The 144,179-nt window shown below is 36.6% G+C and overlaps 3 protein-coding genes across 3 annotated transcripts; 1 reads left to right on the forward strand and 2 right to left on the reverse strand.

Annotated features, from left to right (window-relative positions):
- Positions 1-25,257: 25,257 nt before the first annotated feature.
- On the reverse strand, positions 25,258-32,775 carry LOC132274071 (probable LRR receptor-like serine/threonine-protein kinase At3g47570). The gene is made up of 5 exons (XM_059775230.1): positions 31,788-32,775; positions 31,414-31,704; positions 28,966-29,236; positions 25,956-27,667; positions 25,258-25,838 (listed from the first exon to the last, which is right to left on the reverse strand). The coding sequence occupies exons 1-5, from the start codon at positions 32,719-32,721 to the stop codon at positions 25,477-25,479; spliced, it is 3,570 nt and encodes a 1,189-aa protein (XP_059631213.1). The 5' UTR covers positions 32,722-32,775; the 3' UTR covers positions 25,258-25,476.
- A 23,485-nt stretch (positions 32,776-56,260) lies between these two features.
- LOC132272685 (uncharacterized) lies at positions 56,261-57,244 on the forward strand. The gene is made up of 2 exons (XM_059773786.1): positions 56,261-56,359; positions 56,450-57,244. Exons 1-2 carry the CDS (start codon positions 56,261-56,263, stop codon positions 57,242-57,244), a joined length of 894 nt encoding a protein of 297 aa, XP_059629769.1.
- A 9,416-nt stretch (positions 57,245-66,660) lies between these two features.
- Positions 66,661-97,642, reverse strand: LOC132274072 (probable RNA-dependent RNA polymerase 1). Its single transcript, XM_059775231.1, has 5 exons — positions 97,456-97,642; positions 83,692-84,216; positions 74,444-76,281; positions 69,838-69,988; positions 66,661-67,753 (listed from the first exon to the last, which is right to left on the reverse strand). Exons 2-5 carry the CDS (start codon positions 84,196-84,198, stop codon positions 66,923-66,925), a joined length of 3,327 nt encoding a protein of 1,108 aa, XP_059631214.1. The 5' UTR covers positions 84,199-84,216; positions 97,456-97,642; the 3' UTR covers positions 66,661-66,922.
- Positions 97,643-144,179: the final 46,537 nt, after the last annotated feature.

The following is a 144,179-nucleotide window of genomic DNA, read 5'->3' on the forward strand; positions in this document are numbered from 1 at the left end:
TTGCAGCAAGCTCGAGTATCAGGTTCCCAAGCTCGAGCCTCAGCCAGTATCAAGCTCGAGCCATTGGACTTTAGGCTCGAGCCTCAGAGCACAGTTTAGAGATTTTGTTTGGACAGGTGTGCCGGGGCTTTGGATAGTAGGGATGCCTAGACGTCCACGGCAGAGACCAGCATAGACTCCGGCGATGGCACTAGATGACTCATGGAGGTACAGTACTATCCGCAATGAGACATATTTTGTATTAGAGGATTTCCAGTGCTACCGAGATACATTTTGGGCGATAGAGGCCCTACAAGCTCGGTAGCTGTCAGGATTACTACGGTATCCATCAAGATTGCCTATCCCCGACTGGTGCGAGTGTTCTACTGTTCTTTGTAGCTTCATGTAGAAGATGAGGAGGAGGAGGAAGATTTTTTTACAGCTACTGTCGAGGGTGTACAACTGATAGTGAGCTGTGAGACTATTATGTAGGCGATGGGTTGCCATCATAGGTGCCCTGCTGCACTACAGGGCCGGTTTTCATCATTTCCCCTTGCCCTTTCGAGGGAGGCGATGGTCAGAGCACTCGGCCAGGGGAGACATTCCACCACCTGGGAGACGATCCGGAAGTCACAACTTTCGCGACATTTCTGGTTCCTAAACATGGTCTTAGTGGCCAACGCTCACCCTATTGGACATAAAATAGGGCGATGCACTAAGATAGTGGATGCACACTATGCATTCCATGCCGGCTACTGGGTGTCTATTCCCCAGTTGGTGTTTGTTCAGCTATGTCGGCTATACGACGAGATGGGAGAGGCCCGACGCCCTCTTACTCACCATATTTACTTTCCCAGGCTTGTCACACGCCTGATGGAGATAGCAGGGGTTCCGATACCCCCGAATGAGGCTACTGTTATTGTCTTTACCCAGTACCGTTTCACATAGTAGAATAACATTTTCGGGCATATGCCCAAGGTGAGGAAGCTTGAGTGGGGCGTCGATGATGAGATCCGAGAGGATTGATGGTGCATGGATGCCGAGGCACTGGGTATGCCTGATGTACTGCAGGTTCCACCTTATCCACCTCTGCCTATTATTCTTTCTACCAACCGTACTGATGTAGCGCTAGTGGAGGAGGACGAGGATGAGGAGTTTGATGATGAAGCTACAGAGGATGAGATGGATGTCTCTGATAGCCAGGTCCCACCGAGGAGGAGGCTAATTCCTGCAGCATAGCCTGAGAGTTTTTCTCAGGTTGAGATTAGAGCTTTACAGGCCAGGGGGGGCCGAGCTGCAGGATGGCCAGACGGTGCTGAGACAGATGCTGACTGCACAACAGAGCATTCTGGAGAAGCTTCTACACAACACTCCTTCTGGCCCTTCGATCTCTATCGATCCGACTCCACCACATATGGACTAGTTTTTTTTAGGGCTTTTCTATATTTTTGGATTCTAGATAGGCATTTTTGTTGACTAGGGCAGGTGTTTTTTTTTTTTTTTTTTTTTTTTTTTTTTTTATGTATTTATTTCTTTATGATGTATGTTTGCCCTAAGTCTTTATTTTAAAGTATTGTACTCATTTGCTGATATATATACATGCTTTCTACCTATTATTTCCTTGTGTTAATATTTGAGTTATTTGTGATATTTGTCTCTTATTACCCCATATACTTGATACTTTGATATGTGTTGGAGTTTATTGATTTTGCCAGGTACTACAGATTAAGTTTGGGGGTGACCATAGTTACCCGTCTGTGCATCATTTTGCAATATCTTTGTTGATCTTCTTATCTGGTAGTATCTTTCTAACTTTCTTTTGTTCTCACATATTGAGGACAATGTGAACACTAAGTTGTGAAATTTTGAAATTTTGATATAATTGATAACACAAGGTCCTGATTTTTGATGTTATAAGCAAGAATTTGAGTCTGTTGATGGTTATATACTCTGTTTGCAGTCTGATTTTGGTTAAAAATGGTGTGTATGCCAAAATATTGTGTAAAATAATGCTTAAAAATTTTTAAAATCGGTTGGTGGCCTGTGGTTCACTTTGTTATGATGATTTTTGTTTAATGAAATTGATCTCTGGAATGTTACACTTTGCACATATTCACACTTGCATGAATTTTGTGGGGTAAAAATTAGAAGTCTTGTTTTGTTTTGAGTTAGACTGAGATGAGCACGTAGATTTGATAATTTTGATAACCAAGGCATAAGAAAAAAATATATAGAAAGTCTGGTATATATGAAATGCAATAAAAGAAAGAAATTCTTCACCAATGTGAATGAAAGAGAAAAAAAGAAAGTGAAGAAAAAAAAATAGAGAAGGATCAAGTTCAGGTCTGTACCTAGATTGCTTGAGTGATTAAGTCCTTAGGCAGTGTTCTGACACCTAATGCCCTAAGACCATCTGGTCTGGGAGTCATTGGCTGAAAGCTTATTACATAAGGAAATTAGGTTGCCTAGATTACTTGAACAATTAAGTCTTGATGGGTGCTTTATTACTTAATGCCCTAAGATTATCTGGTCTGGGAGTCATTGGTTGAAAGTTCATTACACGGGTGATTTAGAAAGCTTAATAGACCTGAACATTGCACAGTATCCTTTTTGCAAAATGCATACCCGTAGAAAAAAATAATAATGCCTTGGGAGTTGGAATTTGAAAAGTTTGTTTGTGAATTGAGGAATAGTAAGGAATAAATGTAAGTATGGACAATAAGCCAAACGTTTAATTATAAGATCACTTTCAAAAAGTGTTTTGGAGATTAAGATTATTGAATGAATGATTAAACTGATATATGGGGACCATGGTTGCTAAATTGAAATTAAAAGTTGAAAGTTTTTCTGATTACATGATTGGTTGTACTTGCTATATTTGACTGATTAATGAATTGTAGGGATAATATGATTTGAAAACAGGCTTGAATGAGCTTACTGTGCACTTAAGGCACTGATTTGAGAAGTTTGTGGGTATCTTCACTAGAAACTCTCATGGGACTACAACTTGTCCATTAAGGTTAACTTAGGGGTTTAAAAGCTTGTTGCATAGGCTAAATACAACTATGATTCCCACGAAAGTGGCTTTTAAGTTCTGTATTGCTAAGGGACTAGCAATATGTAAGTTTGGAGGTGTGATGAGCACTGAATATTGCATATTTTAGCCCCTAAATATACGTATGTGAAGGCCTAAAGTGATACTTCTATTCATATTTAGACTGATTTATGTTTAATGTGTGTTTGTAGGTACTTTCCCAGAGAAATGGTTAAAACTAGGACTTTGTGATGATATCGAAGCTTACAGAGTCATTGCTGGTCATCCAGAGCAAGTTTAGAGCTTAAATGGTGAAGTTTAGAAGAATTCAAGACCCAGAGCTCAAGCCCAAGTCTTGAGGCTTGAGCCTTGAAAGAAAAGAAGAAGAAAAGTCAACAAGGCAGTGAAGCTCAAGCCTTGTACCTTAAAGCTCGAGCCTTGTACCTTAGAGCTGGAGCTTGAACAGAGGGTGCTCAAGCCTTACCTAAGGGTACTCGAGCCTTGACCCTCAAGCTCGAGCACAAGGCATAAAAATTTGAAGAGTTGATTATAATTAAAGAACCAAGCTCCCAGACCTCGTGCAATACCCCAAGGATCGAGCACCATCCATTGAAGCTCGAGCCTTGAGTACCAAATGCTTGAGCCTGGTACCTAGTACTCGAGCCCATGAAACTGAGCAATGTTAAAAGATTTCAATCCCAAAAATATTCTAAGTGTTGAAGAAAAAGACGCTTCGAAAAATAGTTGAAATTTTTTGGTTAAGTGTCAAAGTGAAGATCAAGCACCATTCATTAAAGCTCGAGCAACAATCCAAAAAAGCTCGAGCCTTGTCCCTAAAGCTCGAGCTTGAACCTCAAAGCTCGACCCTTCCATGACATGTCAGATTTAAGTTATGGGATTGTTCTTTTTTCACAACATATATCATTCCAGATGGGCCATAAGACCTAAAAGCCCACTAGATCTTATTTTATTCTATAAAAAAGGCATAAGCCTTAATAGAAGAGGTTCAAAATTCCAAGTCCTTTTTCTTGTGTGATTCAGAAGGCTAATACTGTGGTGGCTTTTAGGGTTTTCATAACCTTGAAAGTGAAGATCCTGAGAAGAGAAGTGTTGTCCGTGACGATGGAGACAACTCCAACACAGATGATATCTGATATCGTCATGAGTAGCTAATTCCTCTCTTAGGGCACTGATGTGACCCAATCTAATATTGTGGTTTGATTGTTCTTAACTCTGGGATTATTTTAATGTATATTATTATTATTTTAATTATATGACTATGAGTAATTGAGACAACTCATTTGGTTTTCATGTTTTAAATAAATTACAAACTATTATTGCCTTGTCTTAGATATGACTGTTTGCTTTCTATTCTCAACCTATCTTATTGGATGGTATCTGGCGGAGCCCTATCGAACATGAGAATAGAGGTCATATAATGGTGTTCCAATGTTTTTATAAAAGAATGTTTTCATAGTCTATGCTTAGGAAAGATGGATTATTTGCAAAGTAGATATATATATATATATATATATATATATATATATATATATAATTACCAGAAATATATATATATATATATATATATATATATATATTTCTGGTAATTATATCTATACATATAACAGTGGTCTAATAACTAGATGTATATCTCTATTCTGGTAATTATATCTATACATATAACAGTGGTCTAATAACTAGATGTATATCTCTATACATACAATATATATATATATATATATATATATATACATATATTTCCGGTAATTATATCTATGCATACAATATTACCTTAATAGAGTTCAAATATTCAACTTTCTCTTTAAAAAATAAAAAATAAAAAACAAAAATCATACCACAAAGGCTCGAAGAGGCTCCTTAGGATAAGCAAACTAATGACTGTGTTACAAAGGCATTCACTAGGTTGTATGTATATATATATATATATATATATATATATATATATATATTCATGGTAAAAATGTTAAATTAGAAGTACGTTAGTGAATTTAAAGGTTCGAAATTGAACTCCCTAAAACAACAACAGAGGACAAATTAATCCCTGGACTACGAAGGTACTTGCTAGGTCGCATATATATAATTGACAAGATCTATATAATATTAATTTGTACATTGTATATTTTTTTTGCTTGAGGATGCATGTAATTTGAGCTTCACCACTATGCATGGAGAAAGGAGAGAGTCAGAATAATTAAATGTGCGCAGCATTGATAAGGGAAGAGAATAGGAAGCAAAAACCAGTGTTTTACACAAGTAAGACAATGAGGGATGCAAAATGGAGGTACCCGAGAATGGAAAAAATTGTTCTCGCCTTAGTTAATGCGAAAATAAATTTGCGACAATACTTTGAGTCTCATCTAATAGTGGTGCTAACCAGTTATCCCTTGAGGGAAATTTTGCACAAGCCGAGCCTCTCCGGGAGGATCGCTGAGCCTTTTCGAGATACGCTGCGAGCCTCGCATTGTGATCAAGGGACAAGCCGTGGCAGATTTTCTACTAGACCAGGAACCTAATGATGAATTCGACGCACTCGCAGAGCCCTAATGGCATCTTTACGTTTCTCGAATCAAGCAGGGTCAGGGGTTGGCGTAGTAATTAAAACTCTAGATGAAACACTCCTAACCCAAGTGATCAAGCTTGTGTTCCCAACCACAAACAATGAGGCGGAGTATGAAGCTCTATTAGCTAGCCTCTGGCTGGCAAAGGAGTTACAAATACAGAACCTACACGTATTCAGTGATTCTTAGTTGGTTGTGAAATAGGTTGTGGGAGATAACATTGCCAAGGATGAGCACATGAATGCGTACCGATCTGTAATAGAAAAAAAGGCACAGGTTTCGGCCAAATTAAATTTAACCAAATCCCCAGGGGGGAGAACCGAAGGGTTGATTAAGTGGTAAATGCAGCATCCGGTTCGGGTGATAGTTTGGCTAGAGTAGTCCCAATAGACATCTTGGTTCATATTTCTATAGTATAGCCTGAACGGGTTTATGTTATCCCATATGAGCCAAACTGGATTGATCCGATCATGACTTACATTAAGATCGATGCATTGCCGAGAGCAAGAATGAGGCTAAAGCGATTAGGAAAATGCCAACAAAGTACACGATCGCCCAAGGGCAACTGTACCCAAGGTCATACTCAGGCCCCTATCATGCCTGACCCCCTCTAAAGCCCAAGAGGTTCTCAGAGCGATTCACAGTGGCGTGTGTGATACTAGAGGTCGATCGTTAGCTCACAAGGCCTAACACAAGGCTACTTCTGGCCACATATGTCGAGGGATGCAGAGGAGTTCTCTAGAAGATGCAACAAGTGTCAAGGTACGGCCCACTCATCCATCAACCCCTGGAGTACTTACATTTTATGGCAAGTCTATGGCCGTTCGCTCAGCAGGGGATGGATGTGGTAGGATCACTCTCACCTGCCCGATCACAAAACAAATATGTCCTACATGCTACAGACTACTTCACCAAGTGGGTAGAGGTCGAGCCTTACCTGTAACACCCCTAATTTTAAAAAGGATATTCTTGGTATTTATTTATTATTAAATTTCATTTTGGTTGTTTTATTTGTTTATATTTGCATTAATTGTTGACGTGCATATGTGTTAATTAATTTAATTGTTTTCATTGTGGTGATTTAATTGAATTTAATTACTTACTTGCTTTAATTTAATTGATTTAATTATTTAAGTGGTTTAATTTAGTTCTTTTAATTAAATTAAGTTAATTAAATTTAATTGGTTTTAACGTGACTGTATGGTGGCACACATAGAGTTATATTAGGGTTACAGTTTATAGCTGACATAGATTTTAAATGTAGGTTGTTATATGGGCCGACTAGGGTTAAGATTAGGGCTCTGTCTCTAATCATATGGGGAATAGGTTTGTATTTACGTCTCTATATATATATAGAACAGTACGTTGGTTTAGGGTTACAAATAAAACCCTATTCACTACGGTGAGAAAGAAAAAACTTTGAGAGATTTCTAGAGAGGTTCAAGGATAACTGGACGGAGTGCTTCTGGGTTGAACCAAGAGCACCGGAGGTGTAGAACATGAGTCTTGGACGTGACAGAACTTCAGAGGCGGTGGTTTAGTGTTTCAAAACTAAAACTTAAGGCAAGTCTCTATTCTATTCCTTCCCTTTAATTCATGTTCTGTGCATGCCTAGTTAGACTCCAGGGATTAATTAAGAATTAAAATAGATTAAATTGAAGTTAATATTAATGTTGTAAGCATGTTTGAGCCAACTTTTAAATCGTTGCATAAATTTGTTTTTGTGTTGAAAGTTGTTCTCACTTAAGAATCTGTTTGCATTGGTTTTTAATCTTGCTTAACCTTGGTGTATTTGGGATTGGATGCATACTTATAAATAATTCTAGGACATTAATTGAACCCTGAAATAAATTATAAAAACTGTATAGTGACTCTGAACTTCGCCGGAGGTGAAGAAGACAAACAGGTTAGGGGATACGGCTCTTAAAGAACTGCCGGCTCACCAAAAGTGGGAGCCGACTCTGGGGCGTGTAGAGCCGGCTCTACAAGGGGTAGAATAGGCTCCACATGAGGTGGAAGCAACTCCACCAAGGGGAGAGCCGGCTCCTTTGTTTTAGGAGGTGGCTCTACCCTATTTTTCTTGATTTTTTGTGTTTTGGGCTTGGGTTGGACAATAGGGGTTGGTTTAAAAGGTTCCAGTGGCTGTGAATGGGATATATACTTGTTACAGAATTGTAAAAACTCTTGGGAAGCATGTTGAATTTATTATATCGAAGAAGGTAATAATATAAGGTTCAACAATAAACCTGTTTGTGGAACATTGGATGAAGGAATTGAAACTGGATTACTGTTCTTACTGTTTTTCCAAAACAATTTGGATACTTTGCATAGTTTAAAAGCATGAAACATGTATCAGCTATGTTACAAGCATATAGTTATTTATCTGAAAAAATAAGTATGCTTAGTTGGAATTAATTGATGGTTACTTCTACTGAGTGTTGCATCAATTGTGATACTGTTTGGAGGAGTTAAATGTGTAGTCTTACTTCATTTATATTAAAGACTGGAATGGGATTTCTAAATCTTATATGGGATGCCTAATTTGTCATACACATGTTAGGCTATATTTATGCTATTTCTGGAGTATGGTTGATAAGTAGCTATTACTGTTTTGTCAACTTTGTTAACTGGAAGATTGTATGTACCGGTATGGGACGGTGACATACTAGGTATGGACTAGTTCAAACACTAAGTTTTACCTAATTTGGATTAAGGTACGGATTAACCATATTGGTTAAGTCCATCACCTACTTGTGTCATGTTATCAAAATAGTTGAATGACTTAATGTGGTTTCAAGACGGATGATTATACATATATCAGACCACTACACAGATGGATGGTATTTTGTATTAGGAGGAGTACGGACTTTATATATTTATTATATGGTGCCGTGGTATGAGCTTAAGTCTCAGGACCATGGTTAGGGCGCGTATATCGCCTAGGATGGAGAACTGAACATAGGTGTTGTTCCCTAGTAGGTCTAGGTACACATGACCACATTATATGCGATTTGCATGGTATCTCTACTCAGGATGAGACAGACCTATTGGACTAGCGAACGTCCTATAGTGTGTACTATATATACATATGGACTACTCTAGAAATTGTTGGGCAATCTAAGATGTATCTGCGTATTGGATTACTGTATGGATTGTAGTAGAATAGGACTTGCATGTGGGCTTGACCCACTCTCTTATTTTTCAGGTATTCGTCAGTTCTAGGGTTAGAGCTTGGATGTGCAGTGCAGATACAGACATTCATTCCTCCGACTACGTAGGAATCCTTTCTATGTTTAGCTTTAGATTCTATTTTTGATGTTTTAGTTTCTATTGGGTTTTTTTTATTTTTTATTTTTATTTTTTATTTTTTATAAGGGGTCCACTAGATGGATTCCCGAGTTGTTAAACTTATGGAATTTTGGAGTATCGGATTTTAATAATTATATTTTGAGGATTTTAAATTAGCATTCCTTCAGTTTATTCTTTTTATTTCTTATTTCACTTTGTATTCTGTGTTCGGTTACATATTGATTGTTTGATATTCCTTCGGGTTTGGGCCTGGGCCTGATCAACCGGTGTCTCGGATCCGAGGGGTATCACATTACCCCTCTGTGACCTACACTCAGGTGTAACGCTTCATTTGGAACAACCTCATCTGCAGATTTGGAGTTCCTCGATCGATTGTGATGGACAATGGGACAAATTTGGACAATCAACATGTCAGAGAGCTCCTCGATGAGTATAGAATCAACCAGAAGTTGGCATCAATGATCCACCTACATGGAAATGGCCAGGTTGAGATCACAAATTAAACAATCTTTGATTGTATCAAAAAGGGATTAGAAGAAGAAAAAAGGGAATTAATTAAACGAGCTCCTAAAGGTATTGTGGGCCTACTGAACCACCCCAAAGAGACCAACTGAAAAGAGCCCATTCACTATGGCTTACAGATCCGAGGCAGTGATCCCGACCGAGTAGGTCATACCCATGCTCAGGAGCACTAATTGGAACCCCTCGGGAATCGATCACTTGCTCGAACGAAGCCTCAATTTGATAGATGAGAAAATAGAGGACGTAGCGATTCGATTAGCCTCATACCAACAGATCTTGGTGCGAGGGCACAACCGGAAGGTGAAACACTGAGCCTTCACCCCAAGGGAAATGGTTTTAAAGCGAAAGGTGGGACTAGTTTCAAAAATGCAACCCCACTGGGAGGGCCCATCGAATAGCTCATTGGGAAAGGACCTTATAAGCTCGAAACACTACGAGGGAAGCAGGTGAACAAACTGTGGAATGCCACCTACCTAAAAAGGTATTATTATTAAATTTGTATCCAAATTATAATCCGTTGTTTATGGTAAGCACTTCACCGAGTGCCTGGGTGTAGCGCTCGGAAATGAGTGGTTAATAACAACCTCTTTCCAAAAGCACAACAGTGATGAATGCATGTACACAAAAATTCCAAGTGAAAGAGGCAAGTGGCATTATTAGTCAATCGCCTAACACTTAGGAAATTCAAAGAAAAATTTAAAGTGAGAGAGGCAAATGACACTATTAGCCGATCGCCTAGCACTTAGGAAATTCAACGAAAAATTCCAAGTGAGAGAGATAAGTGGCCATATTAGCCGACCGCCTAACACTTAGGAAACTCAAAGAAAAATTCCAAGTGAGAGAGGCAAGTGGCACTATTAGCCGACCGCCTAACACTTAGGAAACTTAAAGAAGAATTCCAAGTGAGAAAGGCAAGTGGCATTATTAGCTGATCGCCTAACACTTAGGAAATTTAAAGAAAAATTCCAAGTGAAAGAGGAAAATGGCACTATTATCCAGCCGCCTAACACTTTGGAATTCAACGAAAAAGTTGTAACTAAGTCAGTAGCAAGTGGTATTTTAGCCGAGCGTTAAGAACTTAACTAAGTGGCATTTTAGCTGAGCGCCAAGAACTTAACTAAGTCAGTAGCAAGTGGCATTTTAGCCGAGCGCCAAGAACTTAACCATGTCAATGGCAAGTGGAGCTATAAGCCGAACGCCAAGCACTTGTACAAATTTATACAAATTAGTGGCAAGTGGCACTACAAGCCGAATGCCAGATGCTTGTGATAATTAGTAGATGAAAATTTGCAAGTAATATTTGTAAACCGAACGCCAAACACTTATGAATTTCGCAAGTAAAAGGGAAAGCAAAATGGAATCCAAAAGATATTCATATATTTTTGGTAAGGGGTATAGTAAAAGACATTTTCAGCCTAGGAAGAGTCAGATTCAAAAGAATAAAAATAAGAAATGATTGGTCCCTAAGCAACCCCCTTGTCCTCCCGGGCTAATTCAGCATCCTCCCGAGTGTCCTCCACCACCTCATCCCTTTGGGATGGAGAGTCAATGTGAACAACCTCTTCAGGCGTCTGAGCCTAACCGTCAGATGCACGAGTCGGTGGAGTCTCATTCCCTAGATGTGTGGTAGAGGGAACAGGAGTTCAGAGGTTGAACGGTGGGAATAGGAGGGATGACCTCAAAGGTCACTATCTCCTTGCATTCCCTGAAGACCAGTTTGACCTGATCAGGAGCTGGATCGGTATATTCGCTAAGTGGGTCAATATGAAGATCCTGGTCATAGTCATCTGGGTCAGCATAAGACATTCTCTGTCCTTCAGGGGGGGAGCAGTCAATGAACCCATCCCTATACCCTTGGGCAGACCGAAGGGCTCCAGCCCCAATGAAATGGCCATGCAAAGCCTTCACCCCATCTTCCATTCTACTCATAATGCCCAGGAGAGCAGTGCAGTCATTCGAGGCTTTCTTCTCCAAGGCAGTCCAAGTAGTCCGCTCGGTCTCAAGAGCGCCGTGAAGATCATCCCTTTCTTTTTGCAGGGTAGCCAACTGGAGCTCCAATTGTTTCTGCTGGGTGTTAGCTTTCTTCAAGTCAAGGGTCACAGCTCTGTACCCATTAGAGAGATTATACATTCTTTTGTTTGCAACCTTGAGATGCCTTTGCATGGTGACCATCCCAAACAGGGTCTGTATGTAAACACAAGAAAGCTATTATGCTCAAGGTAAGCTAAACAGAATTAGAATGGTTAGAAAAGAGGAGAAAAAATAAATACAAGTCAAATAACAGGATACCTCTATTGCAGAAATGAGGAACCAGGAGAACATATCTTTTCTGGACATCTCCCTCTAAATCCTCACATCCTCTAGAGTCCACATATGCGAGTAGTAAGATAGAGCAGTCGGACTATGCTTGAACATGGTGTCGCTGGGGAAAACCACCGATCCATCCGTTCAAACCAACATAGGGCCTATGGGATCACCACCGAGGGGTTAGATGAGGTTCCCTCTGCTCTGCCAATAGTGCCAGCTGAGGCGGGCACCTCCTTCTGTGCATTAGGCCCCGTAGTTTCAGAACTCCTGATCTTTTGGGCTAAGGGAACTTCATCCATATCAGAATCAGCACCCCTCTCGGATTGGGGTCCCTTCCCTTTCCCCTTCCCTCGGTCGAATTCCTGAGCGTGTGGAGGGTTTGCAGACCCTGAAGCTGGGGCTGGGGCAAGAGTAGCATTGGGAGCACTAGGATTGTCCCTCTTCCTCTCGAACGATGGGATCTGTAGTTCATTCATATAGAATCCTTGGAGGGAGATGTTGTCAAGAGCGTCTGAGGTAAGTACTTCGAAAGACAAAGGGATGTTGGTCCATACTTTTTCTACCAAAATACAAAGCCTAGCCCTGCAAACATCGTAACTCAAGTCATCATAAGGGATGCCCAGAAAATGGTAAAGGGAAGAACAATAGCGTGGGAGGCAAATTTCACACTTGCACTCGCTCTTATATTTTTTATATTTAACAAATAAGGGGACAGAACACTCGCTGAAGGCGGTCGGGATGGAGAAATTTCTACATGCTGGGGCTTGCTAGGCCCCTCTAACCCCTATAAGGCCCTTCTTCCAATCCTTCTCAAAGTCATGTTTGTCCGTACAGATCGACCGTTTGGCTAGAGGGAAGAGATGATAGTACATGTCCTCCTGCCTAATTTTATAGATCCTATAACAAAGGAGAAGGTCCAGAAGATCAAGCTCTAGGTTTCTGTCGTTGTTCATGACCAGAAGATCAAGCTCTAGGTTTCTGTCGTTGTTCATGACCAGAAGGACTGACAAGATCCTAAAAAAGTTAGGATTTACTTAAAGGGGGTAGAGGTTTAATTTATTAAATACAAGGAAGAAGAAAGGATTAGATGAAGAGAAGAGAAGAGGATCTCCCCTTAAACATGTTCAGATTCCTAAGACGACATTTGATGAGAACGTCATTGGGGATCTCGTATTTTGCACGAATGGACTATAAGTCATTCACCATGACAACGACAGAAGGAACACTCGAGTGTAAAAAGAAGAAGAGGAAATAATTTTCTAAGAAACAAGAAGAGATCGGAACTAACCTTAGGAAATAGAGTCAACAAAGTCACTGCAGAAAGTTGAAGACGAGTAGCTTCTAAGAAAGGTTCGCCGGAGATAATTTCCTTGCTGATGGAGAAGAATGGGGGAATGGAGTGCTTGGATATGAGATGGAGAGGACAAAAGAGAGGCTTGGAGGAGCAAACCAATGATTTTATAGAAGACCGTCACATTAACCGAAGCGTCACAGGGCAATGATAAAGCTTCAGTTTTCAAAGTTCAGATCTCCGCTCAAGCCGTCCGCCTCCCCATATCATTACTTCGAGCTGTCATATGAATCATGATGTCCCCTCATTAATCTCGCTCTCATAAATGAGAGAGAGATTAAAGGGGCAGAAAGTGGACCAGACCATCTTCGGGCCGGTCCACTCAGCCCAGAAGATTATTGGGCTGCTGACCTACTTTTCAGAAAGACCAACCTGACCCAATCTCCTCAGTATCACGGGACGGACTTTCATTCACTACGGCCCAAAGATGAGGTCCACAGAAGGCTGCCCAAGATTGAGAATTTTGGGAGAGGAATTAGGGCAAGTGTACACTTATATAAATAGAAGGAGAGAGAGAATGTAAGAAAAGATTGATTGAAGTGTAATAAATTACTTTCCAAATAGAGAGATCAGTTTCTTGCACCTTCAGGTGTAGTTCGTGATAGTTACCAGGGTATATACAAGTAATTTGGCTTAAATGTCATTACTCTTATAGAAATCATGAGCATGGGACTAGCAATATTTTTCTTTCTTTCTTGTAAAATAATGATCACTAGATTTTGCGGGCATATTGATTTATTTCGTTAGGAGAATTGGAGTTGCCAACAGTAATTTTAAAACTGTCTAAAGATTATAGATTAAATTAAATTCTGGAAGTTGAGTTTTTGAGATATGTATATTTTTTCATTTTGGAAGTAGTTAATGAAAGAGAATTGACCCAGAAATGAGTTTAAATTAAGAATGCAAATTTTGACAACAAAAATTTGTTTCGAAGTGGATATAAATTATTAGAGAGACAAATATGAGAAGTACAAATTACTACTAAAAATGATACATGTTAATCTTGATTGCTTCCATCTTTCAAGCCACTACCAATATTTGCTACAAAAGAGGTTTTGATTTTCTTGAGTTTAGCCAAAGCATCAATCATATTGATCCTTCCTTTAGTTGAATCATTTGAACAATCCATGCCCAAACCAAAGATAGACGATACACATTCCACCTTAACAAAGAAATTTTCGCCATCTCTTCCTATCAGATTGGTGTCAACAATTTCAATTATGGAACCCTCTATTGCTTTGGTCACCCAACGCTTCAAGCTCAGCTCTTTGGCAAACATTTCATCAGTTGGCTTTTTCCTTGTAAACGTTTCCATCAACAAGACACCATAACTATAGGCATCGCATCTTGTTGATACTCTTCCTTTAATTCCGTATTCTACGCACCATATCAATATTAATTAGAAAATCAACAATGAAACTAGATTAACTTTACCTTATTGGAAAAAAATAAAAATAAATAAATATTAGATTCTAAACAAGAAAAAGGACAATGCAAGTTCATAAAATAAATGGGAAAAGCTAAAAAATGAATTAAGATGGAACAGAACATCACCTGGTGCCATATACCCAATGGTTGCCAAAGTCATGGTTTGAACCATAAGATCCCCGTCACCAAAGAGTTTTGCAATCCCAAAATCAGCAACATGTGCAATCATGTTTTCATCAAGAAGGACATTACTTGGTTTTAAATCACGGTGAATAATAGGTGTTGTATGACCATGATGTAAATGTTTTAATGCTGATGCAACATCTATCATTATGTTTAACTATTATAGGATGTCCAAATAATAGTTGTGAGAATACAACCAGTTCTCGAGGCTCCCATTAGGCATGTACTCTAGTACCAATGCTTTGAAATCCATGCTGCAGCAACTGCTAATGATTTTAATTAGATTGCGATGCCGAATGTTGCGTAACACTTCGCACTCGACATCAAAACTCTTGAAAGCTCCTTCTAACTGCAAATTGAAAACCTTTACTGCAATATTCATCCCATCAGAAAGCATTCCTTTATATACTGAACCATAACTTCCCTTGCTAACTATATTGGTTTCACTTGATGTTTCTGTTGCTCGTAAAAGTTCTTGATACGAAAACTTTCTCCATGCCAGAGGTGACAAATCTGCCTTGGTCTGCAATTTGATCTTTTGTTTTCGATATCCTATCAACAAAACTATGAGGGCCATAACAAGAATTGACAATGCAATAGAAGGTAAAATATATTTCAGCAAGGATACAATTTTTGGTATCAATCACCCCTTTTTGTTGGTTTTACACGGGGAAACTTGCAGTCAGGGTTCACCACAAAGTGCATCATTATGCATAAACGACCGAGCTGTAAAGTTTGCAAAATGTCCTCCACTAGGAATTTCTCCTTGCATTCTATTGAAAGACACATTCAAATATTGGAGATACCTGAGTTCTTCTAAGGACTTGGGAATTTTTCCTGACAAATTGTTACGGGATAGATCCAACAATTCCAAGCTTATAAGGTTGCCCAATGATTGAGGAATGGGTCCTTGCATTTCATTGTCGGACAATTAAAGAGAAACTAATGACTGAGCTCCTCCGATAGTGCTTGGGATGATAACTGTTAACTAATTCCTTGACAAGTTAATTAGTGTTATGACCTTCAAGTTTCCGATATATAAAGGTAGGTCGCTAGTTAGAAAGTTTGAGGATAGGTTGAGACCCAATAGGTCTTCAAGGCTCCACAAGTTTGACGGTACCGTGGAAGTCAATCTGTTGGAATCAAGGTAGAGCCATCTTAGAGATTTAAGGTCACCCAAGCATGTTGGAATCTGTCCATCTAGCTTATTATCACTTGCAGAAAAATCTCCCAATTTTCCTAACTGACAGGGTTCATCTGGGATGTGTCCTTCCAATCTATTATTTTGAAGATGCAAACATACGAGATTTTGTAATCTATCTATTGTTTTTGGAATAGGTCCACTCAAATGGCTCTTTCCTAAGTGCAAGATTACCAAGTTACTCAAATTGACGATTCCACTAGGAATTTTGCCCTTAATTTTGCATCCAAATGTGTCAAACACTTGTACTCTAGTAGACAAATTCCCAAATGAAGAAATTGGAAGAATGCCATTGAGTGGATTTAATGATATGCGCAATACCTCCAATTGACTGCAATTTGTTAAAGAAGAGAAAATTCTTAACTCTGGTAATAGATTCCCTGGTCAAACTATTTGTATAAAGGAAGAGCTTCCGCAAGAGTCTTAAACTACCAAGCGTATTGGGTATAGATCCAGTGAAAGAGCTCATGCTCATGCTAATGATAGTTAGCTTAAAAGCATTAGAGATAGAGCTCGGGATTGTTCCACTGAGTTTATTCATGATTAGATAAAGCTCTTCAAGATTCGGAAGCCAATACCCCATGTCAGAAGGAAGATTTCTTGTAAAATGATTAGATCCTCGGTTAAGGATTTTCATTATTGACACATTGAACATTTTGAACGGAATGGTTCCCATTAAGCTGTTTCCAAAGGCATCTCAAGACTAAGGTTACCAATCTCATCTGGTAAAGTACCTGCCATTCACAACATAACACCCTGGCATTATTTATCAAGCTTTATGAGTTTTACAAATAATTCATTAAGCTATAAGAGTTGAAAAGGTATTCATTTACGAGTTATCCACAATTCCCACACATGGTGTGACTATTGTTGTGTAGAAAAATTGTCGTTGATTGAATTGGTTATTTGGACCTAAGAGATTGTAATATAGAGTATGACAAAACAAGAAAAAGTTATATGATGTTCATTTTTAGTTAATATAAATAATTAGTAATAGTATAAATTTAGGTAGAATTTTATACAAGAGATCAATTGAATATGATTGAATTGGGAAGGACTACAAACCACAAATATTGGAAAAAATCAAATTCGTATAACTACTTTTATATATTTATTAAAAACATTTTATTATACTTGTATCAACCTGTTCTCAAATATGATGTTTACGAGTCACTATATTTAAATTCCTAACTTTATTTAATTTTCTTGCATTATTTTTATTGCTTCGTGTGTTGGTTTAGTTTAAATCCAGTAAAATTAAAATAATCTAATTACAAATCAATCAAAAGAGAAAGCTAAACCTATTCACCTCCTCTAGTTTTCTCATCTAGGATCAAACTTTTCACACCACTTTTGCAAACCACGCAACTCACAGTTTTGATACTTACAAGTAAATATAGAACACATTTTATATATAACAAGAAAATATATATCAAACTAGCTTCTAAGTTAGATGGGAACTTAAAATTATACCTTCCAAGTTGTTTTCATCAAGATATAATTCCTTGAGGATAGTCAAGTTGCCAATTTCTCTAGGTATGCAGCCATTAAAGCTATTAATTGACAATGATGAACCTTGGAGCTCCCTGCATTTGTATAAATTAGATGGAATTTGCCCGTTAAGCTGATTCTGAGAAAGATAAAGTCCACCAAGTTTAGGGAGATGGTTGCACATATGTGCAGGCAAACGTCCAGACAGGCTATTGTTTGAGAAATTAATTATTCTCAGAGAAGAAATATTGAAGATTGAAGATGGGATGAACCCTGTTAGAGAGTTATCGATTAAGTTCATTACTTCCAAACTTTGAAGATTACCTATCTCTGATGGAATAACACGTGCGAAGTTGTCAGAAGCAACACATATAATTTTTTCCTTGTTATACAAGTATGCTTGTAACAAATATATAATTATGTAATAACAATAATTAGTCACACAAGAGCTAAGAAGCATAGACACTTCACCTAGGGGTGTTATGGCGGTATAAGACCCACACACACACAGCTAAAATTTTGTTGAAATTTGAATATTTTTGAGGTTGGATACAGATGGGACACAACATGGACAAGGCAATGACATGTTTTGGACACTTTCAAAACACGGTAGGATGATTTTGTAATTATTTTTTGTAAAAGATGAAAATAAGTGCAACTTAAAATATATTATGGGTTAGTTACAAATAATATAAAATTCACTAAAATAACAAGGATCTAGCTCTAAGCTCTAAATTTATAATGATTTCATTAATGATTATATGGATAAAATGAGTAAAAACAATTATTATTATTATTATTATTATTATTATTATTATTATTATTATTATTATTATTATTATTATATTCATTAATATTATATATATATATATATATATATATATATATATTTATTTATTTCTTTTGACGTATCAATGGCGTATCTATGGCTTATTTTTTAAAAATTTGTCATATAGCCATGTTCGTACTGTATTGTACCCGTGTCCATGTTCGCATCCATGTTTCCAAGCACAAGAGTACTGGGTAGGTTATGATGATCATATGAATACCTTGTTTTGATGCTCAGGTATATTTAGAACATCCGACATTGACATATATAAGTAAATAATAAAACAACATCCTCATGTATGTGCTCTTTGAAAATAAAAATGATAATAAAAGACTTATAAGACATATTTAGCTAGTGTTATGAATGATATGGCTGAACAATTAGCTAGTATGGGAGAATAGCTCCTACACAAGTTTATCAATTTTCATTTCTGCTTAAGGAATTTCTTCTCCACAAAAAGGTATATATTGAAACTACTAACTCGTGAGTTAGATGTGAACTTAAAAGCATGCTTTTCAAGTTGTTTATACCAAGATATAACTCCTTGAGCATAGTTAGGTTGCCAATTTCTAGGTATGCTGCCATTAAAGCCATTCAATGACAATGATAAAATTTAGAGCTCCCTGCATTTGCATAAATTGGATGGAATTTGCCTATTAAGCTGATTCGAAGAAAGATGAAGTCCTCCAAGTTTAGGAAGGTGGCTGCACATGCTATTGTTTGTTAAATCAATTATTCTCAAAGAAGAAATGTTGAAGATTGAAGATGGTATGGACCCTGTTAGAGAGCTATTGATTAAACTCATTACTTCCAGACGTTGAAGATTACCTATTTATGATGGAAATACACCTGCAAATTCGCCAAAAGTAACACATATAATTTTCTCTCTTATTATATCAGTATATGCTTGTAATGAATACATAATTACATGATATGATGTATGAGTTGGATGTGAGGTTAAAATCATACCTTTCAAGTTGTTTATACTAAGATATAACCCCTTGAGCATAGTCAAGTTGCCAATTTCTCTTAGTATGCTGGCACTGAAGTTGTTGAATGATAATGATAGATATTGGAGCTCCCTGCATTTTTATAAATTGGAGGGAATCTAGCCATGAAGGTTATTCAGAGAAAGATAAAGTCCTTCAAGTTTAGGAAGATGATTGCATATATCTATTGGCAAACTTCTAGAGATGCTATTGTTTGTGACATCAATCGACTTTAAAGAAGAAACATTGAAGATCGAAGATGGGATGGACCCTGTAAGCTTGTTAAAACTTTAAGTGCAACATTTCTAGTTTAGAGAGATTACCAATCTCTTTTGGAATGTTTCCATGCAAAGAATTGTTTCTTATATCCAATAATTCTAGCTTGGAGATGTTACCTAGTGATTTTGGAATAGTACTTGTGAAACTATATTTATTCAGATGCAACTGATGTTGTGGTAAGATCCCAAACCATGATGGCACCTCTCTACTGAAGTTGTTGTATTGCAGACGGATTTCTTTCGATCGATGCAAACGAGCCAACTCTTGAGGTACATAGCCATTGAAATTGTTGTGACCGATGTCGAGTGATGCAAGGAATGAGAGATTTCCAAGATGTGGAACTGTAATGACCCGGTCATTTTCCTTCTTTTCCTTTCTCTCAAATTTTCACGGTTATTTTTTTTCCGTTGATATTTTCCTTTCTGAGTTCAGTTTCTCATCACTTAGTGTCATCTTGAGTGCTCGGGGATGGTTTTTGAAACTTTTTTCTTTGGATTGACAACTTCCATTGAGGACTGAGTCATTTCCATATTTTCATTTTTCATATATTATTCATTTTTTCGTCCTTTTCCCTATTTTGTCTTTTCCCCATTTGTCACTTTGTTGGCATAACCTCACTTTTTGTGTTCGGAGTTGGTTTTTGACTTCACATATCTTCATTCTAAGTGGTTTCCACGAAATACGTATCTTTACTTTTGCAGAAAAGTACTCTGGTTGCTCCCGGTGTGCATAGGGGCATGGATACACAGTTCTTCAGAAACATTTCCATTTCTTGGGGTGTTTTTCGTAAATATCTTTTGAAGATATTTTATTTCAGGGGTTTTTAAAAAATATTTTTGGAAGATATTTTCATTCTGGGGCAGTTCGCAGTTTCCACTTTTTGGAGGGGCCATTGTGCAATTAACAAATATTATTGCAAATGCCTCATTTTCAGCCTGGATCTTCGTGCGGGATTCATTTTCACTTTTCATTGAGTCATGTACTCTTAGAATTTCCTTCTGGTGGTTTTTCTTCAGTTTTAGGGTTTCTGGCCCCGGTTGCCGCCAAACTTGTTTGGGGCATATCTTTCTGCTCGGAAATTAGTTTTCGACGTCGTTTCTTCCGTTGTTTATCTTTTCTCATTTTGGTTCTTTTTTATTCACGGAGTTTTTCCGTTTGAGCACGTCTGCTCAAATTTCACTTTTCCGGACCTGGCGGGGCCCGTTCGGGACACTTTTAGGGTTTTTCTATAAATAGGAGGTCTTAAGATGAAAAATCAGATTTTTCTCTCTCTCTCCTCTTTCTTGGCCGGCAGCGATGGCAGCCAAGGGGCTTCCACCCTTCTTCTTCATTTTTCTGCCATTTCCCTTTAGTAAAAAGGTGTAGTGCCTTAGCGTTTTATGTTCGTCTTGCCGTGCTCTACCTTTCCCCCTAATTAGAACCCGTTTTTGGCCAAATTTTGAGTTCGGGTTTGAGGTCAAGTTATGATTTTGATGGGGCTTCTTTGGGATTCTTGTTCATCGTGTTGTCCCCGACAAAACCTAGAAGTTTCGTTGGATTTGGAGCCGTTTCATTTTGGTTGGGATTTGAGATTCATCTCAAATGGAGGTGGGGGATGTTTTAGGATTTTGTATGTGTTGTATTAAGTGTTTTTCATGATTATACAACTTATATGCATGCTTTGGTTTATGTCCTAGAGTTTAATTTAATTAATTTCTATGGTTAGGATTTAATTCTCATGATGATGTATGACTTAGAATTAAATTGTGGTATGCTAGAAAGTTTGGATTTGATATGTTTGTTAATATATATTAAATTGGAATTATTTGAATAAGAATTGCACTTTTATTTAATAATTATCTTTGGTAAAAGTTTAATTCTCATGGACGTACCTTGCATGAAATTAATTTGTAACATGCTTTTAAATTAAGTCTTGGTATATTGTTTAACATACTTTAATTTGAGAGCATTTGGATGAGTATGAAAATCTAGAGATTTTATTTAAAATGGTTAATTAAAATCTATTTCAAAGGTCCCATCGGCTTAATCAAGTTTTTGATTTGATAATTGTGATGACTAGGACTTGTACACTAGCATATGTTAAATTGGGACCGTTCGATGTTGTTTTAGAATCTAGGAATTTAATTATCATGTTTTAATTAAATTCCACCATATTGTTTTAATGACCTAATTAAGTTTTTCATGTGGTATATGTAATGACCATGCTATGTTGTATAATATGTGTTAATTAGGGATCATTAAATCGAGACTTGAAACTTAGAGAAATTAATTAGGTTATGTAATTAATTTCTGTTTCTATTGCGTTGAAGATTTAATCATGTATATAATATTGGTAGTATGTTTGAAGCATGATTTTAGACTTGTAATGGATTTATAAATTATGCTTTCAATATTGAATTATATTGTTATAGCGTGTAACGAATCGCACACTGAAGATTCGACATGTGATGTTATTATAGCGCGTAACGAATCGCGTTCTGAAGATTTGACATTTGTCATCCTATAGTAGTTGTGGATTTAGAGCATGTATTGTGTGGTTTCAACCTACTTGTGCATGAAGATAGTTTCGTGTACCATTTAATATGTATATAAGTTGTTAACTTATCTATTTTGGAGTCACTTGGGACATTATTACTGTGATATGGCTAGAGTTTGGCTCTAGTGCGGGAGGTATGAGTTCTCCCCGTTTAGATAGTGCACACTAAGGTGGTCTTCCCAGCAGGTTAGTGCCCGGACTAACCGTTGAGGTCTCGGCAGAATTCCGAGCGTGATGTCCAAGTCTCCCACTTTTTGATTTCGCACTTTTAAATTTCAAATTGATAACTTTGAGAATCTATGTCTTGATGCGTGGTATTAGAAATTCTAATTATACTAAATTGCTATATTTAGTTGATTTCGCAGTTTTAGATTTCTAGTTGATAACTTAGAGAATCTATGTTTTGATGTGTGGTATTAAAAATTCTAATTGTACTAAATTGCTATATTTAGTTGACTTCGCACTTTTAGATTTTTAGTTGATAACCTAGAAACTCTATGTCTTAATGTGTGGTATTAGAAATTCTAGTTATACTAAATTGCTATATTTAGTTGGTCTCGTATTTTAGATTTCAAGTTGATAACTTTGAGAATCTATGTTTTGTTGTTTGGTATAGCATGCATCTGTGTTGGTTAGATTGCATAGATATTGTGATTCATGTTTTGTTGTTCAAATGTGGCTTAGGAATGATCCTATAAATTCATTGGAACATAGACGTTAGGTGACATGACCCACTTTGGTTGTTTTCATATTTTAGATTTCAAGTTGATAACTTTGAGAATCTATGTTTTGTTGCTTAGTTTAGCATGCATCTATGTTGGTTAGATTGCATAGATATTATGATTCATGTTTTGTTATTCAAATGTGGCTTAGGAACGATCCTATAAATTCATTGGAACATAGACGTTAGGTGGCATGACCCACTTTGGTTGTTTTCATATTTTAGATTTCAAGTATATAACTTTGAGAATCTATATCTTGTTGCCTTGTATATAGCATGCTTCTATGTCGTTTGAATTGCATGAATGATGTGACTTATGCTAGAAATGATCTAGGGTAGCTTAGGATGCCCCCTGAGTCTCACCCTTAACATAGACGTTAGGTGGCATGAGCCCTTTAACATGTTTCACCTTAAGGTGTTAAAATTGTAAAACGTTAGGTCGATGCATGCTCATTTCCTACGAGTAGCTTTATGTTGCTCACCCCAAAGTTACTGGGGCATATTTCAGGTACAAGATTCAAGATTGGAGATTTACACTTGCCTTGGGTGATTCGTAGATTTGAAGCTTCATTTAAAGTATTCTTGTTCACATGCAAGTGTTAGCATGTTTAAGTTTTGCTTATAAAGATGTAACACTTAGTTAGGTTCAATTATGTCATTTTTTCCTTATGACATGTAAAGTGTACTTGGATACATTATTTGGGACCTATTTGATATGTATGACATGAGGCCAAGGGCCATAAACCTTTAAGTTCAAGTGTATGTATTTAAACTTCAAGTTTTGCCTTTGAAATGTAACTTTTCTAACTTTGGATGGTTGACATGTCAAATTTTGTAAATGAAACGTAATGAGGCCGTAGGCCATTGTAACATGTTCAAAATGTCATATTATACTTGCGTGTATGTTCACATCGTCACACACTTGCATATAATGCAATTTGATCATACCATGGGGGATTCAAATGAGATTTAAAGTCTCTTTTTCAGTGTTGGTGCATAGTAGGTTCATTTTCACATTTTTAACCTGTTTCAATCAACCGGTGGCTTGTTTCGGTCGACCGATGCTCTTTGGTTTTCAATTGAATAGCAAAAGTCCAATTCCAGTAGCCATTTTCAGTCTCGAGCCACAAACCGGTTGACCGGTTTGTCATTTCGGTCGACCGAAATGAAGGGTCATTTCCCTTCTTCTCTTGGCTTACTTCGGTCGACCGAAGCTCCATTTCGGTCGACCGAAATGGGGCTGTCTTGTGGGTTTTGTTTGGTTCGTTGCTTAGGCTTGTTAACTCTGCTTGTTTGTTCCAATAGGACCTTGTTCATTTCGTTTAAGCTATTTAATGGTGTACATAGTCTAGTTTGAACTAGATTTCGTTCGTTTGGCCGTCATTGGTGCCACAGGGTACATTTGACCTTTTTTGTTTTAACTCTCGCTTTCGGTTATTTCTTTAAGTTCCGTGACTTCATGGAAGGTCACTCTTGTGTCTTAGGGATGATATATGTCCCTAGAGACTTTGGTTTTATCTTTTGCTTTTGCATTTCAGATCCGTTATCGGGTCAACTTTTGGTTCATCACTGACGCACCAGGTTAAAAAACCCCGGTCGTTACAGGAGCAATGGTGCCTTGGAGACCCATACAAGAGAGATTCAAGGCTGTGACTCTGTGGTGCCTAAGACCACATGAGACACCAACCCAATTGCAAACAGAGCTAGTGGTGGACCAATTACTAGCCAATACATCTTCAGGGTTGCGAGTGATATGGTCTCTGACAGCAAGAAGAGCAAATTGATCGCTGGTCAAGTTTGTGATGGAGCTAGACACGAAAACGATGAAAAAGCTTACTCCTTCTATAAACAGTTGGACTTCGACTCGCGAATCAATTTCAAATAGATTTTTTAATCTTGTTTAATTAACTAACTAATTTCAAATAATCCTGGCTCGGCTAGTATGTTTGCGAATATGTTGGTGAATAAACTTGTTAATAGACTCGTTTGGAGTTGATGAAAATTATATAGATACCTTGATAATTTTATGTGATAAAAGCTTAGCCTACGTACTATAAACCTAATATGAGCTCCTTTTATTTAAGATGAGCCAAACTTAATTCAGATTATAACCATTCATCCCTATTAAAATAGAACCCTAGCCCATCTATACTGCTATTTCATCTTCACTCTTAACAATGACTTGGAATTAATCATCAATATATCATTATTCGTGTTATATGATCTTTAAAAATTCAATAAAAATACCTTCTTCTTTTTTCTTTTTCTTTTTTTTTTTTAAAAAAAAAAAAAAGTATGTTAAGAGAAAAAATTGTGTATTAATAAATTTTGGGCACTATATGCAAGATTGAAAAAAAAAAAAAAAAGAGAGGCTATAACTAATTTTGTTGCATTTTGACGATTCGGGTTCCATTACACCATGTCCACATCTGATTTCTCTTTTTTGTTTGTCAAAATATGCAAATTGAAGCAGGTTTATTTAGGAAAAAAAAAAAAAAAAAATTTGAAGTAGGTTTTTTTTTTTTTTTTTCAATTGACTTTGAATTTAAATATTCAAATTCAATTTGCATAGTTTGCTCAAATTGAAGTAGTTTTTTCAGTTTTGATTATATATATAGAGACATTTTTTCTTGATTAAATTGTGAAATAAAAAGAAGATATTAGCCTCACTATAACAGGAAATAATGTGGGAAGTACATAATATTACTAAACCTAATACATAATAATCTTGATTGCTTTTAAATTCTAGTCCTACCAATATTTGCTAGAAAGGAGACCCTAAATTTTTTGAGTCTAACCAAGACTTCTTCGATGTTGATCCTTTTCTCAAGTGAATCATTTGAACATTCCATGGCCAAACCCAAGATTGATGATACACATTGCTCCTTCACAGAGAAATCTTCTTCTTCTCTTCCCATCAAATTACAGTCCACAACTCCAATGATTGAACCATCCATTAATGCTTCATTCACCCAATGCTTCAAGCTCTCCCCAGCAAACATTTCTTCCGTCGGCTTCTTCCTCGTGAATGTTTCTAGCAACATAACACCGTAACTGTAGACGTCACCTCTTGTAGATACTATTCCTCCCGTTCCATATTCTATGCATGACATTAACGTTAATTAAGAATTCAAAACTGGAACCGAACTATAGCATGGAATGGAGAATTTAATGTCTTCAAAAAATAATAATAATAATAATAAAATAGGAACATCACCTGGTGCCATATACCCAATTGTTGCCAAGGTCATGGTTTGTACCATAAGATCCCCTTCACTTAAGAGTTTTGCAATTCCAAAATCAGCAACGTGTGCAACCATGTCTTCATCGAGGAGGACATTGCTGGGCTTCAAATCGCAGTGAACAATGGGTGTTGTATGACCATGATGTAGATATTCTAAGGCTGATGCAACATCTATCATGATATTTAATCGTTGGAGGATATCCAAGCAACAGTTGTGAGAATACAACCACTTCTCGAGGCTCCCATTAGGCATGTACTCTAGTATCAAGGCTTTGAAATCCAAGTTAGTGCAACTGCTGATAATTTTAATTAGATTTCGATGACGAATGTTGCGCATTAGTTCGCACTCGACATCAAAACTCTTGAAGGCTCTTTCTAGTTGCAAATTGAAAACCTTTACCGCAATACTCATCCCATCCAAGAGCACTCCTTTATATACTGAACCATAACTCCCTATGCCGATTAGGTTTGTATCACTAAATGCTTCTGTTGCTCGTAGAAGTTCCTCATACGAAACCCTCCTCCATGCAAGAGAAGACAAATCTGCTTGGGTCTGCAATTTGATCTTCTGGTTTCGGCGTCCCATCAACAAAAATACAAAGGCCACAACAAGAATTGCAAATGCAACAGAGGGTAAAACATATTTTAGAATAGCAAATTGCGGATTCTTGTTGGTTTTGCACGGGGAAACTTGCAATCGTGGTACACCACACAGTGCATCATTATGCCAAAATGACTTGGCTGTAAAGTTGGCAAAATGTCCTCCCGTAGGAATTTCTCCTTTTAGTCTGTTGAAAGACACATTGAAATATTGGAGATACCTGAGTGCCTCCAAGGATTTGGGAATAACTCCAGAAAAGTTGTTACCTGATAGATCTAACAACTCCAAGCTTATCAAGTTGCCCAGCGAGTGAGGAATAGGTCCTTGCATTTTATTGTGCGCCAAGGAGAGAGAAACTAACGACTGAGCTCCTCCGATGGTGTTGGGGATTGTACCTGACAAGTGATTCCTTGACAAGTCTATAGATCCTATAACTTTCAAATTTCCAATATCTAATGGTAGATAACCTCTTAGAAAGTTTGAGGATAAGTTTATAGCCAATAGATCTTCAAGGCTCCACAAGTTTGGCGGTACACCGGAAGTCAATTTGTTGGAGTCAAGGTAGAGCCATCTGAGAGACTTAAGCTCGCCCAAGCACGTAGGGATCTGTCCATATAGCTTATTATCACTCAAGTGTAGGTCCCCCAATCTCCTTAACCGACAAAAATCATCTGGAATGTATCCATGCAATCTATTATTTTGAAGATATAAACTTTCGAGATTTTTTAATGCCCCTATTGTTTTTGGGATAGGTCCAGTCAGTTGGTTGCTTCTTAAGTCTATGAAATACAAGTTGCTAAAATTCCCGATTCTAGTTGGGATGTTGCCCTTGAGTTGGCATCCAAATGCATCAAAGGCTTGAAGCGAGGAAGACAAATTTCCCAATGAATTTGGAAGTATGCCGTTTAGGGGATTTAATGATATGCTCAATTGCTTCAATTGTCTGCAATTCATTAAAGAAGAGAAAAGTCTCAACTCCGGGGTAGAAGATTCTCTGGTCAAACTATTTGAGCCAAGGACGAGATACTGCAAGAATCTTAAACTACCAAGCGTATTGGGTATACATCCAGTGAATGAATTAGAGCTCATTGTCACGATCCGATTCCTAACGACGCCATGAGCATAGAAGATACGCATGCTGGTTGGCTAAGAACATTCATTGACTGGGAATGGTTCCAGGGAAGGGGCGTGCAGGACCACAGGATGGTACCTCTTCAGAGTTCAGGCAGGTCGACTCGGTTCAGTTCGAGGTGCTTGTCGCTGGTCGTGGACTTGACTATGAAGAAGGGAGTTGGCCATCCCTGCACAAACTGGTCGGGAGCTGGAGCCGTTCCCCTGACGAGGCCATGGCAGGCCGAAACCAGTCAGCATGCATCCTTGGGAGGGCAGGTCGTGGTGGCTGACCAGGGCGCTTGCGCGAGCTGAAGCAACGCCTTGGTGCCGCACGGGCCGTGCCGCTGCGCCGAATCTCTAGGCCCGTGACAAATGGTATCAGAGCAGGACTTGGGGAAAAGCACAAAGGCGTGCCCCCTTGTCGATCCGGGGGTCTTGAGAATGAAGACGGTGCACTAAAGCGTCGGTGGGCAATCAATGCTGTTGGAGGAGAGCCTCCATCTCCCCATGAAGACGCGTCCTTTAAGCCGGAGGGCCGCGCGCATCGGTTGGCCGGAGGGCCGCGCGCACCAAAGTTCTTGCAAGTTCAAGAGGCGTGCAAACCGTTGTGAAGGGCGGGTATCAAGTCAGCCGGAGGGCGCTTGTTTGCTCGGGGTGTCGCGGAGGCGGCATAACGTGGGGTTGCGTCCCGAAGAAGTGGGCGTCCCTTTAGCCCGAAACCCTATCATTGGGCGAGTGCAGCCAGGGGTTGTACAAGGAAGCGATGGTGGGCAGGCGAGCATACCACTTGGAGGAGACAGGCTTTGGAATGTTGGACGCAGCGGAGTCAGCGCTGCACTGCGACGAGGGCGTCGCAGGATTTGGGTGGGGGAGAATGTCACGATCCGATTCCTAACGACGCCATGCGCATAGAAGATACGCATGCTGGTTGGCTAAGAACATTCATTGACTGGGAATGGTTCCAGGGAAGGGGCGTGCAGGACCACAGGATGGTACCTCTTCAGAGTTCAGGCAGGTCGACTCGGTTCAGTTCGAGGTGCTTGTCGCTGGTCGTGGACTTGACTATGAAGAAGGGAGTTGGCCATCCCTGCACAAACTGGTCGGGAGCTGGAGCCGTTCCCCTGACGAGGCCATGGCAGGCCGAAACCAGTCAGCATGTATCCTTGGGAGGGCAGGTCGTGGTGGCTGACCAGGGCGCTTGCGCGAGCTGAAGCAACGCCTTGGTGCCGCACGGGCCGTGCCGCTGCGCCAAATCTCTAGGCCCGTGACATCATGCCAATGATGATTAGCCTAGAAGCATTCGAGATAGAGCTTGGGATTTTTCCACCGAGTTTATTGCCACCCAGATTAAGGTATTCAAGATTAGAAAGCCTAACCCCCATGTCCAGAGGAAGATGGCCTGAGAAGTAATTGTCTGACAGGGCAAGGCGTTTCATTGTTGACACATTAAATATTTTGAACGGAATGGTGCCAGTCAAAGTGTTTCCATTGACATAAAGAAACTCGAGATTAAGGTTACCAATCTCATCTGGTAAAGTACCTGCCATTCACAACATGAACACACCGGCATTATTGTTGAAGCTTTAAGAGTCTTACAAATTAGCATGACTTTGGTAATTAAGTTGAGAAGGTATGCATTCATGAATTATCCACACTTATGCATGGTGCAACCATTGTTGTGTCTAGACTAATTCTCATTGTTTCGATTGGTTTATTGGACCTAAGAGTTTTTGATATACAGAATGGAGGAAGCAAGAAAAACTTAATTCGCACTCCTCTTTTTACTACTGCACTCTCACGTACTTCTCTTTTTCTTGTAAAAAAAAAAAAAAAAAAAAAATGATAAGAATGTCCCTAAGATTATTAATGCATCTCTTATTTTATAATACCATTCCTACCTTTTATAATATAAACTTTTTTTTACCTTCTATACTCCTGGTACTTTTTCTTTTCTTTTTTTTTTTTTTGTCAAAAGGAGCAGATTATTCAATAGAAACAACATGAATGAAAACTAACAAAAGATAATACAAGAATTTGCTTAGCAAAGAGGTTAACTTTCTAATGCAATTGTATGAAAAATAGGAAATTTTTTGCTTATCAGTGCAAAAGTAGTTTGTTTAAGATAATTTTAGATTACAAACTAATGCCAAAATATTTATTAAAATTAGACTTTAATCATAAAAAAATCAACTGCTAGACAATTGTGTGTGCATTGCATTAGCCAAGATTTTTTAGTGAATCTAAGTGATTCATAATCAACAACAAAGTGCCTGTCAAAATGCCAAACCTATATCCAACTGGGTAGTTGCATTACAGATTATCATATATGCATGCATGCCTTTATTTACAAATTAAATTTCAAATTATGATTGAGTTTTAAAGCCGAACATAAATTTTGAAGGTAAATTTTTTTTTTTTTTTTAATGTGGTTCCAGAGAGGAAAATTTACCCATGTCATTTTCAGCATTTCTACCAAATTCTCTGCTTCACGGCGAATAGTTCCTTGTTTTGTTTTTAAGTTTCCTCATCTATTCTTTTATTTCTTTTTCTTGTTTAAGTTGGAACTTTCTTCCACTGCATTACCTTTCAGATTCAAGTATTCAACACACTCGCACAAAAAAAAACAAAAAAATTCCAACAAAATTCTGAAGCTTTAAACTTTCAGATTCCAAATAAAAAATAAAAAATTAAAAAATCAGAGAAATGTAAATTGCGTCAATACAAAGTAGAGTAACATACTAACATCCCAAATTCCCAACCCCAAGGCCAACATACTCGCACAAAAAAAAAAAATTCAAACAAAATTCTGTGTCTTTAAACTTTTAGATTGACAGATTCCAAAACAGGGGTAAAAAAAAAACAAAGAAAAAAAGAACAATTTCAAAGTCCAAAACTTCAAAGTTCAAACAATCAAAGATAGTAAGTTTAATAACACAACTTGTTTAGACTTCAAAAAGCTGTGAGGAGGAGGCAAGTAGCTATCCAAGGCTTTCGCGATGTCCGGTAGTCAAAGAATTGAAACTTTGGACCCAAAGTGTGTGTTGGGCCCTTTTTGTTTTGTAGCCCAACCATCAAAAAAAGGAACCAACCCCCAAAATAAGGCCCAAACAATCCAATTAAGTAGAATAGGTGTAATCGCATAAAATCGTGCGATTCCACGATTCTACTATCGATTCCACCGATTTCACTCATAATTCTACCAACTGAACGATTTCGGTGCGATTTGGATCGATTTTGGGGGCTTGAGTTGTAGACTCGTGCAATTTTACGACTCAAAATCGTACAATTTTGACAACCATGCTTTTTTTATAAAAGGAAAAAAGAATTAGTTAAACTGTGACGTCGACCAACCCACACTATACAAGCATGGTTTTAATTTAAATCTATTCTCTCCATGGTTGAAATGGAATAAAATTTGTAGTGCCACTTTTGATCTTTAAATGGAATAAAACAATTGGAGGCTGCATATTTAAAGATGTGCTGACATAGATTTTGTGAGATATAATATTGTAATATATTTATTTATATAAAATACAAAAATTAAGTAAAGATGAATAATGTTTCTTTAATGTACTGACTAAATTTGATGACATGTATGAAATTACAAGCTTCTCTAACGTTAGGAGCACTCTTGAATTTGGAACTTCATACAGATTCATTATGCACAAGGAAAACATTTACTGAAGTGAAATAAAGGTAGTAAAGTCTTGAAGATACCTGTCAAGTAGTTGTATTGAAGATACAGGCCTTTGATTGAAGTAAGGTTCCCAATTTTCTTGGATATACTACCTGTGAGTTGATTTGAAGAAAGATCTAGCACTCTAAGAAAGGGAAGGTTGTAATGAATGGTCGCTGGGAGGCTTCCAGATAGTGTATTGTTATAGAAGCTTATAACTTGCAATGATGAAATGTTGAGGATAGAAGATGGGATGGTTCCTGTTAGAGAGCTACTCCTCACATCGATTAGTTCTAGATGTTGAAGATTAGCTATCTCCAATGGAATTACACCTGCAAAGTTGTCAAAAGCAACACATGATATTCTCCCTTGTTATGCTTATAATGAATAGTTAGATGTGAAATTAAAATCATACCTTTCAAGTTGTTTACACCAAGATACAACACCCTGAGCTTGGTTAGGTTGCCAATTTCTTTAGGTATCCTACCATTGAAGTCATTGGCCGACAATGATAAAACTTGGAGCTCCCGGCATTTGTATAAATTGGATGGAATTTGCCCGCTAAGTTGATTCCAAGTAACATAAAATCCTTCAAGCTTAGGAAGATTGTTGCACATATCTACAGGCAAACTTCCGGACAATCCATTGCCTCCCAAACTAATCCTTCTCAAAGAAGAAATGTTGAAGATGGTCGATGGTATGGCACCTGTGAGCTTGTTAAAGTACAAGCGTAATACTTCCAGTTTAGAAAGATTACCAATCTCTTCCGGAATATTTCCTTGTAAAGAATTGTTTGAGATATCCAATATATGTAGCTTCGAGATGTTGCATAGTGATTTTGGAACAGTACCTGTGAAACTATTGTTATACAGTATCAACTTATGGAGTTTTTGTAAAATCCCAAACCATAATGGAATCCCTCCACTCAAATTGTTGAGCCCCAAATTGATTTCTTTTAATCGACGCAAATGAGCCAACTCTTCAGGTATATACCCTTTGAGATTGTTGTAACTAATGTCAAGTGATGCCAGGAATGAGAGATTTCCAAGATGTGGAGCGATGGTACCTTGGAGACCCATAAGAGACAGATTCAAGGCTGTGACTCTGTGGTGCCTGAGACCGCAAGAGACACCGACCCAATTGCAAACTGGGGTAGTGGTAGACCAATTATTGGCTAATACATCTTCAGGTTCATAAGTGATATGGGATCTGAAGGCAAGCAGAGCATATTGATCGGTAGTTGAGTTTGGAAGAATGGACCTAGCCAAGCAAACCATAGAACAACGAGAGTGTATCAACAATGCAACAGAAAAAAAGAAGCTAGTCCTCTCCATGAGTTTGAGTTTCATGTGGAAGACTTATGGACGACTTAACAAACAAGAAAGGCTAAGCAAAATGTTATATAAGATGGTGAAATCATGGTCATGATCTGGTGATTATGAGGATGCATAGTTGATAATCTATGCTCATTGATCACAACCACCCACTTAGCTATCCAATCGAGATTACTACAACAACAAAGAAACACTGAGATGGGCTAAAAAGAAACACACCAAAAATTTTAGTCACGTCAGGGCTCACTAGTCAGATTAATTTTAGTCACCTCTTGAATACATTTCACCCATCAAGACGTAATACGACCGCGGAAAATACTCCATTTCCCTTGAAAATGGGTACCCAACTTGACGTCTTTTGTGGTTTAAGGCCAGTAGCAGTGCTGGATCGATGTGATAGGTGAAGAAGATTGAATGACTCCAATGGCGCAATAAATTGATTTGGTATGAATGTGGTGATAGCTAAGTGGAAGGACATCTGATGTTCCTAAATATATATAGAAGAATCATAAGATGGTGAAATCATGATCCGGTGATTATGAGGATGTCTAGTTGATTACAGTTGATTATAATTGCGTGCAAAAGTCTAATCAGATGGCCGGGCCACTCAGTGTGACCACATAAAGCAAAACCACAAAATGCTCAAAGTGCTTGACCCGTTGCATTGTTTCATGACCAGCCGGTGAAGTCAAGCGAGACGTAACATGACTGTAATAAATATAAAGTTACATGCATCATTGTTATTGAGATTGTGGAACCTAGTGAGGAGTGACCATTCATTCAAAATTCAATTTAAATTATTTAATATGAACTTTCAACTTTGGATTTTGATCTGTAGTTTTATGTGTTTGGTTAAATAAACTTGGCGTCTTGAAATTGAAATCGATATAATTGGAAAAAAAACACATTTGGGGAGATCATGTATGTTCTAGAGAGAAAACTAGGGTTACGTCATGAAACAATCCTTTTATTAACCCTATTAACCCTATTAAATAAAATAGGGTTAATACAATCCTTTTATTAACCCTATTTTATTTTATTTAAAATATATATATATATATAGAATGAAAACAAGATTCTACAGTGGAGAGTTTGGTGCCAGCTGTATTGGCATATTAATTAGGGCCGTACAATTCCCAGTTTTCCACAGTAGTCAGATAGACCACCCCACTGTGGATACGTTTTCCCAGTTTTCCACACTAGTCAAGATTGACCTTGTGGATACGTTTTACCCATCAAGCGGCGTAATACAACCGCAACACAAATTTTTCCTACAACTCCTTGCACCACTGTTTGGTATGATTTTGGATATTTCTAATAATAATAATAATAATAATGAAAGGTAATTTTGATAATTCTACTAATATAGTCTCGGTGTATGATTGACTTTTGATTAATTTGTGAAAAATAAAAGATTTAATAATTAGTGATTTCTTGTGTTAGTCGATTGAAAGCTAAATGATTTTGTCATCTGTCTAAGCCAGCCGAGGTGTATTTTAAGAAAAAATATGAAATGAGTGAAACATACACATCATTCATACATTCATCCAATCAAAATACACCGTAATGAAATAGGTTCACTTAAAAATAATTTTTTTCCCTTAACTAACTGAAATAGGTATGCCCAAGTATATTTGTACAGTTTTTTCCAATCTATGAAGCTTTATGATTTCAACCAATCACAAAAGCTTTGAATTTTCTTTTTTTTATTTTTATTTTTTTTTCCTTCAAATGAGGTGTTGAAATTTTGTGTCAAACAATTCACTTTATAAATACAAAATTTTGGTCTCAGTTCCAATTTCACCAAAGTATAGGATTGCTTGTTTGGCTCAACACCCATTTTAATTCTGGATGCCAAGCACATATTTTTTAGTTTTAGACCCTAGCCGGTCTTAAACAGGGTATCTATATGATTGTAGAGAATAATTTGATTTATTTATTTTTATTAATAGTTTAGTGATTTTAATTTCATCATAATTCAAGGACTCGGCTTCATGTGAATCAGTGTAGATGAGTAAACTTTCTTACATGTTCATCCTCTCCTTTTATCAGATTGATTTATACAAATTCAATTACTAAACTATGCAATGCAAGCTAGCTCATTTATAAAAAATGATAAAAGGTGAAAACAGTGAATGATAAGGGTGAAAAGTTGCAGTGGCTAAAAATTATTTTTTTATCAATTTTCTTTAATATTATGAATATAAATACAATCATTGATACAACATAAGTTCATTTATGATGGAATCACACCTGCAAAGTTGTTAGAAACAACACATATATAATTTTCGACCTTGTTAAACTAATAAGCTTGTACTGAATATATAATTACGTAATAACAATAATTAGTCACACAAGAGCCACAGAGGATAAAAACTTCACCTAGGGGTGCCATTGCAGTATCAAATACACAGACATGATCTTGACGTGTGTCAGATATGACTGGTCGTGTCCGAAAATTTGAATATTTTATTTTTTTAATTGGACACGCCATGAACATGTCAAGACAAGTTTTGGACATTCCAAGACATACCGAGGTGATTTTTCAATTACATTTTTTTAGAAATTTGAGATTAAATGCAATTTAAAATATATTATGGGTTAATTATAAATATATTATAACGTTCACCAAAATAATAAACATCTAATTCTGAGCTCCAAAATAGTGATTTCATTTGTGCTTATATAGATAAAATGAGTAAACATTATTATTATTATACATAATAATATATTATATTATCAATTTTTATGTATCCATGTTGTATCCCTGTTTGATTTTTTTTTGTAAATTTGTCGAATTGTTGTGCACTTATCATGTTCTAACCATGTTTTTATTCGTGCTAGGAAGCACAAGAGTAACAGGTGATGATGATATACAAACATTGTGACCTTGAGGTCACGGGTTCGAATCACAGAAACATCTTCATCTTATGTGCATGCGGGATAAGGCTGTACAATTGACCCTCCCCAATCCCTACATTGCCATTTATATATGACCAATATAAATAGAAACAAAATCCTCACATATAAACTTCTAGAAAGTAGTAATAATAATTAAATAAAAAAGAAACTTACAAGACCTATTTAGCAAGTGTTATGCATGATATGGTTGAGCAATTTGCTACTGGAAAATACTCCTATTTAAGTTTATCAATTTTCCATTATGCTTATGTCATTTCATCTCCACATGAGGAACATTTCAAAACTAATAACTTGTGGAGTTAGATGTGAACTTAAAAATAATACCTTTTCAAGTTGGTTCCTCCAAAGATATAACACTTTGAGCATAGTCACATTTCCAATTTCTCTTGGTATGTTGCCATTAAGGCCATTATATGACAATAATAAATCTTGGAGCTCTTTGCATTTGAATAAATTGGATGGACTTTGTTCGTTGAGCTGATTCCGAGAAAGATGAAGTCTTCTAAGTTTAGGAAGATGGTTGCACATATCTACTGGCAAATTTCCAAACAGACTATTGTTTTTGAAGTCAACTATCCTTAGAGAAGAAATGTTGAAGATTGAAGATGGGATGGACCCTATTAGAGAGCTACTGCTTAAGCTCATTACTTCCAAACGTTGAAGGTTACCTATCTCTGATGGAATTTCACATGCAAAATTGTTAGAACCAATGTATCCCGTGTTATACTAGTTTGTTTGTAATGAATATATTACTTGATAACAATAATTGGTTAAGTAAGAATACCGGGGTATGATGATATAAATACCTTGTCTTGATGCTTACAAGTAAATTTAGAACACCTTTTAAAAAAAAAAAAAAAAAAAAAAATACATATATATGTATATATACACTCATTAAAAATAAAAATAAAAATGAAAGAAACTTACAAGACCTAGCTATTTAGCTGCAGTGGTTGCAAAATTGGACACAACCCATCAACATGACATGAAATTAGTCGGCTTAGGTTAAACTTAAATCATGTTCGTGTCAACTTGTTTAATTAATCATGTTATGTTTGTGTTTGGGAGCTCAAGCTGTTTAACTCTATTAGACCCATTAAATTAATTGTGTTACAATCATGTCAGTTCAATAGGATTAACGGTAACTTGTTTTAATCCAATTATTATGCAAAAAAAAAAAAATTCAATAAAAACCCAATATGTACATTGTATTATTATTTGTATTTTTTTTTTTTTTTTTTGTAATTGTATTTGTATTGTCCTAGTTATCCTCATTTTCATAAATTGTCATCCATAATATCATTTTTTTTATATTATATTTGCATTTTACAATTTACACTTGAAAACATTTCACATGACCCATTTTATTTAAAGGTTTAAATAAATAGTTTAACGTCATATCGTGTTATGAGTTACCCATCCCCTTTCTTTAAGGGTTATACGAGTCATGTTACCTGTTTAATAAACGGGTCATGTTCATGTCAAGGTTTTCCATCACGATTATTAAACAAATTGTATTCGGATTGACATGTATAACATAATACTATTAGATCTAATGCGACATCGATATGATCCGTCAACATGAATTGCCACCGCTGCTATATTTACAAGATAATCAATTTTCCATTCTGCTTATGGAATTTCTTCAGAGATATATCAAAACTGCTAACTCGGGAATTAGATGTGAACTAATTAAAATCATACCTTTCAAGTTGTTTCCACCAAAATATAACTCCTTGAGCATAGTTAGGTTGCCGACTTCCCTTGGTATGCTACCTTTGAAGCCATTGAATGACAATGATAAACCTTGGAGCACTCTGCATTTGGATAAATTGGATGGAATTTGCCCGCTACGTTGATTCCGACAAAGATAAAGTACTCCAAGTTTAGGAAGATTGTTGCACATATCAGTAGGCAAACTTCCATACATGCTATTGTTTCTTAAATCAACTATTCTCAAAGAAGAAATCTTGAAGATTGAAGAAGGGATGGACCCTGTTAGAGAGCTACTCCTTGAGCTCATTACTTCTTGACATCGAAGATTACCAATCTCCAATGGCATTTCTCTTGCGAAGTTGTCAAAAGTAACACATAATTTTCTCCCTTGTTATGCTTCTAACTCGGGAATTAGATGTGAACTAATTAAAATCATACCTTTCAAGTTGTTTCCACCAAAATATAACTCCTTGAGCATAGTCAGGTTGCCGATAGCTCTTGGTATGCTGCCTTTAAAGCCATTGAATGACAATGATAAACCTTGGAGCACTCTGCATTTGGATAAATTGGATGGACTTTGCCCGCTACGTTGATTCTGACTAAGATAAAGTACTCCAAGTTTAGGAAGATTGTTGCACATATCAGCAGGCAAACTTCTAGACATGCTATTGTTTCTTAAATCAACTATTCTCAAAAAAGAAATCTTGAAGATTGAAGAAGGGATGGACCCTGTTAGAGAGCTACTCTTTAAGCTCATTACTTCCAGAGAAGATTACATATCTCCAATGACATTTCTCCTGCAAAGTTGTCAAAAGTAATACATAATTTTCTCCCTTTTATGCTTCGAACTCGGAAATTAGATGTGAACTAATTAAAATCATACCTTTCAAGTTTTTTCCACCAAAATATAACTCCTTGAGCATAGTCAGGTTGCCGATTTCTCTTGGTATGCTACCTTAAAATCCATTAAATAACAATGATAAACCTTGGAGCACTCTGCATTTGGATAAATTGGATGGAATTTGCCCGCTACGTTGATTCTGACAAAGATAAAGTACTCCAAGTTTAGGAAGATTGTTGCACATATCAGCAGGCAAACTTCCAGACATGCTATTGTTTCTTAAATCAACTATTCTCAAAGAAGAAATCTTGAAGATTGAAGAAGGGATGGACCCTGTTAGAGAGCTACTCCTTAAGATTATTACTTCCAAACGTCGAAGATTACCTATCTCCAATGGCATTTCTCCTGCAAAGTTGTCAAAAGTAACACATAATTTTCTCCCTTGTTATGCTTCTAACTCGGGAATTAGATGTGAAATAATTAAAATCATACCTTTCAAGTTGTTTCCACCAAACTATAACTCCTTGAGCATAGTTAGGTTGCCGATTTCTCTTGGTATGCTGCCTTTAAAGCCATTGAATGACAATGATAAACCTTGGAGCACTCTGCATTTGGATAAATTGGATGGACTTTGCCCGCTACGTTGATTCCGACCAAGATAAAGTACTCCAAGTTTAGGAAGATTGTTGCACATATCAGCAGGCAAACTTCCAGACATGCTATTGTTTCTTAAATCAACTATTCTCAAAGGAGAAATCTTGAAGATTGAAGAAGGGATGGACCCTGTTAGAGAGCTACTCCTTAAACTCATTACTTCCAGACGTCGAAGATTACCTATCTCCAATGGCATTTCTCCTGCAAAGTTGTCAAAAATAACACATAATTTTCTCCCTTGTTATGCTTCTAATGAATACATTACTGTGATAACAACAATTGACCACGCAAGAATACCACTTAAGATGATATGGATAACTTATTCTAATGCTTACAGGTAAAATTAGAACAACCTTTATATATATATATATATATATATATAAAGTAAAAATAAAATCCTCACATATATATTCAATGAAAATATAAGTAAAATTTATAAATAATGACCCATTTAGCTATTGTACATGATATGGTTAAACAATTAACTAGCAAGGGAAACACTAGTACAAATTTAGCAAGTTTCGATTATACTTATGGAATTTTTTTTCCACATTAGGTATCTATCAAAACTACTAAGTCACATATGTGAACTTAAAATCATAAAAAGTTGGTTATTCCAAAATTTAACTCCTTGAACATAATCTGAAAAAAAAAAAAAAAAGAAAAAAGAAAAAAGGTTGTTAAATTACTCACAAAAATAGTCAGATTGTTGCCCATATCTGCTCACAAACTTTCAGAAAGACTATTGCTTGAGAAATGAATTATCTGAATTATTTTGCTAGTGTAATGCATGACAAATATATTAAAATTAAACCTAACTCTCAAGTAAGCTGGGATGGGGTGAAATCATACCTCTCCAGCTATTGACACCAATATATAACTCTTTAAGCATAATCAGGTTGCCAATTTCCTTGGGTATGCTGCCATTGAAGTCATTGAATGATAATGAAAGATATTAGAGCTTCCTGCATTTGTCTAAATTAGATGGAATTTGCCTATGAAGCTTATTCCGAGAAAATTAAGTATTCCAAGTTTGGGAAGACGGCTGCATATATCTGCGGGCAAACTTCCAGACAGGCTATTGTTCACCAAATTAAGTATTCTCAAAGAAGAAATGTTGAAGATGATAGATGGTATGACACCTGTGAGCTTGTTAGAATGCAAGCTTAATACTTGCAGTTTAGAAATATTATCAATCTCTTTTGGAATATTTCCATGCAAATAATTGTCTCCTATAACCAATAATTATAACTTCGAGATGTTACCTAATGGTTTTGGGATAGTACCTGTGAAACTATTTTTATTCAAATGCAACTGATGTAGTTCTGGTAAGATCCTGAACCACGATGGCACCTCTCCACTGAACTTGTCGTATTGCAAACGGATTTCTTTCAATCGATGCAAATGAGCTAAATCCTTGGGTAAATACCTGATGAAATTGTTATGACAGATGTTGTGACGACCCAAGTTTTTCAACCCGGTGTGTCAGTGATAAACCGAAAGTTGACCCGTTAATGAGTCTGAAACGCAGAAGTAAAAGATAAACCAAAGTCTTTAGAGATATAAACCACCTTTAAGACACCAATGAGACCTTCCATGAAGTCACGAAACTTAGAAAGAACGAACACGGGAGTAAAGGTCAAAATGGGTAAAAACCTCTAATAAAGGGGCAAAATGGTCAATTCATAATAAAATGAGAAACATGACCCTAAACAAGTCAAACAAGGTGAAAACAACCTAATCTAATCATTTCATAACATTTCAAAAGGTTCTAAGAACATTGGACAAGAATCCCACGAAATGCCTTTTCACGGTTTAAGCAAAAACTGACACTACTTCACTAAAACATGAATAACTCCCACTATGATTAGAATATCAGAATTTAATTGGTACCATTGGAAATTTGACTTAAAATCCATGAATTTAGGCTCAAGAATCACCCCATTTGGATTTAAAACGAATGAGTTATGGTCATTTGAAGTCGGAAGAACAGTGCAGAAACTGGACTGAAGCTACTCTCGGGATCTAGCTATTTCGGTCGATCGAAATGACCCATTGGACGACCGAAATGAACAAAAATTGTGCTGAAAACATGATTTTGAGGTGTGGTTACTTCGATAGACCGAAATGAACCATCAGTCAACTGAAATAACCTATCGGTCGACCGAAATGGTCCTGAACAGTGAAAATGGCTAATGGAAAAGCATGCTTTGAAGTTTAATAAAAAACCAAAAGGCTTCAGTTGACCGAAATGGCATTTTGGTCCACCGAAATGACTCAAGAAAGTGCAAAAATTTCATGTTATGCACTCAAGGCTGAAAGTTTACTTGAAATCCCCCATGGCATGTTCAATTCACATAATATGCTAGTGTGTGATAATGTGAACATGCACGCAAGTGTAATATGGATATTTAAACATGCTTCAATGGCCCATGGCCTTATTACACTCCATTTACAGAATTTGCCATGCCAACCTCAAAGTTGGAAAAGTTTACATTTCAATGATAAAACTTGGAATTTAAACACATACACTTGAACTTTAAAGTCTATGGCCTTGGCCTCACGTCATACATATCAAATAGATCCCAAGTAGTGTATCTAAGTACAATTTACACATAAAAAAGCAAAAAGAGCATGTTAAACCTAACTAAGTGTTACAATATCAAAAGTAAGACTTAAACATGCTAACACTTGCATGTAAACAAGAATGCTTTGAAAGAAACTTCAAATTTTCAAACCGTCAAAGATAAGTGCCAAATCTCCATATCTTGAATCATGTACCTGAAATATGCCCCAGTAACGTAGGGGTAAGCAACATAAAGCTACTCGTAGGAAATGAGCATGCATCGACCTAAGTTTTACAAGTTTGCATGATTTAATCATTGTGGTTCATTCCACCTAACGTCTATGTCAAAGGTGAAACTCAGGGAGCATCCTAACTACCTAAGATCATTACTAGCATAAAACACATCCTTTATGCAATTTCAACAACACAAGGGCATGCTACACATAGCAACAAGATATAACATGCTTACACAAGGCAACTAGATAGAAACATACTTACACAAAGCAATTAGATAGAAATATGCTTGCACAAAGCAACTAGATAGAAACATGCTTACATAAAACAACAAAATGTAGATTCTCAAGGTTATCAACTTGAAATCTAAATGCTAGAATAACCAAAGTGGGTCATGCCACCTAACGTCTATATTCCAAATGAATCTATAGGATCATTCATAAGTCACATTTGAACAATAAATCACAAATCACAACATCTATGCAATTTAACCAATATAGAAGCATGTTATACAAAACAACTAGATATAGATTCTCAAAGTTATTAACTTGAAATCTACAAGTACGACAACAACTAAATATAACAATTTAGTATAATTAGAATTCTAATACCAAGCATCAAGACATAAATTCTCAAAGTTATCAATTTGAAATCTAAAAATGCGAAAACAACTAAATATAGCAATTTAGTATAATTCAAATATCTAATACCACACATCATGACATAGATTCTCTAGGTTATCACTAGAAATTTAAAAGTGTGAAAACGAATAGTGGAAGACTTGGGCATCACGTCCTGGATTTCCGCCGAGAACAAAATGGTTATTCCAGGTACTAATCCGCTGGGAAGACCACCCTAGTGCGCACTATCTCAATTAGGGAGAACTTATATCTCTCGCACTAGAGTCAAACTTTAACCATATCACAGTAACAATGTCCCAAGTAACTCCAAAATAAACCAAATAAGTTCATAACTTATACATAATTATATAATGCACGAAATCACCTTCCATGCACAAGTAGGTTGAAACCACACAATCCATGTCTTAGGATTCAAATTCTAAACTGACATACATAATGTCAACACAAAGTGTACAATTCATTACACAAGTCAATCATATATTCAATATTGGAAACAAGTTCTCATAAATATAAATTTAACAATAAGGTACTCAATGCTTAAAACATATCCAAGTGACTTCACGGCAAGTCCAAATCTATGATCTTAACATAGAAAGAACTTCTAAAACATGATTAAATCTATGGATAAACAAGATTGAATTTAATTAAATCAAAATAATTAAACTCTCTAGATTTCACATCATTTCCAAATGGCCTCAATTTAGTATATGTTAAAGGACAAATCATGATCATTACATATATTCATTCAAAAGCTTAATTAGGCCATGAAACCACTAAATAGATTTTAATTAATTCTCTTAATTAAAGTCTCTAAATTTTCAATCTCAACCAAATGCTCTCAAATTAAAGTATGTTAAACAACATGCCAAAACTTAATTTAGAAGCATAATACAACTCAATTTTATGCAAGGTATAGTCATGAACTTTAATCTTTCACAAAAGATAAATATTAATTAAAAAGTGCTATTTTTATTTAATTAATCCCAATTTAATATATGTTAACAAATATATTAAAACTAAACTGTCTAGCATACCACAATTCAAATCAAAGTTATATATCATCATAAATTTTAAATCTTATACAAAGAAATAAAAATTTATAACTTTCTAGATTTGATACAAGGCATACATATATGTTGTATAATCATGGCAACACACAATACAACACACAAATAATCCTAAAACATTCCCTACCTCCATTTGAGATGAAACCTCAAATCCCCACCAAAATGAAAGTGCTCTGAATCCGACGAAACTCTTAGGTTTTGTCGGGGACAATGCCGTGAACATGAATCCCCAAAAAGCCCCATCAAAAACACATGTTGACCTCAAACCCAAACTCAAGAAATAGCCAAAACTGAAATCTAATAAGGAGGAAAGGTAGAGCACGGCGAGGGGAATAATAAACACTAAGGCACTACACCTTTTCAACCAAGGGAAGTGACCGGAAAAGAAGAGAGAAGCATGGTAGCCATGGCTGCCATGAGATCCGGCCAAGTGAGAGGAGAGAGGGAGAAAAATCTGATTTTTTAACTAAAGGCACCCTATTTATAGAAATATCTCAAAAAGTGCCACGAACGGGCCCCGCCGGGTCTGAAAAAGTGAAATTCCCACAGATGCGCTCAAAAGCCAAAACTCCGTGAACGAAAAAGATTCAAAATCAGAAATAAGAACAACGGAAGAAACGACGTTAAAAACCGAGTCCCGAGCAGAAAGTTATGCCCCAATAAGTTTGGTGCAAACTAGGGCTAGAAATCCTGAAACTGGAAAACATCGACCAGGAGGAAATTCCAAGAGTGCACGACTCAACGAAAAGTGGAAATAAATCCCGTATGAGGATCCAAGCTCAAAACAAGACATTGAGTAATAACTTTCATTAATTGCACAATGGCTCCTCCAAAAAGTGAAAACTGCGAAACTGCCCCAGAATGAAAATATTTTCCAAAAAGATATTTTCATAGAAACCCCTAAAATAAATATCTTCAAAAGATATTTATGAAAAATACCCCAAGAAAAGAAAAAGATTCCAAAGAACTGTGCATCCATGCCCCTATGGACACCGGGAGTAACTAGAGTACTTTACTACAAAAGTAAAGATACGCATTTCATGGAAACCACTGAGAATGAAGATACGTGAAGTCAGAAACCAACTTCGAACATAAGAAGTGTGGTTATGCTAACAAAGTGACAAATGGGGAAAAGACAAAATAGGAAAAAAAAAACGAAATGTGAATGGTGTCGAAAAATGAAAAATGTGAAATTGACTCGATCCTCAAAGGAAGTTGTCAATCCAAAGAAAAAAAGTCTCAAAAATCACTCCAGAGTACTCGAGACGACACTAAGCGATGAGGAACTGAACTCAGAAAGGAAAAGATCAACGAAAAAAAAAAAAAAAAAAATCCATGAAAATCTGAGTCATTACAACCTTCCCACCTTAAAGGGATTTCGTCCCCGAAATTCAGCCCCAACAAAACAAAAAGGCGAAACCAGGATAACTACGGAGTACACCTCCAAGTATCCTACACAACGCGATACAAAAGCAATCCTAAAACTGAAAGACAACGCACAGACCAATGTCATTAGCACCCACGTGCTAACGACAGGATAACCTCTCAAAAGGAACGTGACTACATGGCCACCTGACAAGTCTGAACTTACACAGAGAACCCAAGGTTAGACAAAAGAATGTAAAACAACAATCGTAAGCATCCCTCCTGACAAACCATCATAAGGAACCAAAAACAACCACCAAAAGAACTCCAAGATGACATATCGAATCAAGGTACCGAACAAAGACGACATGGCAATACGAATAGTGACCAAAACCTGCCCACGGCGTACTCAAATGTGTGGTAGCAATAACAGTACCTAGTGCTCGCCCACACTTACTCGTCAGTAAGGTAGCATAGACGGCAACTAGCACTCGCCCACAACACACAACTTTGTATGGTAGTATGACAATATAAAGCACCAGTTCATAACTTGTCCCCCACTAGGTCTACCCATGAAACCTCTCGATACCAATGACATCAATGTCAAAAATGATCATTACCAAAAACACTACGGGGACCAACATTTTGTGAGAGTTGAGATATGGTCCAAAGATGTCCGGCCGGACCATCTTGGCCAATCCCAAAACTCTAACAACAATGCTATAGGTACCGCTATGCTTAAGGGCCCAAATCCTTAATATAGCAAAACCAACATCTCCAATGTCTCAAAATACCCCTATTAATAACATTAATCAAGAATCCAAAACCTAACAAGCAAATCAACACCTACAGAAATTAAAACGAACCTCACAATATGACATTTCATCGAAAGTCCTTCACATTTCTCCCTGAAATAGATTAACTACAAGACTACACCGTAATCAAACATCAGATCCACATCCCTATCATGGATAACTAAATCCTCGAAATACAAGTCCACCAAGTGGTACATACATCAAAATCCTGACAATCAAAATCACAAAATGAGTCTCTCAAAACCGTGCTTGGCATCACCAAGCCAAATTAAAATTCCTCAATTTCTATCAAAAAACAATCACTGGAACTATGATTCCTCAAAACTATGCCTAGTCATAACTAGGACGAGAAACTCCACAACAAGCCATATCTAACAGCAATCCTCCAAAACTTCTTCTAAGAGTCAACCACATTCAGGTCTCCAAAACCAAAACAAGTCTCCAAAAGACATTCTCAAAAGAGCATCGAGCTCTCCTCACGAATCAAACAAATCCTCAATGATATGGACACAAGTCCTCATAAAATGATCTCACATCAATCAACTCACTCTGAGCACTCTAACTTCGTCAACAACCACGGCAGAACCTCCCCAAGGGAAGACACGAAAGAAAGGGAACCACTAGTCCTAAAAAGGACAACACGACGACTCCATATCTAAAATGAAAGACAACAAGGTCAAAGACTTCACCCCCTACATGGAAGTAAGTCGACCAAAATCCATCAAATCCTTACTAAGGACTCAAGACAACAATGATGATCCTCATGGACCAACCAACCCCAAAACTGTGCACAAGGCAACGGAGGGAAGAGACTCACTCCTTGTGAAGTCCCTAACATGAACCAACACAAAACCATTGTGGAAACCCACATACACACTACGTGCGACCGAGGGAAACGAATGGGAAAATCAAACCTGGAAGTCATGCATATGACAAGGAATGCAACTACTAGAAAGAAAATTTACTCACATAGATAAAAATCAAAAGTACATTTTGCACGTCTCCACATAAACACAAAAATATGTCATAAAAGTACAGTAACAACATGGCATCTCTAAGCATATAAAGAAGGCATGCTAATGCCACACGACAAAAAGGCAAATGTGGATAGGCCTCCACCTACTCATGCATCACAATAACATAAATCATATATTACTAATATGGTAGTAAATGAAACTGCAGAAGATAAAAAAAAAAAAAAAATGATGTAACAACGAACCATATGGACATCGTGTCTTAGAGTGTCTAGGTAAAAGGAAGGACAATTCCTAGCCATAAATTGACTCCAAAACCAATGCGATAACAACCTATCTCAAAACAAACGTGAGCCTTTACCACAATGGTAAGACTCTAACAATCCATCTCCGAATCTAGAGGTGACATTACAAGTGACACTAACAATGTAATGCTCTCTCTACCCGAAACATCAATCAATCGACTTGATCCCAAAAGCATCATCACGCAAGAACTCCTCAAAGAAAAAGGCAACTATAGCCATACCAACAACAACCAAATCAATCCCCACGACTGATCTCCAAAACAACCATCATCATCATCGATCAAAAGGACAACGCCTATCAAAACCCAAATTAACACTGATTCCATCTGAACTACACTTGTAGCTAGCCAGCACGGTAGCATAACAGTGCCATGCACCCGCCCACACGTATCCGCCCACGAAAACCGCAATCCCAGAGGAATCATCCCAAACACCCAAGGATCCTAAGAGGTCCATAACCTCATCATGACCCAAAACCAACAAATCATTCACTACAGCAATGCTAAATGACTCACCTCACGAGGGCCTAAACAAAAGGTATCTCACCACCTATCTCAAAACCAATGCTAGGTCGACAACAACCTATACCACCACGAGACTATGACTAAAATCACCATCAACCTCAACTCGTGCCTTAATGACTAATCATGTGTCATGCCAAATATGCAACACAGTCATGCATATACAATTCTAATCTAACATACATCACATGTCATGCTCTTTACATTAGAATGAAATCATGTTAAACAAACAACATACCACATGTAGCACTTAAGCACATAAATATATTATCAAACCAAAACATGTTATTATGAAGCATATAAACACATAGAGCATGGCAACAAAGCATGTTATGCACCCAAAACCCATCGTCCTAAGGTTTTCGAACCTAGGAGCTCTGATACCACCTGTGACGGCCTAAGTTTTTCAACCCGGTGCGTCAGTGATGAACTGAAAGTTAACCTGATAATGAGTCCGAAATGCGGAATCAAAAGATAAACCAAAGTCTTTAGAGATATAAATCACCTCTAAGACACCAATGAGACCTTCCATAAAGTCACGAAACTTAGAAAGAGCGAACACGGGAGCAAAGGTCAAAATGGGTAAAAACCTCTAATAAAGGGGCAAAATAGTCAATTCATAATAAAATGAGAAACATAACCCTAAACAATTCAAATAAGGTGAAAACAATCTAATCTAACCATTTTACAACATTCCAAGAGGTTCTAAGAACATTGGACAAGAATCCCACGAAATACCCTTTCCCGGTTTAAGTAAAAACTGACACTATTTCACTAAAACATGAATAACTCCCACTGTGATTAGAATCTGAGAATGGCATTGGTACCATTGGAAAACTGACTTAAAATCTATGAATTTAGGCTCAAGAATCACCCCATTTGGATTTAAAACGAATGAGTTATGGTCATTTGAAGTCGGAAGAACAGTGCTGAAACCGGACTGAAGCTACTCTCGGGATCTAGCTATTTCGGTCGACTGAAATGACCCATCGGATGACCAAAATGAACAAAAATTGTGCTGAAAACATGATCTTGAGGTGTGGTTACTTCGGTAGACCGAAATGAACCATCGGTCTACCGAAATAAGCCATCGGTCGACCGAAATGGTCCTGAACAGTGAAAATGGCAAATGGAAATGCATGCTTTGAAGTTTAATAAAAAACCAAAAGGCTTCGGTTGACCGAAATGCCATTTCGGTCAACCAAAATGACTCAAGAAAGTGTAAAAATTTCATGTTATGCACTCAAGGCTGAAAGTCTACTTGGAATCCCCCATGGCATGTTCAATTCACATAATATGCTAGTGTGTGATAATGTGAACATGCACGCAAGTGTAATATAGATATTTAAACATGCTTCAATGGCCCATGGCCTTATTACACTCCATTTACAGAATTTGCCATGCCAACCTCAAAGTTGGAAAAGTTTACATTTCAATGACAAAACTTGGAATTTAAACACATACACTTGAACTTTAAAGTCTATGGCCTTGGCCTCATGTCATACATATCAAATAGATCCCAACTAGTGTATCTAAGTACACTTTACACATAAAAAGGCAAAAAGAGCATGTTGAACCTAACTAAGTGTTACAACATCAAAAGTAAGACTTAAATATGCTAACACTTGCATGTAAACAAGAATGCTTTGAAAGAAACTTCAAATCTCCAAACCATCAAAGATAAGTGCCAAACTCTGTATCTTGAATCCTGTACCTGAAATATGCCCCAGTAACATAGGGGTGAGCAACATAAAGTTACTCGTAGGAAATGAGCATGCATCGACCTAAGTTTAACAAGTTTGTATGATTTAATCATTGTGGTTCATTCTACCTAACGTCAATGCCAAATGTAAAACTCAGGGAGCATCCTAGCTGCCTAAGATCATTACTAGCATAAAACACATCCTTTATGCAATTTCAACAACGCAAGAGCATGCTACACATAGCAACAAGATATAACATGCTTACACAAGGCAACTAGATAGAAACATGCTTACACAAAACAACAAAATGTAGATTCTCAAGGTTATCAACTTGAAATCTAAATGCTAGAATAACCAAAGTGGGTCATGCCACCTAACGTCTATGTTCCAAATGAATCTATAGGATCATTCCTAAGTCACATTTGAACAATAAATCACAAATCACAACATCTATGCAATTTAACCAACATAGAAGCATGTTATACAAAGCAACTAAATATAGATTCTCAAAGTTATCAACTTGAAATCTACAAGTTCGACAACAACTAAATATAACAATTTAGTATAATTAGAATTCTAATACCACGCATCAAGACATAGATTCTCAAAGTTATCAACTTGAAATCTAAAAGTGCGAAAACAACTAAATATAGCAATTTAGTATAATTCAAATATCTAATACCACACATCATGATATAGATTATCAACTAGAAATCTAAAAGTGTGAAAACAAATAGTGGAAGACTTGGACATCACGTCTCGGATTTCCGCCGAGAACAAAATGGTTATTCCGGGCATTAACCCGCTGGGAAGACCACCCTAGTGCGCACTATCTCAATTGGGGGGAACTCATACCTCCCGCACAAGAGCTAAACTCTAGCCATATCACAGTAACAATGTCCCAAGTAAGTCCAAAATAAACCAAATAAGTTCACAACTTATACATAATTTTATAATGCACGAAATCACCTTCCATGCACAAGTAGGTTGAAACCACACAATCCATATCTTAAGATTCATATTCTAAAATGGCATACATAATGTCAACATAAAGTGTACAATTCATTACACAAGTTAATCATATATTCAATATTGGAAACAAGTTCTCATGAATATAAATTTAACAACAAGGTACTCAATGCTTAAAACATATCCAAGTGACTTCACGACAAGTCCAAATCCATGATCTTAACATAGAAACAACTTCTAAAACATGATTAAATCTATGGATAAACAAGATTGAATTTAATTAAATCAAAATAATTAAACTCTCTAGATTTCACATCATTTCCAAATGGCCTCAATTTAATATATGTTAAAGGATAAATCATGGTCATTACATATGTTTATTCAAAAGCTTAATTAGGTCCATGAAACCACTAAATAGATTTTAATTAATTCTCTTAATTAAAGTATCTAAATTTTCAATCTCAATCAAATGCTCTCAAATTAAAGTATGTTAAACAACATGTCAAAACTTAATTTAGAAGCAAAATACAACTCAATTTCATGTAAGGTATAGCCATGAACTTTAATCTTTCACAAAAGATAAATATTAATTAAAAAGTGCTTTTCTTATTTAATTATTTCCGATTTAATATATGTTAACAAATATATTAAAACTAAACTGTCTAGCATGCTATAATTCAAATTAAAGTTATATATCATCATGAATTTTAAATCTTATACAAAGAAATAAAAATTTATAACTTTCTAGATTTGATACAAGGCATACATATATGTTGTATAATCATGGCAACACATAATACAACACACAAATAATCCTAAAACATTCCTTACCTCCATTTGAGATAAGACCTCAAATCCCCACCAAAATGAAAGTGCTCCGAATCCGACAAAACTCTTAGGTTTTGTCGGGGACAACGCCGTGAATAAGAATCCCCAAGAAGCCCCATCAAAAACACATCTTGACCTCAAATCCAAACTCAAGAAATGGCCAAAACTGAAATCTAATAAGGGGGAAAGGTAGAGTATGGCGTAGGGAACAATAAACACTAAGGCACTACACCTTTTCAGCCAAGGGAAGTGACCGGAAAAGAAGAGAGAAACATGGCAACCATGAGATCGGCCAAGAGAGAGGATAGAGAGAAAAATCTGATTTTTCAACTAAAGGCACCCTATTTATAAAAATATCTCAAAAAGTTCCCCGAACGGGCCTTACCGGGTCCGAAAAAGTGAAATTCGCGCAGACACACTCAAACGACAAAACTCCGTGAACGAAAAAGATTCAAAATCAGAAAATAAGAACAACGGCAGAAACAACATCAAAAACCAAGTCCCGAGTAGAGAGTTATGCCCCAAACAAGTTTGGCGCAAACTGGGACCAGAAACCCTGAAACTGGAAAACATCGACTAGGAGGAAATTCCAAGAATACACGACTCGACGAAAAGTGGAAATGAATCCCGTACGAGAATTCAGGCTCAAAACAAGATATTGAGCAATAACTTTCATTAATTGCACAATGGCCCTTCCAAAAAAGTGAAAATTGCGAAACTACCCCAGAATGAAAATATCTTCCAAAAAGATATTTTCTTAGAAACCCCTGAAATAAATATCTTCAAAAGATATTTATGAAAAATACCCCAAGAAAAGAAAAAGATTCCAAAGAATTGTGCATCCATGCCCCTATGGACACCGGGAGCAACCAGAGTACTTTACTACAAAAGTAAAGATACGCATTTCATGAAAACCACTGAGAATAAAGATACGTAAAGTCAGAAACCAACTCCGAACACAAGAAGTGTGATTATGCCAACAAAGTGACAAAAGTGGAAAAGACAAAAGAGAGAAAAAAAACGAAATGTGAATGGTGTCGAAAAACGAAGAATGTGAAATTGACTCGGTCCTCAAAAGAAGTTGTTAATTCAAAGAAAAGTGTCTCGGAAATCACTCCAGAGTACTCAAGACGACACTAAGTGATGAGGAACTGAACTCAGAAAGGAAAAGATCAACGAAAAAAAAAAGATGTGGAGCCATGGTGCCTTGCAGATCCATACGAGAGAGATTCAACACGGTGACTCTGTGGTGCCTAAGACCACAAGAGGCACCTACCCAATTGCAAACTGATATGAGTAATTGGTAAAACTATTTTTACCTATTACTTGCCAATACATCTTCAGGGTTGTAAGTGATATGAGTTCTGAAGGCAAGAAGAGCAAATTGATCGGTGGTCAAGTTTGTGATGGACATAGGCAAGCAAACCACGAAAAAGTTTACTAGTAGTAATGTGATGGAAAAAAGGAAGCAACGAGTGTTGTCCATGACATTCATATGTGTATATTACTAATATTAATGGTCTTGTATGCATATAGCAAATTACAAAGATGGATAGTTTAGCTGGACTTATATAAGATAGGGAAATCAAGCATTGCATGCAGTCATGGAAGAAAGTTCACTAACTATTGCCTGCAAAGAGTTGAATGGCATGCATTTCAGGTTACACACTCACTTTCTTGTATACATTTCACGACTAAATTAAGTCAGGCTGCATAGTTGCCCCAAAACAAAGATTTTCATACTACTTTTTGCACCATCAATACTCTTTTCCGAATTATAATTAATCTAATATTTTCATATATATATTTTTAAAAAAATAATAAATATATGCTTTTGCATGGCTATGTGAAAGATTTTAGTTGCCACTGAAAAGTCTCAAGTCAAAAAGAGGAGACCTACTGGTCTTCCTTGTAATTTACTTTCAGCAAGTTTCCTGTCCAAGAATATCCATTCAAACCTTCCACTAAATGCAACCGTCGCGTATTTCCACCTGTCCAATAATATACATACTTTCACCTCAATTGTTGGAATATGTTTTAAAATATATGGCTCCTTTTTTAAAAAGTTCTCAAATTTTTTTTTAAAAAATATATGATTACTGGCTTCAGTTAGGGCCTATTGAGAAGAGGATTAATCATGATCTGATCTCCCACTCACCATGGGGAGGTGCTTCCAAGGTTGACGCCCTCATTAGGCACAACCAATGGAGAATTCCTAGACGGCTTACCCAACTGATTCCTTCAATTGGCCATGCCGAACCATTACCTCCTATCAGACCAAATGACTGTGATTGCCCTATTTGGCCACCTTCAACATCTGGTTCTTTCAATTCCAAGCAGACCTACATTACCTGGCCACTGGTCATTTGGTTTGAGAACCACATCCCTCGCCATTCTTTTATCTCATGGCTTGCAAGCTGAGAACGAGGGACAGCAAGAGTATGGCATCATCAAGCACATCATTAGCGTTCCACTAGAGTACTGGAATCCCATGGACACATCTTCTTGTCATGCCCATTCTCGGAGAAGGTTTGGGGCTTCTTCCAACACTGGTGTGGTATTTACCACGGGAATCTGGACTATCACTCTGTTGCAGGGTGGATTACCTCAATATGGAACACCAAATCGACTCCAATGAATGCCTGCATTTACAAGCTTTGTTTCAATAGCAGTGTTTATTTTCTTTGGAAAGAAATAAATAATCGTAACTTCACCGGAAAGCAAGCTCCGATCGAAGTGGTTCAAAGATGGGTTTTTGACAGTGTGCGAAACCGATTGTTGTCCGTGAAATTCGACAATTACAGGAAATCCAGAGAAATTGCCGCCACATGGAGTCTTCCGAGCTCTGTGTTCATCTCTGAAATGACGAATTCCCTCTCCTCTTCCACTCATCCGTGACCGTCGTGCTTTGCAGATTGCTGCCCTAGCTTCCTCGTCGGCGTCGCCGATCTGGATGCTGGTGCAGGGATCTTTACGATAGGTTCGGGTTGGATGTGGCCCTAATAGGGCTTGTTGTCTTTTGATTGTTTTGGCTTTTAGGCTTTGGCCTTCTTCTTTTGTTCTTTTTCTTTCTTGTTTAATATAGTTGATTTACCAAATAAAAAAAAAAAAAAAAGGGTTTCAAATTTTTTTAAAAATTTATTAGTTTCTTTTTTTTTTTTATAACGTAAACAAATTTTCAAGTAGATAGAAATTAGGAGTTTTCATTTTGCAGTGTAGTTCAAAACACATGCCAGAAGCTCCTTAATTAAATGATAAATGTCCGACGATATTTCGTTGACAATTCTAATAATTGGAGTTGAAATTTCGGGCAACTTTGGTAAAGTTTTCAACTTTCTTAAATTATATTTTATTTTGGACGGATATTAATACTGTTTACACCATAAATATTTTCCGGCTGGAAAGGTTTGTCGTGGCAAATCCTATTAGAAAGGTGATATGCAAAAGCGCAATCATGAAGCAACATATGGCTTCATCAAAATGAAGCCATTTAGTACAAGATCTGCAGTTGGAAAGATACGGACTTTCCAAAGGGACACGTGTCAAACATCTGGAAAGCCATGTGTACCTTTGACTTAGTCATCAAGAATGATAACTTCCCCACTCCTATAATATCTGCTAGTTTGTAAGAGTCACTCCAAGAAAAAGGCAACCACTTGCCTTATTTAGGTGAAGAGGTTGCTAAAAATTAGCAAAGTGGGCTAAAAACATGATGCGTTTACCAAAGAAAGATGAGGAAAATGTGGGACACGTGGCATGATCTGGACCTTCCAGATAGAATTTCTCAACTGCTGCTGCAACTGTTGGAACTACTGCCTTTCCATCTGGGCAGTTACAAAATGTTGGATAAGGCCTACAAACATGCATTCAACCGCCAAAGTCCACTATCTATCAGTTACATGTGTCAACACTATGAGAAGACTAAGGAAGACATGGGACACGTGGCAAGATCCGGACCTTCCAGGTGGAAGTTCTCAACTACTGCTGCAACTGCTACCTTTTCATCTGGGCAGTTACAAAATGTGGGATAAGGCCTATAAACATGCATTCAACCGCCAAAGTCCACTATCTATTAGTTATAAGTCATGGGAGAACATGGTTTTACACTTGGCAACATTTAGAGAAGGTTGAAAGATCATGGGACACATGGCAGTCCGAGATTTGGCCACGTCAAAGCTGCTGAAGCTGCCACATCAAGCTGCTACATGCATGGAAAGCTCTATAAATAGAGCACTTATGCTTCACTTGCAAACCTTGTTCAACACACACAACCAACAGCACTTCAATTTCTTTACATTCATGTAATACAATTTCAATATGTTTAATTCAAGTCTTGCACTAACTATTCCTACTTTTCAGCACTTTACTTTGAAGTCCTGCACTTTCAATACAACTTTCCTTTCCACTGGCCATAGTTCAGTCCAAAAGTCCTTTTTCAAGGCAAAAAGAACCCTTAAAGGTGGTAATTCCAGTCCTTCATTCAATCGCCTGATCCTTACAATTTCCTACTAGATAGTTGTTCGGATATCCACTTTGGAACGACAGCAGTTCCTGGCACCCCTGACATTCACCCTCCTTTCCCCACCTAGAAAGGACCCCGATTTTTAGGAGCTGAACATATTGGCACGTCCGGTGGGACATCTAGACAGATTGTTCAATGGCCAGTGGAAAAAGGCAAGGCAAGTCTGTCCAAGACCCTGCCGAACTAGAAGAGATGCAAGCCAGTGAACTTCCAGTGGAAAGTTTATGATTTGCACCTGATGAAAATGATATGGTGGAAAAATTTGCTCAAACAATGGCAAATGGACCCATCATGGACAACATTCGCATGATGGTAATGCAACAAGATAGGTTTGCGCAAGACCAAGCTAGAGTCGCCCAAGACTTAGCTAGAGTTGCGCAAGACCAATCTAAGGCTAGTCAAGACCATGCAAAAGCCGCTCTTGCTAATGAGCGAAAATTAGAAGAGATGGTGGACCGAATCTCTTAAAGGTTCGAGTCTATGTTGGAAAGGTCCTTTGGAGGTTTGTCTCAAATTTTGGCCCTTCGGCCAAGCAACTCTAGAGGGTCTCAACAGTCGGCCTTCCAAGCTAGTAGGCCGGCCACATTTATTGAAGGGAGTTCCTCTCAACAACTTGCAGGGCCGTTCCCTCCAACTTAGCAACAGGTGCAGTCCCTTCCAATGGTACAGACTTACACTCCAGCTGCACCTGTGACTGCTTCAGTGGCACAGATGACTGTTTCACAAGCTACGCCCATGCCAACCATCCAGCAAGTTCAGAATCCTCCATCTGTAGCATTTCCACAGCAGACTTGGCATGATCATCCTGGCCAACCATGGCCATATCACATTCCTCAAGCACAACAGAATGTTCCACCTGTGAACATTCAGCTAGCCGCACCTGTTCCAGCAAGCCACCTATGGTCATTCCTATGGCGGTTGGGGGGCAACCTTTTCCAAGGGAGCCACTTCTTGACCAAGGAGGCAGGAATCGTGGCAGAAACAACTATGCAGATGCCAACCCCTTGCAAGTGACCAATCAACCTCAAGGTTGGCCAGACAACAACCCTCCACAACCTATGGCACTTGATAGAGGCTAATTTGCAGAATTCTTTCAACAGGAATTTGGCCTAACTCGAAGGGGTGGAAGGCCAACTTACAGAAAGCCCTATCCAGAGTTCATTGATGAAGTTAAATTTTCATGGAATTTCAGAATTCCAGAGTTTGCAACGTTCAATGGAGAGGGCGAACAGTCTACCTTGGAACATATCAGTCGATTCATTGTCCAATGTGGAGAAGCAGCAGCCAATCCATGGCTGAAAGTACGCTTGTTTCCAAACACACTGACTGGATATGCTTTCAGGTGGTATTCCAACTTGTTAGCCAACTCCATTCAAAATTGGCCGCAATTTGAGGATTTATTCCATACTCAGTTCTATAGAGCTAAGCTTGAAGTGTCCATGGCAGACCTTTCCAGACTTCATCAACTACCTGGAGAGTCTGTGATGACCTTCCTTTCGAGATTCAGGCGGGCCAAGTTCAAATGTAATTTGTCTTTGCCGCCAAAAGAATATGTGAAGATGGCTGTGAACGGCCTAGAATTTGAACTTCACAACAAGTTTGAAAGTGTACAATTTCATGACTTATTTGACTTAGCCGGCAGAGTGGCTAAGTATGAAGAGCTCCTTTGTGAGGAGCAAGACCGGAAGAGTTCTTCCAAGGGTACTTACTATCGTGATCCAAATTATGAGGTATATACCACTGAAAGTGAAGGGGAGTGTGAAGTAAATGTAGCTGAGCTCAACATAAAAAAGGCTTACACTTATGAGGCCTTGACAAAACCGAAATCTGCCACGGCCAATTTGCAGGTCGCTTCTGGTTCCAAGTGGAATGGAGCAGACCCTTCCAAGCGTTAATCTTTTGACATCTCTAAAGCCGAGCAAATTTTTGATTTGCTCATGGCTGACAAACAACTAATTTTCACAACAGGCCACAAGATGCCATCGGCCTAAGAAATGGCCGAGAAAGAGTATTGTAAATTTCACAATTCATGGAGGCATTCCACTAATAATTGTGTGATTTTCTGTAACATAGTGCAAAAGGCGATTGAAGATGGAACGTTGAAGTTTCCAGAAAAAATAGAAGTTATAGGTGTTGATGAAAATCCTTTCCCCAAGGTTGTTGCCACAAACGTTACTTCCCTTGCTGCGGAATACCCTAAGAAGAAGGTGGACATGGCAGATTCAAGAGCTAGTGGAAAACTTGAAAGTCCTGAAGCTATAGTATCCTTGAAGAAAACGGTGGCCAAGTTAGAAAAGCAACTTTGTGAGGCTCAGTTAGCCTTAATCCAGCAAGGTTGTTGCCCCAAGTGTAAAATTCAGAATGAAGGCTGTCATAGAGATGTTCCAAAGGAGAAGCTGTCCAATAATGACCGAGGCCAAAAAAGGAAGGTACATGATCGGCTGACTTTCCAAAAGGTGGAAAACACAGTTACTGTAACCATTCCAGAGAAGGAAAGCCGGGTCCATACAGAAAGAAGGGCAGCAACAAGGAAACCAGAATTCCTTCCAAGGAGTTTGGAAATGAATAGAATTTCTAATCAGGCAGGGCCTCGTCCTAGAAGGAGGTTCGAAATTAGTAGATGACAAGACAGAGGTTCTGAAAGTGACAGGCATTCCAGGCCAAAAATGGCCTCGGAGGTATGGGTTAGAAGAGGGAGTGAGCATTTCCGACCAAGAATAGTTAGACCTCCTACCTCGCAAAATGAGGGGTGGAGAAGGCTTGATCATCCCAAGTTTCCCATTCATGATGACTCTTATATGACTCGCACACAAAAGCGAAGGCAGCAAAGGAAGAGGGCTGATAGAAGGAAATTATGGGAGAAAGACCATGGTTGGACTAATTGGTCAAAGAAGACTACTAAGCTATCAGACTTGTCTGAACTTCCAGCTAAATGAGGGGTTAGAGATCCTGATGATTTATTGGATCTGGTTTCAGAGATTGGAAATTCCTTGACTACAGACAATCCTCATACAAAAGATAAAACAGATTTAGAAATTCCAAACAGTTCCAGCAGCAGCAAGAAAATCTATTTTGGGAGCCTTACAGGTGAATTTACTTGTAATATGGTAGTGGTTCTTCCCTTATTTTTTGAGCCACAACCAAATCAGCCCAATTCAATGGAAGGAGATGTGGTAGATACAAGTCCTCCCATGGAAAGCCTTGGACAGCCTAGTTCTGGGCCAACCATTATAGAACCAAATAATAGTATTCATGTGGAAGAGGTCTTTGAAGATGAAGCTGAGCATCTCCAGAAATTAAAGGGGGTTGTGATTGAAGAGAACAGCCCCACGAGGCTAAAGAAAGTTGTGTTGGAAAAGCCACTGTATGGTATGACTCAGCAGCTCAAACTTTTGTATATTAAGGTACTAGTGGAAGGAAGGCTTTACTTTTTTCCCTTTCTTTAAAATGAGAGGGAACTCCGAATCAAAGGGGAGAGGAGACGACCGGAAGGGTAGAGCTTTGCCAAGTCGGAGGGAGCCACACCTGTAAAAGCCGGTCCAAGCCCAATTGAGGAATCTTCAAGGGGATTCAGAGGGTTGAGATGTAGCCTAGCAGGATTCAGCGATTGCAGAAGTAATTGGACTTGGTGACTATGGCTTTGAGTTTTGATTTTAGGTTGAATTGAAGGAGCTGGAAGAGAAGAACTAGTGGTTTGTTTGGGCCATTTTTTAGCTTTCACAGGAGCCATGATTCGTTATTGCCACAAAGGTAGAGTCTTGCTACTTTTTAGGGTTTGGTTAGAGGAGAAGAAAGAGGAAAAGAGAAAGGTTTTCTGATGAGGATAAGCGATACACATGCATATATATATAGAAATAATGAGAGTTATGTTTTCTGAGGGTTGGTGGTTGGGATTTTCAAAATTCAAAAGAAGGTAATAAAGATTAGGAAACTGGATGGTTTTAGCTATAAATGGGTAGGACTTATATTGGGACACGGAATGTCTTTTGAAAGTTGGCGGCGGATAAGGATTGATATGGAGGAAACCGAGGAATTAGCAGCGTGTTGCATTGAAATTCTTCAACTAATGATTACTTGAGTTGTTTTAATCCAATGACGATTTTTAAGGGGGTTTGTTTAGAGATTTCAAAATTTAAAAGGAATGAAGTTTTTGCCATAAAGGGATAGGATCTTTTCGAAATGTGTGGTACTCTTGTTAAACAAGTGGCAGTATAAATAGACTTTGAAGGAAGCAAGAAAGTCAACTACATGGAAAGAGGAAGTTGGAATTTTAAGAAGGCCATGATGGCGGAATTCAAATCCCATGCCTTATCATCAAGTTGTTCCACATGGCATGGAATTTAGGGGGCATATGTTTACTCCATTATTTTGGGCCCATTGGAAAGGCGACATGTGGCGAGTTTCAATGGAACTTACCACGCTGGATTACAACTCTAATAAGTTATTGTTGGAGTATTAAAGCTATTTAATTTTACATAGCAGTCAAAGACAAGTTGGTTAGTATAATCCTACCATGTGGGGTTTTCTATTTTAAGAGGAAAGAGGTGAGTCCTATTAGGACTTACCATCTTTAAAGCAAGGGTTCACATATTCTTATTTGGAAAAGGGATTATTTTAGGGAAAGACTACCATACATGCAACCTCATACAATTATTCAAGACAAATTCAACCAATTGGTTCTCAACACATGGCGAGCTTCATTAAACTTGCCACGGTGGATTAATTCTATTAAAGATGAATTTATTGGAAGTTCCTATTCTTATAGGATACCAATTAAATGGGTATTTTCCATTTAAATTAAAGTTGACCAAGTCACGTAAAGGGGACGTGGAGACAATATTTTCTCCTTATTTTTAGGTGACTTCAGCAACTACCCAAGCCAGGTTAACCTTTGTTGCTAAAATTCAGCAGGCCATGGGGAATCAATTTATTTCTATAAATATATATATATATATATATATATATATGTATATATATAACCCACGATGGAGTAATTATCGTGAGTCCATGATGCCTTGAAGTCTAATGAGGCAAGGTTGAGGAGAGGTTGCTAGAATTAGGGAAGTGTACCACAACCATGACGCCATGAAGTTCATACGGAGGGTTCAGCCTAAAATCCAGGAAATCATAGTCTACGAAAGGAAAGGAAGTGGGTTGGATATAATCCCATAATGAAATAGTTACAGAAATTAAGGAGTCCATGGCGTCATGAATTTCAAGCCTAAAAAGGAAGATTTGGCTGAGAGAAGTTGCAGAAAATCAAGGAGACGTGGTTTGCACAAAAGAAGGAACGCGGGATGATGGTCCTGCTTTCTTCTAGGGTAGTTGGGGCTCGAAAATGGAGGAAAGAGAGGGGATTTTAGCTAGATAAGAGGGGGAAGTATGTATTTTTTGGGGGACATCTCACATTTTAGCTAAGTTTTAGAGAGGGAAATATTAAAGGTAAGGGACTTTGTGAGTCTTGAAGCTTGAGGTGCGAAAAATGGAGGGTGAGGCATCTTCTTCTCCTTCATTCCTTATATCCATGGGCAACTAACTCTCTATCTAGGAAGGTGATGAAGCCCTCTCTAGTAAGCATGTTCTAGTTTCGATTTTGTTTTGGGGGAAACAATGTATATTTATGACTTTTTCACAATCTAGAGCATTCATTTTGATGTAATGAATTCTAATCTATATAAATGATGATGTTGAAGTTCTTGTCTTGTCTTAGATTCTAATTTCTCATGATCATATAGCTTGTTTTCCATAGTGACAATGGAATTGAGGTTATGGAATGGTTTTAATGGCATGATGTTTAGGAAGTTAGATAATCTATAGCCTAGGGCCTTCCTTTGATAGATTATTCTTGATTTCTAACTTCATTTGCTTCTATTATGTGATTAAGGGCTTGATAATCTTTTGCTTAGTAAGCATGTCTAAGTTTGCATCCTAGTTTAGGTAGCCAAAACATGTAATGCTTTGATAGGTTATTCTTGCCTATTGATTTCATAAATTTATTGAAGGTAATGTAGCAATTTTGTGTTGTTGCATTCCATGGTCATATGCATATGTTGTTCTCCCAAGTAAATCATTCTCTAGCATATTTATAGGATAGGTAGTGGATTCACTTTCCTAGTCCCTTCTACATTATCTTTATCTCTTTAATTCGTTGCAAATTATCATTTTTATGCAATTTAAATTCCTAATTCTAGTGACAGCCCAAACAAAACTCTTTACCCCTTTCATCAAACCAAAATTAAATTTAAAGACCTTGGTTGCCATAAACTAGCAGTCCCAGTGGTTCGACTAACCTGTTCAATAGCCCTATTTTATAATGATTTGTGTTATTGCAAATGGTTGATTATTATTGTGATAGTCAATGACCGATCAAGAACACATTCAGAAAATCGTGTACAACCACTGGATAATCAACCCAGTACATCTCAACATCATCATCGGTAAAAATGTTAGCCAAAAAGAATGTCTACCTATCCCAACCTCTAACACTATAAAATGAAAGAGTGAGAGAATCACACCGATCTCCCACAAAATAGAAACAATCCCCATCTGGGGTACATACTAAAACTCTGCCCCTAAAGCAATCAATAACGGCTCTGAAGGACGACAACCAGTCCATCCCAAGAATGATGTCAATCCCTGTCATCTCGAGAAGGATGAGATCGAACTCAAGTACCCACTCGGCAATGGTAATGGAACAACCCCGATAAACTCTACCAAGAGTGACCGAACCCCCAATTAGCGTGTCAACACAAAGCGGTCTGTCTAACTGACTGACCTCCAACCCCAATGCCCATGCAAATGATGAGGCAATGAATAAATAGGAAGCACCAGAATCAAATGACACTCTAGCCCAAGAATGGAAACAAGAAACATACCCCTGACCACTGAAGGACTGAATGATAACTCGGCTGGAGTGACTGCATACACACGACCCTGAGTCCTCTGCCCCTGAGAACCACCTGCCTGATAACCCGACTGCTTAGTGGGTGCACTAAAAGAAGCCCCTCTGCCCAGTCGAGAACTCTGAGCTGTCATAACTGGCTGAGATGGCTGAGGTGGTGGTAGCGGTCGAAACCCTGACTGAACTATGGCGGACTGTGTTTGCCTCTGCTGTGGACTTCCACCCTTTCTAAACCAATGCCTCGCTGTGGACAATTTCTCACCTAGTGGCCCTGTTGACCACACCCAAACCATCCTCCCGTCGCCACTTGAATCTGTGTACACTGGTACTCGTGGAGTCCTAACTAGCCACACCTAAAACAAATCACTTGAGTTTGAGTGTACTGGGACTTGTAATGTCCCGGCTACCTGCATATAAAATAAGTAACATTCGGCCTATAAGACCCAATGGACACTGAAGCTGTGGGTACAGATCTAGCTGATTGCCGTCCCTTGAACCCTGACTGTTCATTCTTCTGCTTCTTATGTGATTGACCCTCTGAGATAGCACCCATGTTCCTGCTGTGCTTATAGGACTCTCTGATAACTTTTTTGTCCTTGCTCTCGGCCTCAACCACTAAGGCTTTTCGCACTGCTTTTGCATACTCTGTCGATTTTGATGCAACCACAATTGGCCTGATGGTGAGATTAAGGCCATCAACAAATTTCTCTATCTTTCCTTCCTCATCTCTGGCAATCTTTGGTGCGAACCTCAAAAGCGACGTAAACTTGTTCGATAAAAAGCCTCAAAGAATTTTTTCTTCTTAATGGCTACACGAAAAAAGAATGCAACACAAGGAGGTGCTTCTACTAGCCGCTCAAGACCAACTCCATCTTCTGAAATACCGCTACTTCTTCAAGACTCCGTGGATGAGAGGTGGCATGGCCTTTTAATGGCCTTTTAATTATGAATTTTGTTTTGATATAGCCATTTTATTTGCATCAATTCCAGAAACTCAATGGTCCATTGCTAATTTGCAGTGCCCGCAAGTTGATTGTCTTTTTGAGCCAGCAAGTGCACTCATCTACCCCAGGTTGGTTAAGGTGTTTTACCAGAATCTTCGTCCCAAGCACAATGAACGAGGAGTACTACTTTCATACATTGATGGTATTATGATCCGAATTGATCTATGCACTATTGCTATTTTTATGGGATGTCCATACCAATGTCCTGCCAACTTGGAGTCGGTTTTCATTCCTATACCAGATGATCTCACTACTATTCTGATGATCAATCGCCTTTGTGCTAGCATTTTCTCAGGTCCAAAGAATAATTCCACATCCAAATCGGCCGTTCCACTTCATCTATGGTTCACTGATGCCATTTTGGCTCATAATGTGTGCCCCATTGATCATAGGTTTGAAAACCGGCAAGACTTTCTGCATGCTTTATATGCCATACATTTTGGCTATTGGGTGTCTTTTCCGGCAATTATGTAGGGGCAGATAAAAAAGTATTATGTTGGCATGATAAAAAAAAAAAAAATCCAAATACTGACAAAGATTGGGCTTTTCTTTTCCCATTCTTTATTTTTTGGCTTCTCACTTCTCAGGGCTATGACGTTGCAGTGAACGAGATGTCTTATTCTCGGAACATTCGATATGGTGAGAATGAATGGACTCGTAGTTACTCTCACACAGATATTAAGGTAGTTGATGCTCTTGGAGCGATGGCTCGAAAAATTGTAAAAGGAGAACAGGTTTTGCCCGTTAATTCGAATCAATTTGCTACCGGACAGATCATGGAGGATGATCCATGTGATGAACCAATGGAAAAGGCAACCGCTGATGATATTAATGTGCATCCATATGATTATTTGGTGGGTGAGGTGACCCAATTCTGAGCTGAAGTTTAAGAAATTTGTCAAGATCAGTGGACGATGATGGATATGATGCGAGCTCTTATTATCCACAACAGGCTTAATCTCGATGCTCCACCACCTCCATTCTAGATATCCTACTTAGGTGATATTGTTCTTTGTTTTTGTTTTCTTAGTAGTTGTTATTTTTCCCAGTGGGGACACTGTTCAATTCAAGTTTGGGGGCATAGAGTCTAGCCTAGTTTAAATTTTTTATTTTTATTTTTATTTATTTTTAAATTAATTCAATTTTTTTCTTTTGCATATTGATTTTAATTTATGTATTTGAGAATTGTCGAGGGGATTAAGACACTTAAGTAATTTTAAAATTATCTTCTGAGATAGTTCTGAATTCCTACTATTTGTGTTTTACCTTATGTAGGTTCCATTATCTAGTATGATAAGAGTTCTAGTATTTGTCAGTCCTTGATGGATTTCACATGCACAATTTACACTAGAATTTTATTTATGGGTATTTGTATTTTTAGTTGAGTTCTGATGACTATTGATGGATATGAATTAGTAAACTTTGAAGGTTATTACTATGCCTTGAAAATAAAAAATAAAAAAAAATCTTAACCCTTACATGGAGTAATTGAGCCTCATGTCTCATAAACATAGAGTGTACGAATGAAGAAGTGGGGGTAAAGATGAAAAAAAAGGAAAAGAAGAAATTGAAATAAATTGATTTAGTTCGTCTAGGTTTGTAGCCTAGTTGACTTGAGCAATTAAGTCCTTAGCGGTGTCTTTACACCTAATACCCTAAGACTGTCTGGTCTAAGATTTATCGCTTGAAAGTTTGTTACCTAAGTCTTCTAGAAAGCTTAATAGACCGGACATTGTATGACCAATTAATAAAATAGCAATGAAAAAAAAAAAATTTGCCATAGGAAATAACTTGAGAAGGGATCTGAGGAGTTGAAGTTATAGAGGTTGGACTCAATTAAAAAGACATTACTACATATGTGATTTGCTAGTTCACAATTTCACAAAATTGGGGATTGATTTTGCTATTATTCTTATTATAAAAGTGGGTAGGAAACATTGGGTTGAGGGATGAAAATAAGGACTAAGGAGTATTGTCAATAAATAAATTTCAAAGTACTTTTGTGTAGTCTTCCCCTTGATCATTGTGATGATATGAGAATAATTTAATTGTTAAAGGATTGAATTGTTTTGAAAAAAAAAAAAAAAAAAAAAAGAGACAAATTTTGGATGTTTGTGGGTATCATCTTTGGAAACCCTCATGAGACTTTACTCGTCCATTAGGGGTAACCTAGGGGTTTAAAAGGCTTGTTGCATATGTTAAATGTAATCGTATCTCCCACGAAAGTAGAGTTAGGAGTAGTTTATGTGTCTTTAATTTTATTGCTAAGGGACTAGCAATATGTAAGTTTGCGTGTGTTAGGCGCTGAATGTTATACATTTTAGCCCCTTAACTTATATGTTTTTATTTTCTTAACAATAGTTTTATTTGTGATTTTACATTGTTTTAGTGTTTTTCTTTATTTCAGGGTGTCAATTATAATATTAGTCAAAACCAGTGATTTTAGGCTTTAAAAGATGATATCTAAGAGGTTAGAAGACGACGTCCATTGGACCCAAAAATGCTGAAGATACGAGTCTAATAAGACCTAGAAAAGAGTCCAAGAGAAGCCACAAGCTGATAAGAATGGAAACAAGAAGAAAAGGAAGAATCCTTCTCCAAAATTGGTAACTTCCCACTTTGGTATTCTGTTTGTATTTCTTTCCTCAAGTATCAAAACAGATCAAATCTCAAATGGGTTGAAAGGAAATTCAAAGATCTATAATTTTGTATTTCACGAATATTTCGTGAAACAACTATTTACTTTGTCAAAACTGGGTTGGAAGTCTGCACGAATTTTGGAGTCATTGATTGGCAAAATTTACATATATATCTTCTATTTGGAAAAGGAAACTTTGGGGCTATTCTTCTCTTATTTAAAGAGAGTTCTCTATACCATTATGATATCATACAGAGGAGCTTGAGGCTCAGATCAGAGGAGAAGAATACAAAAGAAACAAGGATCGATCTATTGCGGCAAATATGTCTTTCTTAACCATGAAGAAGTCCATTCCAGCCATGAGTGGCTAAAGCCTTTGCTAGGGCTGTGATATAGCCCTAGCTTAGTGTCACTGGTTTGATTGTATTTCATTTATTGGAGAACAATATTTTTCATGATTGTGTAATCTAGAGGTGAAGTAATTAATGTTGGAGTTACCATTATCCTTTTTGTAGTGACGAATCTGAGTTTTAATTCAGTTACAAAAGTATTTTCTATCTTGTCTTAAATATTTAATTCTTATGATTGAACACAACTCATTTACATTTTGTAGTTGTCAATTAGATGGCTATGCAATTGTTTTTCACTGAACATAATATTAGGGATTTGATGGATTATGCTTAGAAAAGATAGACCATGCTACACCCTAGAGTAGAGTAGTTAGATAGGTGGTTTATACAATTTACATAAACCATCTACCAGTAACTCTTTAAAAAATGACAGCTTTGAGACGTTGAAACCGACCATTACAATTTACAAACAGCAGAGTTTCAGGTTCAGGAAGATCAAATAACCACAAATACAGTGCATATAAACATGTAATACTCCAGACAAATATACACCAGAGATAACAAGCAAACGAAGAATAGATAAATACACGAACATGCTAAGGTGGTTGAGGAAAACCATACAATTATTTTCACATGCTTTAAATTCTAAATCATGGAACTACTGATGTGATCTGAATTTCTCAACCCAAATTCAAACCGTAACTGAATTGTTGTCCAAGTGAATGCATATTAAGAGTCCTTCGACCATTTGATTTATCCTTCTTGATGCGGATGAGCTTGTCGTAAACACACCATGGAAAACTAAGGAAATGATCCCGATCCATACCCTCATTATAGCAGCCCCAATAAGTATGATGATACGTCACAAAGTACCAAGCTGATGCTTTCGCATATTCATCATCATCGGACTCTCTTTCTTTCTTGTTGAACCAAGTTCTGGCTTCATTTCTCAAGGACCTCACAGCCAACCCAACTGCTTCCGCATCCTTTCTCCTGTCAAATGATTTTGACATCTTCAAGATACTACCACTGAGTATTTCAGCCTCAGTTTTAATGCCATAATAATCCATTAGATTCACCAACTTGTAATCATACTCACTTTTGTAATTGAAAGCATCACTAATGTAATCCTCAAAACCATCTATTTCCATGTCAGGATCATATGACTGCCTTGCCACATCCCTGGTGAAGGACTTAATAGAGCATTTGTCTGGCGCGATGTCTTTCACCTCTCGAAAAAGCTTTCCAATCACACGTTGTGATTCATAAGTGGTCTTGTCAGCAGGCTTTTCCATGAAATCTGGATATTCTTTGGCACGTAGATGAGATGGTATCTCAGCTGGCACACCAGTCTTTGGGAAGTCGACCGCAATAGAAAATAGCTTTGCAAGCTCTATACAAGGCTTGCTCATTGCTTTGCTACGCTCTCTATCTGCAAAGACTGTATGAGCATTGGCAATGATTCCTAAGCTGTCATTGAGGATGTAGTTGGTGAAATACTCCTGGACTTCCTGTAATGCAGAAATAATATATGAGAGAGACTCAGAGAGAGAGGGAGGGAGAGAGAGAGAGAGAGAAGTCAACTGCAATTTTCTGGGAGAAAATATGGAACATTGGAGAGATTAATTGACATCACTAACATAATTTTGTATCAACCAGTATGCAAAAAATTTATATAAGTAAAGATACTCATGTTGATGACTATCTAAGGCAAAAGTAAACCAAGAGATCTAAAGGAGAATTTTTTTTTTTTTTTGGTCGAGTGGTATTTCATGTTTTCTTTAAATTTGCATGATGCTGATTAAGTATAATTTATGCTTAACTATGCTTTATTGAGTTGAGGATATCTTGGGAGATTCATATTTTATGGGCATGAACCGTAGGAGGAGAGCAAATATTCTCTTTCAATCTTTTCTTATTTCTTTAATAGTAGGCTAAGTTTTTGGAGTGAAAAGTTTTAATAGGGAAAGTGTGTCACACTGAGTTTCATCGGGCTATGGTTCCTTCCGCTGGCTCTTTATTGTTCTTTTGCGGACTTTTGCCTCTTCTTTATCCCATTCGAGCCAATACATTTCTTATGTACCCTTAGATTGATTACTGGAATTTTGAAAGATGTGTTGGTAAGATTTTTTTTTTTTTTTTCTTTTTTTTTTTGCAGCAAAAAGTTTTGGCTACTGGGTAAAAGAGTTACTGGTACGTACAAAGAGATTAGAATCATGAGTTGAGAGATCAAAAGGAAAGACTAGCGGTGAACAGAACTTAAAATGTTCGGTTACCTAAGATTATAGAATAACAAGTATTTGGGGAACCACTCCTAGAAATCCTTACATATTGCACCTAGCGTTTGAGTTACATTATATAATAGATGCTACATTTTTCAAGAGTTCTAATAGACGCTACAGAAAACACTATATTGGTTTCTATAAAATTGAAAGGATTCATGGCTGCTTACAGGTTGTTAAGCTTTCCAATTTCCATAATCTAAAACCACCAATAATCAGTGGAGCAGCATTGGTACCTATCATTTTAACCAAAAAAAAAAAAAAGCATTGGTACCTATCATACCTATATATTACAAGCCTTTGAGAAGTAGAGTACAACTCAAATCCTGTAATCTATACCAATAGAAAGTGGACAGGTCTTGCTAATTTGATTAATAAGTTTTAACGAACTTTGAAATTTTAACTAAGTCACCAATAATTTAAACATCAAATTAAAATGATAACTAAAAAATTATTAAATCACTCAATCAATCATGTGAAAATCATACGGCCAATCAAGCTTATATTTAAGGTAAAAACACTATAAAGTAGACCAATATGGACACGGAGTTTTACGTTGAAACCTCAATGGAGAAAAACTCTCAATGGAGAAAAACTATGGGATCTAGTCCGGACACATCAAATCAACTATTAGAAATAAATTTACAATAGATTAACAATTCACAAACCCCAAGTTACCTCTTGACACTTACTAAGCTACCAAACCCTGTGCTAGAGTACTCGGGCACAAAGTCATTCTGGGGGAGGTGACAGTTTCCAAGTGGGAGATTGGTAATTTTTGCACTTGTTATGCTGCCCTAGTGCAATTATTCATTATGAACTCCCTATATCCAATACTGTTTTGATCAGCATAGTGAAATTCCTGCATCCGTTGGACATACCCCTAATATTTGGATGAATCAAGTAAAATTTGTGTGTACTTGTGTGTGTTTGATCTCTTTTTAATTTAATTTTACAACAAATTAAACTAACTAAAAATAAACTACAATTATATTGAACTTGTTTCCGTCTACAAAATTTGCCAATCTAGTCCTATGGACCTAACAGAAGCAAGTTGGAATAGACTATCCACAATTTCATACAACATTTCAGCTTTTCAGTATGCATGTTTTATACACACACATACATAATATTACATCAACATGAGAATTTTGAAGGTTTTATGCTAATTCTTGATTACACTTAGACGAAGCATTTAATTAATGTGTAGTTTGTGTAGAGATATACATTAATCCACAGGACAAACGTGTGATGGGAAAGAAATGACTAGCTCCAAAACTGCTTCAAAATATAATTAAGAGAAATAGTAATACCTCAATTGTAACGTCATGATCTAACTCTATAATTGGTGCTGGGGTATAATCCATGGGTTCGATTTGCTGAGGTGGAATCATATCACAATCCCAACAGACAAAGTAAATGTCTCCGTCCAAATCACTCCCAGAGCATTCATTTGGATGAGGCCTGTTATCAAATTGAACTAATGTTGGTAAATATTCAACAAAAAAGAAAGATATAAATAATATCTACTATAACCATTGGGGAAGTAAGAAGAAATCAAATCAAAGTAACCGCTAGTCAATAAAAACTTCACAAAATAATTACAATTAATTTTAAATGTCCCAATTACAAACATTGAAAATATCTTATTTAAGCCTCTTAGATTAAATACTAAAAGATATTTCAATAAACAAATAAAACTATAGAGCCCATTCATCATTCACGTAAACAAACCATGCACTAATGAGAATCAAATGATGCTGAAATTTTAGTTAAACCCAAACGGACAAAAGGGTAGACAAACGATCCTCAAATTAATCTCAATGAAAGAAGGAAGCATAAATTCATAAGAGTTTGTGCATGCATCAAGAAACAAAGTGATAAACAGTTTCCATTATAGCCTTTGGGTACTTCGTAGTTTCATGCTATTTTTGTTGCAAGTACTTTGTTTCTCTTCAATCCTCATTCAAATTCTGCCTTGTTGGTGATGGTAGCAACACCATCAAAATTATGCCTCGATCAAATTTTTGATCTATCGAGGAATGTCCAGTAGGCTTCAACCGAACGCTCGATCAATCGAACTTGTCGGATATGAATTTTTTATAACTCTCAAAATACAATTTAACAACCTAAAACCTATAGAACTCATATATTGGCTATAAATATGGGGTTTTTGTGACATTTCACAATTTTTTATTTTTCGGTATTTTTCAAATTTATTTATTTTATGCCTCGTTTTGGGTGTCACGCCGTTTAGCATGCCACGTGGGTTCCGAGAGTCGTTTAGGGCATTTCTTTGAGTTTAAAACTCTTAAAAATGTATTTTGAGTTATTTTGACATTTTTTGAGTTTTCGGGCTGGGAGGTCCCGTGTGGGTCCCACGCCCAGATTTTTCATACTTGGGATTATTTTTACATTTCATATATCATTATTTAGAGCATATTTTATTTACCCAATTGTAGCATGTGTAGTATGTATATATGTATATAAGGGCCTATTAGTCATTTGGTAGGTCAAAGTGGACCCCACCTTGACTTAAAGTGTAACTAAGAGGACTTAAGGCCTCATTTCTTCTGAAAATTCCTCCTGCACCAGCCGAACTTCCCTTTCTCTCTTTAAAATCTCAAGTGTGAAGCTTTGATTTCATCATCTTCCCATTGGAATTGGCCTTTGCCATTGAAGGCAAAGTTAACAAGCTCGATGAGAGCTTCATTTTGATATATCGGAGCTGATTTCCATTTGGTGGGCATTGGATTTTTTGAAATTTGGGGCTTTTCTCTTCTTCTTGAGGTAGGTGTCTCTAAGCCTACATCATTTGGTTTGTGTGAGTTAATTCTATTGCATTTGTGTTATAGCATGTGTAATTTGTGATTATATAGCATGAATGCCATGAAATGTTAATGTTGTAATTGTGGTTGATGATAGACATGCTTTATGTGCCTATGAAGTGTTAGATTGCATGCTTATGTGGATTATGTGATGGTTACCTTGTTACATGATTTTCATGTTTAAAATGCCATGATTCACAAGTTGATTGTATGAGAATTGTTTGTGTTAAATTACTTCCAAAGCATACAAATATGGTTGTGGTTTGATGCATGAATTTCATGTTGGCATGATATAAAAATCCTAGAACATTCATGCATTGGCATGGTGGGAGAAAAGGGGAAAAGTTGTTTTATTTGAAAAGAGGCTTTCATTTTTAAATTGGGGTTTTTCATAGGAAAGTTTGCGAAAACCGGACGGTAAGGAGTCGCTTTGTGTCCGTAAGGTTAATGGAACCTAGAGGGAACATAGGGAGATTGCCCTACGAGTGGTTGAGTTAACTAGGCCCCAAATGACACTAAGGAGTTGCCTTGGGTTAGGGATAGTTAGCCAATCGTTATCTCATGGCGTCGGAGAGTCGCCTTGGGCCGGGTTACATTAACGGTTTGACGGTTGTTGCGTTAGCAAAGATTATTGGAAAATGAGGAGTGACATTGACATTACATTGGCCTTGCATTGCATGTTATTGATTATGCTCGGATTTGCATGATGATGCTTGTTTGATCTATCTCCCCCAAAGTAAGCATGATCCCTCTTCTATACCCCATTCTTTGCGTGTAATTCACGAGATCATTAAGAAGTGCATTTTAGGCACCACATACTGAGCTATTGTGCTCACCCTTTATTATCATTTTTTAGGTCACGGCAAGGACGTAATTGACGAAGGACCCTCACAAGTGTAGTTAGGGTCAATGAAAGTAATTTTTGTAGACTTTTGTAATCAATACTTAGTCCTAGTTATTCTTTTGTAAAGCTTTGTATTTGAGGCGTTGAGAGCCTAAACTTGTAATCTTATTCTTTTAGGAACCATCTTGATGTAAATTAAATCATGTAATGACATTTAAAAGTAAGCTTTAGCTATGTTGTTGCCTTCTAATGACTTGGATGTAAAATAATTCATACAATGATTATATAGATGCATTGATAACAATCGTGGTTGTATTCAAGTAAATTTATGTTTTCGGGATATATTTGTATCATGTTTTAGGTTGCGAATGGACTAACGAGGGTGCCGGGGGGTTAGATCACCAAAAGTAGGCCTTAAAGGCCTTCTCAGCTCATACCGATCAACGTGTGGTATCCTATACGTCGACCGGTATCTCGGCAAAACCATATTTCATGTGTAGAGCCAAATCGGTCGACGTCTAGACCCAAACGTCAACCGATTTACTAGAATCGGTCGATGTGTGACTTGCACACATCGACCAAAAGGCATGAACTGGTTGACGTGCAACTTGCACACGTTGACCTAAAGGCATGAACCGGTCGACCGATTTCGGTTGCTTCCCCAATTGTTGTTCTTTTCCCATTTTGTCCAGTCCCAACCTATTTCACGATATGAAGGTGTACTATAAAGGCGAGGAATGCGTACTAATTATACTTGAACCTTATAAATGACCGTATGGCCCTTAGATGACCTCGGGTTCAGTTAAGGACCCGGATAATGATTTGGACCCCTGGGTTTGGGTTGATACAGTTATATTCCGTCTAGTAGAGGTTGAACATCTCTACTAAACTACGGAGACTATGTCGTTTCTGGCAAACAATACACAATGTTAATAAAGAGCCCTATGAGAACCAGTGCCTTTGAAACTGTTCTCGACTAGTCGTCGATTTCAATACCTTCAAAATCACCTATTGTTGATCTCCTTCAAAGCTTAGCCTCCCTAAATTCCAAATTATTCATAATCACCAACAACCTTGGCATAGGTCACTGCAATCACCTCATGATGATCGCTTTTCACAGTGGTTAGACAACTTTTTCCTACCACTAAATGCCTGCGAAGAATGTCATAATGTCCTATTCTAATTTCTGTAGATGATCTTTAGAGATGATGCTTAAAGATCAACAATCAAATTAAAGACCATACATAGAGCTGTCACTCACGTGCAAAAGTGCGTATAAAATCAAAATAAACAAACGAAATTCTAAGAAAATTTTATGCATTTTTTTCTTTCTTTCTAAAAACCTTACAATCAATTCTTTTTTCAAAAATTTTATGCCTCACTAGAATAAAAACAATAGCTGACTTTTTATGCGAAAGAGCCCCTTTTTTCCAGTTAGATAAGTACCCTGAAAGTATTAGAAAACATTTCTCAGAGATCAAGCAGAAGTTGGGATGTGAAACTGATAGTAATCAGTCCTATTATCAGTTTTATGGTTTTTAAAACAATTTAAGGCAGTATGAAGTTAGACCAATGCATGCACAAACTTCCACAAGTCAAAATCTGGCTGTTTTGATTCCTACAAATCCAGTGGCCTGGACAAGTGCACGTCCTTGTCAATGGTGCCCCTGGAGGCTTTTTCACTGCCTCAAGTGGATAGAGGATAAGATAATCTTCTTGCCCCTTTCTTTTTGTTATGGTAATGGAGGTATTGAGCGAGATGACATGCAGAACAACCGGAAGGGACCATATTTCAGGTTTCTCGTACAAAGCTTTGGAATTAATTTTTCTGGAGCTGAGGAAGATCGGTTTGGAAATGATCTCTACGAGTATGAGACAATTTTTTTTTTTTCTATTAATTCATGTTAAGGAAGACCGAAGTCAGACAATAATGACAACCCGATAAAAATATTAGCTACCCAATATGAGGATTCAAATATGGAAAAGGAACTAATTAAAGGATTCAAAATAGGAAAAGGAACTAATAAAATTTTGTCAACATAAAATAAAATGTAAATAAAAAACAATTATAAAATTCTTATATTCAGCTAAGGATTTAACATATATAAACTATGTAGATAGCTCTTTATCAATCTACACTAGTAGACAACAACATAAAATTTCTCATCAAAACAGAATTTTAGCAGAGTAATGAAACAATATCCATGATTCAAAATTTCAGGAGAGAGAGATTATGAAATGTTTTACCTGATTCCTTTTTGCGGAAAAACAATGCAATCCACCATATGGTTCAAAGCTGGTACATTTACAGCCTTTAAGACACGAACATCACCCGGGTGCAAGCATGGATTTTTAGCAACCACCACCTTCCCCTCAACAACCACCTTTCCCTCAGAATCATTCTTATTGAACTGCCTTCGTCCAGATCCAGAAAATTGCACAAAAACCTGCCCATATTCTAGGGTTCTGGTTTCATCTAGACAGCCCATCATTGATCTTCCATTTGGAACAAATATCCTTGTTTTAGTCCGCAGTTCCAGCAATTTTGTTGCCCGAAATACTTGCAGCATCATTGAGAGAAATGGTTCGGAATCAGGATTATAACCACACATAAGCATTTCCTTTAGAACTTTAGTATTCTCTCCTGGAGACATCAACACCAATGCTTCATGTGCCTTCAATGGATCTGTTAGGATAGTATCCAGTTGATCTACGGCTTCTCTTTGCTTCTTTTCAAAAACACGATCATTAACCCCAAGGGTAGACAAAAGAGTGATCAGTTGGCGATTCAGAAAACAAGGTTGATATTTGCTCCATGCCAAAACATCTAACTTTGTGTTGTCTGAATTATACTTTGACATGCTTTCTCTTAAGGACAATTTCATTGACGATTTGGGATCAACAGCCACAACACCCTTATACCCACCATACCGGATCTGGAATGCAGATGGAGTATTTTTAAGGCCACATTTAATAGCAACTCTCTGAGCAAAGTCGGAAGAAATTTTCCCTATTCCATCAGAGAAAACGTATTTTAAAAGCTTCACATCAGGAATAATTTCAATTTCATGCAAACCAACCGTCAAAGTTTCAGTGGAAGAACCGAAAGATTGACCAAGTCTGGCAGCATATTTTGCCACATTTCTGATCCGGCGAAAATCACCCATCCATTCTCTTATTTTAGCAGCAGTAAGACCAGGTCTTGAAGCAAACATCCACATTGAGTTTTCCCTCAACTGACTAGACGAAAAGGCAAGAAAATCGAACTTCTTATTGCCAATGACGATGCCATTTCTAAGAACTGACAGTACCCTTTTATATATGGCAGTTCTGCTTTCACCATTGGCTAAAGTTACACGGGGGGATAAATCTGTGGAATGCATTTTTTCCAGCTCCTCATCAATGAAAGAAACCCGAAGAAAATTATCAATATCTTCAGAATAATTGCGTATCACGCGATTAGACATATTAATCTCTGGACCACAGAAATACACTTTACATGGGGTTATTTGAACCCTGCGTACATATACCAACCCAGCATCCAAAGTAATAGCAGGTGGTCTAGGAAGTTGCCCAGACTTGGTGAAGTATTTTCCATATTGCTCATTGAGCCACCTTACAGGTTCATAGCAACATTCCTTTAAATTATACAGCTTCTCCAGGGCATGTTCTATGCATTGAATGTCTATTATATGTGGATCAACCAACCGGAAGAACTTGATATCAACTGATGGCCCCGGAAGGCATCCGTGCTGAACCAGGGAACATACCTTAAACAATATTTTAAATGGCAACTCAAGCTCTTGGGGAGGACCAATGATGGGGACAAGATCCAAATTGCGAGAAAAAGAAAAACAACTCTCTAAGATGAAGAGGCTTTCATTTTCTTTATAATAAGCAAAATTTTCCCTGAAGTCTGGAAGTTGAACTCTGTACGGAAGCTCCAAACAAAAACTGGAAGATTGCCCGATAGAGGATGATGGAGTAAAATCAGTTGCCCTGAACCATTGGTCATCAGGAATTTCCTTAAAAAAGCTGATAACAGAGTCTTCAGCTTTCTCATAAATCCGAGGAGCACCAAGCAACTAGAAGAAGAAAAAAACAGAACACATATTGAACCAATTGTACCACTTAGACAACAACAACCATAACATGAACTACAGAAAGCGATAGAAAGCATACAAGATGTCCAAATTTCTAATTCAATGAAACGAATTATATCAAAATTTGAGTCAGTACGCATAGTTAAAATGATATCTGACTATTTCATATACACATTAAAAACATTTTGAATGTCAACTTTTGTTAATAAGTAATGAGTGGATTTAACCAAGTCTTTATTTCAAAAAGTCTCTTCATACACGTGGAAGGATAAAATAAGTTGATCCATAGAAAATAACAAACAAATTAAGCAGATAAAGTCCATGTATAATAGCTGTTGTCTAGGGTAATGGTTCAAATCTGGTGAAGGGTTGTACAAGACCAAAAAAAAATGAGAAAAAGAAAAGGATTCAGAATTTTATTGGGTTTAGAATGACACAGAAGTTTTAAATAACAAATACAAAGAACATAAGATTGGTGTAATGAACAGTTAACCTAGTATTCCCAAAATTCATAAAGAAATCATGATAGATCCACCTTCAAGACACGAATATACACCCGTCTAAAATTAAAAGAGGATACGTAGGATGGGAAAAGTTTAGAAATGATAACATTAATTATGAGAGAAAGAAAAGAAATAAAAGGATAATGATAACCATTACTCTTGTTTGGAAAATATTAAGGAAGGAAAGGAAAAGAAACCACTGTATCAAATTTAGCGCTATACCCTTTTGCATTTATCTAACAAATTCTTGTCCGGATCGTCTCTTTAGTTTTGACTGATGTAGATCTGTGAAACGTATAAGCGGGGAACAAACGGTTGGACACGAGCTTGTTGTGGTTGCTTAAATTCTCAAAATTGTGAAGTTCTTTGGTACACCACTTCATATATCCTTTATAACACATATAATATATATATAACCTTATCGTATAGACCCTGATCAAACGGCAATCAAAGCAAAATGGTTTGAACAATTTGCAACTTCAGTTCATGTGTGTGTACAGATAAATGCATAAATATATAACACAAGATAAAGAAAAAAAAACATTCTGGACTCCCTGGAAGAGGATGAGCAAGGTTGATTTGTTCCCTTTTTAGCACAGCAACCTTTCAAACTCACATAAAGAAGACTAGTTCAGAAAAAATAGAAAGGGAAAAACAAAAAGAGAATTCTAGGACTCAAGAATTTTCTTCTTCATAGTTTTAAGGGTAGAATTGTAATGTTACTCATTTTTTTATTTTTCTATTTTTGGGGATTCTTTGACTTTCTGGATTATTTAAATCATTGTCTCGTTTTGCGTGCCGGATATCATGGAATGTGCTGGGTGGGTCCCGAGAGTTGATTGGGGCATTTCTTTGAATTCAGAACTCTTAAAAATGTATCGTTAGTCATTTCGGCATTTATCAGTTTTTCAGGCCGAGATATCTCAGACGGGACCCTCAACCAGTACATCCTCTAAATAGTCCCTCCTCTAAATATCTCAAATAATAATTGCAATAAAGTCCCTAAGACAAAATATCTAGAAAAGTTAATTACAAAAAGTACCCCAAAAAGTGAAAATGTTTCCGAAAAAACTATGCATTCATACTCCTACATAAATGAAAGAACAAGCTAGCATGCTTTCCTACAAAAGTGAAACTACGCATTTTATGGAAATAAAATAAGGTGAATGCATGCGATGTCGGAAATCGAATCCGAACTCAAAACCCTATCTCGGGTCTCCAAAACCCTAAGATTACACGAAAAAGAATTAAACAATTAAATAAAATAAATAAAATAAAATAATAAAAAAGAATGACGAAAAAATCGGAAAAGGAAAAAGAAGACTCGATCTTCACATATGAAATTTCTATATTGTAATGGCATTGAAGGACTTGCATAATTCATGCATTACCATTGGGAAGGAAAAATGGAAGATGTGTTTTGAAATGAAATGAAATTGATTTTGGGAAAATGTTTTGAAATGGTTTGCGAAAACCCGGGCGCCTAGAAGTTGCCTAGTGGTCCGTAGCAATAATGTGATCTAGAGAACACTAGGGAGAGACCCTAGTGAGATTAAGCTACCTAGGCCCGAAACGATGCCTTGGAAATGCCGTGTAGTCGGGGATAGCTAGCCAATCCTTCTTTCTTGGCGCTATAGAGCTGCTATGGGTCTGGTTGCATTGACGGTTTGGAACGGTGAAACGAAATTTTTTTGGAAATGGGTAGCGACATTGGCATGTCATTGTATTACATTGGTATGCATTGTATACATATGGTTGGATGTCTTGTATTGTAGTTGTTATTGTTATTGTTGTTGTTGTTGTGTTTTCCCCTATGGCATGTTCCGTATATCTTTATTTTATACTTTGCGTGGATACACTGGAGTCATGCCAATGCCGGATGACCGATTGCAGGATGTGGTTCATTTCGTGGTCTTGTAAGAGTCTGTTTTAGAAACTGGTTTGTCGAGGAGCGATTCCCATTTCGGATAGCTACAGGAGTGTGTTATGGGTGATTGACTCTCGAAGAGTTGATTGTATGGCTCGGTTGATGAGCGGGGCGCACGGTTGTCGAGAAAGTCTCGAAGTGGTGTGTAGTAGTCAGTTTTAGCAATGTAGTGCAAGATTACACAATAAAACAAGTAGTATGGGGTCATTAAAGTGTTTGGTCGTTCGTAGATGAAGTAATAGATGATAGGTACTGCGTTACCAAATGGATTGTGTTTTAGAATTTGAAAGGTATGGACTGGAGTTGTATGTCTGGAGTATCAGGAGGTGGTACTTGTTATTTGAGGATCCGAAGAGATAAACTGTTGATTAGAATGTTTGGGATGAGGGAGACCTTATAGGTTTAGTTGGTAACTCCATTTGACTTTTGTTGAGGCCAAGAGGAACGGTGAAGAGGAGAGGTAATGATGTTGAACCTAAGGCATGAAGTTTTCTTGTTTAGGCATGTAGATTGTCTTAGGAAGAGTGGTTCAGGTAACCAGTTAAGCGTTAGTGATTGATTGCATCGTTGATGATTTTAAAAGGTAGAGATGGAATGGGTGATCAAATGTCATCGTATAGCATATAGGTTATCATTTGGGAGTGATGGATTCTAGATGGAATATGATGCGGTGTCCGAAGGGCTGTGGTTGTTTTTAGTGTTGGTATGCAGTGAGCGTTGATACTCTTGTCTGATGGTCGTATTATGGGATATTCCCTAGTACTCGATGAATGGATAGTATGGATCTGACTTGTTTTGGTTAGTATGAGTATCACGGTGTAGCTTATGCGAGGTTCCAGGTGTATAACGGTCTGTTGGTGGCGAGATCGCCTAGATTCGAGTTCATACTTTTGTACGGGTATCTGGTTGGTTCTCCTCCTTATGTGTAAGGAGTTCATTTCATCTCAGGTGAGATTGGGTGTCCATAGTTAGACGATTGGTGAGTAGCGTGTGACAAGGTGTCGGGTGCATTCGGGTACGAGTTGTCAGTTGCTGGTGAGTGCGGGGTTCATTACCCTTCCATTTGTTCTGAACCTAACAAGGATGATGTTGTTTTCCATTTTAAAGTTGTGTTTGTCCGTGGATGGGCGAACCCGTGTGTGGTTTGTTGTGCTGTTAGAGGTCTTTGGTAAGGGTTTGGTTGGTTTGGTCGACTCACTCCCATGGAGGGAGGTGGGGTCTTTAGTTTTAGTAATGCTTATTTTGAAAGTGGTTTTGACCGATGGTGTGTGATGCACGAGTTACCAAATAGCGATTGTGTGTTTCCAGTGTCTGGTACTAGCGATGATGGTTAGGGGATGTGTTATGAACTGTAAGTTTGAAGATGATTAGGTGATGCGATGTGAGTCATGTACTTGGATGTCTTTATAAATGTTTGATTGAAGTATTGTCTTGAGGATATGTGTTAGTGTTGTTGAGTGCTAAGCACCTAAAGATGTGAATGTGGGATTCCGTAGAGGAATAAGGGGATGATTGATTTTGGTTTTAAGATTTCAGGCATGAGATAGTCGTATTGTGTGTTTTGACGAGACGTGAATTGAATCGAATGATGTTAGGGAGTTGTTTTCATGGTATGGGTGTTATGAAGAGATCGGAAAGCCTTTATGCGGGTCGATGATTGTGGTATTTGGTTTCATATTACTTTTAGTTTGTTATGGTTATGTGATTGAGGTATGATTGGGATCTTTAGAGCAGGTGTATGATTGTATGGTTGTTTAGATTACGTAGAGCGATAGATTGATAGTGGATCTCATGGTTGTCTTGTGTACTGTGTGAGATTGTGTTTGAGGTTTGGACCTGAGGACATGAATAACGTTTGTGTTGAGACCAGATCGATGATGAGAATGGCCTGGCCAACCATTTCTCCTGAATTAGTCTCTCTTTAGCACGATGTCTGGTCAAAGGTTAATGATTGTTTCAATTTGTCAAGGACAATGAGAGCATACATGGTATTGTGCGTTGTATCGATGTGACAGTGTAGATTTAGATGGTTTGTCTTTAGTGACGAAGTGTATAGGTTGGACAACTGTCTAATAAAGGTTTGTGGTGCGACCATTTGATTATTAAGGATCTTGTTTTGAGGATTTGTGTTCTAGGTATAAGATAGTATGCTTTATTGATTAAGGATCATGTTTATGTATTCGTTGGGAGAATTGTTGTTTAGTCATTTTGAGGTTGTTAAGGATAAGGATTGCTGAAAGTGCGGTTGGTAGTCGGTTGTACGGATATGTGATGGTGTAACTGCGTGTTGAGTAGCATTAGTAAGGTTGTCGGAAATGTGTTTACTTGGAGTGGGACTTAGTAATTGACGGACGAGATTCCTTGTCTGGGGTTTTCTGTATCTTATAAAGGATGAGTCGAGATTGGATGTTGTCATGTTCAGTGGTCTTGTAATCGTTCTTCTTTCGATTTTCGAAGCCTTGCGTAGCAATGTAGAGTAGACCGATGTCCATTTTGAGTCAGGTATTGAAACCAGCTGGTTTTGTGTTAAAATGTCGTGAGTGATGAGTACCCTTATAGGGCAGTAAGCGTTATGTTTTAGTGGTAGTGGTGTGTGGTTGCTTATCGACATCCGGTGTCAAAGGCAATAAGGTTGATGAACTCTCTGTTTTACGGTTTTGTGAGGTGTTTCTCGGGAAAGTATGTGGCTATAGGCGCCTTTTTTTATTTTTATTTTTTAAGGAGGGTAGATTTCGAGAATGAAATCTCTTTAAGGAGGGTAGATTGTAATGTTATTCATTTTTTATTTTCCAATTTTTGGGGATTTTTTAATTTTTTGGATTATTTTAATTATTGTGTCGTTTTGCGTGCCGAACAACTTGGGGTATGCCGGGTGGGTCCCGAGAGTTGATTGGGGCATTTCTTTGAGTTCAGGACTCTTAGAAATGCATTGTTGGCCATTTCGCCATTTTTTAATTTTTCGGGCAGGGAGGTCACAAGCGGGACCCGCAACTGGTATTGTAGCGCATATGTATTATTTTTTGGGTCCATTGTAATTCATGCATTATTATTTTATACTTAATTACTTGGCGTTGTGTTTAAATGTGGTTGTAATGTGATTAGTGTGTGTGTGTATATATATATATATATATATATATATATATATATATATATATTAATGTTAAAGATTGATAATTTAATAAGCTGTGGGACCCGCAGATGATATAAGTCATTACAAATAACTTCATAGTCATTACTTGACTATCATTCTTCTCCACTCAGTCATGTTGTCTCTCTCATCCTCTGTTCTCTATTTTCTTTTCTTTTTTGCCACATTTAAGCTTAAATCTAGGGTTTGTCCTTGAGATTTTTACTTTGCCACTGAAGGCAAAGTAGACGAGTGGGACGAGGGCTTCGCATTGATAGGAGCAAAGTAATATTTAGGCCACCTTGCAATTTTTGAAAATTTGGGGTTTCCTTGATTTGTTCTTCATTTATGAGGTAGGGGTTCTCTAAGTCATACTCTTTTTGATTTTGGTGAATTTTCTCTATTTACTAAAAACATGCTAAATTGTATAGTTGTTTTATGACTATTATATTTGTGTAGGTATAGCAAGCATGAAGAGGTGTTCTATGTGCTGAATATGTCAAATTACAAGTTTAATTGAGTTGTGGTGATGATACAGGAGCTTGATTAAGTTATCATTATATGCCTTCTTATTAAAATGCAATGATTTATAAATATGAGAATGTGATGTTGTATAGAAATTCATGTTTTAAGCATGCTTGAATGATGTTGATGATATGTATGAAATTTCTATATTGTTATGGCATTGAAGGACTTGCATAATTCATACATTACCATTGGGAAGGAAAAAGGGAAGATGTGTTTTCAAATGAAATGAAATTGGTTTTGGGGAAATATTTTGAAATGGTTTGCGAAAACCCGGGCGCTTAGGAGTTGCCTAGTGGTCCATGGCGTTAATGTGATCTAGAGGGAACTAGAGAGATACCCTAGCGTGGTTGAGCTACCTAGGCCCGGAACAATACCTTGGAGTTGCCATGTGGTCGGGGATAGCTAGGATCGTTATTAGACCAATTATGCTATATAGAACAGAGTGTTAGAATTTAAAAAAGAAACAAGAACGATGACTTCATGTAGCTGAAATGAGAGTACTAAGATGGATGATTGGAGTGAGTAGAAGGTATAGAGTCACTAATAAAGTGTAAGAGAAAAATTAGGAGTGATGACCATCAACAAGAAAAGAGAGAGAATAGACTTAGATGATTTGGACACAAACAATGAAGACCTATAAATGCGCCAATGTGACAAAGAATACTAGTTTATGTAGAAGGTAAGAAACGAAGGGGGCGACCAAAAATACCATGGGATGGAATTTTTAAAAATTACTTTAAAAGGCTAAACATAGTAGGTGAAATGGCATGTAATAGAAAAGAATGGAGACAAATAATTCATGTAGCTCATTTATATGGTATTAAGGTAGGGATAGTGATGACGACTTCCTCAAAATCAAGGAGCAAACCTGTCATAACTATTTACAATTTTGTGGCCTTGTCATAACTATTTACAATTCACACTTATCTAAATAATAATAACAATAACTTTATAGGATCCATATAATTGTTGTTATTGAATCAATTAAGCCTCATAACAACACCATAAAGCATTGTATCAATTAACGAAAATGGCATTCAATAATTAGATATGGAAGACTATAAAACTTGAAATTTGGCCATTCTCATAATAGTTAAGATATAATTATCTACAATGCATCTTAATATGTTTGTTAATAGGAAAGTCATTAAAGATTTTACATATATTAAAACCACATAACAAAGGCGCAAATTATTGAATCTTGTATTAGACATGAAAATGCTTAAAGAATTTATTTTTCTAACAAGCAAGGCTAGAAAGAGAAAATTAGGGCATGTCAGCAATGATAGAAATTTAATTGTGCAAACCTGAACGAGGAGAAACTTTGGTTGACCACGTAGACGATTTAGCTCAATCTGCCAAATGTTTTCATAGGATAGCTCAAGCTTGAAGTCAACAGATCGATAAGATAGGAAGAAGTACATCTTCCTCAATCCAAACCCAAATTTCACTGAAACATTTGCACTTTTCCAGAGCACTGAAAACTTATCCCTTGATATTTGACATCCAAAATGCAAGGTTATAGATTCCATGTTATTTACATAGGTCCTTGGTCTCGGAATGATATCAGTTTTTATATCCCAAGCCTTTAAAACAGAAGATCCATATCGTAGGCGTTGTTTAGCCAAGGAGATGATACTCTCAGCATCTTTATCGGTTGTGAATTGGACTTTAGCACCCCTTTTTCCTTTTTTACACTGCCAAACCTCTATAGCATCTATCGTTCCATTACCCGTATAGCACTCTAAAAAATGCTTAATTTCTTCAGCAGGCTCAAGATGAGGGAATCCATGCACGTTAATTGTCTTACCCATCCAGTCTCAGTTTTTTATCTGCAGTTCCATTATCAGATATTCTGTCAGCAATTGAAGATACATAAAGCTCCACTCTAATTATGAGTTAGTGATATTATAAAAGGGAATATAAACAAAATATTATGAGAAATCTAAAAATATAGTTTTCCAGAATTATTCACTACCTTCTTCAAAAATCAGTTACTCAGGTTGAACAAATATCTGAAGCCAGAAGCTTTCAATTATGAAGAGAACACTAAGGTTCAAACTTAAAAGTATGGGAGCTTTCAGGAGTCTTGAACAATAAAATAATAAGAATATTTGCAGTAGATTGTTGCGGCAGTAACTATACCGAACTTTTTGATCATATTGTGGTAGGAACAAATACAATTTAGGCACATCAACATCCCCATATGCATTTATAGTTTCTTGAATAATAAACCATGAACATTGCTGTGATAGGGTAATGTAGTAGTGGCTGTACTAAAATTTCTGATCATATTGGAGATGGAAAGTATACAATTAATGCATGTCAACATCCCCATTTCTAGTTATAGATTTTTTTTTTTTTTTTTTTTTTCAATGATCCAAAAGAACTGAGTGGATCGTCTGCGGTACAATACGCAGAGGAACATGGCTCTAGAAAGAAACAACAATATAGGAAAGTTCATTACAGTGTTTGAGTTGATAATTGAGTCCTTTCAGAGGATCAAGATGCAGAGAAGATCCATTAACAAACACCAATATAGAAAAACATGATTGGGAGCCAAGAAGCATGGTTACAGACATGGTAAATGGATACAACATGAGACAGACACATTCACACGGCAAACCTTAAAAAAGTAGACGCAGACGCGGCTAGTATATGGAAGTAAAATAAATATTTTTATAACCAACTTATATTATAGTGACCGATTAGTACTTGTTGGAGTTGCGGAAGTTCATGGATACATAAAGCCAATGAAAGCCAACAAAATAAACACACAAGCACAAGGTACATATGGTTCAGCTAAAACCGACCTATGTCCATGGATGAAAATAGATTCCACTATGATTAATAGAGATATTACAACAATATAGTACCAACACCACATGTCTTTTCACCATGTACCATTCCACAAGCCTATCTCATCGCTACCAGTGTCACCGGTGTTTTTCCTACTCTACCAACCCACATAATACCTCTACCCATCAACTCCCTCATGAGACTACATCTCTCTCAATCTCATAAGTCTGAACTCATAACTTATGTATTTATTTAAAGAGTTTCAAACCCAATTCCTTGTAGGACAAGAATTACAATTTCTTACAGCCCAAGATTTGCTTAATTACAAATTTCCTAACAAAATACAACCTTTAAAATAGAAACCTAATTAGAATAGGAATTTGAGACACAATTTTCAGCAATACTCCATGATTGTAATATGAAATTTATAGCTCAAAAATAATAAAATTATAATAAACTCTTTCACATAGAAAAAGACATAATAAGGACACTATATGTATTCAATATTTATACATTTATGTAGATATATATGTATACATTTCAATTTGATAACTTCTCCATGTCCTACTTGTATGTCCACTCTTTGACCTTCATATTTGTTTCCATAATATGATCAAACTTTATATTAAGTTAAGGTTCATTGATTAATGTTTGTTATCATGTATCTAAGAAGTGTCGGTCATGTGTCCAAAATTAAGAAGTTTATTTTTCAATTTTGGACACTTTCAAGATGTATCAAACACATGTTCGGGAGTGTCAAAGAAGTGTTGGTGTCCAACACAAACACGGCTCCTTCTTAGAAGTGTCCGTGCTACTTAGATTGGGTGCCTCAATTAATTCACTGCCATGAGATCCACTTATTCACTCGCTGTGACTCATTTGTGAAAGCAATAAAAGACATTAAGCTTTTAACGTTGAGGCATCTACTATGAGCCAGAGGCATTAAAAGTGAAGACATTGTGCATGAGTTCCAATGTATGACCTACCATGTGGTACATCGCTTTTATCATCTGAACATCAGGTATCCAAGCCGTGAGAACATGTCTCTGTCGGAAAATTATTAATATTTATGGGAAAATTCTATATGATAGATAAAAATAGAATAAATGAATGAGATTTATATCTAACTCTCTATATTTCCTCCACTGATTTTAAAATTTTACCGTTTTAAGCCATCTAGAAAAGCAGAATTAGCTTTTTAGAGTTAATGGATATCTACACGAATCTCTTTTAAATAAAAATAAAAAAAACCTTTAATGATTAAGGATTAAAATTCTTTCTTTCTTATTAAGATTAATGAAATTTTTATTACTCTTAAACCCCATGCAATGATTATTGAATGATTTATTCTTTATCTACATCATATTTCCAATTTGATCTCTGAAATCTATCAACTTGACTTCTCTGATCCTTATATCTAGAGTGCTTTAGTGCAAACTAGGGGGAGGAGGACTCAAACACGGGCACACTAGCTCAGGGAGATGGGCACTCTACCAACTAGGTCACTGGGTAATGCTGAGAGTGCTTTAGTATTGGTTAAATTTGTAATTAGACAATCCTAATCCCTACTAATTTGAGGTTTAGGAAAGAGTATTGGATACGTCAATTTGAATATGCTCAATATCCTTATTGCCAGACTACAAACAAATATTTAACAAATTCCTTTTAAATAGTAGAGAGTAATTAACTCATTGTTATCAAATGGAGACCTAACATGTTACTTAACAGATTACACAAACCATTACTTAGTGTAAACTAAACTAAGACATTGTTTCCACCAAGTGGAAGCCTTCAAATTCATAGCCATATTCCATTAGTTGGTAGTCCAAACTTTAAAAGTTGCAACAAGCAATGGCCTTCCCTTTTCAATCTTTACGCTTTCCTCATAAAATTAATACTTTGACAATGTCTTAAGGAATATAAAGTGAAATTTTAATGTGAATGTCATTATCAATTCAAAACACTACCAAAATATACTTGTAATAAAATACAGTAGAAGCAATATATATTATTTTACTTCTTTGAACTAATTAAACATAAAGTTATTCTTTCTCTTTTTCATTTTTATTTTCTTTTGATGTATTTGATGTTTATGCTCTGTTCGGTAGGAAAGAAAAAAAATTGGATGGAAGGAAGAGAAAAAGGGATGAATGAGACACCCCTAGGGAAGAAATTATGTATTTCATTATTTTTATTCAGTTGGATAAAAGAGAAGAGAATAAATTCATAATTTACTATGTTCGTTTAGAGAAAAGGAAAGAGAAAGTTCTAATTGTTTTTACCATTATATCCAATAATATTTATAATATTGTAATATTTAGAAGATAGTACTGTAATTTAAAACTTATATAATTTAGGATAGTATTTAATTTAAAACTTCTATAATAGTTCACTTGTCTTCCCTCCTTCCTTCCGCTCATTTTTGGGCGGATGAAAATTTGTAAAGGAGGAAGGATGGGTCATCCTTCATATTCCCATTTTTTTCCTTGTATCATCTATCGAACAAAGGAAGTTTATTCATTCCTTTATATTTTCTCTCCACACATCTTCCTTCATTCCTATCGAACACAATATAACAATCTAACTCCTAACATTAGCATTATATATCAAGTGTATAAAAGAAATTTAATTGTTACAAAAGATAATTTGTTCACATACTCTTCTAGGCTAACGACGTCCTAAAACTCACTATTTTGCAGCAAAATCTATGATTATTAGTGTGACAGAATCTAGTAGTTTCATAGAATAAGATTTGAAAAAGTGAAAACATCTTGATATCCTACAAGAAACTGAGCAAAAAATGGTTGCATATGCTTAAAGCTTGCCAGATCTATTACACAAAATTGGCTTTTGAATGTTAAGGCTTCTATTGATATGTCTGATAGCATTTGTTTTTCCTAACTTCCTAGAATAATATCTCAAAGGAACAGTAAGAGACACAACCAGGATGTAAATGTGACAAATCATGGCTAGTAAAAGCTAGAATTTTTTATGGCATGTGAAAATAAAGAACACGCTAACATTTGAAAATCAGAAGTCAGACGAGGTTGCAACCATTGTAACCAATCAATCTAGTTGATCAACTATTCATAGTTTGGAAGTTAGAAGGAATAATTGCATTAAAAATTTTCATTCACGATGTTAAAAGAAATGGGTAATGTAATACCCCTAATTTTTAGAGAATTCATTTTATTTAATTTAGTTGTTTTAATTAGATTACATGGCTTTTATTTCATTTAATTGTTAATTGTGTGATTATTTAATTGTTTATTTAATTTAATTGGTATGTTTGTTTGATTATTTAGTTAATATTTTAATTGTTTATTTAATTTAATTACTTGTGTGTTGAGTGTATTAAATTGTTTTTAATTAATTGTTAGGTTTATTTCATTGTTTTATTTAAATTACATTAGGTTGGATCAAATAACTAAGTAGTGGGCCAAAGGTTTAGCCTTGGACTATGGAGAAGAAGGCCTAGATAAGCTAAATAGGCTAAAGTGTTGTCAGGGGCTTATTTGTTATTACTTATATAATGTTAAGGCTTATGTGTAATTTCTGAAGCTTCTTATTATAAATAGAATGTGGTAGAAGGATGAAAGTATTCTTCATATCCCAAAGTTTACCAATAACCTCATTTCTGTCAATTACATTACAAAAGGCTTGAATTGTAATGTAACCTTTTTTCCATCTCACTGTGTGTTTCAGGACTTGGATATGGGGAAAATGATTGGAAGTGGACGTGAGGACAATAGCTTATATTTGCTAAACGCGAGGCCAACTTGTTATTATATTGCAAATCAATCTAGAGTTTGGAATAGTAATGTCAATAAAGATCTGTTAATGCGGTGGCATAATAGACTAGGTCATTTACCTCTTCCTATTTTGAAGCATATGTTTCCCCAGTTTGCTTCTGTTGAATCTTTTGAGTTAAATTGTGAAACATGCGTTCTTGCCAAACAATGTCGTGTTTTTTTTATCCTACTAGTATTAATAAAAATAAAGCTCCTTTGCAACTTGTTCATTCTGATGTGTAGAGTCCTGAATCTACTACGACGTTACTTGGTTTTCGTTACTTTGTTGTGTTTATTAATGACTTTAGTCAATATACTTGGCTTTATCTTATGAAAACAAAAAATGAAGTTCATTCCATTTTTAAAACCTTTCAAAGGATGGTATGTACTCAGTTTGGTTGTCCCCTCAAAATCCTTTGATTTCATAATGGAGGAGAGTTTATGTATGGTGGTCTTGCCTCTTTTTTTGCTGATAATAGGATTGTCCATCAAACCTCTTGTGTCAATACACCACAACAGAACGGTATAGCTAAAAGAAAACACCGTCATATTACAGAGATGAACCGTTCTCTTCTTATTGGAATGGGAGTGCCTAAAAGTTATTGGGCTGATGCAACCTTAACAGCTACATACTTTATCAATCGCATGCTTTCTAAGGTTCTTAGCTATCAATCCCCCTTCTCTATCTTACACCATAACACTGCCTTGTTTACTGTCCCTCTGAAAGTGTTTGATTGTGTTTGTTATGTTCATATTCATCATCACAAGGACAAAATGGACCCTAAGGCAATCCGATGTGTCTTTCTTGGATACTTTTTTTTTTTTCCCTGAATGGGGGGATTTTATTTATAAGAATGTACATTACATTAATTTTAAGGAGGCATACCTCCTTTCACAAGACATGAGCTAGAGTAAGCTCATTTCCAGTAGTCACAAAACAACCTCAAAGACATCATAATGTAAATACAATTAGGAAATCATCTATCCTAATATTTAGATACTTTGCTACTTAGAAAGGGTATCGGTGTTATAACCCTACCACTTGTCGTCGCTTTGTCTCCATGGATGTTACATTCTTTGAATCTGTTCCTTTTCTTTCCACTACTCATGATTCTCTATAGGGGGAAACTATTATATAGGTAGAGAATCCGCTGTCCATTCAGAGGAAATGCCCCCTTCCTTTGCCTGTTCCTATTCAGGGGGAGCTTCTTACTGAGGTGCCTATGTCTAGTCCTCCTAACACTAATGATTTGCAGCAGCGAAAGCAACCAATTGTTCACAGAGGGCAAAATAAGTTATTGACTCACCCCATGACCAAAAAGTCGTCCTCAATCCAGGTAATTCCTTAGCTGACATTGATATTCCTAATTCTTTTCCCAATAGCATTCATGTTGATCTTGATGTCCCTATTGCCTATCATAAGGGTGTTCATAGTTGTACAAAGCATTCCATATCTTAGTTTGTATCCTATGATGCCTTATCTCCAACATATCGTACTTTCACTTCGTGTATCTCCTCTGTATCCATTCTTTCTAGTGTTTCAGATGCTCTCAGTCAAACTCCATGGAAGAAAGCTATGCTTGAAGAAATGAAAGCCCTTGAGAAGAATGGTATTTGAGATATTTTTCCATTACCTATGGGTAAGAAACCAGTAGGCTGCAAATGGGTCTACACAATAAAGTATGATGTAGATGAAATAATTGAGAGATATAAAGCTCGGTTAGTTGCAAAAAGCTTTACTCAGACATATGGAATTAATTATCTGGCAGTTGCCAAGATAAATTCTATACGTGTTCTTCTTTCTTTGGCAACTAATTTGAATTGGCCCTTACATCAACTGGATGTAAAGAATGCTTTCTTTCATGTTGACTTGGAGGAAGAGGTGTATTTGACTATGCCACCAGGGTTTAAGCTTGTTAATGGTCAGAATTTAGTGTACAAGCTAAATAAAGCTTTGTATAGGTTAAAGCAGTCGCCATGTGCTTGGTTTGAGAGGTTCAGCACTGTTGTGTAAAGAGTAGGGTACACACAGAGTCAGGTAGATCATACTCTCTTCATTAAGAAACACCTTGGTTGCACCACTGCCTTTATTGTATATGTTGATGATATTATTATCACTGGAAATGATCCAGAAGAGATTCGTCGAATGAAGTCATTATTGGGGATAGAGTTTGAGGTTAAAGACCTCGGATCATTGAGATACTTTCTTGGCATCTAGGTATGTAGATTGAAAAAAGGGGTGTTCATTACTCAATAGAAGTATGTGTTAGATTTGTTAGCTGAAATAGGCAAGCTTAGAGCTAGACCGATTGATATTCCCATTGAGCAGAACCATAAGTTTAATGATGTAGATGGAGACCCGTTAGATGATGTGGGAAGATTTCAGTGATTGGTTAGGAGACTGATTTACTTATCTTTCACGCGCCCAGATATTGCCTACGTTGTTAGTGTGATTCAGTTTATGCATGCTCCACGTAAACCTCACCTTAAGGCAGCTCATCATGTTCTTCGTTAGCTCAAGGGTTCACCTAGTAAGGGGATATTATTTGGCAGTCATGGCCACTTATGTGTTGAAGCCTATACTGATGCTGATTGGGCAAGGTCTGTGACAGATTGACAATCTACTTCAGGATATTGCACATTTGTTAGAGGTAATCTTGTTTCATGGCGAAGCAAGAAACAGTCTGTAGTAGCTAGGTTTAGTGCAGAGGCTGAGTTCAGATCCATGACACATGGAGTTTGTGAGTTGTTATGGCTACGTACGATGTTGGGTGAGTTGGGTTATCCTGTTCATGAGTAAATGAAGTTGTATTGTGACAACAAGGCTGCTATTAGCATTGCCCACAATCCAGTTCAATATGATAGAACAAAGTACATTGAAATCGATCGACACTTCATCAAAGAAAAGCTTCGTCGTGGGCTGATTTGCACTCCATACATCGATACACATGATCAGGTTGCTGATGTTTTGACTAAGGGTGTAAGCAAGACTTACTTGCAAAATATGTTAGTCAAGCTAGGCATGATAGATATCTTTGCACCAGCATGAGGGGGAGTGTTATCAAGGGCTTATTTGTTATTATTTATATAATGTTAGGGCTTATGTGTAATTTATGAAACTTGTTGTTATAAATAGAATGTGGTGGAAGGATGAAAGTATTCTTTCATTATTTCTCTCTTTCCCTATCTTTTTCTTTATTTCTCTTATCCGCTTTCTTCTCTTCTTCTTCTTCTTCTTCTTCTTCTTTTTCTTCTTCTTTATCACTTACTTTTAATTTGATTATATCTTACAGTCAACATTAAGGCCCATGGGTCCGGTGCATATATATATATACACACACACATACATATATAAATATATTTTTTTGGTTGTTATATGTATTATCTGTGTATTATATTTATATGTATAATCTGATTGTGAAAGGATTAGGGTTAGTTTGGTTATATGGGTCTATTATATATATAGATATATATATATATATATATATATATATATATGTACTATTTGAGTTTTAATGTGAATTATACAAAGAGGCAAAGAGAGATATTATGAGAGGAAGATAGAGACGGCAATGTGGTTTGAGAGAAGGGGTAGCCGAGAGCAAGGAAAAAGAAGGAAGAGGCTAATCGGACCAGAAAGAGTAGACGACGGCAACCCGAAGGTTGCTAGCGTTGGAGAAAAAGATCGGAGAAAGAATAATTGGTTTTTTAATCCAAAAACCTTGAGGCAAGTTCTATATTCTACTCCTACCCTTAGTTCTCATGATCTATGCATCTTTAGCTGGGCTTTAGGGTTTAAAAACAAAGAAACTAAACATGTTTTAATGATGGAATTAAGATTATATTTGCTCTATATATGTGTGTATAGACAATGTTTAATCTTGGATTTCAATGTGTTAAATCCATATTTTTGAGTGCCAAACTATATATAAATGTTGTATGTGAATTATTGTAAACCAATTAGGACTTAGATACGTGAATTAGGACCCAGAATGATGAATTTCAGACCTAGAACAGACCAGCCGAGCTTGTTCCTACGAACCAGTGCTCGAGTACTGACCGTTTTGGCCCAGTGCTTGAGCGCAGTAAAGGTGTGCTCGAGCACTAGGGACCTGTTTTGCCCCAAAAGAGTTCTGAATGACTCCGAATTGATTTTTAAAGATCCCGAACATGTTATAAGGCTTCGGGAGCAGTGGTTCATGATTTAAGTGCATGAAATTTGTATTAAACTCTTATGTTTTGAGATTTGATGAAAAATATTAAATTAGCTTGTAAGTTATGAATTAATCTTTCATGATGTTTAAACTGTGAAATTAAATGGATTAGCTGGAGTTTCGACATTGAAATCAATCTATAGGAATTGCTTCCAGTTTTCAGAGCGAGGCATTTCATTAGAGCAATTTATTAGTATTTTTTGAATTCGGATTACTATTTAATGGTCGTGCCTCCTCCCTGGACCCCAAGCTCGACCATTAAATAGTTTGCGTAGGGGTCTCATATTAATGGGAGTTGATAAAGATTAAAGATTGAAGTATAAATTATGTAATATGAGTTTGGGATGTGGTTAAGTTGATATGATGGTATGATTTGTTCTGTCAAATGATATTAATCATTTTGAGGACGTTGGTGTATGGTACTAAAAGACATTAAGCAAAAAAAGAGTTTTAATTATGATTTATGTTATTAATCTGATTATTAATCGATAGTAAATTGTGATTTATGATATTAATGATGTTATTTATGGTAGTAACCACAACGGAATTATAGTTGGGATTTATGATACTAATCATATTAGAAGACATATAAAAAGAAGAAAAGTGAGAGAATTGTGTAAAAGATTAAATAAGATAATCACTCGTTCACAACTCTAGTATTTATAGATAAAAAGAGGACATGCTCATATTATAAGAAAGGAAATTAAATCAAATATATATAAAATCACAGCATATTATATGGAATATTGTATAGCATATTTTATGGCATATTCTATAACATAATCAATTCTCTGCTAATACGGTAAGTCATTTTATAAATCATGGCTATCATATCTACTAATAGCCCCCTCAAGTTGGTGCGTGGATATCTGAAACGCCCAACTTGGACAGTGCATTCTCAAACACAATCTTACTAACACCTTTTGTAAGAATGTCTGCTGATAGATTGTGACAAATGGAGTGCAAATCCAATTAACAAATAAAAAATGTCTCCTCAGATCATAAACAATTAATAATGTCTCCTCAGACCATAAACAACCAATCATGTCTACTCAGACTGTAAACAACCAACAATGTCTTCTCAGACCATTTCCCTTCATATACATGTTTAAAACATATAGATGGAAGAATCAATAATGTCTCCTCTTACCATTCCCCTTCATACATATGTTTAAACAATATAGATAAAAGACTCAACGATGTCTCCTCAGACCCTAAAAAGAAACAACTATGTCTTTTTAGACCATTTCTAAAGAGGCAGTGTCAAACTTGCAGCGCCTTCATTGAGGTCAGACCACCCTGCCTACCCAACACCTCATAGATGGGCGATGTCACCTTAGACCATTACCGAATAGGTGGTGCCAAACTCGCAATACCTTTATTGCAATTGGACCACCCTAGCTCTCATACCAAGAAGAAATATATAAAAAAAAAAAAAGAAAAGAAAAATGAGCTAATTGTGTAAAGACTTAAATGAGATAATCACTAATTCACAACTCTACTATTTATAGATAAAAAAAGCACATGCTCATATTACAAAAAAAAAAAAAAAATAAAATCAAATCTATATCAAATCATAGCATATTATATGGCGTATTCTATAGCATATTTTATGGCATATTTTATAGCATAATCAAATATATGTTAATACGGTAAGTCATTCCATAAATCGTGGCTATCATATCTGCTAACAATACTGGATTACTATAGGCTACAAAATGAAAATGGATTAAATCAACTTCTAAATTATTTATATGATACATGTTATTTTCTTTATTATTAAATCAGTTGCAATATATGGTATTATGAGTTTAATCATGATTTTACTATATTTATGATCTTAGATTTGATTCTATGACTGTTTATATTTGGGTGACATTGTTAGATATGGCTATGATGAGATTGAAGAATATAAGTGATGTTATTATTGAGATAGCTAATAAGCTAGGCTCCTTGATACTTTAAGCCATTGTTTATATAGTTATGATGAAATGTTGAATAGGTGGGCTGGCTACTAAGCCTAGATACGCTACATCGTGCCATTGTTAGATATGTCTTTGATTGACGATATTATTATATATTTATATGAGAGCCATAATACTAGCTTGAGGTTTCAGGATTAGTGGTTAGGACTAAGACATATATTGCTGGAGATGGGTAGCTGGATATAGGAGATGTGTAGGCCTTGGTAGAGGGGGAATTTTGACCACTTTGAGTGCGATTTTTCATGAGATATCCACTGTCTGGTTGAGATTGCCCTATATTTCAGTGAGAGTCTTAGTGTCTATATGTATGTAGCGACTATGTAGATATTGCACGAGTTTGGCTAGGGATGTATCGCTTATCTGTTCTCTGATTGGGTTATTGTAGAAAGGACTTGTTCGTGGGTTTTGACCCACCTTTATTATATTTTTTCAGGTGCTTATCAGTTCCAGTCGTAGAGGTTGTTCGTGAGTCAGCTTGAGCCAGCTTAAGCGCTTCCATGGCCTCACCTGGTGCCAGACATTGCAAGTAGGTGCCATAATGTGTATAATCCCATCATCTTGTTACTGGGTCTTGCTAAGAGCGAAAGCACTTCTTGACTTCTTATCCAAGATCCTCCTAAGTTTCCCAAACTTGGGTTCCTTGTAACTGCGAAGGTTTTACCTTCCTTTCGCACTACATATGAACCCCTAGCATTCTGGTGGCGAGCTCTCTAGAGCTCTATTCTCTTGACGCATTACTGCCTTTCGGAGCATCAGGACTTGAGGTACTCCAAAGTTAGTCTCTCGAGGCTTAGTGTGTCTGATGTGGTACCAGGGGTGCTCGAGGATTGGTCTATCGAGGCTTAATGGGCCTGGTGCGATACCAGGACTTGGGGTGCTCGAGGGTTGGTCCGTCGAGGCTTGATGGGCCTAGTACGAAACCAGGGCTTAAGGTGCTCGAGGGTTGACTCCTCGAGGCTTGATGGGCCTGGTGCGAAACCAAGGCTTGGGGTGCTCAAGGGTTGGTTTCTCGAGGCTTGATGGGCCTGGTGCGAAAGCCAAGGCTTGGGGTGCTCGAGGGTTGGCTCCTCGAGGCTTGATGGGCCTATGCAAAACCAGGGTTTGGGGTGCTCGAGGGTTGGGTCCTCGAGACTTGATAGGTTTGGTGCGAAACTAGGACTTCGGGTGCTCGAGGGTTTGGTCCTCGAGGCTTTTGACTTTTCAAATCGCCATGGGGGCTTTGGTTAGGCTTGCATTGACTTGTCAACGTGTAATGTCAACCTTTAATAAATGACACCCACAACATCAAACCCCATTTTATATTTTTATTAGATTTCAAGTTCAAGAAAACAAGCTTTGAACCCAAAAAAAAGTAAAAGAATCCACTTCAACGATCATATTAGAAATATTTGGCTTAGATGACAAGAAAGCAAAAGAACATCAAACAAAAAAGGTTTGACAAACACTTGAAATCAATTAAACAGAAGTATCAGCAAATCTCCCAGATAAAATTAAAGTAAAGCCTAAACAAATGAAAAAAAGGAACAAAGAAACACAAAGGAAAATACAATTTAATTACTGAACTGTTTGAACAATTTAATTGAAAAGAATACTTTTCGGTTCAGTAAAAAAAAAAATGCATTTAGGCCCAAATAAATTTGGATCATGTGATCCTATGGGATTTCGTACCTACCGATTCCACTACGATCCTATCGCCAAGTGATTTTACTGCGATCTGCATCGATTTAACAATTTAGGATTGTAGGATCATAAGATTTTATGATCCAAATCTGAATTTTAACAACCATGATAATTATTAATACAGGAAAAAGTGATTTACAGTTCCCAAGGATTAATGTAAGAATGGTTCCAAAAATTTATAAATAAATACTAAACGTACCCTACACGAATATAGATCAAACTATAGTCAACAGATTTATATTTTTCATCAGATTCGAGGTAAAAAGAGCCCACTTCACCGATCATATTCGAAATATTAGGCTTAGATGATAAGAAACCAAAAGAATAGCAAACAAAAAAGGTTAGACTGACAATCAATCATTTCTTTTTCTTTTCTCTGGTTTTCTCAGCAGCCAAACGGCCTCAAAGAAGCCGCAATGCACAGTCCAGAGCACTCTGACCCCTCTCTTTCTCTCTCTAGAAGAAATGGTAATGTAATGAACCTCAACTATTGATGAAAGTAAATTCAAGAGTTCACATTCTTACATGTAAGAGAAAATCAAGACAGAGCAAAAATTTATTAAAATAAAGTAAATTCAAGGGAAGAAAATAAAGAATCTCACCAGAAAGCGCAGAGGCTTCAACTGCTACTATTTTCACACAAACAAAGACCAGTTGAAGAAAGTTCAGATAATTAATTATATGTATATATTCATAGAAATACACACAGAGAGAGGGACACTTTGATCTTTTCGCTTTCTTAGTGCAGAAGAAATAGCTCTCTCTCTTCTCTGCCCCTTTCTCTCTCCCTCCCTCCCTCTTATACTGACAAATAGGAAGGAATTGGAAAAGGCAAAGTGAAGATACCATGTTTCGCATGAGCTTCGCGGTAAAGTAATATTCGGCTGATGTATATTGCTTACGTTGCTATTTTTGTATCATCCAATCAGATAAATCCCATGTTACGTACTCTTAGCACCTTTTTTTTTGTTTTTTGGGTCAAATTACACGTTTGGGCTTGTTATTGCTTCAAAATATATATATATATATATATATATATATATATATATGCATATATTTTATGCATGGTTGTTTGCTAGATACATCTCCACTCTCTTGGGTGTCAATTTTTTCGGCCCTTAATTTCCGAAAAATAAATAAAATTATTCGGCCCACTTTTAATGGAAATGCTTTAATTAGAAATTAGAGTTAAAATTGGTTCCACTCCAAACTCTGTTCTGTACTCCTGTTTGATTTTAAAAATACACCTAAATGGATACTTATTTAATTATGTATTATTTATTTTTCATTATTTTTATGATATTTTTGAATTTCTAATCATAATCAAGGGAATTGTGATCTAGTGGCATCTCTTCAATCTCTCAAGATGCATGAGTGGAGTGTATGTGTTTCTTACCAATAAAAAATAAAAATAAAAAATTTATCATAAATTAAACAAATTTATAATTATAATTGTTAAATATTTCACTTTATGTATAATTTCATTAAAAATATCTAAGTTGATTTGTTTATGATTGTATTTAGTAAGTTTAAAATTAGAAACTAATCATTATCTCTTTTATTTTGGTTTGATGAGTGAGAAGATAATAAGATAATATCTTATTTTATTTGTTGGAGGAGAGAAAGAAAAAGATAGTGTTAATTATAAGAATAATTTAGATAGTGTTAATTATAAGGATAATTTTGTAATTTAAAAACTTTTATAATAGGCTTAATTTCTTCCTTCATGAGGGATGAAAATTTATGAAAGAAAATAATAACTCATCCATCCTCTTTTTTATTCCCTCCTTTTATCCTCTCTGCCAAACTAAAGAAAATTGTTTCTTTCATCCTATCTTCCCTCCACCCTCTTCCTACCAAATGGAGCATAAAAGTAAAAGGAAATAGAACTATTTTTTTTTTTTTTTTTTTTTTTTTTTTTTTTTTTTTGGTTGTTTGCACACACTACACCCCAACAAGTCACGACCCGGCAAGTTCAAGACTCAACCTGACTACAATTTAACCTCGTGTGGGTACCCCCATGAAAATTGTTTACCCAAATATTCAAAACTGAGACATGATACTTCATGAAATATCAGGGCAAGAAATACACACATACCACTCACACTCACTTTACCCATTTGAAAATTCAAACCTTCACCGTTTCACTATTAGAGGTAAAAGATATATTTTTACCCCTAAATCTATTTTTAAAAGAGTTAAACCATAGCCCTTATACTTAAAAATGCTAAAAGTATTACTAAGGGCCCGTTTGGAAAGTGTGTGTTTTGTAGTGTTTTGTTTTAGTTTATAACAAAGCAAATGTTTTTGTAATATGGTGTTCTGAAATGAGAACAAAAATATGTTTGGGATGAAAATTTGGAGTAAGAATTTTGGAATAGAAATTATTATTATTATTTTTTGGTTGATTAAAATAAATTAACTACAGAGCTTGATTAGTTTGCAAAACAAGAATTACAGAGCTTGATTAGTTGATTTAGAAAAAAAAAATTTAAAACAAAACCCATACACACAAGTTAGCAGTCGTAGAGAGAGAGAGGGGGCATGCTTGAGAGTTGAGAGACCAGCTGAAGCTTGTGAACGATGAACCTAAACTGGAACAGCGGCCGATGGAAACTGAAAAATATGGGTTTTGATTTTTTGAACAATCTGAAATGATATGCTGATTTGAGGGTTTTGATATAGGTAATAGGTTTTGAACTTTTGATTTTTGCAAATAGATACATAAACTGAAATATATGGGTTTTGAACTTCTGATTCTTGTAGATTTTATAGTTTGCAGTTGCACAGAGAGAGAGAGAGGGGGGGGGGGGGGGGGGGAGAGAGAGGGCAAGTTCATAGTTGAGAACGAGAATAGAGATGGAGGCGGGTTTTGAACTTCTGATCCTTGTAAATTTTGTAGTTTGCAGTTGCAGAGAGAGAGAGAGAGAGAGAGACTAGGACAGTTGGGAGGCTAAAATGATTTGCCCCTAAAATGGATTTGCAGAGTTGGGAACGAGAATAGAGATGGAGGCGTTTGGGAGGCTGAAATGATTTGGCCTAAAAAAAATTTATTATTACCCCAGCTATAGTAAAAAAATGGGTCTAGAACAACATAAAACCAAAATTTTGTTAAAATGGGTCTAGAATAACATAGAACACCAAAATTTGTTCCAACTTTTGGGCCAAATAATGAATTTGTTTTGAAAGTGTTCTGGTACTATTAAAAACAAAACAAGCCGGCACAAATATGTTTTATTCCTAAAATGGGTTACTGTAGCGGATCTGGAACATTACAAAACACATGGGAACATTTTCCAAATAGGCCTGGTACCATCTCATTTTGAATTAATGAAAGATCCCTCCCTTCTCCTTGAAGAAAGGGTAAATCCCATGAAAGATGTAGAAAGGGTGAATCCACTTAAGTCAGAGAACAAGTTAGATGGCTCAAATCAAACTGTTTTCAACTAGTTTTGGCATTATCAAGTTTAGTTGGTAGAGTGTTTAACTTGCCAAATAAGTATGGTCATGCTTGAATCTACCTCTTTTAATTTGCCAATATATATATATATATATATATATATATATATATATATAACGATTTGGAGGTTTATACTTTATAAACCTCTTTATATATATATATAACGATTTGGAGGTTTATACTTTATAAACCTCTTTATAAAGAGGTTTATACTTTATAAGAAGTATGGTCACTATATGAACACTCTTTATAAAAAGATTTGGAGGTTTATACTTTCTAGATATATATAAAAAGATTTGGAGGTTTATTTATAAACCTGCTTATACTTTATAGATATATATAAAAAGATTTGGAGGTTAATAACCTCCAAATCTTTTTATAAAGAGTGTTCATAAATCACTATAACATTAATAGGTAGAGATACACAGATTCCTTGGTGTGGGAATAGGACGATGAACCTTGGTCTCCACGATGCCTAATATTAAAAGTAATAACGACAAAAGCAGGAAAATTAAGAGCTTGTGCTTGACTTTGGCAACACACCATCCAGTCATCCTTGCTGGTACTGTACGGAAGCTTGGGAAAATGGCAAAGAAGTCCAATAAAGCAAAAGGCATCAATGATCAATCCCATCTTACGGAATACCTTTACCACAAAACTAAAGTAAAAACTTAGTCAAGATTGCTTTATAAAAAGAGAATTTAAAATAAATAAATAAATAAAATTTGCCAATGATATGAGAAAAAAATATATAAATTGAGTGGTTAGGAAAGAAAAGGTACCTTCTGGCTCACAAAATTTGATAATTCATAAAATGAGATAATATGTAGTAATGATTATTAGGGAAGTACAATATTATATTGTATCATAAAAAGTGAGGCGCAAAATAATAATAATATTATAACTCTTCCAAAATTATTATAACTCTTTGTGATTAAGCGGTATTTTTTTTACTTTTCAAAATAAATGGTGAGGATTCGAGCTTACAAAGAAGCAAAATATAATGTGTGTGAATAAGTTTCTTGCCAAAATGAAAAAAAAAAATATTATTACTCTTCCAAATATAAATAAAAAAAGTAAGAAAACAAATAATATAATAAATAAGGAGATGATATTGGAGCTTCATAATTATCCTCTCACACTCCAACCCTTTTATCTCCTAAAATGAAATTAAAAAATAATCCCTACATCATACTAAGTTTAGTTCTTATATTTTTAATACTATAATTACTTTCCATATAAAGACGTGACTCAATCAAATTCTTCTTAACCTTTCTTAAAAATTAAATTTGGTTCAATTCCCCTATACATGGGACAATTTTACAATTATAGAACTTCTTTATAATTCTAACTCCTCTAATTCATTAATGTTTTATCTCACGTTTTCTCTTAAATTAAAATTTGTGTATGTATTGACATGGCTATACATATAAAAATAAATGGTTAATTTCACTGCACCCCGGTAGGTTTGGCCAAATATTACCTTCAAACATCTTTCGAAAATAACTATTACTTAGGTCCATTTTCACTTTTCCGTCACAGCTTCCATTAAAAATATGTAAAAGACAATTTTTCTCCTAATTTTTTAATCTCATTTATCACCAAATATCAAATTATTTAAATGACCATTATACCCATCATCTCCACCTCCACAACCACCATTGTCATCCCACCTCCACAAGGACCACCACCATCCCAATCTGATGAATTTATAATCATGAACTTCCTAATCACAAAATTTTATTTGTTTCTGCAAAAAAGTTACATCCACGATAATATGTAAGTAAAAGATTATTAGAGGCATGGCATCAATTGGCGAGCCCACGATCAATAATAAAAACATCAAACTAAGCTCAGACCTGAGGTTTGCCCAGGAATCTATACCACTTTAGATATTAGTAATTAATACATCCATGTAAATCACTCTTTCAACTCATGCATCACAAAATTTAGAAGACTTGTCATGCCTAGTATCTTTTTCATGTTCAAATTAAAAGGCTGAGAAATTAGAAAACTATAAACTGTAGAAAAATAAATAATACTCCATTGAAGAGGCAACAATATTATCAAGTTCAACAATAGAATAAACTGTCCAATTCAAAGTAGTTCCTATTTAAATATTGGTAAATTTATCTATTACTATTAGCACACAAATGTAACAACTAATAAATTGAAGCCCTGGAAATATGATCTATGGGTACGTCTAGAACTAAGATAGGCATAGCCATAGGTAACGTGAAAAAAATAAAATAAGAATTAATTTTGGTATCAAATCAAATACATATTTACAGACATCTTGATTGAACCTATTTATTTATTATTATTTTTTTTTTCACTGATTGAATCACCTAATTTCACAAAACAAAGTTGGCCTCTCCAACGACCGTGATGGTATCTTCCTGTTTTTATTTTGGTGGTTGGGTTATAAAATCAGTGGTGGTGGTGGGGAAAGAAAGGAACAGTGTTGTGGTGGTGGAGAGAAGGGAACAGTGGTGGAGAGAGAGAGAGAGAGAGATGAGTATATATGTTTGTATAAATGTCTGTGTATATAAATATGTTTGGTATATATATATATATATATAATTTGTAAATTTACAAAATTTTAGGGATATTTTAGTCTTTTAATCCAATTATTTAGGCTAAAGAGTGGTTTGGACAAAGTCAAAGGGTTTTTAAGTCATTTTATATAATGTCAGAACTGTTAAACTAACGGTTGGGGTGTTAGTGAAAAACGGAACAAAAGTTTGTAACGTAAGAAATGGTTATTTTCGAAAGGTGTTTTAGGGTGATATTTGGCCAAACCGGAGGGTGTGTCATTGAAATTAACCCAAAAATAAATAAAAAAAGGCTAGAATGTATAACATTTAGTTTTGAAATTATTGACAATAAAATAGTTCTGAAATTCTTGCTGAAAGAACTCGCTCAAATAAAGAACATATAGAATTTTGAGATATCAATCAAATCATTTGTTCTATAATATGGTCAATTTTGTATGCTTATGAATTCATAAATAAACAATTGTAAATTTTCAACAAGTTCCTTTTTTTTTTTTTTTTTTTTTTTTTTTTTTTTTTTTTTTTTTTTTAACGTACTCTAATATTTTAATCTATATGTTTCATAATTCAGGTTTCATTGAGGTTTTTTTTTAAAGTAATTTTTTCTTTTTTTTAGTTGGTTGATTCTTTTTAGTGTTGGTTTTATTGCAACAATCGTTTTTGTTGTATTTTGTTTATTTTTTACTTTGAGAAGGTGTGTTTGTGCTTGATGCTCTTGGGATTTTTTCAATTTTTTTTTTACACCTCCTATCTACATTCAATATATATATATATATATATATATATATATATGCTCTTAACTATAAAACCAACAACCACTCTCAATTTTTTTTTTTTTTTTTTTGGTGTTGGTACATTGTCTTATTTTTGTTAATGTTGTTTAATGGCTTCCATTTTGGTAAAGAGAGATTAGGTAATTATGGAAGGAAAAATCTCCCTCCAATAAGAGTCGTCCACGTCATCACAATTCAAATTTATACTTTCGATCCTTTCATAAATTGCAGAAGCCCAATCCGGGTCGAGCCCAAATTAGGTCTCCATTTAGCCCAAGATCGCTGGTACTAAAATTTCAACCCATCAATCAAGCTCGGTTGGCCCAAGATGTATTTGGCCCAGACTAAATGAGAGTAAATGAGTCCTACTAAGCGAAGGATCCTACATGAAAGGAAAGTTCTACAAAAAGAAAAATCTGACATGGAGATAATTGTAAAAGATAGTAACTTAATTAGTAAAGAATTGTATATGGAATAAATTGGAGGACAAGTAAGGCAAGTCCTACCATAATTCCACCACCTTTTTGTATATAAATAGAGGCCTAGTCCTTCAATAAAGATCATCTTGCAATATATGCTTTTCTCTGAGTAATTCTTGTTACTTATTTATTTATTTTTTTTATCTTGAGTGAGTTGTATTATTTCTTTTAAATTCTTTTATAGAGAGAAACTTTACACCTACACTTTGGCGCCATCTATGGGAAACGTATAGAAATATACTCCCACAAGTGATTCAAATCGTTTATGTTACTACGATCTGGAATGTCAATCGGAGGATCCATCGCAGCAGCTGATCAACAGATGGAGTTAATGCAAAAGATGCGAGAAGAGTTCTTGCACCAATTCGAAACGCTTCGTCAAGCGAACGAGGCTAGCATGACTCAGATTGCATTACTTCAGCAGAAGAATGATGCCCTACAAGCAACTATGGCTGAGATAGCACCGCAACCACCACCAGGTGATGCGACAGCGCCTCTCCCCAACCAAAACATTCCTCCGGCTAACAAACCTCAAGCCAATGAGGTACTGCCTAACGAGGTTTGGCCTAACGAAGTTCAGCAAAAGTAGAGGACAAGAACCGAAGTGGTCGCTTCGAACAATCATCCTCGTCGCATGTAGGACGAGTAGGACGAGTCTAACCGTAAGTTTACGGTATGGTCTAATGGCATTCCGGATGACGCTAGCGTTTATGAGGCCTTTGATGAGAAGAGGCTCCTGAGGATTCAGACGCCCGCCGAGATGGCCAGAGACCATAAGAACTCTCTAGTGAAGACTCCGTTCACCAATAATATATACTTTGTTGACAGACCTAAAAAATTCACCATGCCTTCTTTCATTCAGTTTGATGGTACAGGAGATCCTTCTCATCACCTCGATTACTATTCATAGAAGATGACTTTAGACAATCACATTGTTGCATTCACGTGTAAGGTTTTTCCAACTAGTCTCACGGGAGCCGCATTGGAATAGTTTAAGAATAGGCCACACAAGTCCATTTCGTAATACGAAACTTTCTGCTCCATGTTCTTAACACAGTACTGCGGAAACAAGAAGCAGAAGAAGCCATCGCTAGCCTTTTCTCTATAAGGCAAAAGAGAAGAGAAACGCTACAGGATTTCCTGTCCAGGTTTAACATGGAGGCCTTAGAGATAGCAAATTGTCATCCAAAGACTATTATTGAAACATTTAAGATTGGAATGATTCAGGGAACCGAGTTCCATACATCCCTTGTCAAATATTCCCCTCCAGACAAGCAAACTCTCAATGCTAGGGCACAAGTTTACATTTGGCTGGAGGAGAATGTGACCCACTGAGCACAGCATGCCACTCACGTCACAGTAGAGAATAAGCCTCGGGAAAAAGCTTTAAGTTCAAAAAGTCAAAGAAGCCAGCATGCCTCAGCACCGGTTGCTCTGCTACCTTGGAAGAGGCAAAGAACAGAAGAGAGGATCACACCTCTCCGTACAACCCAGGCTCGGCTATTCCAAGAAAATAAGGTGAAATTCACAGTCCCTCATCCAATGAGGTAACCCTTGGAGCAAAGGGACAAAAGCAAACACTGTGTATACCATAAGGATTACGAGCATACAACCAATGATTACAGATCCCTTAGGCAACACGTGGAAAACATGATAACCAGAGGTGAGTTAGCAAATTACCTCACACCAAAAGAGCAAGTGAAGCCTAAGGAGGTCAATCGTCGGAAAGTAAAGGGAAATCAAGTGAAAGTCATTCATGCGATACATAGGAGGTTAGAAGATGACCAAGAGTCGGAAGAGGTGTACCGATCCAGACTGAGGGCAGCCCATAAGCTAAGGAAATTATTCTCAGTAAACACTATTGCGTCGGGCAATATTAGTATTGGGTTCGGCGATGGAGATTTATCTAGAGTTCAACTTCCCCACGAAGATCCACTAGTCATCAGTTCTGATGGCAAATTGCATGCTCAAAAAAGTTTTGGTGGACCCAGGTAGCTACGCCAATATTATCACAAAGGCGGTCTTTGAGTAACTGGAGATCCCATCATCATCAATTCGGCCCATCTCTAGTCCTTTGATGGCGTTTAGTGGCACAAAAGTGGAACCCATTGGGGTAATTGATTTATCTGTCACTACAGCAAAAAAGACATTGAAGGAAAACTTTGTTCTGACAGAAATCCATCATTCCTATAATCTCATTATGGGAAAAGGTTGGATCCACCGAATGAATGGGGTCCTGTCTACCCTTCATCAGGTGATGCGATACTTGTCTCCGGACGGTAAAGAGGTTATTAATCTTTGGGGAGATCAGGTCGTTGCCAAAAAATGTTACATGCTAACATTGAATGAGGCAAAGAAGAGGATCAAGCAGTCCCAGCCAGATGCGACCCTCGAAAGTATTTCCAAATAGCAATTATAAAGCCCTCTACCCAAGTATTTGAAAGCAAAGGAGGAAGCCAAAGCTATAAAGCCTACCAAGGAATCTCTCAAAACCGTCGAAGTTGTCCTCGGCGATCCTCAGAAAATCACTTATATGGGCTCTTCCCCCACAGCCGAAGAAAAGTGTGTATTAATTGATGTTATCCTATAGAATGCAGATGCGTTTGCCTGGGATCATTCGGACATGCTTAGCATCAGCCCTTCGATCTCATGCCATAGTTTGAAGGTGGATCCGGCATTCAAGCCGGTTAAGCAAAGACACAGAAGGTTCGCTCCTGAGTATAATTGAATCATTGTTAAAGAAGTAAACAAGTTACTTCAAGCAGGTTTCATCTGAGAAGTGCATTACCCACAATGGCTGTCGAATGTGGCGGTAGTTCAAAAGAAGAATGAAAAATGGAAAATTTGCATAGATTTTACCAATCTCAACAAGGCTTGCCTAAAGATAGCTTTCCACTACCCAAGATAAATCAGATGGTTGATGCTACCACGTGTTATGAGAGACTCACATTCCTTGATGCATATTTTGGATATAATCAGATCCCTATGAATCCAGAGGATGAAGAGAAAATCGTCTTCATTACAGAGAAGGGCACTTACTGTTACAAAGTCATGCCCTTCGGGCTTAAGAATACTGAGGCAACTTACCAACGTCTCGTTAACAAGATCTTCGATGAGATATTGGGAAAAAGGTCAAAGCCTACATCGATGACATGGTGGTTAAAAGTGTGAAGAATGAGGATCATTCCAAGCACCTACAGGAAGTCTTTAACAATTTGAAAAAGTATAACATGAAGCTGAATCCTTCCAAGTGTTCTTTTGCAGTTTCTTCAGGGCAATTCCTCGGCCATATTGTCAACAAGAGAGGAATAGATGTAAGCCCGGCTCAAGCTCAGGCCCTCATACAGAATCAGGAACCAAAAACTCACAGAGAAGTACAGGTTTTAACTGGTCGAATCGCAGCTCTTAGCCGCTTCATATCTCGATTGTCATATAAGTGTAAGCCATTTTTTGATGCCATAAAATCAAAGAACAAGGATTTATGGGGACCTCAATAGCGGGAAACACTCAATCAGTTAAAGTATTACATGGCTAAACCACCAATTTTATCTGCTCCGAAGCCTAGTGAAGCCCTCATCATGTACTTAGCAATTTCCAGTATAGCCACTAGTGCCGTACTAATCCGAGAAAAAGGAAAGAATCAGTACCCGATCTTTTACACAAGTAAGATGATGACAGATGCTGAAACAAGATATAGCAAAGCAGAGAAGATCATACTAGCCTTAGTATATGCAAAGAGAAAGCTCTAGCACTATTTTGAGTCTCATAGCATCGTGGTCCTTACCAACTACCCTATGCGAGCTATTCTTTCACAAGATATAGCAAAGCAGAGAAGATCATACTAGCCTTGGTATATGCAAAAAGAAAGCTCTGGCACTATTTCGAGTCTCATAGCATCGTGGTCCTTACCAACTACCCTATGCGAGCTATTCTTTCCAAATTAGATTTATCTGGAAGAATTACTAAGTGGGTAATTGAACTCAGTTCCTTCGATATAGCTTATGAGCCAAAGGTATCACACAAAGGACAAGCGTTAGCCAATTTTCTCTTGGAATATGAAGATAAGCCCGAAAAGCCTGAGCTTCCTAAACTACAGTGGGAGCTTCGGGGTAGATGGCTCCTCTAATCTAACCAGTGCAGGGGTTGGAATTGTTATTACAACCCATGAAGGCACTAAGCTGCAGCAGTCAATCCTTTTGAATTTTTTTGCCACTAACAACAAAGCCGAGTATGAGGCCTTGCTTGCCGGGCTTTGGTTGGCAAACCAACTCCAAGTAAGGTGTCTAAAAGTTTTTAGTGACTCCTAACTTGTTGTGAATAAGGTGACAGGCAAGTATCGGCCCAAAGAAGAAAGAATGAAAGCATATAAGGAGGCTATAGAAAGTGCAACACGTGGATTCAATCAAATCGAATTTCACAAAGTACCTCGTAAAGAGAATTCTGAAACAGATCAACTGGCCACAATGGCGTCTTCCTCAAATGAAAATTTGGTCCGGATAGTGCCAATAGACATCCTGGATGAACCTAGTATAAGTCCTCAGCAAGAGATAATGGTGATCCCGGACATTCCACGTGAACCATACTGGATGGACCCATTGGAAGCTTAGCTTAAGCACGGAACTCTTCCGAACCAGAAAGCCGAGGCAAGGAAAATAAGGTTCGCCGCAGCCAAATACTCCATTATTAACAACTAACTGTACAGAAAATCATTCTCAAGTCCATACCTGAAGTACTTAAGCCCCAATGAGGCCCTCACGATATTAAAGCAAGTTCATGACGGAGATTGTGGCAACCACTTTGGTAAAAGATCCCTTACACATAAGGTCTTAGCTCAAGGCTACTTTTGGCCATACCTGGCTTGGAACGCCGAAGAATATGCCAGGAGATGTGACAAATGCCAGTGACATAGCCTAATGAAGCATCAGCCTGCTGAGGATTTACAGGCAATGGCAAATCCATGGCCATTCGCACAATGGGGGATTGATATGGTCAAACCTTTACCCAAAGTGGTGGAGCAAAAGGGCTACGTGTTATTAGCCATGGATTATTTCACAAAGTGGGTAGAGGCAGAGGCTTACTCAAGCATGACCCATAAGCAAGTAAAGAGTTTTTTATGGAACAATATAAAATGCAAATTCGGAGTGCTGAAGGTTATCATGATGGACAACGGTAAGAACATGGACAACAAAAGCACAAGAAAGTTCTTTGCTGAATATGGAATTAAGCAGAAGTTGGTCGTGGTTAGTCATCCACAAGGGAATGGGCAAGTTGAAATATCTAACTGAACCATCTTCAACTGTCTGAAGAAAAATTTGGAGCAGCTCAAGTTAAAGTGGTACGAGAATCTGCCTAAAGTACTTTGGGTATACCGAACCACCCCACGACGGCCAACGGGGGAAAGCCCCTTTGCAATGGCCTATAGGTCTAAAGCTGTCATTCCAACGGAATTAGCAATCCCAACTCTTTGGACGCATTTGTTGTTCGAGGGAAACAATGATCAACAGCTCGAGCATAGCCTTGACCTCTTGAAAGAAAAAAGGGATGCTGTGGCAATTAGGCTCGCCTCATACCAATAGCAGTTGCGTAACAATTATAACAAAGGAGTCGGGTTCAGAAACTTTGTAGTAGGCAATTGGGTGATGAAGCAAGAAACAGCACATGTGAAGAAATTGCAACCCAATTGGACCGGACCTTACAGAGTCATTGAAGTGGTAGGAAAAAGAGCTTACCGGCTAGTCGAAGCTGATGGGTGAGTAATCGCGTGCCCATGGAATGCCATACACCTTAAACAGTATTATCATTAGGAAATTTGGTTATTCCTTCTATATTTGATGATGCAAATAAGGTTGCCTATGGCCCATTTAATAAAATTACTTATTACATCTTATGTTGAAAATATGTGATAACCCAAGTGATAGAGAGCATGCAATTTCTTATCTTTCCATCATAAGATTTCTAATTGGCTATATCCTCTCAATATTCATGGTCTTCACTACACTTGCAAATGGCCAATCCTCATAAGTGCAATTGATGTTTGTGGTCATTTTTTGTACACACATATTAGCACTGAAGGATGCTAGGTCACTTACATATTCTGTCTTTTTCTTTCTTTTCGTAAGAGGGGGCAAGACTAGTACCCTAATAGGGGTTTACAAAAGCATTGTGTTTTTGTCCTACATCCTATTACGAAAGGAAAGAGACACACGAAAGAGACACAAGTATTGGTTATTTTTCACACTTCCAATAAGGGTTTACAAATGCTATTATTTTTTATCCCACATCGGTAAAAAGATGTATGAGTATCCTTTTTTAAATAGGGAAATATTTAATCATATAAGCAGTTGCGAAAGGGGCCCACTGGATATTGGGGTGGCTTACGAGCTCTTATCAAGCCCTATGTCTAGCGGGCATTCTTTACAATTATTCACCTTACTTTTTACAAAAAGCCTAATATTTCGTCCTAAATCCATACCCCTATTTCTCCCAAGCATTCATGACTCACCATATCTAACTGCCACGAAGAGAATCTTCGTGAAAGTTAGTCTCCCAAGCAAATGCATGGGAGACTTCCTAGTCACGGTCACTCTTTTTCTTGGCCTCATATTATTTTTGAATTTTCAGCCTGTAAGTTTATCCGGCATACGTGGTATCTTCTCCACCTCAGGCTTCAGACCTCAAGAGTTCGAAGGGTAAAATACAATTCCTTTCAGGCTTATTGCCGAGGAATTACATGCTTTGGACCCTAAGTGTCCGGTACAATATAATTCTTCTCAGGCTCATTGCTGAGGAATTACATGCTTCGGACCCTAAGTGTCCAATACAATACAATTCTTCTCAGGCTCAATGCCTAGGAACTACATGCTTTGGACTCTAAGTGGCCGGTACAATACAATTCTTCTTAGGCTCAATGCCGAGGAACTACATGCTTTAGACCCTAAGTGTCCGATACAATACAATTCTTCTCAGGCTCAAAGCCGAGGAATTACACGCTTCGGACTCTAAGTGTCCGAAGTCATTAAAGTATTCCTCAAAGGCATACTCAACTACCAAGGAACTAACTACTTCAGACGTCAAGAGTCCGAAGTTACGTTAATGGGTCCAAACCCAAGTGGGGGCAAATATTTTTTATAGATGTCACACTCACAGGCCCCCATACTGGGCCACTAGGGTGAAGCCTATTTAAAGTGTGTCCCACATCGAAAACAAATGAAAAACAAGAGTGCTATATATGGTGCAATCCCATAATTGTTGATCACCAAGAAAGGTGTCCCTTAATAAATAGGACTTCAAGCGAAAACGCTCAGTCAGCGACCTGCCTATCAAGGGACCCTCTTTCTTGAGCCTATCATTTTCAAAATCCTCGGATCATGATGATATAAATATGGCATATACTCCAAAGGTTGAGAATATAAAGGCATCAATAAATTCCTTTAAGGTTTATGCCACGACCTAAGAAGTTCAAACTTCAGACCATGATGAGCACTGAAAAGTGCGCATTTAAACCCGTTAAGCTTAAGCATTCTAGTACCTTTATCTATCTTACTTTGCCGTTTTAGACTTATTACGTGTTATTTATATTTTCAGGCACTAATCCCAAAATTAAGCTAACTCAGCCAAATAAGAGCTTAATTGAAGCAATCCTGAGATAAACCAAAGGAAGGAGCAAAGTGGAGAAAGAAAGGAGCAAAAAGGAATCAAAGTTGTGCAGCTGAAAAGTTCGATCGATCCAACTTAGAGTTTGATCGATCGAACATCTATGATCGATCACAGTACTTCTCGATAGATCCAACCTTGGCCTTTGCTGAAATTCCAAGTTCGATCGATCCAACATCACCTTCGATTGATCGAACCCTATTTTGTCCTATTCAAATGATTGATCTTATCCACAACTATACGCCTACCAACCACTTTTGTCCTTTTCCCCATAAATATCTTTGAAATATCTCAGCCTTGTTCTTATCCGGAGGAGTCAGACCACTTCGATCGATCCAAGATGCAGTTCGATCGATCGAACCCATCTTCGATCGATCCAAGTTAAGGTTCGATCGATCGAACTTCCTCCAGCGAGAAAAAGTTAAAGTCCAGCTCATTTATTCCGTCCTTCACCCAATCATTGGAGAATATGCCTTGCACGACCACAGCTCATCATAGGGTGTATTTGACCTACCTATATAAGGAATATGATACACTTTTTGGAGGGGAGTCTAGAGTTTCTTGTCACACATTGAAAATCATCTTGGAGGCTCTTCTTGGAGAGGAGGAAGGAGGGAAGCTAGAGCACTATTGGAGGAGATCTTCACCAACAAGGAGCAGCCATGGAGTTAGCCCTTGAGGGTTGGATTATCACTACCATGAGTGTCTAGACATCCTCTTAGGGCTAGAGTTAGCCCCAAGCATGCTTTCTATACTATAATCTTGTGTATTATTGAGGGATTAGTGTTGTATGATACATCTTGATATTCATGTATATATAAATCTTGATTATTTCATGATTTGTATGGTTTAATGCTTCCAATTGACTATTCTATGCTACCGATATGTCTATGTATGCTAAAGTAGGATATTCATGTGCTTATCTCTAGATTTAGTATTTTTGATGCATGTCTATGTGTATTGATGCTATAGATCAAGAGATTATCAAGATGATATGCTTAATGAATGCTATTTTGGTTCATTTGATGGTTTATGCCTATTCTTGATGGTTTGTGCCTCTCCCCTAGTCTAGATAGCTTTATTTTCATGCTAGTAGTGTAGATTTAGTGTAGTGGTAGTATAATGTTAGATGGGAGGACAATCTACTCTTGATGTTTGATGTTCCATGCTTGTGAGTCCAAATGGCATATTCCTCTAATATTGTGTTGCATGTGGATTGTGAGCTTAATGAAGGATTAATGACTAGTTATGATATGTTGTATCTTTCACATGTGTTTAGACAATTTATTCCTCTCCCAATAGATAAATTGTGGCCTCTCACATGATGTTTAGATAATGGATGTTTAACTAAGTCATCCTTATGGATTGCTTGGACTATGAGCTTAATGAAAGGTTCAATGACTTGATTTGATATTTTGTTCTCTTCACATGATGTCTAGACAATATATTCATCTACCAATAGATGTATTGTGGCCTCACACATGTTGATTGAGACAATTTGCACTTGTTGAGTCACCCTTACCAATTGAATGTCTTTTACACACACAACATTGTTGTAATATATTCATTTCCCTCATTAGTCACTTGATTATGGTTTGGAATAGTATTGTTTGGTGGTGATCTCTACACCCCAAGACCTTTCCTTCTTACTTACTCTTTATCTTAATGCATTTTAATTAATTCTTTTCTAGAAGTAATCAACCAACCCAATTCTCTTTTGCAATCATTTGGTACGCTAGAGTCGAAGTTGAAATTCCAATACATATAATCCCTTGGGACGATCCCTACTCACTCTTGCTACGTTAGTAGTAGTGTTGGTAGTGGTTTTTATAAATTTAAATTTGACATAAAAGGCTTTTCTTGAACCACACATTCACTACATTCAGTTTGGCGTATTGGAACGGCCGTCGTTAAGATTTTGGCGCCGTTGCCGGGGATTAACGGTTTTGTTGGAATTAAACTAGACAATAATGTTCATTAGATTGCTTCTATTTTTATTTTATTTTCCATTGTATATTCTTTTCTCTTGATTCTCATTATTATTTGATCAATTAGGTACTTGACTACAAGGAAGGCGAACTTTAGAACTTAAAGCAATCATTGGAGCTTAAAAGCTAAATTTGGAGTTGAAGTGCTAAAGGACCATTGTGACCAATTCTTGGCTCTCTTGTATTTTAATTGTTTCACTTCTTTGTATGCTTGTGATAGCCCTTGTTGAGACTTATTTTATTGCTAAATTTTTGTCCAAGCATAGGCCCTTGTTGAGGCCAATTTTTTCTTGCATTTGGGTTTTAATTGTGAATGGAGAAATTGTTTGATCCAAGTTTGGGGGGGAATTACATCCCTTCACCTTATGCTCCTCCATCACTTTTTAATCCTTATGAGATTGAGTCCAATTCATTTCATGCATCATTTTATTATGGACTTGATCACTCATTTAATCCTTCTTATGACTATTGCCCTCCACCACCATTTTATGATGAATCAATTCCACCACCTTCTAAGTACTCACCCGGATTTGAAGAAAAAGTGTTAGCTTTACTTGATGTGCATATTTCACACATTTCACTTATTAATTCTCATTCTCAAGCTTTAGCCAACTTAGAAGCTCAAGTTGAGCAAATTGCAAGTACTCTTTCTCATCAAGAAGAGGAGGAAGAGGCAAATGAAAAAATGGCAAGAACTTCAATGTATATAGATGAGGATGATGAGAGTGAGGAGAATGAAACAAGTGAGCTAATGCCTAGCAGCCTAGCACTCTATCTTGTATAAAGGAGGAAGTGGCAAGTGAGTTAGTGGCTAATCCAATAGAACATAACATGATTAATGAGGACTTTCCTTGTTTTGATTATGATTTTATCTATGATATGGCTACTCTAGAGAGTGAGGAGATGTTGACCACACTTGAGGTAGGAGAGAAGGAGGAGGAACTTGTTGAAGAGGGCCTTCTTTCTATTATCTCTAATGACCCTCTTGAGGAATGTCTTTTGGAAATGTATAAAAATTGTGGTTTTGACTTTAAAAGCTCTAAAAATGAAATAAACTCTCTAATGGACTCCTTAGCTTACTTAGATGGTAAGGAAATGGTAATTTATGAGGAGGAGAAGAGGGATGAAGAGAGGGTGTTTCTTATTAATCCAAATGAGTCTTTGAAAGACAATGCCTCACCAATTATCAATATGGATGATCATTTGAATGTGTTTCAAGAACACAACAAAGAGGCAAGCCTAACCATGATTGATTTTGTTTTCAAGACCGTGGATGAAAGGAACAATATCATCCCTTTTATTTCTTTTCAAGTCATTCTTTTGGAGGATGATTTTATTGTCATAAGTGGGACATTAAATGAGAAAAGTGAAAAGAGGGTCAATAAGGATGTTTCATATCCAGTTTTTGATTCATTTGATTAGTGAGTTGACCTAACGTCTTGCTAGAGACGTTAAACATTAGTATTCATAGAGTTTCACAACTCTATTCCTCCCTCATTTCTATCTTGCATTTTGATTCTTGCGAAGTCTAGATACTGTTTTTGTGGTTTATATACATTGGAAGGAACTGAGTAAGGGATTGCATGAGCTTTCAAGTCATTTTGGGCATTTAGGCATAATTTCGATCGATCCAAGTTTTGGTTCGATCGATCGAACTTTGGCTCGATCGATCCAACTATGGACTCGATCGATCCAGCTCTCATTTTGCACCCAACACTTAGAAAAATTTTGGACCTGCATCCAAACTCCAAAATGCATGCTCTCGGGATCTCCAAATTTTCAAAAGTTCGATCGATCGTAAACCATTTCGATCGATCGAACTACCTTTCGATTGATCCAACATGTGGTTCGATCGATCATGAGTCCCAACACTTAGAAAAATTTTGGACCTGCATCCAAATTCCAAAATGCATGCTCTCGGGACTTTTCAAAATTTTTCATGTTCGATCGATCGAATTACAAGTTCGATCGATCCAAGGTTCCAGCCGTGTCAACTCTTGAACCCTTAAACTTGTACATTCTTTATCCTCTTCGATCGATCGAAATCTTTCTTCGATCGATCGAAATTTGCATCTCATTAATTTAATTCCCTTTGATTTTTCAAAATTTATTTCGAAAAAAAAAAAAAAAATGCCATTAAGAGTGGAGACCTAAGTTCGATCGATCGAACTCCATCTTCGATCGATCGAACTCTGTATATCGTGTTTTTAAAAATATAACCGAGTTGGATCGATCACTTTGGATCGATCCAACTTCAAAAGGAAACCAAACCCTAGTCTCCCTCTTCTCTCAATCTCATCTCAATCCGGCCAACCTCTATTCCAATCATCTTCCCCATCTCCGGCGAGCCAATTCCGGCAAGGTAGAGCCTTATTTTCACCGCGGCTTTGCACCCTCTCTCTCATCTCATCCTTCTCGGTTTTGAGGTAAACCGCGAGCCATTTCTTGATTTAAAAGCTTAAATTGATGCATGTTATTGATTTTCTATGTCGAATTATGTTATAAATGTGCAAATCATCCATTTTGAAGCTTGAATTTCCTGTTACATGATATACATATACATATTCACACATACATTTGGCCGAACCAAAATTGGGGATTTTTTATTTGATTTGGCATTTGGGGAGTGTTTGGGTGTTGAGGATGGGATGTTTGGTGTGTAGATGGGCCCACAAACACGTTTGTGTGGGCCCCGTGCTCTAGATCTCACAGATCTGTGACTTTTCAGATTCGGCATTCGCACAGTTCGATCGATCGAACTTGTGCTTCGATCGATCGAAGTAGTGAACTTCATTTCACTACCTTCGATCGATCCAATCTTGTGCACTTTCATGCTTCGATCGATCCAAGTGTTGGATTGATCCAATTCACTTCGATCGATCCAACCTTTGAACATTTTTCACTTCGATCGATCGAAAATTTCTGTGATCGATCGAACTTAAAGTTCGATTGATCGAACTTTCACAGATCATACATACACACTCCATTCATCTTGTGTCGTCTTCATGCTATCTTTATATGCACAATGCCTGTGATATTCCACATTTGATGCATTTCATACCTACATTGCTTAGCATGATTCACATATCATCATCATCATCATATATTCATGTCATCCGTATTTTGTCTATCTTATTTGACATACATGTTTCTATTATACACTTAAATTCTTATATATCTGGCACTGACTTATATTGAAATTTTCTTGTCTTTTTACAGATCATGCCTCCGCGGTACAAGAGTACAGCCAGGAGATCTTTGGGGCCACAGCGACCCCGCAGACATATACGGCCCAGGATAGAGATGGTTGCAGAGCCATCTCATGCTCAGGCGGAGCCCGCACAGGCTACTCCCCCTCAGTCCCCATCCCACGAGGCTGAGGAGGGAGCTGACCACATGCCATCTACATCCCAGGCTCCTCCAGCCTTCACACCATCACCTTCTCCTGTGCGCCATTAGGCAGATGCAGCCGCCATGCCATCACCGCAGCCACCTCTACCGGCTCAGCGCCGTGACCAGTTGCTGCCGAGATATGCAGCTATGACCGTAGCTCAGGAGTCATACTTCGATACTGAGTACTTCTCCGAGTCTATCCTGACCCGGTCTGGCTATCAGGATATCATGCAGTGGGGCCTCTCAGCCATCTTTGCCCCAGTCACCGGCCTTGTATACCCGCGACTGGTGCGGCTATTCTTTCAGCATCTCCGGCCCTCACCACGATCTACCGCAGAGATGATCACTACACTAGGTGGCCACGAGATTGTCATCACAGTTGACACTCTGGCCCGTGCTTGCCGGTGCCCACACCGGTGTCCACCTGAGCTTGCAGAGACATACCCGAGGCTGCATAGGCCTTCATTTTCTGACATGGCTGTCTCCTTGACAGGCCATCATACCGGTGGCCAGACATTCGCCACCAGGACCTTCTTGCCTGACGACCTCTGGTTCATCGACACAGTTCTCTTCCAGAACATTTACATGGCGGGCCACAAGATCCAGAGGCGTCATGACTACTTGACAGCTCTTTACACTTTTTACACTGGCTGCTGGGTATCTATCCCAGTCCTCATCTGGAGCGTGATGAGGTTACTGTATGATTCTTTCATTTCCAGGAAGGACCCTAAGCGGTCCAAGGTCCTGCCCTTCGGACACCTCATCACGCAGATCCTTCTTGACTAGCGCTACAGAGTGCCCCCAAATGAGGAGCCCCTTGCACGGTCCAGCTTCTATAGGAGGAGCGACTGGAATAAGAGCTACAATGCTCTTATTCGGAGTCTTCAGGAGCCAGCTGTAGAGGCAGCAGCTGAACTAGAGGAGGAGGAGGCAGCCCAGGCACAGCCGGCACCTCCAGCAGCAGTAGATATCGCAGCGGACGACGCACCAGTTGGTCCGGCTACCGATCGCATGGACATTGACCCGGAGCGACCTGCGGAGGAGTATGCTGATGCCGATGATACCAGTGATCGAGCCGCTACTCAGGAGCGAGTTCGGGAGTCTTCTTCAGAGGCATCTCTGCCTGAGTCTCCAGTTCCCACTCCCGGATTCGGAGCACGCTTACAGACACTGGAGGAGGACGTAGCAGCCATGCGAGCCGACATCACTGCCCACCGAGCTGAGTTCACCTCTTTCAGGACGGATGTCATAGCTTGCTTTGCCGATCTCTCCAGCCGACTCCCTGCACTTGCACCCGCACCTGCACCTCCAGCCACTGCAGATCTTCACGATCAGGCCTCCTGAGACTCCATTTCCAGTTGTTTTATGCTTTCATTTCTTTTATTCTGGATCTGTATTATACTGTCACTGTTACTGTATTATACTTTGCGGCCGGTCTGTCGGCTTTATTATTTTATTGATGTACCTGCACTTTATATTCTCTATATATTGCTTTTTGATTATGGATGTCTCTTAGTATCTCATATTTGTATGTTTGACTCCATCAGGTACACCACAGTGACTTCAGTGAGCGAGTGCTGCCTAATTTTTCAGGACCACTCTTACACCTCTCTCTCTATTCTCTATTTATCCCATTTTACACTTGCATGTCCACTGTGCACTGATTATCCTATCTCGTTATCTAATGAGTTTATCCGAGTGCAAACTTTTCAGGACCACCGTTTATCCCAAGTTTGGGGGGGCTATGCCACCCACTTTGGATACTTCTATCCCGATCATTCATGTCTAAAGCACTGGTATACTCTTTCCTTTGTTCTCTTCACACATTGAGGACAATGTGCAGTTTAAGTTTGGGGGTATTGGTGTATATTTCAATGTTACTTTAAAATTCAAATTTTGAGCATGTCTTGTGTATTTGAGGGATATTTCTATACTTGGTCCATTTTTAGCTATGATTTTGATCTTTTAAGGACTATATTGCTTAAAATTTAAAAATTGCTTGACTTGAGAGTCCAATACTCCTTGTATGCCTTGAGGATGCCATTTAGGAGTAATTTTTTCAAAAGATTGATATCTTGCTTGCATTTGTGGTCCACATCATCCCGAATTTGTGATTGTTTTGAGATTCATTCTAGGATTCTACACTAGCACCGGTGCACACTAGCATTCATTTGTGGGGTACATGCTTTGTTGATTATTGAATTGGTCATATCCCAATTGGGCTAGTAGTGCATTGAAAGCTTTCATTCTTGATAAAGGTGGATAACAACCCCTTTTCATTGAGTAGCCGGGATTCTTGCCTCATTAAGCAGTGAACTTTTCGCGCCAAAAGGTGGAGGGCCCAAACTCTAGGTTAATAATTGAATGGTTAAAAAAAAAAAAAAAAAAAAAAAAAAAAAAAAAAAAAAAAAAGAGAGAAGAAGTTGCAAAAGCAATAAAAGTGAGGACTTCTCCCAAAAGGTGAGAAATGGGAAATGATTAGATGGTTGTTGTCTTGATTTGTAGCCTAGTTGATTTGAGTTGGTAAGTCCGTAGGGGTGTCTTAACACCTAATGCCCTAAAGCCATCTGGTTTGGGAGTCATTGACCTAAAGCTCGCTACATGAATCTTCTAGAAAGCTTAAGAGATCAACACATTGCACGATACTTCCATCTTTGATCCTCAATAAAAATAAAAAAAATAAAAATAAAAAATAAAAAAAATAGAGTGAAAAGAATAAGCGCACCTAGAACAATAAAACTTTAATAAAAGGTCCACTCTCTTATCTTGATGATCGGTACTAGATTTGTGTGCTAGTTTAAGGGTAAGGATGTGATTACTTCTCTAGTTGGCTAAGATAGCAACACACTTGATGCCGGACCTCTCACTTGGATTCTAGACTTGTTTTGATTTTCATGATCATTTTCTTGATATGTGGAGGACCATACTTGCTTGCTTGATATCGAAATTTTGGGAGATTGCTTGGAAATGGTTGAAAAATTGCATACTTGAGGTAGTTTTCTCCCAATGCTTGTTTGCAATATTGGTGCCTCTTTTGAAAGAATGAGCTTAATGTTTGTGGGTTCCATTTCTGGAAACCCTCACGAGACTTTACTTGTCCACTAAGGGTAACCTAGGGGTTTAAAAGGCTTGTTGAATATGCTAAATGCAATCGTGTTCCCTACGAAAGTGGCGCTATCATTTTACTTGCTTTCCAGTTTATACTTGTTTAGTTGTTCATTTCATTCCTTTACTTCTTAGTTCATTGCTAGGGACTAGCAATATTTAAGTTTGGGGGTGTGATGAGCACTGAAAAGTGCGCATTTAAACCCGTTAAGCTTAAGCATTCTAGTACCTTTATCTATCTTACTTTGCCGTTTTAGACTTATTACGTGTTATTTATATTTTCAGGCACTAATCCCAAAATTGAGCTAACTCAGCCAAATAAGAGCTTAATTGAAGCAATCCTGAGATAAACCAAAGGAAAGAGCAAAGTGGAGAAAGAAAGGAGCAAAAAGGAATCAAAGTAGTGCAGCTGAAAAGTTCGATCGATCCAACTTAGAGTTCGATCGATCGAACATCTATGATCGATCACAGTACTTCTCGATAGATCCAACCTTGGCCTTTGCTGAAATTCCAAGTTCGATCGATCCAACATCACCTTCGATCGATCGAACCCTATTTTGTCCTATTCAAATGATTGATCTTATCCACAACTGTACGCCTACCAACCACTTTTGTCCTTTTCCCCATAAATATCTTTGAAATATCTCAGCCTTGTTCTTATCCGGAGGAGTCAGACCACTTCGATCGATCCAAGATGCAGTTTGATCGATCGAACCCATCTTTGATCGATCCAAGTTAAGGTTCGATCGATCGAACCCATCTTCGATCGATCCAAGTTAAGGTTCGATCGATCGAACTTCCTCCAGCGAGAAAAAGTTAAAGTCCAGCTCATTTATTCCGTCCTTCACCCAATCATTGGAGAATATGCCTTGCACGACCACAGCTCATCATAGGGTGTATTTGACCTACCTATATAAGGAATATGATACACTTTTTGGAGGGGAGTCTAGAGTCTCTTGTCACACATTGAAAATCATCTTGGAGGCTCTTCTTGGAGAGGAGGAAGGAGGGAAGCTAGAGCACCGTTGGAGGAGATCTTCACCAACAAGGAGTAGCCATGGAGTTAGCCCTTGAGGGTTGGATCATCACTACCATGAGTGTCTAGACATCCTCTTGGGGCTAGAGTTAGCCCCAAGCATGCTTTCTATACTCTAATCTTGTGTATTATTGAGGGATTAGTGTTGTATGATACATCTTGATATTCATGTATATATAAATCTTGATTATTTCATGGTTTGTATGGTTTAATGCTTCCAATTGACTATTCTATGCTACCGATATGTCTATGTATGCTAAAGTAGGATATTCATGTGCTTATCTCTAGATTTAGTGTTTTTGATGCATGTCTATGTGTATTGATGCTATAGATCTAGAGATTATCAAGATGATATGCTTAATGAATGCTATTTTGGTTCATTTGATGGTTTATGCCTATTCTTGATGGTTTGTGCCTTTCCCCTAGTCTAGATAGCTTTATTTTCATGCTAGTAGTGTAGATTTATTGTAGTGGTAGTATAATGTTAGATGGGAGGACAATCTACTCTTGATGTTTGATGTTCCATGCTTGTGAGTCCAAATGGCATATTCCTCTAATATTGTGTTGCATGTGGATTGTGAGCTTAATGAAGGATTAATGACTAGTTATAATATGTTGTATCTTTCACATGTGTTTAGACAATTTATTCCTCTCCCAATAGATAAATTGTGGCCTCTCACATGATGTTTAGATAATACATGTTTAACTAAGTCATCCTTATGGATTGCTTGGACTATGAGCTTAATGAAAGGTTCAATGACTTGATTTGATATTTTGTTCTCTTCACATGATATCTAGACAATATATTCCTCTACCAATAGATGTATTGTGGCCTCACACATGTTGATTGAGACAATTTGCACTTGTTGAGTCACCCTTACCAATTGAATGTCTTTTACACACACAACATTGTTGCAACACATTCATTTCCCTCATTAGTCACTTGATTATGGTTTGGAATAGTATTGTTTGGTGGTGATGTCTACACCCCAAGACCTTTCCTTCTTACTTACTCTTTATCTTAATGCATTTTAATTAATTCTTTTCTAGAAGTAATCAACCAACCCAATTCTCTTTTGCAATCATTTGGTACACTAGAGTCGAAGTTGAAATTCCAACACGTATAATCCCTTGGGACGATCCCTACTCACTCTTGCTACGTTAGTAGTAGTGTTGGTAGTGGTTTTTATAAATTTAAATTTGACATAAAAGGCTTTTCTTGAACCACACATTCACTACATTCAGTTTGGCGTATTGGAACGGCCGTCGTCAGACCACAAGAGTCCGGAGACATTAATAAAGTTCATGCTTTGAACCACTAGTGTCCGAAGATATTAAAAAGTACATACTATAGACCCTAATAGGTGTATGTCATCACTGAAGACCTTCAAGCTTCGGACACTAGGATTCTAAATATACCTAAATAGGATCAAAATCCAGACGAGCTAAAACCTAAGGGACAGTTGATATTCTTGGCATTTAATTCTCAAAATTAATATATTTGATCAAGACAATTACTAAGTCATTTAAGTAATTTGTCCCACATCGAAATAATACAAGGTAAAGTAAGTGTTGACATACTTGTTCCACACAATTCAATGGCAAGAAAGGTTCCCTTAATGGTTAAATCGCTAAATGGTACAACCATCTCTAGTTAATACCTGAACTGTTATAGGAGTTCCCTTCTTACTATCATCCCTGTTTTTGCTTTGGACCCTAAGGAGTCAGAAGCTCTAAGAGAAAACAAATTTTTCTCAAAGACATGAAAGTTACTCAGCACAAATATGCAATTCTGAAGTACTCAAAAATATGTAGATTTGCTAAATATTAAATATTAAAGTTATCACAGACATTGTTCGCATAAACAAAATAAATACATCAATCCGAAGCAAGTACATAGATTCACTTCCTTTTGGGGTCAAAAGGACCAGAGTGGAAAGCATTCACCATGTTCGGGCTTGAGGCTAGAGGTATTGAAGGGCTTGGAGCTGGTGGAACTGAAAAGCTTGATGCTGGAGGATCCCCTTGATGAGACTTCACCATTTCAGCGAACAATACCTCAGCTTCTTAAGCCTTCGGACCCTCATCATAAGGAAAGGACACCCCCATATCAGCATTAAAGCCTTAGGGTCCTTCTGTTTATCACCTGAGCCCTAGTTAAAGCTGAACTGGAAAGCCTTTACACTTGACAAGCTTACCAAGGAGGAGTAATGTTCCTGCATTTGTTTTTCAACAGTTGTGCAAGTATTAACCGCATCCCTCCACCGCAAGTTTTTTGCCTCCAGCTCCGTCACTTAGCCTTGAAGATGCAAGTCGACCTTTATACACGTCTCTGGCGTCATAAGCCATCTTGACATCCGAGAGTGCATAAGAGAGCTTATTCTCAGCAACCTCTAGTTCTTTCTCCATTTTCTGGATGAAGATTGATTAAGTTTTAGCAGTGGCGCACATACTCTGCACAATCAACAAAAGAGTAAATAATATAAAAGGAAAGTTAAGTGAAAATCAATGAAAAAGGAAAGTACAAACCTCCATAGCGCAAACTGGAGTAGAAGGAAGCAGCTGGTCCAACCCCATAATTCTAATAATTTCTTCATCGTTGGGTAGCCACATCCCCCGAGCTACTGCTAAAGCAGCAGAGGGGTCAGTGACTACCGAGTCTCTAGAATTAAGAACTAACTTATCAGCTCTTGAGAAGATGGGTCTTCAAGGTTCTCCAGCCTCTGTTAGGACGTAAGCCTTAACCTCTTCCTTAGGGTCAGCTTCATTTGCCTTCTTCCCTTTGTTTTTGGAGACATTCTTGTCCTTGCTGGTCAAAGGAAAGTTCTGCTTTGTCTTTTTTAGAGGAGGTTCTTTAACCTCCTTCTCATGTTCAGTGGAGTGGATAACAGTAAGGTGTTGATCCTCTGTTGCCTTCTTCTTAAGAGCTTCAGCTCTTTTCTTCTCCTCGTCAGTTAGAGGGAAGCTATCAAAGGAAGGAAGTGCCAAATCCATGAGATCAGCAGCTACAGCACTGGAGGCGATGTCCTTAAGGTTGGATGAAGAGAGCAGATCCTCAACAGATGGGGGATCACACCAAACTTATTCTTCGACGAAAGTGAGTCTGTTTTTAGCTGCAAAGGGGGGAAAATTGCTGAAAAAACACCAAGAAATTCATAAGTGTGACAAAAAAGTAAAACTTGATATGAGAAACAACTAGAGCACTTGGCATAAAGGGAGGGAAAACATTCTATACCTAACTTCCCAAATTTGCGAGGGATTGAGAGTTTATTCGATTGAGACACAGACCAGTTCCCTTTAACAATAATCATCCTTTCTTTCCATTTCTTCTCAGAAGAAGGAAAGTCCGTACATATCCTCTGTTGAAGAGAGGAAGTAAAATAAAAACGGCCAAGCTCGATCCCATGCCTGGAAATGGTGTAGGTAATCAATAGGTTAGCAAGAGTCAAGTCAAGTCTCTTTAGTCTTCGGTGAACAAAAAGATCCAAGACTATTCAAAGAAAGTTAGGGTTTGCTTAAAGAGGGGCAAGACTTAACTTGTTGAAGACCAAGTGATAGAAGGGGTGGAGAGGAAAACGAAGAGCATTAAGGTGCCCAACCGATAAAAGCAATTCATTCTCTCTGACGCTCTCGCCTGAACTGAAATCAGCCTTCTTTGGGTATTTAACAATTTCTACCCCTTCAGGGATTTTAAATTCCTCCATTACAGACTCAATGGTGAACTTCAGACGCTGAATAGACAAAATCATTCTTTTCTCTTCCTTGGTGAAAACACTATCTGACCCGAAAGTAGATACTTCAGCTTGAGGTAGGGAATCATCCATTTGAATGACCGAATTGTTCGCAGATTCAATGGGGTCAAAAACCTTAGAGGGAGGAACCCTAGTGAGAATAGGGGAAGACGAAGGTGTGGACTCAGAATCTATAATTTCTATGTGGTCGTGAGTGGGTGAGGTGTATATGATACGAGATCAAAGAAGTAGATAAAAAACTAACCTGGTTTCATGACGAAGTGAAGAACTCAATGAATACAGTGAGAGCAAAAGTAAGTCTTGAAGAAGCTCTTGGGACAGAATGGCAATGGACACTCCTTGAACTGCCTCTTGCAAAATTGGCAATCGTGCAACTTCAATTTCCTTTTAATTAGGAGCCGTAGTCCAATTAAAAAGGGAATTGGGGGCAAAGTGTGGAGGAAAAAATCCCCCTCCAGTAAGAGTTGTCCACGTCATCGCAATACAAATATATACTTTCGATCCTTTAATGAATTACAGAAGCCCAATCCAGGTCGAACCCAAATTAGGTCTCCATTTAGCCCAAGATCGCTGGTACTAAACTTCTAGCCCATTAATCAAGCTCAGTTGGCCCAAGATGTATTTGGCCTAGACTAAATGGGAGTAAACGAGTCCTACTAAGCGAATGATCCTACATGAAAGGAAAGTTCTACAAAAGGAAAAATTTGACATAGAGATAATTGTAAAAAGTAGTAACTTAATTAGTAAAGAATTGTATATGGAATAAATTAGAGGACAAGCAAGGCGAATTCTACCATAATTCAACCACCTTTTGTATATAAATAGAGGCCTAGTCCTCCAATAAAAATCATCAAGCAATATACGTTTTTCTCTGAGTAATTCTTGTTACTTATTTTTTTTTATCTTAAGTGAGTTGTATTATTTCTTTTAAATTCTTTTATAGAGAGAAATTTTGCACCTACAATAACGAAAATCTAAACTCTAATAAGGAAGGACAATTATAGTATTAAAAATCATAAGAAACAAAGTGGAATTGTTTTGTAATTTCATTTGGAGAGTGAAAAGAATGGAACGCTTGAGGATAGTTATGGAACAATAATATTCACGCACCTGAGGATAATTGTGGAACACCAATATAAGAAACTCATTCTTAAGGTCTTGATCCTGTACTGTATTACCATTGGAGTCTTCAATGGAGATAATCTTCCTCCATTTAGCCTTGGATGAGAATGATTTCATGAAATAGGTGGTGTTTTGGTCTCCTACCTTAAGCAAATGTATCTTTATTTTCTATTTAAAGAACATCTCTTCAACCAAACAAAGTTCAAAAAAATTTGAGGCCAGACCAATTTCAATGAGTCTGAGATAATCATTAGTAAGATTCAAATCAAGACTAGTATTGAAAGAGAGAAAGAAAGAAAGAGAATATATGAAAACGTATATGTTATTGAGCTAATAATACAGTAATATAATATATGAAAATGTATATGTTGTTACTCCTTTTTCTTAGTTGGTACTCACACACACATTCCTCCATTGAGATTTAAACCTGTTGACCTTAAGGATTTCATCTAAGGACAATTTAGAGGTTTTGATGATAACAAACCATTAATGGTGTTTAAGGATCCTTGATGTGATCTTGAATAATGGAATACTTGGAATTGACTTTATGATCTTCATTGAGGTCATCCTTTGAATGTGAATAATCTATAACACTCAAAGAAGACATGAAGTTACAAAGAAGCAAATGCAAAGTCCATCCAAAGATAGCTTGGATGACAATGAGTAAGAAAGCAACTCAAAGAAAGGAAGAAAGCAAGTCTACCTAAAAGCCTACACGATTATGGACAACGCATGAAGAAAGGGGTAGATGGGATGGTGAGTGTTTAGGATTCAATGTCAAAGTATTTATGAATTCATTTGAAGCTCATCTCTATAGGACCATGCAAATCATATCATTATTCATATGCTCCTATATCAATTAGAAATAGACTATGCACTTCATTCATATATAATTGCATATGAAGTCTTTGCTAAAGAGTGAGTTAGTTTAAGCTTGCATAAGCTTTGAAAGAACTCATCACTTATGCTAGAAATGCTAAGACCATGCACATCAATTATATAATTCATATTGGTCAACAATTAAGGTATGAGAAACCTTCATTACCATGAGTTGGTAACAGACATTAGGACCCCAGAATGCGCGTTATGAAAAACTGTGTTTTTGGCTAAGTGTGAAAAATGAATTTTTAAAATAATGATTATTTTCAAAATAATTTTTTCCGGTAATAACTCTTTATACTTAAACTAGCCTAAACTAATTTTATCAGAATTTTTGACCAAGTTTGCATTGGTCTACATAAGGATTCATTTTTATCAAAACTGTCAGAAATTCAAATTTGTACTAAAACTGAATTTCTACATTTTGATTTAGTTAGATTTTAATTTTCTAGTATTTTTTATTGAATCCAAATGAGGGGTACTTCCTTATTTACATTGTAAACTTAAAGTAAATGGACATATAAATTAAAGTAAAATAAGGTATGTGTAGATGTCCTGTGCATAGATTGTTTCATCTGTTAACTTAGAACAAAATTTAGAAGCAAACAGTTCCATTTCGGCCTACCGAAACAAAGGACCAATTCATTTTGGTCTACCGAAATAAGTTAATGAAATAACACTCTAGGTGTTTCGGACGACCAATCTAAAGAGCCAAATGAATCGGACAAGCCGATTCTCACAGAGAGTTTTGATCAAAGGAGGAAGGTATTTTGGTCGACCGAAACACAATGGTGTTTCATTTTGGTCTTTCAAAATAAAGAGTGACAGCAAACCTTGAACCATTTTGAATGACCGAAACACAATGATCTTTCATTTCGGTCGACCGAACCTACCCAGATTCGAATTTGAACGGCTATTTTTCTCTCGGGCAGTGTGCAAAACAGCTTTAATTTTGAATTAGCTGCTGAAACACTATAAATAGAGTAAGGGGACTTTGGGATTAAGAGTTGCTACCATATAGAAACATCATATAGCATCCAAAGAATTTTTGTTCTTCTATTCATACATCCTATATCATTAGAAGAGTATTGTGCTTCATTGTATTCATATATATACTCTAGAGTGAGCTAAACTTGTACATCAAATCTGTGAGAGATTATTGTGAGCTTTGATTTGCATATCAATCTTTGAGAGATATATTTGTATGCAACAAATCTGATCTTCAATTTGTAAGGGCTGGTGTGGCCCAAGAAAGAAGAAGCAAGCTAGTTTCATTTTGTATGGGTTGGTGTGACCCAAAGGAAGACTAAGAGAGGTTGTTTCTTAGCAAAGTGAAGCAAGGAATTGCTTTTAATCAAGGTTTGCTCTCCACCCGTAAGGAGGTGCCATAGTGGATTGGGAAGTCTCAAGAGTGGTTTTGAGCAGAGGAGTAGGAGTTTCCGAACCTCGCTAAAATTGCCGTGTAAATGTTTGCAATCTTTCTTCCCTTATCTCCTTTACATTTATGCTATTAATTGTTTATGTTTATATCTTGATAATTATATAATTGTTAGAAGGGTTTAGTAGTATTTACAAATCCGAAAATTGGCCATTGTTTGCCAAAGACTCTATTCACCCCCCTCTAGAGTCTATACTTGGGCAACAATTGGTATTAGAGCCTAACTCTAATTAAAAGGACTTAACCGTCTTAGAGTATGATCATGGCCAACAATGGTAGTATCACATACTTAGTAGGACAATCCATTTACATGCCTCATTGTTTTGATGGAAATGATTATATCTATTAGAAAATTAGAATGAGGTATTTCTAGAGAGTATTGATATTGATGTATGGAAAGTTATAGAAAATGGTGATCATATCCCAACGAAAGTTATTGAAGGAAATGAAATTCCTAAATCAAAAGGAGAATGGGCTAAAAATGATCATAGATTAATTGAATGCAATGTTTTAGCCATATGCTATCTTTATTGTGCATTAAGCAAAAATGAGTGTAATAAGATTATCTTTTATAAAACGGCTAAAGAAATTTGGAACTCACTTGAATTAGCCTATGTTGGAACAATTCATAGTAAGAATTCTAATATGCATATACTTATTGGAAAAAATGTATCTTCTAGCATAAATGAAAATGAATCGATTAATGAGAGGCGTTTTACTTCTTCTAATATTACTAATCATGTGAATGATCTTGTTAGAACTTACTTATCTTCTTATAGTGAAAAAAATGAAGCAATTCAAAAGAAGAGTAAAACTCTCCATGGTTCTAGCAAAGAAGCAAGTGACATCAAAGATATGGTTGATTATCATGAAGATGTTGCTCTTTGTGTCACGGCCAACAAAGATGAGGTAAACTCTAACCTTGATTCATTATGTGATGAAGATGTTTCCTATAATGAACTAGTTGATGCACACAATGAATTACTCGACTCTTTTAAAAAATTGCATCATGTGCTAGGAAAAACAGTTTTAAAGTGCACATCTCTTAAAAAGGAAAATTATGATCTAGTGCAAAAACTTGAAAAGATTCAAATTGAGAATGAGTCCTTGAAAAAGGAAAATGAATGTGTATTTTTTAAAGAATCATCATCAATTAATTTTATGTCCGAAAATGAGTCTTTAAAATAAATCATTGATGATTAAAATGATACTTTAGCTAAGTTCACAAAAGGAAAGCATTCATTTGTGAAGAAATCTTTTACATGCAATTATTGTAAAAAGTTGGGACATAAAATTTATAGTTGTCCTTTTAGAAAGAAGGCTAGAACAAAAAAGATTTGGGTTCCAAAAGGAACTTATGTTCCATTATCTAACTCTTACGGACCCAAGAAAATTTGGGTACTAAAAGAAGAATGCTTGAATTTGTCTTGTAGGATTACTTGATGGCATCCTCTTCATTAAAGGATTACAAAGGAAGCATTGCACCTTGAGCAACTCCAAGGTCAAGATTCATCATCCAAGGAGATATGGCTTCTTCATAATGGTTGTTCAATATGGGATGTAAGAAATGTTCCAAATTTTTCACTCTCAAAGCAAAAGGAGCATTACAATTGGAACAACTACAAAAGCATGGTCATTGGTATACCTCATAGAAACTGTTTATTGCTCGACTCTTTTGGTATGTTAGAATCATTTATAATCAATAAATTATTGCTAAATGAAATCAAATCCTTAAGTTTTTGGTCATCATATATGAGGAGCTCTTGAATGAATTATGCTAAAAATGAAGACTATAATAATATGCTATTTATTATGGAATTCTTATCTTCATGCTCCAAGTACTCATTATTCATGCAAACTATTTTTAATGTATAGTTTATTGATTGAAAATGATTTTATTCATACATTATATTTAAATGAATTACTTGGAATTGCATTTAAAGAATTACACTTAGAAGTGGAGAAAATTTTCCTAAAAAGTGTAAGTCTTGAGAAGGAACTAAAATGAAAATTTAATTTGGAAAGAAATGCATCTTTCTTCTAATTGTTGAATCCTTAAGGATTTCTAAAATGGGAACTTAATTCATGTTTGACTACTTAGGAAAAATCATGTTCCTCTTTGTCAATTCTTGAATTTCGTCATGGATAATCCACATAGAATCACTTTGTGATCCATATATGAAATTATGCATTCCACTCAACTATTATTCATTTCGTATGGATTCATCGAGTTAAATGTAATCATAAGCATATCCACTTATTTGATTGATAAATGAATTAGCATGCTAGAGACACTTAAATTGATGATTTAATTTGAAGCATGTTAATTAAGGTGAGTACCACGTTTGTGCTTTGTATTGAATTAGTTTCCAAATGGAATCTTATCATTGTGTGCTAACTCACAAGTACCCTAAAAGCATGGGGTACCAAAGATTACCACTTGAGTATGTTTTATAGGTTAAAGACATCTTCTTTCAAGAACAAGTGGATTCACAAATATGGATGGATAAAACACATGAAGAAAAATTAAGTCATGATTTCCCATTGTTAACAAAAGGATGAAGGATGCACTACATTGAGAAAATATGACAAAACCAATGCAATTAATTGCTTCGGTAAATATCTCATTTTTCATCACAAATGTGCCTTTAGTTGATAAACTTGAATGTGACTTAATTGTGCTAGATAAAAGGAATACATGATTATTTTCATAGCATAATTAACGTGATTGGTGATCTTGACATGAATGCTACTTATTGCAAAAATGTTTATGCTAAAGTAGCTTATCTTGGATTATGTGACTTGAACATGCTAGCATGCATTTATTGTTAATGAAGACTAAATTTGTGAAAGGTATTTGGAATTGCATGTCATTAAAGAAAGTCACCTAAAGAGGATAAAAGCTACTTAATTTAAATTTATTTTAAAATAGCTATATCTAGAAAGTCATTCATGTGCCTTTGTGATTTTCAATGCTTCATTTACATTCTCTTGGCATCCCTAGCATATAAAATGAAATCATTTGAACTAGAAGATGATTAGGATCAAATCTAGAAAAAGATACTGTAATAGGTCCTAGATTTACTGGTTTTGCATTCCTGCATAAACAGGTCGACCAAAGTGAAAATCGGACGACCGAAATAGCTATTTCGGCAGACTGAAACTCCAATCCATCCAACCGAAATAAAAAAATAAAAATTGCTTCAGGGATGTAAACCGACCGACCGATGGAGTCATTTCAGTTGACCGGTGTGTATGCAGCACCAATTCATATAGGGCTTTCAAATCTACATCATGATATGCATTGTGGGTCATTATTGGTAATTAAGATAGAATATGTTCCCAAGAGTTCAATCAAGAAAAATGCCTTCAATATATGTTTTTGAGCACATTTGACTTTGAAGTAAAGTAATAAGAATGCTACATGTTTTTGCATGAAATAATTTTTATCAAATGCATGACTTATTGACTTCATATCTAAAAAGTCTATGAAGTAAAATCACCCGAATTTGAAATGTATAATATTTTGAACTATATGTTTAAAATTATCGATGGCCTCATGTGATTAAAATAAGCTCATAGAGCTCTCTTTGAAAGGCTTAGTGATTTTTTCAAGATTGATGGTTTTTGACAAAATTGATATATATATATATATATATATGTGTGCGTGTGTGTGTGTGTGTATGTTTGCAAAACCATTAATGAAAATATGTTGATTACACTTATATACTATCCTTGAATCAACATTTATGATTGCGCAAATAAGTTTACCTCTAGCATGCAAAATGAATTGAAATTAGCATAATGCGTAAACTTAAATTCTTCTAAGGTTTAAAACTCCATTAGTGTCAAGAAAATCAAATTTCATATATCTATTTGACACTTTAGTCTTGGGATTATATTTTTCAAAGAACACTTTGTTCTAGCCTAGATGAGTAATGAGATATCACAAGTGCTAATTTATTTGATATATCCATTTTTTTGCACACTAGAACTTCATATGATATTTCTTAATCAATTTTTAAAGAATGTGTTTAAAAGAGATATTAAGCTCACCCACATGGAAAGTCATGTAGCCAATCTTACCACATCTCTTAAAGAAGATAGTTTGGTATCAAGGCCTCATTCTATACATTTCATGTGATCTCTTGACTTCATTCCTTAAAGAAATATTTGCAAAGAGAAATATTGAGCTCATTCACATGTACAATCATGTACCAATTATTTCTAATCATAGATGTCCAAGAAAATATGCTTTTGCATAATTGAAAATTTATTGCACATAACTTGAGTAGTGACACTACTTGCATATGCCTTATGTTTTACATGCCACATGTGATTTTTATCATTCAACCATATGCTTGTAAAAGAGGATCTTTTGGTATAAAAGCCTTAATTTATATATTATTACTTTTAATGAGGTATATCCATTAAATGATATATGATGCAAATAAAAGCACACTCATAGGGAGAGATTATTGATAATCTTTTATGAATGTTTATTGCATGACTTATTATGATTAATTGACTTATTTTGGAAATTGTCAAGCATGCTACAAAATGACTTGTTGATCCTCATATTCATATTCATGAGCTTTCATAATTTTGATTATATTTCCCTCATCCTTCTTGAAGATATCAAATGGGAAAACTCTATTAGGATTGAAGCACACTTAAATTCCTAGATTTTCCTTACAAGGTTTTGCCTTTTGGTTTATTCTAGTCCATGCTTTTATTTTGATTTTTGTTATGCTTTACTGTATATACTTTTGTATACTTTTGCCTATTTGAGTTTATACGTCATTCTTTGATTTATGTCGTATGTATACTTTTGTATATGTCATGAACCTTAATGATCTATTGAACTCATGTTATCAATGAAATTGGTATTTTATGATATAATTACTTATATGTTCCACTCCAAATCATATTATAGTCATTACCACTATATTGCCAATTCTTGATGTCATTACTTCACTGTGCTAAATGATCTATGCCAAATGAAGTTGTTTAGGCCTCCCACCTTTTGAGATGACAAAGGGGGAGAAAAGTGTGATGTGCAAAATGCTATGTTGTTTCATATCAAGAATGAAGATGCCTCTAGTTGTTGGATCAAATGCTTCATGTTATATATTATTATCTTATTGTGCTTATATTTCAAATGAATGATATATATCTTTTAATGGAAGCATGTTGACAAGAGGAAATTTATAAAAATCTCTTAGAGCTTGAAATGACCTTGTATGCATATAAATGATGAATGTATAAGCATGCTATTTTATAACATTATGTTCATTGAATGCACTTTGATAGGGGGAGCATTTTTCAAATGCTACTTTACTTGCCTATGAACACATCAGTGTTTTGTCATTATCAAAAAGGGGGAGATTGTTCACCTTAAGGATTTCATCTAAGGACAATCTAGAGGTTTTGATGATAATAAACCATTAATGGTGTTTAAGGACTAATGTTTACATTGAGTGTTATAGATTATTCACATTCAAAGGATAATCTCAATGAAGATCATAAAGTCAATTCCAAGTATTCTATTATTCAAGATCACATCAAGGAAAGCAATGGACACAAAGAAGATATGAAGTTGCAAAGAAGCAAATGCAAAGTCCATCCAAAGATAGCTTGGACTACAACGAGTAAGAAAGCAACTCAAAGAAAGGAAGAAAACAAGTCTACCTAAAAGCCTACACAATCATGGACAAAGCATAAAAAAAGGGGTAGATAGGATGGTGAGTGTTTAGGATTCAATGTCAAAGTATTTATGAATCCATTTGAAGCTCATCTCTAAAGGACCATGCATATCATATCATCATTCATATGCTCTTATATCAATTAGCAATAGACTATGCACTTCATTTATATATAATTGCACATGAAGTCTTTACTAAAAAGTGAGTTAGTTTAAGCTTCCATAAGCTTTGAAAGAACTCGTCACTTGTGCTAGAAATGTTAAGACCATGCACATCAATCATATAATTCATATTGGTCAACAATTAAGGCATGAGAAACTTCATTACCATGAGTTGGTAACAGACATTAGGACCCCAGAATGCGCGTCATGAAAAACTGTGTTTTTGGCTCAATGTGAAAAATAGATTTTTGAAATAATGATTATTTCAAAATAATTTTTTCCAGTAATAACTCTTTATACTTAAACTAGCCTAAACTGATTTTATCAGAATTTTTTACTAAGTCTACATTGGTCTACATACATTTTTATCAAAATTGTTGGAAATCCAAATTTGTATTAAAACTGAATTTCTTCATTTTGATTTAGTTAGATTTCAATTTTCTAGTATTATTTATTGAATCCAAATGGGGGGTACTTCCTTATTTACTTAAATGTTTTCTATGAAAATAAGGTAAGGTATGTGCAGATGTCCTATATACAGACTGTTTCATCTGTTAACTTAGAACAAAATTCAGAATTAAGTAGTTCCATTTTGGCCTACCGAAACAAAGGACCAATTCAATTCGGTCTACCGAAATAAGTTAATGAAATAACACTCTAGGTGTTTCGGACGACCGATCTAAAGAACGAAATGAATCGGACGAGCCGATTCTCACAGAGAGTTTTGATTAAAGGAGAAAGGTATTTCGGTCGACCGAAACACAATGGTGTTTCATTTCGGTCTACCGAAATAAAAAGTGACAGCCAACCTTGAACCATTTCGGACGACCGAAACACAATGATGTTTCATTTCGGTCGACCGAACCTGCCCAGATTCGAATTTGAACGGCTATTTTTCTATCGGGCAGTGTGCACAACAGCTCTAATTTTGAATTAGCTGCTGAAACTCTATAAATAGAGTAAGGGGACTTCGGGATTAAGAGTTGCTACCATATAGAAACATCATATAGCATCCAAAGAGCTTTTGTTCTTTTATTCATACATCCCATATCATTAGAAGAGTATTGTGCTTTATTATATTCATATATATACTCTAGAGTGAGCTAAACTTGTACATCAAATCTGTGAGAGATTATTGTGAGCTTTGATTTGCATATCAATCTTTGAGAGATATATTTGTATGTAACAAATCTGATCTTCAATTTGTAAGGGCTGGTGTGGCCCAAGAAAGAAGAAGCAAGCTAGCTTCATTTTGTAAGGGTTGGTGTGACCCAAAGGAAGACTAAGAGAGGTTGTCTCTTAGCAAAGTGAATCAAGGAATTGCTTCTAATCAATGTTTGCTCTCCACCCATAAGGAGGTGCCATAGTGGATTGGGAAGTCTCAAGAGGGGTTTTGAAACGAGGAGTAGGAGTTTTCGAACCTCGCTAAAATCTCTGTATGAATGTTTGCAATCTTTCTTCCCTTATCTCCGTTACATTTATGCTATTAATTGTTCATATTTATATCTTGATAATTGCATAATTGTTAGAAGAGTTTAGTAGTATTTGCAAATCCAAAAATTGGCCATTGTTTGCCAAAGACACTATTCACCCCCCCTTGAGTCTATACTTAGGCAACAAAACCTTTGGTCTCCCTTTGAAAAGTAAGAACTTAATACCGCTAGGCTGTTGGTCATGGGTTGTTACTCTTGAAATTGGAGTAGACAATAACATTAAATGCGATATTTGGGGACACTAAATTGGTGGTTTAAATTAGAAGAAATTAGTTGAAATTTTGGAATACATTTTTTCTACTTCTAAATTTAAACTACTGGTTCGATACTTACTACAATAGGTTACAAATGGGGCGGTATTATCCTAATGGTAAAGATTCTTTCGTGTCTCACCTTATCGATCCTAGGTTCGGTTTCTCTATCCCAATTAACTCATAATCAGACTTGAAATAATAATAATAATAAATAATAATAAATAATAATAAAAAAGCAATAGGGTACCCTTGTAGTCAATGCATGGAGTGTTTGTTTCCATTTGGGCTAATTGACCCAGTCCCACTCACTTTGGACAAGAATATATAGTCGGTCCAGACAGATATTCACCAATATTCAATAATTAGTCCCCAAGCAATGAATGGGGATTGGATAGTACACTCGCTTGTCCATTCTCCAGTACCATTCACTATCATATCCACATGGTCCCCTCAGTGATAAGGAAAAGTTTGGTATTCATAACTAAGAAAATAATAAAAAGGATATCATGGGGAGGCCATAAGTTCGTTTATTTTGTAAGGTGTGAAAATGAATATGATTACAGACTGAACATAGGCTAACTGGCTTATAGAATTTTTATAGTTTTCAAACAGAGGACGAAAGTTTAAATTCTCGTGAAGATGAAAGTGAGTGTGTTAATCTATTGTTAAATTTAAAAATTGAATAAATAAATTTGTTCCCTCCAATTTGGTGTAACTCACCTAATGATGTGTGGGCCTCACCATGTAATCGAGTACGTTCAATTGAGAATTGTTCAATTGAGAATTGTAGGTCCTAAGTAGTATCACTTTTTATAATTTTTGTAAATTGTGGGTCCTAAATAATATCACTTTTATAGTTTTATGTGAACACTCATCACCAGTGTTGAATAAAAATAGAGAGCTAAATAATTTCTCCGAACGAATTTTAATTGAAATAATTCAATTCAAGAATCATTATTCTATTAATATTATTATCATCTGAGTTTGTCATATTACCAAACAACACTGAACTCACCATGTGATTGAGTACGCACAGCCATGAATTGTCAATCCCAAATAATATCACTTTTTATAATTCCGTGTGAATTGTCGTTCAAGTGTTGATTCAAAATATATAGTTAGCTGAACAACTTCTTATCTATTGGACCCATTTTTGTACAAATAGTTCACTTCAAGAATCATTATTCTATAAATATTATTATCATCTAAGTTTGTGGTATTATATAGATAAGTTTTAATAACCTTAAAAATGTAATGAAAGTGTCTGATTTTTAATAACCTTAAAAGGCATAATGAAAGTTTCATTGAGTTCTTTTAAATTTAAAATATTGGATTACAAGTGGTGTAACATTGCAATACAAGTTGATGGTTTTACATGTACAGATTAAAGCACAGTATTGGAGGAGAAAATTGATTCGGAATATGAGGATTGGGTGATGTAAATAGCCCAATTAATCATAAAATGATTAGAAAAAAAAAATTTAATATTAAACTTTGAAGATGAAACTTATTTGTCAGGGAATAAATGGCCGAATGTATTAACAGAACATCAAAATTCTCATAGAATTAAAACAAATATAGTCATGTAGAATAATGATGGCCTTCCAAACCACACTAAACAGGGACCCAAAATACTAAGAAAGACTTTCCTATTTCTGTGATATCATGTCATCCTTAGTGGGAGAAGGATTCAGTCCATTTGACTGTAGCTCCAGTTCATACAGTCCAAAATTTACTTGGCTCAGATTTTGCCACGTTACCTTCTTACTTAACCCAGGTTAAGGCTTGATTTTGTTTCACCCGCCCACAGTTAAACCCAAATATTAAAAATTTTAACCTCAAATTGTTTTTAAACCATTTTTAAACTTGGTCAAATGTTTTCAAACTCAGTCAAACCTTCTCAAAATCCCTAATTTCTGCCACTATAGCCAAAATCCCACATTCTCAAAATCCCTAGTTTTAGCCACTGTAGCCAAAGACCCACATTCATTCACTTTCACTTTCACTTTCGACTTCAATGCCAAAGGCTCAGCGACTGGTGTTCATCTTCCCCACTTCTCAAAATCCCTAAGTTTCAACGACTATAGTAACCAAAGGATACCAAACCACATTCATTTACTTTCGCCTTCGGCACCGAAGCCTTCCCCAATTCCCTACCTGAGCCACTGTTCATCTTCCCTACTTGTAAAAATCCTTAAGTTTCAACCACTGGACACAGATTCAGCCACTGTAACCACTTTCGCTTGGCCTAGATTTTCCCAGAATTCCTTTCGTCTCGTTTCCAATTGAAAATTCTAGGGTTTGATCCCTTCTCTTCACCATCTTTCTCTTCACCGTCGAGAAGCTTTGTCCCTCTTTTTCCTATTCGGCCTTTCCACGACCTCTCCAATGTTGAGAAAAACTCGTAATGGTCATAATTCCTCAGATAAAGGTAAACAGGTCCAATTTGCGACCCTTTTTGAGACCGATACGGAGGATGATAGCTATTGTCCTTCCGACCCCATGACATCTTCTCTAGAAGATGATAGTTTTGATGAAGAATATGTTATGAATGAGTCGGGAGCTTTGAAAAAGAGAGTGGAAAGCGTGAGCGGAAATGGGATAGGGTCGGGACTTCTCAAAAAGTAAAGCTATGTCTTGCAGGAGCCTTCTTTAGATTTAGGTAACTGTTATTTTCACAAATCTGTAGAACATAAATGTGTAACATGGAAGTCTCATAATGCTATGGTGGTGGATATAACATAATGTCTACGAGATATGTTCTCATAGATTCAAAAATTGTCTGGCAATTATGTACACAAAATTAAGCCAAAACATAAACATTTCTATGATAGTAATAAAATACAGGGGATAAAATACAGTGAAGTAAAACCATTATTGTCAAATAAATCGCACCAAAACAACAATTCACATATCATTGTTCTGTGCTTCGTGAAAACAGACACTAATCCATAATCAACTCCTGTCACCATAATCAAAGCCCTCTAATATTTTTATTCATTACAAACACCCAAAACATAAATCGATATTTGGAAAAGTCTAAATATGCTGACAACTGGTGTCGGTTTATATGCTATTTATCAGGTCTGAATGTTTTAAGAGAAACTACGTTAAGAGGTGTCAAAAAAACTATGATTTCTTTTGCCTTGGGATTAGAAAGGCATGATAATATGGAGCCAGGCGAGAAGAAGTAATATGAAGACATGTTCATAACTGAAATGGAACACTACAGGCTTGCTTATCCCAAAACAAAGCAATCCAAAGAAAAGGTAATACATGAATTACTCTTATTTTTTGTAGATTTAGTACACTATCATTGAAACAATTTTATTTTAAATCTTTTAAAAAGGTAGAACAAATAAGTAAATAGTTGCACTAAAGATCTCTACAATGATTTGTGCTTATTTCCAACTTAGACTTTTGGTTTTGAACCTTTTAAATTTCACCCCTTGTTTCATTTAAACTTCCACCCAAATATGGTACATAAATACAAATGTTAACCTTTAAATGTTGGGTTTAACAGGTGTCTTAAACAATATCTCAATTAACATAAAATGTATATAAATTGACAAATATCACTAAAAGATTGTACACAATTTAACCGTTAAATTTCAATAATGTTAATCCAAAACATAAATCCTTGGGTTATCGCTAATACTCGTGTTATGAGTTTTTGGTGCAATAGCTCAAATGCCATAAAATCTATATAAATGGACAAATATCACCTTCCACTATAGTCCTAAAATGTATGAGATACTATTGTAAAAGTGAAGCAGGATCTAACTCTAACTTCCACCCAAACATGTTCAATATGTACACAATTTAAATTGACAAATATCACTTCCACTATAGGGCTTACATGTAAGAAATACTAATCCTTTAATATGTACCATGATCTGACTTGAACTTCCATCTAAATATGTTTAATATATACACAATTTAACCTTTAAATGTCAGTTATGACTATCACTTTTGAATTACTGAAAAATTGATTTCTTCCCAATATCTCCTCCACTATATACCTTGTGAGATACTAGTATAAAATTTAACTTCCACCTAAATTTTTACTATTATAATGCATCACAGAGGCGGCATAATATCATCCTAAAACAATAATATACCCCAAAATATTTTCCTTCCCATATTTTGTTTCTTAGACTTTTGAATTACAAAAAAATTAATTTGTTCCCAATATCGCCTCCACTTTAGGCCTTGCTTATATTATGAGATACAACTATAAAATATAACTTCCACCTACATATGTTCAATATGTACACATTTTAACCTTTAAATGCCAACCATTTTAATTGAAAACACTAATCCTGGTTCATGAGTTGGTGGCGTCGGTAAGTCCTTGAATTAATAGTTACATAAATATGGCATGAATGAAGTAATTGTGATACCCCTTAATTCTAGAGCCACGAGTGATCAAATCTAAGCACAGATCCGAGGGATACCAAACAATTAAATATATAAACAAACATGAGTACAAAAGAAATAAAGAATAAATAATTAAGCTGAAAGAAATCTAAATAAGAATCCTTAAAGTTTAAATAATTCAATATTTCCAAAACCTCCAATATTATTACAACTCGGGAATCCATCTTGTGGATCCCTAATAATATCCCAACTGGAAAGTAAATAACTAAACCGCAGAAAATCCAAAACTAAAACATGAAGAAAAAATCTTACGTAGTCGGAAAAGTGAGTGACTGTCTCTACTCAGCACAAACAACCTCTATGCTTGGAACCGTCGAACACTTAAAAAATAATAGTGGGTCAGGCCCACGAACAAGTTCTACTCAATTACAATCCAAACAGAAACCCGATACGCAGATACATCCTAGACAACACAACAATAACTAAATAGTCCATATATATATATATATATATATATATATATATATATATATATATATATATCCACACTAAGTGACTCTCACTGTACTACAAGGCGGTCTCAACCTGATTAGTAGGCAATATGCAAAACGCACTTGAAGTACGCATAAGTACCTAGACCTAACAGGGTACACCATTAACCATCATAGCCAGCTATGCATCCCACTGCATGTATGCTCCCTAACCATCGATCCTGAGACTCAAGCTCATATTGTGGTACCATAATCATATATATATATATATAAATCCATCCAAAACCAAGGTAATGTCATTCAACTATTTGTTGACCTAACACAAATGATAAGTAAGACTTAACAATATAGTTAATTCATTCCTTTATTCCAAAATAGGTAGGACTTAGTGTTTTGAACTAATCCGTCTCTAATATGCCACTGTCCCATACTGGTGCATCATATCCATATAGTTCAATAATTGATGAAGTAGATAAAAATAAAACATCAATTAAATCCAGAAAGTAAACATAATAAAAATCAAATTCTAACATAATTATATTACCTTGCTATCTCATGATTAAAAATCCTATTACAACCATTTAAATTGTTGAAACATTACTAAGCAAGTAAAGTCCTTCATTAACAATATGCAAACTTATTTTCAATTTCATATCAGTCTAATCCATGATCACAACAGTGTAGATTACACATTCTATGAATTATTTATGTCCATATTAGTCATTTGAATCATCTGTAACAACTTAAACAACTCTGTCCTTACTTATCCAAAACAGTAGCTAAAAACCATATCCGTAGTATTTCCAGCAAGGGAGCCGGCTCTGTCCATTAGGGAACCGGCTCCCTTATGAAGGGAGGCGGCTCTGTTTCTTTTAAGAAAGCCGGCCATGCACACATAAACAGAGGGAGCCGGCTCTCACCCCTTGGGAGCCGGCTCTGTCCCTGCTACCCTTCATCTTCTTCATCTCTAGCTATGTTTTGTTACACCGACCAACTCTGATAAAGGTACTAAAGGTCTATTCTATGTCCCAAACAATCCCCATAATTTATATAAATCAAGTATGCATCATTAACATCTATTAAAACACATATTCATGAAACAAAATTCAAGATCAATCAATTTCAAATAAAATCACATAATATTATTTTAAATCTGAATTAGTATGCATACAAGACCAATTTTAATGTCCAATTAAATCCTAAAGATTACCTAGGCATGTACTAAACACAAGTCTAAGGGAAGGAGTAAGAAAAAGAACTTGCCTTTAAGATTTCAGATTAAAATCTCAACGTCGTCTTCCTAGATTTTTCGGCAATTCCTTGACTGTTTTCAACTCTTCTGTTGTCCTTGGTTCAACCTAAAAGCAAGCTTCAATAACCTCTCCTTGGTTCAGTCTTGGTTCTTGGCCATTCCCGTCCTTCTCTCTCCATTCTCTCACAACTCTCTGTTCTTTCTCTCTGCCTCCACTGTTACGTGAATAGGGTTCTAAATCCCTTGGCAGACAAAAAATGATATATATAGGCTTATAAAAAACCTAATTCTAATTTTATGAGGTAACGGAAAAGAAAACAAATAGAAAATATAATAATATAATATATATATATATATATAAGTCTACTATCCCCCCAACGTGATTTTATATATATGTATATAAAACCCTAAAACTATATAATACATATCTACTGAATAATGCTACTAATTTAACCATCAATAATAATTAATAATTTAAACTAACCTTATATACATATATACCAATATATATATGTATAACCATCCATGGGTAATAACTATACCTGCTTAATCTCCTATCCAGGTAATCTATACTATCCAAACCCAACTCCTTAAAATAAAATAAACATTTAATTTTAACCAATTAATTACTACTAAACACTTAGCACATAAATCAGATATCACACATCATTTAATTAATCAATTTATTCAAACAAAATAATTAGTTCAATTTTCACATAAGCATACAATTTAAATAAAAATAAATAATTCAAGTAAATAATTAAACAAATAGCCAAATAATCAAATAATGAATTTAAAAATGCAATAAAACCATAAAATAAATACCGAGACTATCCTTTTAAAATTAAGGATATTACATTCTTCCCCCCTAACAAAAGGAATTTCGTCCTCGGAATTCGCTCTTACCTTCTTCCATTATTTCAGGAAACAGCGAGCGAATGACATCCTCTCGTTCCCAAGTAGACTCAGCCTCATTATGGTGACTCCACTGAACACGCAATAAAGGTATAACCTTATTACGAAGAATCTGATCCCGACGATCGACAATACGACACGGGGGCTCCACATATGTTGTATCCTACTGCAACTCAATCTCACTAACATCGATATACTGAGAACGATCCTTATCTCGTAGAAATTTCCGCAACATCGAAACATTAAACACATTGTGCACACGATCTAAATGATATGGAAGTGCTAACCGATAAGCTACAGCGCCAACTCGATCCGTAATCATGAATGGACTGATAAACTGTGGTGATAACTTTCCTTTCCTCCCAAAGCGCATTACTCCTTTCATAGGAGACACATTGAGTAGAACCTGATCTCCAACCTGAAATTCCAATGTACGAGTATGACGATCGGTATAACTCTTCTGCCTACTCTACGCAATGCGCATACGATCCCTGATAAGAGTGATCTTCTCTGAAGTATCCTTAATGAACTCAGGACCCAAAAATCTACTCTCTCCAACCTCCATCCAACAAACAGAAGATTGACATGGTCGGCCGTATAATGCCTCAAATGGTGCCATACCAATAGTTTTCTAAAAGCTATTATTATACGCGAACTCCACACGTGACAAATAATTCTCCCAGTGGCCCTTAAAGTCAAGAACACAAGAATGAAGCATATCTGATGAGTGCTCAAATATAATGCATTTTAGCACCTAAGTTAGGGTATTTTAGTCCATTCATCTATCTAACTTTCAAGTCTTAGATACTTATTTATGTTTTTGCTTATTTCAGGTCAATAAAAATCAAACAGGCTAGCAAGAGCCATTTAGCTCAATTTTAGAGCTAAGGAGCAAAGTTGGAAAGAAGCCAAGAAAATGCACCAGAGGAGCTTCGATCGATCGAAGGGAATCCCGATCGATCGAAGAGGTCTACAATCGATCGAGATGAGGCGGTGCCAGCTCAGCCAATTAGATAAGGCCTGGAAGATATTTTGATGCCAT

The sequence above is a fragment of the Cornus florida genome, unplaced genomic scaffold, assembly GCF_030987335.1.
Source record: "Cornus florida cultivar Cherokee Brave unplaced genomic scaffold, ASM3098733v1 CherokeeBrave_3.0.0_Hap2_Chr09, whole genome shotgun sequence".
In the NCBI taxonomy this organism is placed as follows: Eukaryota; Viridiplantae; Streptophyta; class Magnoliopsida; order Cornales; family Cornaceae; genus Cornus; species Cornus florida.

Bases quoted from the DNA above. Each gene is read 5' to 3' on its own strand.
- LOC132274071 (XM_059775230.1), bottom strand. From the start codon at position 32,721: ATGAAACTCAAACTCATGGAGAGGACTAGCTTCTTTTTTTCTGTTGCA. The intron at 31,705-31,787 runs GTATGATTTTAA...ACAACTTTGCAG, and splicing joins TGGTGTAAACAACTTGAAAG to GTGTAATTCCATTGGAGATA. The intron at 27,668-28,965 runs GTCACGGGCCTA...CGTGACAATGAG, and splicing joins CTAATCATCATTGGCATGAT to CTCTAATTCATTCACTGGAT.
- LOC132272685 (XM_059773786.1), top strand. From the start codon at position 56,261: ATGGCGGTTGGGGGGCAACCTTTTCCAAGGGAGCCACTTCTTGACCAA. The intron at 56,360-56,449 runs GTGACCAATCAA...TTCTTTCAACAG, and splicing joins CAGATGCCAACCCCTTGCAA to GAATTTGGCCTAACTCGAAG.
- LOC132274072 (XM_059775231.1), bottom strand. From the start codon at position 84,198: ATGGGTAAGACAATTAACGTGCATGGATTCCCTCATCTTGAGCCTGCT. The intron at 76,282-83,691 runs GTTTGCACAATT...TTCTTCTTCTAG, and splicing joins CAAAGTTTCTCCTCGTTCAG to TTGCTTGGTGCTCCTCGGAT. The intron at 67,754-69,837 runs GTATTACTATTT...TCTGCATTACAG, and splicing joins ATCATGACGTTACAATTGAG to GAAGTCCAGGAGTATTTCAC.